The sequence below is a fragment of the Periophthalmus magnuspinnatus genome, chromosome 17 (genome assembly GCF_009829125.3).
Source record: "Periophthalmus magnuspinnatus isolate fPerMag1 chromosome 17, fPerMag1.2.pri, whole genome shotgun sequence".
NCBI lineage: Eukaryota > Metazoa > Chordata > Actinopteri > Gobiiformes > Gobiidae > Periophthalmus > Periophthalmus magnuspinnatus.
The window spans coordinates 14,022,609-14,140,762 of NC_047142.1; the positions used below are offsets into that span (position 1 = coordinate 14,022,609).

At 39.4% G+C, this 118,154-nt stretch overlaps 1 protein-coding gene across 1 annotated transcript; it reads left to right on the forward strand.

Moving 5' to 3' along the window:
• Positions 1-40,839: 40,839 nt before the first annotated feature.
• LOC117384735 (cadherin-12-like) lies at positions 40,840-110,662 on the forward strand. The gene is made up of 13 exons (XM_055228242.1): positions 40,840-41,157; positions 65,794-65,918; positions 66,602-66,771; positions 68,787-68,906; positions 70,442-70,609; positions 71,586-71,767; positions 87,397-87,650; positions 90,276-90,412; positions 95,248-95,369; positions 96,808-96,922; positions 99,210-99,461; positions 110,049-110,264; positions 110,400-110,662. Exons 1-13 carry the CDS (start codon positions 40,840-40,842, stop codon positions 110,660-110,662), a joined length of 2,442 nt encoding a protein of 813 aa, XP_055084217.1.
• The last annotated feature ends 7,492 nt before the right edge of the window (positions 110,663-118,154 follow it).

Genomic DNA, 118,154 nt, shown 5'->3' on the forward strand with positions numbered 1-118,154 from the left:
TTTAGTCCTTCACCCATGTTCTTGTCATAACTTTCTTCAAGGTTTCAAATCTATCTGCACCGAGCGATAGTACGTGTCTTGTTAGTTTAGTAGGAGCCTGCAAAATGTCAGCGGGAGTACTCTATAAATTCAGACGACAGTGCTGAACTCCAATGTAAAAGCCCTAGTGCTGCAAGTGTGTTTAGAAAGGGAGCTGCTATTCCACTGATTGTGCTCTCGCCTCTGGCAACAACACTCGCTCATTCCTCTCACAACTCTACTCTGTGCTTAATGCTACCTTTACCTCATGTGACCGCTGATGACCACACTAGAATTCATTTGTACATCAAATGGTTACATTCAGAAGTTACTACCCACTTTTCTAGGAGCATACTTTTACGCTTACTTTTGTAAAACTTTTAAATTGAAGTAACAGTAAACTTACTTGAGTAAAAGTTTTGGTTCCTCTTTCCACTCTAAGTCTACAAGTGAGAAATGCTTTATGTGTCAATATGAAATTATTTTATATTTATTATTTTGAACATTGTTTCTTGCTCCACTCCCTCAGATATGACTTCACATTACTCTTACTTGAGTACTATATTTGGTTACTATACCCATCTCTGGTTATAAACAATTACATTATCCTCCTTTTAAAAGTGCACTATGTAACTTTACTTATAAAAAATGACAAATCAATCGAATTAAGTGTCTGGGATAGTGGCAGGCAGTTGGTTTCCCATGATTTTTGGTTACAATGAGCCTGAGTGGGTAAAAAAAAGGTGACTCTAACATCTGTATTTGTTGAGAAAATTCTTTAGAAAATGAACACTGAAAAAAATTGAGGGGTTGCTCAAATGGCAAACACAAATTTTACAAGAATAACATGATTTATTTATGACAGGCTGCCCAGCATGTAACGCAAGTTTCACAGAGGACACTTGAGTGAAGCAGATGTTGAATCTGCATGTTTTAACCACGCTGAGAAAACATGTCTTTGCTGCAGTTGACAGATTTCCACTGAGGGAGGAGCCTGTTTTCTGCTGACATGATCTATATTTATCAGGGACTCTAAATACATTTGTTGCCATTCGTATTTCTCACACTTTTTTGGTAAGTTTTTGTGGACAGTTTTTGAAGTGAAAATAGAGAACAGCTATTGCAATGTGTGGCGTATCCTCTGCTATCAGCCAGTAGTGGAGATGTTCTTGCGCCGACTCAAACCCCGCCCACCTGTTCTTCAACTTTTGCTGGTAGTTGCAGCAGCACAAGGACATTTTAAGTTTTTTAAGGGCTTAGTATTTGAGATTTGTATTATGCGTCTCTGCCATGGATCTATTATAAAATCTCTACACTCTACTCGTCTTTCCCACCAACTTTACCAACATGAAAACCAGCACCAAAAGTGTCCACAAAAGAAGGAAACCAATAGAATCATTAGTTTGTGTATGGATATATATGTTGTAAAAGTGTCATTTCATTAAATATTTAACTAAACTAAAAACATACAGTCATGTGTTGGTGTTATGTCAACACAAAAGGTTATGGCTTTGTTGTCTGCTTTGTTTGTATTCTGATTTGAAGCCGATCTTAACCCGTTGTTTGTGTTGTGAGTGAACAGCTGTGCGATGCTGCTCGCTGATTGGTTTGTGGTCAAAATGTATGGTGTGTTAGTGGTTGGCAGTTGGCTGTGGCGTTTGCCTGAAAAAATTGAGAAGGTAAAAGAAACATTTTTTATGAAAAAGCTAGAATTTTGAATGGCGACAAAGTAGATCTCGTTGAATTCTGTGTCCTCCCTCGATGCAGATCTACGTTTTCACCAAAGAAAGCAAATAGACACTCTCGGCCCACCGCCTAATGACTTTGTTTTCATTTCTGGTGAAGCTCCTCCCTCAGGAATTCCCCTACACAAAACCTTTTGGAGGGGAAATGCAAATGTTACAGGACCAGAGGGTAATGCAGTGTGGATGTACTTGGATTATCAGAGGTGGTTCGAAAGTAAGACTTTAGATTTTATACACATTCTGGTCTAGAATGTAATCATTTTAAACACATGTCTGTGTGTGCTTTAATTTTATATTAAGTTAATGTAATACAGTGGGAAACTGTCCCCATGGGACCTAGGCCTTCACACACCCATAAATTAAAAGTAAAATTATACTAACAATCTTGGTGTTTAAATGCATAAAAAACATCACGTTAGAGTGAAACTAGCCGACTCACAACCACATGAGCACACACCCAACTAGAACGATCACGGCTACACGCCCACCATCAGCCTTCAGGTGATCTTACGAGGCTACCATCCTAACCATTGCCCATAGACCTCATTACAACAGATTGTGTCTATTTAGCACTTCTTTCACATATATCTGACTCATTCTGTGCTCCGTGAGGTCTGAGTGTCAGTAAACCCACTGATATACGTCTGATGAGTTTTAGATTCTAAATGATTCAGGACAACTCTCTCTATGAAAAATAATGTATTATTAATGATCCAAATGAAAAGTCCAAACAAAAGCATCTCCTCTTTCATTTCTTCTTCTTAAATTCCACCAAAAGTTCAACACTGTGAAAGCTAGAAATCAATAATACAAGCAAAACTGTGAGGCACAGCAGGCGGCCACTCCAGTCATTCCACAGGAGCAGCACAGGCCCGTGAAAAGACCTTTCTCTCTGTCCATCAGCTGCAGAGGGAGAATCTGATTGGTCAGTTCAAACACCATGAGCGTGTAACCCCCAAAACAACAACAAATCTAGCCTGCTCTGTATTTCTATCTCAAGGAGCCTGGTGCCAAAATCAGTGTAAATCAACTGACAAGTCACAGTCACATCATGTGACCTTTGTGAAGGATGCAGACAGCACTCCAAACTTGTCACAGTGTGTGTAAACAACACACTGCTCTGTTAAAAAGAACCTTTACCTGGAAATAAGATTAGAGTTGATGTTTGTTAGTGACTTTGTGCAGCACCATTTTATAATTAAGGGTATAAGTAAAAAGAAAAAAGAGTGAGATGATAAAATCCCTGAATCTCTTTCAGAAAATGTCTTGCACTTTTGAAAATGCACCAAAACACAGGCTGTAAGGCAATTAATCAAAAGATCAAGAGGGGTTCATGAATGAAGAGATCCACAGACATTTTCTGGTGGTAAAATCATGTGGTTTGGAGCAGAGTTCAGACTTTGGAGGAATACATTTGTACAAGGACTTTGTACCACATGCCCTGCCCGTTACCTGTTACCCAGCAGCACATAGTGAGTATGTTTTATTCACTGAGATTCTGTTCTAGACTGGTCCATTTTTGTATTACGGAGTGTATTTAAATGAGATAATCATATAGAATGATGTCTTATTCGTGTGTCCCCAGGCAGACGAGACCTTCATCATTGGGAAAAGTCTTTACACTGTCCAGCTCTAAAGAGGCTGTCCCTGTACCCGTGCACTCTCTGTGTTTGATTTATTTAAGACTATTCAGAACAGTGGAAAACTTAAGACTGTATTTGTGTATTTATTGTACATTGATGTTGTGTGTGGCCTAGATGTAACTGTGTAGACTAAATTAAATTATATACAAAAATAACACCTTATTAAAGGTTCATTTACATGATTAGGAAACATAAGATATATTGGCTTATTCAGCATGATTTGTCCACACTTCATCTGAGTTGTGAAAAATATGCGCAGAGGGTGCTGAATAAGTTTCAAAGCCTAAAAATAATTTTATTACAGTCAACCACTTTCCATATTATTTTTATGCAAATCCAGAGAGTTTTTTCTTTCAAAGGCCCTTTAAAACTGCAGATCTGTTATTAAGCTGCTGCTTCTGACAGCTCATTTGGTAGAGCTCCTGCCCACAAACCTGAAGGCTTGTTGTTCTGCTCCCATCTGTGCATTATTTTGTGTCCTTGGGCAAGACAAGTACAGTGATGTGTGAATGTGTGAGTGAACGGGTGACTGCATGATGCAAAGTTATTTGAGGTTAGAGAGGAGGCAGAAAAGTGCGACAAACAGGCTGGACAAAATTACAATTTTGATTTAATTTAAAGAGGGGGCAGTACATTTCTGTGGGGTAATTTTTAACAGATACGACAAACAGTGGTTTTGAAAATCTACATTTGCACAAAGCAAAATATACAAATGTTTAATTAGTTTCACTTTTGGTTTTTTGATGCTGTGAGTCCCCGCTCCCTCCCTGAAGTTGTTGTGAATTGTTTTATATCATGCTTTTATATGGAAAATTGCTGTGCGAGAGCATGGGTGACGTAGGCTTGGACAGGATCGTATTGCTAACCTTAAAGAGGGTTGGGATAGAGCCCAGGAGAGATTGCTATATTACTCAAATATACACGGATGGCATCTAGAACATCTTCAGGCATGTTTTTGATGAAGGGAACTTGTATAAAGCTCCAAAAAGTGGATTTTGCATAATATTCCCTCTTAAACTTTGCCTTAAAACCAAATAAAATATGAATTTCCATGACAGAGGATTACAGGTAGAACATGCATAAATCTTAGTCAGGAGTACCAAGCTGGAGGATCCTCTCGGAAACAACTAGTACATAGAAACTCTATCAGGCCCCACGCTGTCACTGGGAATTGAACCTGAGACTTCCCATGAGGTGAAGAGAATGACAGCCACTTTTTACACCATGCCATGAAACATCTAGAACAAAGGAAGAATATGTACTGTAAAAGGATTGTTTCATATTAGTATTCATTAGGACACAGGTATGACACTTTGAAGTAGAGTGTGGCTTTATTTAAATGAAAGAAAAAAAAATGTAGAGGACTTCAATCCTAGAAGATGAATCAGGGGGACGTTCAAAGCTTCACTGCAGTACTTATGTGAAAGTGCTGACATATTAATTAGAATATGCTCATGAGGACTTTGCTTTGATTGTCCCCTAAGAGAATTGGTACTGAATTTGACTCACCCTTCAATGCTTTCAGTCAAGGGTTCTTTTTAAATTTGTATTCAAGTTTACCATGTGGTTTTGATGAAGAATACTCAGCACTTTTTACACTTTTCTACTCCACTACATTTTGGAACTATATAAACATGATTTGTCTGCTATATAGCTATTATCTATGACACCTATTATGGTATAATTTGCACATTTTAAATAGCAATATCAGCCTTAAACAACTTAATAAAAGAAACAAGTCCACTGATTTCTCCATTAGAAAACTGCAGTGCACAGTGGGAGCTGACATCACCATAAACATCCTCAGAACACAGAGCCGTGAAGTTGTGGGCCCCTCCTATGGATAGCTGCGCATTTCATTTGCAAGTAGCAGATTCCTTAATCCGGTACTTGCAGAGTGCGGATTAAGAAATTGAAGAATGAACAGAGCAGTGGGCGTATGCCGGCGGCGGTGAAAACGGGGGTTGATCGGTAATATGGCGTCTTGAAAATAAGCGATTAAAGATTGCTCGAACATGCACGAATCACTCCAAGAATAACTTCGAGAAGGGAAATGAGAAGGGGAAACAAGTACAACATGGTTAAAAAAGTCTAAAACGTGAACAAACCTGAACAGAAACTCATATCAACCTGGAGATGATAATGTCGCTGTTGTGTTCCATTAGTCACTCAAGCACGCGTAACGTCATTAGCAAAGCGCTGTCGTCCCTGGGTTTGGTCTGCAGGCTGTGCTCACACCTCTGTACGATGCTTCACTACACAGATGTGGTGTTTAGGTTGTACAGTGTCAGCTGAGGCCCGTAGCTCGAGGTGCTTGGAGATGAACATGGACATTAGACACACACAGTTTCACATCACAGCTCCTGGGTACACTGGAATCACTTGGTATGTGAAAAATATTAGGTTTTATATATAATTTTGTGTTTTTAATGCACGTTTGAAAGTTACAGTTTAGTTAAGGCAGTTATCGGAAATGTTCACGACCAACGATGCAGAAAAATTCAATGCATTCAAGTACAAATTTGAATGGTTGTTAACAGGAAATAGTAAAAGCTGCAGTTATAAATATAGTATAGTCATGTTTTCTTCTGCACAGAACTAAATATTCTGTCTTGTTATGCCAAAAAACCCCAAAATACAAAAGCGAGGAACAACAAAAAGATACAACAAATGAACTATAGGTCACTTTACAGACGATGTCGCAACAAACCGCCACATAGAACGCAATCTACATTAAACTCTTGAACATAGCAGCTTGGTTTTAGCATTTGTTTTGTCTAAGAGGGTATCCCATAATGCTTTGTGATCTACAGAACCAGTCAAAAGATTGGACACACCTTTTCATTCAATGTTTATGTTTACTGCTTTCTACATTTTATATACATATGGAAGACATCAAATATAGGACACAAGATATATGGAATAAAAAAAGTTCAAGAAATATATATTTTTTTGTTTAGATTTTAGATTCAAGCCTCAAAGTAGCCACTCTTTGCTTTGTCGACAGCACTGTGAACTCTTGGCCTTCTCTAACTAGAAGGTTTACGATGAAGTCTCCACATGTGTCACTCATAATTTTGATGCTTTCAGTGAGAATCTGCAATGCAAATAATCATGAAAATAAAGAAGAAAGATACATGAAAAACGCTGTCCAAACTTTTCAATCGTGGTTTATTTTTAGCGACTGGGAAAAGCACTATCGGATCAGAAAACACCACGGTCAAACGTCGGATCAAAGAGGCGATTGAAATCAGGAATCAAGGCAACAACACCATTAACCGTGATGAAGGTGCATTTCTTCTTTCACACACCTGGAACACTCTTGTCCAAGGATCACTGGTGACAGATGTCGTTTGACGGCGGTGCGGAGTTCTGTCAGTGGAGACAAGCTAGTGAAGTGAGGAGTGAAAATTCAAAAGCAGCATGGACTACAAAACGGAAGGGAAGAAAAGTCGCCTTTCAAGTGACGAGGATTCGAGCGCTGGGGAGAAGTATTTGGTTGGAACACCTTCTGTGAAACCGGTAGATGGGATTTTGCTGCACAAAGTTGGAAAATTTATTGGAAGAAATGTTGGAGATGTGTGTTCTGTCACGGTAACAAAAGGAGGAACAGTGGTTATAGAATTTAAAACTAAGAAACAATGAGAAAAGGTGCTGCGATAAAGATGTTTTCTCTGTTAGGTGCTTAAAGTTCAGTGGTAGTGTAAAAGAAAAACTCAAATCTGTCAACTGGACTAAAAGTTGTAGGAGTGAAGATGTTTCGCGGCTCATCTAAGCCGCTTCCTCGGTCCTGGTCAGAATTTTTCTTTTACTATGGATCAAACCTGGACGACTGAGGGATTAGAAAGACTTTGACGGTAGTGTACAGACAAAAGGGGTGATAAGAAGAGTACGTACATCATTTGAAGAGTTATTTGAGTGAGCAGGGTCAAACGGTGAACACGTTACATCAATGGAATGCAAGAAGAGAGCAAATCGTTATGTTTGACCTTTTGTGGAGAACTACCTGTCCACATTTACCTGGATTATCTATGTAGAACCACTATGTTTTTTTTTCATGGGTTAAAGTTTGTGCCCATTGTGGAGATTTCAAGTGTTTAAATGAAGTCGGTAGAGAAGAAAACAAAGAACCAAGGTGTATCCACTGCAACGGAAATCGTCGAGCTTGTCCTAAAAGAAACATAGAGGGGAAAATCATTGCACTGAGGAAGACGAACAAGATGTCATACGCCGAGGGAGACAACAAGGAGCCTGAAGCACAGAAAGGCAATTTGGTCTATTTTGACAAGAAACAGTTTCTGGCGTCATTGCGATGGTGATAAACGGTGCGTCTAGTCTACACAGAAAATTGGAACATATTGACACGGTACTTAATGCTGCTAACAGGTTTTGGAACATAGAGTTGTTCCAAGCTTTGAAGGCGGAGAGTTCACCTGGGACTACTATACGAAGGACACGAACTGGTGTAAAAGTCGCTGAAAGAAATAGGGTTTTATAAAGACTCATACAATCCACATCCCACTTTTGTCAATGTGTGAAACTATGGCGTCATCTGCCCGAAGGCGGAGGGCGGTGTTATGCTCGTGTACACTTACAGCCTGACGGAATTCATTAGAAAAAGAAGAAGGATCAACGGTGTACGTAAGTAGATGGTTTAAGCATATACAATTTTTTCTAGATGGCGTTTTGGGACACAACATAACTGAATATATGATAGTTCCTTCTACACTCTACATGAACACATGCATACATGCACCAGAAGGGAGAGAGGAGAAGAGATTGATACTAAAGAGGTGAGTGAGAGACTAGAGGTGAGAGAGAGAGAGCGAGGAGGGGGCGGGATTTGCAGCCGGTGTTTCACAGCCTCTCTCAGACATCCCCACACGCGGCTCTGAGCTGCATAAAGAGCGCTTTGACTCCTCTCCCCTCTCTCTCTCTCCACGGAAATATTTTGGACCTATCTCATCAACGCCACTTCACAACACTCTGAAAAGGTAGGACCACGCTGTCAATCTTCAAATCCATCAGAATGAACAGATAAACACTTGGAGTCACTATGCAAATCTGGAATTCCAACCATGGGTCTTGTTGGTAGTCGGTGTTGCAAAGTGTCCAGACTGTCCAGCTTATCCACCTTGCTGAAGTAGGGCAGTGAGCCAAAGGGTTTAGGGAGTAGGAGTTAGGAGGTGGTAGTGGAGGGGTCTTAGACATGATTTAAGTGAATTAGAGAAGTGGAGGAGCTGCATTTGGGACATGTTGTGCATTCTAAAGCAGCGAAAGGAGATGAGAGGGGGGAGAGGGTGCTTTGGTGTACATTGTAAAATAGAGTATTTCATGTTTTGTTTTTTTTGTTTTGTTTTTTTTATTTATTTATTTTTGCATGCCTAGTGTGATGATCTACTTTCAAAAAAGAAATATATATAATTAAATTATTTTAACATAATTGCATTTTTTTCTGTTTGTTTTTTTTCCTTCATTTTTTAAATGTATCTCTTGCATGAGTGGTGGGATCCTATTTTTTATTATTAGTATTATAATAATAATAATTATTATTTTTTATTTTATTTTGTTTCCTTGATTATGCATGCATTATTTCATTTAGCTGTTTTTTTTTCATCTTTTTCATTATTTATTTTTTTTATGACGTGATCCAGTATTCGTACTATTTTATTTGCGTTATACAATTTTGCTATTTTTATTTTTACTTTTTTAAATGTAAGCTAATTAGCATTGTTCTTATTATCAATTACATCATTACAGATTATTTGTGCTGTAGACGTTGTTCCATTGTGACAAAGTGAGCTATGTAAATATAGATAAAGCGCATGTAGATTTTTTGAGAAATAGAGATAGGAGTAGAAGGGTGGAGGGATAGGAGGGAATGGAGGGGGTTAGCGGGCCGAGTGCAAAGCCTGATAATAGGGTTAGATCGAAGGGAGTTAGGAGTCAAGCCGATGGGGTTAATTTATATGCTGTACGCTTCAGTTTTTTATTACAAACTTTTGCTAAAATGTATTTCTAAACATGTAAACATCTATGATCATGACCATTTAAAGTTTTGCATATAACCTGCTTTGCTATTCAGAGTCAGACCTGGGTTGCCAGTGATTAAACCTGCAGACAGCAATCACATGTAAATTTGTCTCACTTTCAGCGTATGGAACAGGTGGCTTCATTTCATGCATCACTAACCCATGGACTTTCTAAACAGTTGTTTTTGTGTCACGATGGGCGGGGCTAAGTGTTTAAACTAAAACATGTTCCTGACTTATGGTTTGAAATCAGGTACGGCCCCTTCCATGCATGTTTTCTTTGAAGTTTACGTTGCTTTACACCGGCAACTGGAACCAACATGGTGGCAGTTGGAGGTTATAATGCATAATAATAATGCAAATTTATGACATTTATCTGCTAAGACGATTAATCACTGAGATGCGCTAACACTTTGAGGACAGATTGTACACATAATTTACAGTTAGGACAGTGGAGGGGAATGCGCATTCCCCTGAGGAGCTCCCGGCAGCCCACCCATGTTCAAAGCACACTCTCCTTGCTCTGGGGCAGGAGAGACAGTGTGAATTCATATACAAATGCATTTCTCAGCCTTTTGAACAATTGGACACCTCACTATTTGGTATTTCATGCTTCAAAACAAGCCCGGATTTAAAGGGCCTAAATGACATATAAACAGCTGTACCTGGTTTTCATCAGTTAAAGAGTAGTACTTCAGAGTAGCTGTTGTATTTGAAAGATTTAGTGTGATGAATATTAAAATAACTCTTTCAGTGTTTAATATTTTCTATTTAAACATAGCCAGTGATACAAGGTTATGGAAGGGTAGTGAATATGATACAGAGCAGAACAGATACATAGGGGAGCTATATATAATTTTTTATAATCACCAAAGTGAATATCAAAACATGATGTAATTAAATATTAAGTAATTATAACTTTTAACTACCTCAATTGGAGTTCAAGTATCTCAGGGTCTTCTTCACAAGTGAGGGAAAGATGGAGCGTAAGATTGACAGGCAGATCGGCGCAGCGTCCGCAGTGAGGAGCTGAGTCCAAAGGCAAAGCTCTCGATTTACTCACTCAATCTACGTTCCTACTCTCACCTCTGGGCATGAGCTTTGGGGATCGAAAGAGCAATATGGCGGGTAGAAGCAATCAAAATGAGATTCCTCAGCGGGGTGGCTGGACGCTCCCTTTGAGGTAGGGTCAGCTCAGTTACACTTGGCGGAGCTCCAAGTAGAGCCGCTGCTCCTCCACATCGAGAGGAGCCAGCTGAGGTGGTTCCTGTGTAATGTGGAAGCAGAAAAATATGGATGGATGGACTTATTACTTCAATCTAGACAGACTCAAAGGAGAAATTAATGCATCCTTGTTAGGGGCTTGCAGCTACGGTCGTGTCTGATATAATTGAAAAAACTAAATATTACAAGCGTGACCAAAATCACACTACCAGCCAGAAGTTTGGACCCTCTCATTCAAATGTTTTTTTTTCCTTTTATTTTTACTACTTTCTATATTTTATATACATACGGAAGACATCAAACATATGAAGAAAGATATATGGAAATACAGTATGTAGCAAAGAAAAAAAGCTGGAGATTAAAATTTATCAGCGTGACATCCCGAGCCATTGATAAGACACTTATAACATAGATTTTTTACCCTTGATGCTTGCCCTATTCATGCACAAAGCCGTATGCTTCAGGAATGGCTCCAGACAAAGCAGCTTCTCAAGGTTATCCCTCCTCCACTCCACTGCCAAGTGCAAGGCTCTCCTGTTCTTACAGCCAGGCCACACTCACGTACTATGAACAACACTGGCTGCGGTTCCAAGCTGACCAAAATATGATTAATACCTCACCTCTAGATCTTTAAAATGATTTAAAGATGAAATATTATGCTTGTGTTTGTTATTATAATCTATGACACCTGTAGATGACCATGTAAAAAAAAAAAAAGATATCTAATCTAAAATGAATCCACTGACTTCCTTGTTAGAAAGCCGTGGTGCCCAATGGGAGCTGATGTTGCAGCGCAGTTGTCGACACCTCCTATGGATAGCAGCAGATCACACAAGCGAGTAGCTGATTAATTTGTACCAAAATGGCTACATAACACTGTATTTGACATTGATATTTTGAAAGCAGGAGTAGTAGATTTCTCCAACATACATGAATCACTCTTTATACAATTTCAGAACGTAAATGAGAAGGAGAAACAACTATAATATGGCTAAACGCTTTAAAAAGTCAATTTTGCAGAAGGTAATATGAGTAATCAGAGTGACCATGACCAGAAAGAGGTCAGATAATTTTGCTGTTTCATTTTAAAGGGGCCATATTATGCTGTTTTCTGATCTGATATAACCCTGTTTACTCATCAAAACAGACCTGGAGTTGTGTTTTGTTTCATTTCTCAAACAGAAAACACGCCACCTTGTGCTGTCATGTGGTAATACAGGAAATGCTCCACTGTGTTTTAAACTCCATACACCCATACACTAGAATTATTGGGATGATTTCACGCCTGGAATTGCCAATCTCTACTGAACTAAAGGTAAAATGTAGCTGTTAAATTACCACCACATGACATCACAAGGTGGAACAGAGCAATTTGAGCTTTGGAGATCTATACAGACTAATAATAAATGACTAAAACATGTGTAACACGGCTTGAAGCTCACAAGAATCCATTTTGTATAACATAGGATCATTAGTCATCTTTTAGCCCAAAAAATCTGACAATCAATTTTTTTTTTAACATAATTTTGATGGTTGACATTATAATTTTTCCAAAACGTCTAAAACGATTCTCCCTGATTCCTAACTGGTCCCACTGGAAAAGCTTTTGACGTGCTTTGCAATCCTTCTCGGAATAAAAATGGCTCATCTTTCAATCCTATCCCACCCAGCGCCTATGATCAGTGTAGTCGATATTTGATGATACATTGTCTTGTGGGGGTTTGATGCATCTAAATTGCTTCTATTTCCATGGAGATTCCAGCGTTTCATCTACACGTAATGTCATCCTGTCCAGAGTAAATGCCGCTTTCTGAATTTGATTTGTGAGAAAACCATCAGCAGATATGTGCACATTTATAGAACTGTCTAACTGTCCACCAGCTTTCCATAAGACGCCATTTTCTTTACCTCTCGAAACAGCTGTTGTACATTCATGGATATAGGGTTTGGAAAAGTTGGGAAGAGGAATAATAGATTGTACAGGTAAATGTACTGAAGCATAGGCACGTTTTGGAAGAGTATTCTTTTCTTTTTTTTTTTTTTTGTAGCAGTATCTTTATGTAGCTTTTCCTTTGTGTCTAGATGTCTCTGTATTTTTTTTATACCAAGGCATATCAGTCGGGTCACCGTTCCATCTGTTTCACCTTGAGCAGAACCGAACATCAGATCCAATCCATTCAATCAGATTTGTTTATTTCAGTGATGCGTGTGAAATGAAGGAGCTCACTGGTCACCTATTATTTTGAATACAATCCTATTTCTCTCACCTCAGATTTACAGAGTTTAGTGCTTTTCTCATTGATTTTTTGCAGAAATCTGAGGAGGGATGTAAGTGATCACATAGCTATGGTTGCTATGGTAATGTGTTAGCATCTTTAGCTGTATAAACAGGCATAAAATGTAATATTTTTGACTGCTTTATATTTCATTTCATGGTGTAAGTTGCTATAAGGCTTGTAGGTGACAAATGTGTTTTAGACATATTGTGCTTGTGTCTGCTATATAGTTATAATCTATGACACCTGCGGATAATTATGTTATAATATGCATGTTTTACATCTAAAATGGCCTAATAAAAGAAGCAAGTCCACTGACATCCATGTTAGAAAGCGGCTGTGTCAAATGGGAGCTGACGTCACCGCAAACATCATCACAACAAGGACGTGTGTAGCTGTCGGCCCCTCCTATGGATAGCTGCACGTCACGCTAGCGAGCAACGGATTTGTTTTCTTGTCCATTTACACCAAAATTACTACACAACACTGCCAAATCCTACACGTATCACCAATTTGGAAAATAAAATTGGAGAATAAAGTAATTACAAAGCAGTAGGCGTGTACCAGTGTGGGTGAAAATGTTGGTTGATTGGCAATATTTTGAAAATAAGTGATAAAAAATTGCTCAAACATGCACAAATCACTCCAAATACAACTTCAAGAGAGTCAATGAGAAGAGGAAACAAATATAACATTGTTTAAAAAAAAAAAAAAAAAAAAATAGGTGCACTTCTGCTAACAAGTTAACTGACCCAAGGCAATTTTCAAACCCCAAAATTGACCATAACTTAAAAACTAACCCTGTTCCTAAATTTCATCACTTCAAATGTTCAGTCACTTCAAACTGTGCCTCCTGTCCTGACATTCTAGCATTTATAATATTTTTCAGTCCCTTGTGGATTCCAAGCAACCATCAACTGAAAACATGCACACTCCTGTAGCTATAGGTTTTTCTTATCAAACCTATTTTAATTTTCATCTACCTCCTATCCCTACCTACCGCTCTGTACTTAGATATGATTATTAATACATATGCATCCGGGTAACATGCACATTTTTGAAGAATACAAACACTTACATTAATATCTACTGCTTGTTACGGTGAAATGCCGCCATGAAGAGGCATTTTCACTTCTTTTTGACACTCTGAGTCTCCCCTCCTTTTGCTCCGCATGGTAAGTCACTCTCCCTTCCGAGCGCTTTCACAACACCCCGCTAATGAAACTATTGCACATCAAATCAGGTTTGGCAAGTTGCTCTGTACAGTTTTATATCAAGCTTTTGTATATTTACTAATTGTCATATGGGAGCATGGATGACGTGGGCTTTTGGGCTGAGTATTAAACAGAATCTTACAGCTAAACATAAGGAGGGTTCAAATAGGGCCCGAAAGAAAGCGCTAGATTAATCAAACATGCATGGATGACATCTAAGGAGGAAACAACATCATAAAATTGTAGAGGGCTCCAAAACATCAATTTTGCATAATATCCCCTCTTTAATATGCAGTTTGTTACAGTGAAATGGCACTAGGAAGAGTTCTGCAGTTTTGAAAAGAAAGTCAATGGGCCTGTTTCTATTATAATGCCATTTCAGATCAATGTTGCAGGTTAGAATGAACAAGATGGAAGGTGGAAATTAGTACTAGGGCTGCAAGCTGGTACCATGCATCCCTCCTGTTAAACTCACCAAGAGTTTTAATAGTGATACCCAGTGTGACCGACCTTTGACATAGTGAAGATCTTAGTTTTGGTGTGTACATGTGTGTACATAAATGTTTTATGTATGATGTAAAATAAAATATGGAATTAACTAAGGCATGAAGACAGAATTCTTTTTGGACAGACACATCCTCTATACCACGTGTGTCAAACTCAAGGCCCGTGGGCCAAATGCAGCCCGCCACGTCATTTTATGTGGCCCGCAACAAGGTAAATTAAAAGGCATGACTGTCTTAAAATATCAGTTCATCAGGATATACACAGTTACACAGCTTTTTTTCATATCATATCTATGCAAATCCATATGCAACATTTTTAACTTGAATAGGAAATAAATATAGAAATGGTTAATTAACAAGATTAAAAAGTAGTTGCATTTATTTTACATTAGATTTGGTTACATTTAGTTAGATTTGTACATCTTACAGTTACATCTGGCCCTTTGAAAGCAACCATTTTGTCGATGTGGCCCTTTGTGAAAATGAGTTTGACACCCCTGCTCTATACAATGCTGCAAATATATTGTTACATACAAACAATAAAATGCTTATAAATCTTCCCATAGTTATTTAAAACTGGGTCTTATGCATTATTTTTTAGCTTTATATTATGTTATATCTTTCCCTCATCAAAAATATGCCTGTCTGAGTAGTTTTGAGATCTCTCCAGGGCCCTATTCAAAACCTTCCTGTTGTTAGCTGTAAGATTCTGTTCAGCGCTCAGCCCACAAGTCTACGTCACCCATGCTCCCACACGGCAACTCTCCAAAAATATATGAAAACTGTACACAACTTGACAAACCTGATGTGATCTGCAGTAGTTTCATGCGCACTGATTATGTCGTGATATCGCTCTGAAAGGGGTGTGACTTAGCGGAGAGTGCAAAGAGACTCAAAAAGGTGATTTTCATGAAACTGAAACTTAGAAAGCAGCATTAAGGTTTAAGCTGGAAAATCTGATTCTGAAAAGAGGAACAAAATATAATCAACAACACGCTCTCATCCAAAAACCATCATCTTAATAATTAGATCATAAAACCAATGGCAATGTACGTTTTGGATGGAAAAACTACACTGACTAATTTTCAAGAAACTGGGTATTCCCGCTTTCACACTGACAGAAATGGGTTGAGTTGCCTGATAGCTCTGCACATGTGGTATGTCCCTGGACTACTTTCAATCTGTTACATAGCACAGCACATGAAGAGAGAAAAAGAGGGAGCATGTATTCACTCAAGGTTACCAAGGTTACACTGTAACCTCAACAATCACATTTTTTAAATCCGAGACATTAGGGGTGGACGATATGGTGATAAAATCCAATCATGACTGTGACCGTTTGCTATTTTGGTGAAATTGTCATATCATAGCAATAGAAAATACAATGCTTACATAACTCACCATAAAACTGAAATTGTGATCTGGCTCTAAGAAAATCATAATGAAAATCATAATATACATTTTTTGCCATATCACCCAACCCTTCAAGACATTATTCAGTCTGTCATGCAGAAGTATTAGAGTTGTTTTATAACCATGATGCTGACGTTCAAACTAATTACTGTAATTACTCTCATTGTTTTCTTTGGCTTGAGTTAGCTCCTGGTGCAGACTGGCAGCTATAGAGCACAGCAGCTCAGTTTAGCTATAGTGGTTTACAGCAGACCTATTATGCAGAGTGGACTTATCACAACTTTTGACCAGGTTGTAGTCGTTTCTTCTCATCACCCTCTCAACGTTGTATTTTGATTGATTTGTGCATGTCTGAGCAATGTTTAATCGTTTATTTTCAAGACGCCATATGCTGATCAACCACCGTTTTCGCCTCCAATTCCTCCAATTTGATTTTTTTTTTATAGATGATGATGCTGCTCGCTAGCGTGATCTGTAGCTATCCATAGGAGGTGCCGACAGCTGCCCAGCGCTTTGTTGTGATGATGTGTTTTCTAAAGCGGAACTCAGCAGACTTGTCTCTTTTATTAAGTTGTTTTTAGATGAATACTGCGATTTAAAAATGTGCAAATTGTAACATAATGATTCACAGGGTTAAAGATTATAAGTATATAGCAAACATCTTCTTTAATACTACAATGTACAATGCAAAGTGATGAGTGGAAGGGTCTGTACCTGATTTTGAACCATGAGTCAGAAGCATGTTTTAGATTTAACTTTTAACCCCGTCCACTTAGTCCTTTCTGACCCTGTGATATTGCACCATGACAGAGAATCAACTGTCTGGGATAGTGCGTTGTATGTAAAGTTGCCTGATAATAAAAAAGGGCACCTTGACAGTTTACTTTATTTATTTTATTTTTCATATTTTTTATTATTATTATAATTATTATTATACTTATTATTATACTTATTATTATTATTATTATTATTATTATTATTATTATTATTATTATATGTATTTATTTTTTTCTTTTTACTTTTTATTTAGTTAAAACTTTTTTCCACACAATTCATGCCATAAAGAGCTTTTATCTTGACAATAGTAAGTTAGGCATGGGCCCCCATTTAATTCCAAAATACAGAACAAAATGCAGTTGTGGTATTTTGGAATAAAAAAATGAATCAGGTTAGAAAATGGAAAACTCATGTTAAATCTTGTTGTGTGTTTGAGTTGTCCTCCTACATCTCATTCTTGTCTCGTGCTCTCGCGTCACAGATAATGTCTTTGTGCTGACTAGGGACTGAGACAATGTGATAATTGACTCTTCCCTCATCACTCACTGCTTAGGGTGAGATATCTGATTAACTGACAACACTCTGCTCTGCCACGTCTGCCACCCACTCTACGGTACACACTATAGGTGCAAGATTACTTTTACTTCAATAATATCACTTAAGTAAAAGTAAAAAAGTTATCTAAGAAGAAACAAGCAAGAGTAAAATGGTTAAAACGAGTCATTTTAAAAGTAACTGGTCGAACGAAACATTAAATCAGGGTTATAACACATCTATGGGGGTTTAATTGTTAGCACATATATTTAGTTTGCTATTGCTAATGAAACTACTGCACATCGATTCAGGTTTGTGAAGTTGTAGTATATTGTTTTGCATCATGCTTTGGTATATTTATGGAGATTTGTCGTGTGGGAGCATGGATGGATGATGTAGGCTTGTGGGCGGAGCATTGAACAGATTCTTACAGCTAAACGTAAGGAGGGTTTGAATAGGACCTGGGAGAGATCGCTAAATTACTCAAACATGCATGGAAGACATCTGAAACCTCTCCAGGAATATTTTTGATGAGAGAATAACATGGTAGAATGCTCCAAAAAGTAGATTTTGCATAAGACTCCACTTTAAATAATGCACAAAAAGTAGTATTTTCAAATGATAGACACAAAAATGAGACAAACTAAATCACATCTGAAGGAGCGGTGCAAGAAACACAAATGTTCAAATCATTTCATATTGTCGACATAAAGCTTTTGTCACTTGTAGACTTACTCAGAGTGGGAAGAGGAACTAAAACTTTAGCTGAGGTGAAAGTACGTCAAACTTCAACCAAAATATTGCTTATGCATGGTGTCTGAAAACAACTTACATGATTTTTATTAAATGTATATTTAAAGAAAGGGTATTTCACTTCTATGGCGTATTAACTGTTAACACATAACATATTTAGATCACCATGTTACGCTTTATTGTTTTGAAAATGGTATATACGCTGAAATTCCCCCTCCCTTTGCTTTTTGTGCTAAGTCACTCCCCCTTCAGACTACTACTAACACAATCATTTTACATCCCGCTAATGAAACCACCGCAAACCACATCAGGTTTGTCACGTAACGATTTGCATCCTGCTATTGTATATTTATGGAAAATGCCCAGGAGAGATCACTAAAATACTCATGCATGGATGACATACAAGATCTCTTCAGGCATATTTTTGATGAGAGAACAAGGTTATTACATGGTAGAAAGCTCCAAAACTCGATTTTGCATAATCCCCCCTCCAGTATTTTCAATGGAAGATGACAACAACTAAATCTTATCTGAAGGAGCAGTGCATGAAACACAAATGTTCAAATCATTTATATTGTCAGCATAAATGTTTACTCAAGTAAGTGTACTGTTACTTCAAATTAAATATCACTCAAGTACAAGTACATGGTGTCTGAAAACAATTTATCCGTTTTTTTAATTAAAGCAGACCCAAATGACTTTTCAAAGCTTTTAACCATGTCATAGTTTTTTCCCTTCACATTTACTCACCTAAAGTTGTATTTGGAGTAATTTGTGCTTGTTTGAGCAGCTTTAATCGCTTATTTTCAAGACGCCATATTGCCAATCAACCCCGGTTTTCACCGCCACTGGTACACGCCCAGTGTGACGTACTTACTTCGTTCTCCAATTTAAATTTCTTAATCGGTGATTGACATAGGACTCGCCAGTTTTGCGTCATTTTGGTACAACTGAGCTTGATCTGCAGGTATCCATTGGACTTATTTATTCTTCTATTAAGTAATTTCATATGAATATCAGCTTTGCCTTCAAATATATCCACAGGTCTGTCTTTAATTAACTCAAATATTGTCAATAAACCTATCAGAAGCTTCCAAGGATATGACATCATCTGGCTTTTCCCAATTGTTTACTCTTACTGTATGCAAACTTCTGACTTTGAAAAGCATAATGAAAAATTGTCTAAAAAAATCCTTGCCTCATTATTCTGACATTTTGCAAATAGAAATAATTTTGGTAATCCTAATTGACCTAAAACAGGAAAAGTTTAGTCTGATTTCAGGTGAGACAGTGAGGAAAAAAAGCTTATGTGCCTTTTTATATAGTGTATGTAATCTGTATATAGCCGACACAAGCACAACAGTCTTCTATAAGTGCATACGTGAGTAAATGTAATCAAACTCTCCAAGTTCATTCACCAACATTAAGCTAGCGCAGAGGATAATGAGGAGTATAGTGGAGGTCAGAGCTAACACTTTTCCTGCAGTGTTTCAAATCAAAGATGTTCTCTGGGCTGACAGCACTTTGATGTCTCACTCCCACACTTTAAACCATCAGTCAACGTCAGCTCAGACTCGGCCAGCCCACGTAATGATAGATAAGTCCGATCTAGTGCGTGGCATTAGATGGGGATGGGTTGGGTGTTCTAAAGCGGAGATGGTGGAGATTATTTTAGATTTTTGTGTTAGGGGCTTTTGGGAGTCAGGTTTGTCAGTCGGAGATTTGCGCTGTTTTATAGTTATAGTTTTGTTTGGCGTTTAAAATAAGAAGGTTGTGAGGAGGTTGAGTGCCTGGACATACCAATGCACTGTCCCTCATTTTTATCTGGTGACTTAAAGGTGCACTACGGAACTTTCCTAGATGGTTATTGTTCTGCTTTTCTGCTTGCTTTTCCATGTATTTGAATAAAACAGTCTTACAGATATATTGTACAAGCTGCTCGAGATCAAAATAAGTCTGCTGCGTACTGTTTGTCTCTAATTATAACACGTTCATTGTTTGATAATCAGGATGTACGCTGTTAGCTTGTTGTTAATGCATTTCCCTAAACATATTCATCTCCTCGCAAGACACTTTACTTTGATGGATGGTGATTTGATGTTCCAAGGCTACAATGTAAACGGCACAGTTCCTCGTGAACCATATGTTATGTTTATGCCATGTGTGTGTAATATATGCGCTGATATATGTGTTGTCAGGAGGCAGAAGAAGCGCCGTGATGTATTGAAATGAATGAGGCTAACGCGGTTAGCTGGTACCTCCAAATGGGGCATAGTATGTTCCACTTCAGCGGAAGATTGATGACTTGTGGGGTTTCAGGGATTTGCACCTGTCTCCTCTGCTCCGTCCTACCTCCTCATCTCCTTGTCTTCTCCTTCCTTATCCTATCGCTTCAGCAGGTTTTGACATAGGTCGTCCTCTCTGTGATACGGTCTTACTTGTGCACTTAAAGCTGGGCAATGTAACTTTTCCAGCAATATCAGAACTTTGTGTTGTTAAAAATGTATGCCTTAAATGTATAGCTCTTGCTGTGGGCAGGCTCTCTTCTCCACAGATCTGAACCTGGGTTGTCAGTGCCTTAACCTGCAGATACAGGACACATACAAGTTTTTCTCATTCTCAGTGTATGGACAGGTCAGGCCTAATGAACATGGACTTTAAAAACACTGAAGAGAAGTTCTGGATTAAAGAAGACATTGTGTTTGTGTCTGTTATATATTTATAGTCCTTGACACCCGTGGATCATTATGTTATAATTTGGACATTTTATATTTCAATATTCATCTAAAATGATGTAATAAAAGAAACAAGTCCAAGCTGTGGCGTGCTGCAGTGACGTCGCCATGAACGTCATGTCAACAAAGACCCGTGCAGCTGTCAGCACTTGGCTGCACATCACTGTAGCAAATAGCAGATTTTTTTTTTCATTTGGACCAAAATGACCACATGAGGCTGCTGAATACTACTAAAGCAGTTATTAGACGTGTACCTGAAATGTTGAAAACGGGACTTGATCGGCAAATTGTCTGTCATGTGTCTTGAAATTAAGCGATTAAAGATTGGTCAAACATGATCGAATCACTCCAAATACAACTTTGGGTGACTCAATTCTCAGGGGAAACTTTTATAACATGGTTAAAAGCTCTGAAAAATCTGTTTTGCATAAAAGTCTCCTTTAAAGATGAGTATTTACTTGTGGAAAAAAGATTGTTTATGGTGGAAACATCAGTGTGAGCTCCCATAGGAGTAACAGTAGTCTGATGTCTCACTCCTCAGTCTGACAGATCAGTCAGTGTCACTACAAAACCGACAGAAATGCACACACTCAGTCTCTCTCAGTGAGGAAATTGATTCACATGATAATTATCTATGACAAGTGAAGCTCCATCAGCAGTTATAAATGAGCCCCTATGAGGATTCTGACGGAGAGATCACAAATATATAAATACACAAGTGCAACATTTATCCATCTCATTCTGATTTAAACGCTTTTGGCAATAGGCGGACGAGTAAACATACATAATAACGATCTAGTGCTATTCTATTCACGCTGGGAGGGCACTGCGTATGTCTATGAAGAAATATTTAGTGGTGACACAATACACACATTACATTGTCTTAAAACTCAAGAAAAAAAAGTCCAAAATAGATTTGCACAACTAATTTTCAGAAGCCTGCAATCACTACGAGTGGTCATGATCCCATTTAGGTGATTGATTTTCAACAGAAAAGGTGAGAGTGACTAACTGAAGAACTGTTGGCCACTCCTTGCTTCTGACTCCAATTTTATTTGAGAGGCACTTGTTTAACAGCCCAAATTGGCTCGCCTGTAGTTTGTAGTTCAAAATAAAGTTAGTTCTCTGAGATCAGGTAGTGTAGCTAGTATAGCTCAGATTAAAGTGTAACTTTTTTATTTATGAAATTCTTTATTAAAGACTTCAGACAGAGCAGCCAATGTATTAAAGGGTTAAATTGTATACACTAAGATTATATTACATATAGATATGAATATAGATTATATTACAAACATTTATTAACATAGATTACATTACATACACATACTAATATAGATTACATTATATACACATACTAATATAGATTACATTACATACTCATACTAATATAGATTGAAAGAGCAATATCTTTATGTTTAATTGATACAAGTTATGTTCTTTTGGGAACATGATGGATTGAGTTGAATCTACACTAAACACAAGAAACTAAATAGCTGTATTATTAACACATTGGACACTTGTTGCACACGACTCATTTGGTGTCCACAATTGAACCTTTTTTTTTTTTTTTTTTTTAGTGTAGGCTACATTACACACACACATACTAATATATAGGTTACATTAAACACATACTAATATATAGGTTACATTAAACACATACTAATATATAGGTTACATTAAACACATACTATTATACAGGTTATGTTATATACACATATTAATTTAAATTACACATACAAAAAGACATACATTTTTAAAAAAAGGGCCAAAATGATTGAAACAACATTAAAACCGAAAATTATAGTAAATACTTTCCCCCAATTTGAAACCCATTCTAATACATTATATTACATGTGTTTTTTTATGTTATATTTGAGCAAAATATCTCTTGCCACGCTACATACATATTGTATAAGCAGCTCTTGAGGTCAAAATAAGTCTGCTGTGTACTGTTTGTATCTAATTTTAAAGCATTTTATTGTCTGAGAATCCAGAAGTGCACTGTTAGCATGGTACTTGTTGTTAGCTTTACCATGATGGCAAAATTCCACTCTGGTCTCTGAAAGTTGTGAAAAGTGCTTAGAAACTTGTTGCTGTGAATGATTAGGATGCTCAAAATGCATAAGGTAAGTGAGGAATAACTTTGTACCACTGCAAACAGGATTTTAAGGTAGTAAAAATCAGATAGGAATAGCGCCTTTAAATTTGGAGTTTGGTATATATGATAGACACTAGATATTAAGGTGAAGCTAAAGGTTGGTAAAGGTTTGATCCTCCCACAAGACACATAATGTTCCTGTGTCGTTGAGCGTGTCTAGTAGCACCATAACCCTAAACGGACCCTCATTATCAAACCTGCCAATTTGCCAAGTAACTGTTTCACACTCAAACAGATAGCTAATAGTGAAATTAAAATCATTTTCAATCACAAATATTTGGAGATGAATTGTGCAGAACATTCACTCATGTTTAAATGCCGCTAGCTCCATGTACTTTCACATAAAGCCAATAGAAAAATACAAAATAAAAAATCCTTGGTGGTGTCACTTGTGAGAGCAGTTTGTGAGGCTGAGACCTCGTATTATCTCAGTCCTCTGAATGTAGGCAGATTGCCTTTGTGCTCTGTTCTGTTCTGCTCTCAACCTAATGCAGTTCTGCTGTCCTCGGCTAATGACACACCTGCCCTCTCTCTCTAAATATCTCTCTCTGTTTTTCTCCCTCTCACTCCGTTTGTCTCTCTCTCTCCCTCTTTATCGCTACATCTCTACTTGTCTTTATTTCTGTCGGTCTGTTTCCCTCTCTTTGTGTGTGACATTTTTTCTCTCTATTTCTTTACTCTCTGTCTATGCCGCTCTCATTGTCTCTCTTTTTTACTGTCTCTATCCCTATATCTCTTGCTCCCTGTTTCTCTCTATGTGTCTCTTTGTCTGTCTCTTTCTCTCTGTCTCTCTCTCTGTTTATCTCTCTCTCTCACTCTGTCTCTTCACCCAACTGTCTATTTCCCCCTAACTATCTCTCCCTCTCTTTCTGTCTCCCTCACCTTCTCTATCTCTCTCACACTCTGTCTCTTTCCCTCTTTCTGTCTTGCTCTCTCTCTGCCCCTAACTATCTCTCTCTCCTTCTTTCTCTTTCCCTTTCTCTCTCTCTTTCTGTCTCTTTCCCTCTTTCTCTCTCGCTGTCTTTCTCTGTCTCTCTGCCCCTAACTATCTCTCTCTCCTTCTTTCTCTTTCCCTCTTTCTATCTCTCGCGCTCTTTCTGTCTCTTTCCCCCTTTCTATCTCTCTCTGTCTGTCTCTCTGCCCCTAACTCTCCCTCTCTTTCTGTCCCTTTCCCTATCTCTCGCTCTCTGTCTCTGCCCCTAACGATCTCTCTCTCTTTCTGTCTCTCTGCCCCTAACTATCTCTCTCTCTCCTTCTGTCTCTCCCTTCTATCTCTCTCTCTGCCCCTATCTCTCTTTCTGTCTCTTTCCCTCTTTCTCTCTCTTTTGCTGCCCCCCTCTCTGCCCTGTCTCTCTCCCCCTCATTATCTCTCTCTCTTTCTGTCCCCCTCTCTGTCCTGTCTCCACCCCTCATTATTTCTCTCTCTCTCTCCCTGTCTTTTGCTGTCTCTCTCACTGCCCTGTCTCTCTCCCCCTCATTATTTCTCTCTCTCTTTCTGTCTCCTGCTCTGTCCTGTATCCCTCCCCCTCATTATCTCCCCCTCTCTGTTCTGTCTCTCCTCCTCATTATTTCTCTCTCTCTCTCTCTTTTGCTGTCTCCCTCTCTGCCCTGTATCTCTCCCCCTCATTATTTCTCTCTCTCTCTTTTGCTGTCTCCCTCTCTGCCCTGTCTCCCTCCCCCTCATTATTTCTCTCTCTCTCTCTTTTGCTGTCTCCCTCTCTGCCCTGTCTCCCTCCCCCTCATTATTTGTCTCTCTCTTTTGCTGTCTCCCTCTCTGCCATGTATCTCTCCCCCTCATTATTTCTCTCTCTCTCTTTTGCTGTCTCCCTCTCTGCCCTGTCTCTCTCCCCCTCATTATTTCTCTCTCTCTCTTTTGCTGTCTCCCTCTCTGCCCTGTATCTCTCCCCCTCATTATTTCTCTCTCTCTCTCTTTTGCTGTCTCCCTCTCTGCCCTCTCTCCCCCCCCCCATTATTTCTCTCTCTGTCTCTCTATCCTGTGTCTCTGTATCTCTCAGGACAGTGCTTTATGACCTGCTGTGTACAGTTGTGTACAGTTGTGTACAGTTGTGTACACATGACTGATGACTACACTGTATTAGGTAATGGTTTTTAAATGGTCTGTGGGGGTCCAAAGTTACGCCTCACTTACCTTATACATTCTGAGCATCCCAATTATCATCCAAAATGAGTTCATAAAAGTTTTCACAACTTTCCGAGGTCAGAGCGAAGTTTTGCCAACACGGTAATGCTAACAACAACTAGCATGCCAAGTGCGGACTTCCTGATTATCGGCCAATAAAACGCTTTCTAATTAGATGCAGAGAGTTCACAGATGACTTATTTTGATCTCAAGAGCTGCTTATACAATCTGTACTCGGGCAAGACACATTTTGCTCAAATACATGGGGAAAAATCGGGTACAGGAGCTGTAATGGAGTTGCAGAATGTGATGAGTGGGATAAAATTGTTAAAACAGACCTATGGAGCTTTTAACCATGTTGTAGTTGTGTTCTTCTCACCAAAAAAATAAATAAAAATCAGCTGCTCGCCTGTGTGATGTGCAGCTATCCACTGGAGGTGCTGTTTGAACTGTTTGTTGTGATGATGTTCATGGCGATGTCAGCCCCATTGGGCACTGTGAGACTTGTTTCTTTTATTAAGTTGTTTTAGATCAGGGGTGTCCATTATGTCAATCGCGATCTACCAGTCGAACGCGAAGGCATTTTGGGTAGATCACGTCCCGTCATCCATCCAGTCACATGACTAATATACAGGACAACCAGTCAGATTACACCTGACTCTAGGTCACATCATGGGCGCTGTACACGCATAAACAAGCGCGAGTTAGTTTAACCCTATAGCGTCGGATCCTATTGTCGCAGATAGAGCGGGTTGCAGACTTTCCAGCAGCGTAACTCCACAACCAGTCGTGCTCTCATGTAAATTCAAACGGCATCTCAAAGTGAGACATAGGGCTATCTAACTATTTTACTGTCATTACGGTAATCTGCCTCTGCGGGGATTTTCCCAGTCATTTATTCGATGCGTAAAAGAAAAAATACGGATGGATGTGTAAAATAGAAGTAGTTGTGTGAAAAAAATGCAGTAAATTCTGATACTTAGTTTAACATGTTTTTATGGCTATAAAAAAAAAGACAAAACCGTAATCAACATGATTAGTTCTGTTATCGCTTTCAAATGAAAAATGCAATTTTACTCCTGGCTGCCAAAAGCTACTGCCCGAATTATGCATCCCTCACTGATTCCCTTCAGTGCAAGTCAGAGCAGTCATCATCATTCAAGTAATTATGAACATGTAAGAAGTTCAATTGTGTTGTGCAGTATTATCTCATGATGTTGTGCAAAGTACATCAAAATACACTGTACATGTAAGAATTCATAATACATTTACAAATAAATATATGTTTAACATTTTTGTATTAGGTGGTAGATCTTTCAGACACGATCATTTTAAAAGTAGCTCACATACTGAAAAAGTCTGAGCACCCCTGTTTTAGATGATGTGCAAATTGTAACATAAAGATCCACACTTGTCATCGATTATACTGATAGGGCAGACACAAACACAATACGTCGGAATTTGCCAGTACAAGAAAATATTTGTGATACTTTTTGCCATATTTCCCTGCTTCGTGTGCATTGAAATGTGTCATTGTTAGCCCTTAGAAAGTACCAAAACAATGCATATATATTACCTAAAAACTCACCTCAACTGCACTGATACTCTTTGTCAGACGTGAAGAAGCACCGCGAGTCTGTAAATAACGGCAAAGGTCTTGGGTTATTCCGTATCAGGTCTGTGTAAACAAAAGCACAAGTGTACAGGGGTCAGCAGGTGTCCAGAGAGTCCAGGCGGGCGGAGCTGACGGTCGTGGGGATGAGACGGGGAGTGTGGCCTTTGCTGTGAAAAGAAACGCTGGAGTGGGTGGAGACGGGGCAGCAGGGACGTGGACATGGGGATTTTATTGTTATTATGTTTATTGAGCCAGATGAAAAATGCACAAAATCGTAGTTTAAAACGTGATGGCCTTTCTTTCATAGTCTGCCTCAGGGCTGCTGTGGTTAGCAAATTATCTCACGACATGTTTCAAGCGCAAAAAATGAGGAATAGCACATTTGTAGATTAACATTTGGTTAAAGTGCATATGAAACAATTTTTATCAGTCAGGAGAGTTTGTTTACCTGCTTTACATGTTTCAGATACTTCCTGTAGACTTCCTCAAAAGCTTCACGTGATGGTGTAGCGGCACGTCTTGTAGGTCGCTTTACTTGGTTTTGCCAGACAGTAGCATAAGCTTACGCCCCCTACTGTCTAACAACTTCCATACGACTATAAAAAAAAAAAAAAACTAAAAAAAACAAACATATTGCCAGCCCACACACACACTGACAAACTATAGACATGACTATGGACATCTGAACACTCGACACAACAAATTGTCAGTAGTCAGAACAATGTACAACCGTGCCACCATCTTCACAGACACTCAAGACAATGGACAAAGGAGACATATACATATACACAAAATGCACTCATGAACTGTCAGTATCTACAATGGGAAAGAGAAAAAGGCAAAAAAGGTGCAAATCACAGAGAAAAACACAAAAAGGAGGAAAAAGAACACACATAATACCAAAAAAAACAAAACAACAAAACACCTGCAATAGTCACACTGCCGTACATCAGGGAGTCACAGATCACATACAGAGAGCCGTGAAGAAACACAACATCAATACACTAGATAAACTCACACAGTTATGAGTGAAACCAAAGAACAGAAAACAACCAGAACACAAATGTGATGTAATATATGAGATACGGTATGTATCATGCAAGAAAACCTATGTAGGGGAAAAAGGGGAAGACCATTTGTCACAAGGAAAAAGGACATCAAAAAGGGTGTACAAAAGAAACGACCAACACACAAACAAGAGCAATAAAAGAACAACCAGAGCAGGAAAATATAAAATCAGCCATATCTGTTCACTGCAAGAGACAAAACCACATCATGGACTGGAACAATGGAAAAAACCAGAGTCGTCAACGCTGAAAGCAACAAATATTACCACTGGAGAGGACACTGACACCCGGAAAACAAGATCCAATGAGCATAAATAGTGACGAGGGAGCATACACCTTATCACACACTTGGGAAAACTGAATAAAAACTGATAAACTGAAGGGGGAATGTACGTTTATCAAAAGGTGCATATGTGTCGTAACGGCTAGTGCGGGTGCAGAGCAAGGAGTGCAGACTCAGGGCAAGTTGATAGTGTTTATTTACAAAGTGGAGAATTTCAGTTTTTAATAGTTCAGAGTACCTCCACGTATATCATCAACACAGAAAACTCAATTTGAAATTTGAAAATTGAGACAATTTATACACAACAAAATAAAGGTGTTGCTTATTTGTATTAACTTAACTTAGCCATAGTACTTAATTTACATTGCGGTTACTAGGTAACAGTTATGCAATTTCCATATGTCACACGCTGCCCATGTGCAACCAGGAAGTAAAATTAGAAAATTCACCAAAATTATGCAAGATTTTTGTTGAAATCTTAAATCTAAGGATGTTAAGGATGTTTGTCATTGTGTCCCCGAGAAAGATAGTCCGTGCAAATATACGTTAAAATCGCTGTTAAGCTCTGGTGCAGTGTAGTCGTGTTATTCGTAGTGTTTTGTACAGATCAGTATGGATTCTTGAAACGCCTCACAGACCTCTCCTCTTACACTCCCTCAGTCCCGGTGCTGCATTCAGGTGCTCTCTGGTACACTCAGCTCTGACACTCTCTATGGGAATGTTCTCCATGTTCTGATCCAACACGTTCGTGCTTCAATAATGAAACAGCCAGACGTCTTTTGTGAGCTTGGCAGATTTTCAAATACATACAGAAATGTCAGTAATACTCACTCCTGCTGGTTTATAGATTGCGTGTCCTTAGGCAAGACACTTTGGCTAAATGTAGACAGCGTGCAGTCGATATATTTGACCTCAAGAGCTGCTTAGAAAATATATCTGTATTGGGACAAGGCACATTTTTCTCAAATACATGGGAGTCCTTAAATCTCAAAATAAGCACTCTAAAACATCCTCAACTTACATTATCCTTCCGTTGCCATGATGACTCCAGGCTCTCCCTTGGGTGCCCCCCGGTATAAAACATGATTGACAACATCATTAGTGCGCTCTTTGAGTGAAGCAGTGCATGGAATATTACAGCAGACACCTGTCCATTTCCACCGCTGGAGCTCCCATCGAGACACGCTTCGCCCACTCCGTACCTGCCCACGACGCACTCTCCAACTGGGGCAAAGAGCGGAGGGAGGCTGGGGCTGGCTCATTCTGTCACGGAGGATATTAACATTGTCAGGAATCTCAAATCAATAGCATGATTTAGAGTGATTAATTGAATAGGTTCAGTCCAGAGGCGCGCACTGAATCATAGCCAATAATGTGGAGCCTGATTTTATAAGTGAAAGTGCCCACATCCATCTTGATGCGTTTGTGAGATGCTGTGAATAAAACTGCGACTTTGGAGGAATCTTATGGAAGTGTTTTGTGGAAATGTGTTGCCAATGGATATTGTTGCATTATTTTAGACTAAAAGATATCTCTGCGTACACATATACACATATCTGGCATATCATAGCCTGGCATCTTGTTTTCAGTAAATAATTTCTCCCACCAACATCCTCTTAAGCATTTGTATAATTCAGAACAAAATCGAAAACTTCTCATACCTCAGTCACTTTAGCAGTTTACGTTCTTACACATGTGGTACTACTTGTAGTTGTGGGTTGCCTTTGGGCCATGGCAATTTGCGAAAAACACAAACAAACAATGGAGTTCCCCCTGGGGTCAGGACTCCCTTGAAAATGAGATCCTGTAGTAAGACAATCGTGCAATCTGACAAGGCGACACTGGCTGCATCCAAATGTCCACAGTATTACCCACATAGGGCCCAGAGGGGAGACTATGGGAAATGTGTTTAGTGGTAGCGGAAACCGCACTCTGGAGTCGAACCCAGGACCTTCTTGTTGTGAGGACGATGCTGTCCAATAATAGGGGACTTGTCTCAGAAGTAAAAGTTTGAAATGAAGCTGCTGACCAACTTTGAACACCAATACAAAGAAGTCAGTCCATTGTGTGAACAGATTAAGAGAAAAGTGAAAGCCTAGGTACATTTAGACTCTCAAAACAACTCAATTAACGTTTTCCACCCAGCATAAATTTGGATTATTCATACAACTTAAGCCTGTTGTTCAAATGCATAAAATGCATGTTAAAGCAGTACAGCGTGAACAGGGGCTTATGTAACTGTGAACGGTCAAACAGCCTCTGGGACACATCATGTTTATGAATCACGACTAATGCTTTTATTTAGAAATGACCATTAGTGTTGAGTGTGTGCCCCAGGCTTTTTTCTCACAACAAAGTACACTTCACTTCATTCATTTTAGTAAACAAAATTAATTATCTGCCTATAATAAAACGTTTTAATCCGGTATCTTTTATTAGCTACGCCTTATTTTCAAGAATGAAACATGATGTACTGGATTTTTACTGTCTTAATAAACAGAATAAATTCATTTTTAACCGTTTGCAGCGGTCCAAAGTTATTCCGCACTTACCTTATGCAGCCCAATCATCTTAATTATTCAACGCAAAGAGTTTACGAGTGCTTTTCACAACTTTCAGGGATGAGTTTGCAGTGACAGTAAAGTTTGTAAAAATTACGATGCAAGCAGGACACTTCCAGTAATTAGACAGACCACAGCGGACTTATTTTTACCTCAAGAGCTGTTTTTACAATATATCTGTGCTGGGGCAAGACACATTTTGCTGAAATACATGGAAGAAAGTTGAGTACAGAGCTTTTGGCAACAGGAGTAGAATGTGAGCAGTGGGCTGTGCTGAGATGGGCCTATCCTCTCCAAGCGCTCTTTCGGCTCGGTCTATTCTCTGGAGAAGCTCATTCATCTGAGCTCACACAGCTGCACTGGAGAGGTCTCCCCAGGCCCCAGGGGGCAGTGTGTGGACCAGAGGAGCAGTGGTCTGTAACAACTGTAGAAGTAAGACCTGTGTTTGGAGAAGAGAAAAAGACTGGGGCTGTGTTTCATTTCTCTTTCCTCGCCTCCTTCTCCTTGATTCTTCTCCTTGATCCTCCATTTTTCAGCTGTCAATCAAATGTGCCATATTAAGTGTTGTCCCAAAGCTAATAACACTGTATTTGTGTAACAGTGATGAGTTTGTATTGTTGCAACACAAGCGCAGAGGCAGCAGCGCAGGATGGTTGACATGTTGCATAATCTACTTTCGTATGTAAACAGATTTGTGCGTTCCGAGCGTAGCAACCGTCACTGTATTTATACTTCCAAATGTTTCTAATGTCAAGGCTGTGTTCTTCTCAACCACCAGAGGAACGGCAGCAGCAAACAAACATGGAGGAGCCCACGGCAGTTTTAGATTTCATCTGTTTGAAAAAGTCAAGAAACTTGGGCGAAGGAAGTATTTATTTGTTTTCCGGCTGGTTCTAGTCACTTTTTTAAAAGTTCAGTTTTTAATATCGAGCTCTGTTCACTACTGTCCTCATCACTTAGCATATGTACCGCTTTTCTGAGGAGATGGATCAAATGACAGACAGAAGCCTCCGTGTGTACCTTTATGCTTCTAGAACGTAGAGTGTAAATGAGCCTGTAGTGTTTGTCACCTTTATTCATTGATGGCTTGGGATTTGGAGGTGCTGATTTTCATCCCAGTCACTTCACTTTCAGCTCAAACAGCCCCAGTGCATGTTACAGGTCCTGGTTGGATGGAGCCGTCAGGGCAGCGTTATCTGCAAACAGCAGAGATCCTTGTGGTCTCCAAACCAGCTCCCCTCAGGCCCTGACTGCACTTAGAAATTCTGTCCATAAGAACAATGAACAGACCCAGTGACAAAGGGCAGATCTCGTCTAACATGCACTAGGAAATCTAGTGATGGGACTTTCAGCTCCTTCGTGGGATCCAAATCTTTTGGATCGATTCATCTTAAAGACTCGTTCAAAACACTGAGTTTTTTTTAACTATTTATTTATATGACAGAAGCCAATGTGAGAACTCATTTAACTAAAAACTAATCACAGAGAAATGACCATGTTTCAGATTTGTTCATTATTAAAATTTTGTGTGGAGGGTATTTGCCCTTTGAAATTATGAATATCCAAATAACACTTTGCACTACAATAATAAATAATTAATAATAACTAACTCTTATTATGATGCAAAATATGTTTTTTTGTGTTACAAACTCGTGTCGCCTCCTCCGCTTCTGTAAAAATGCATCAAAACCTTTCAAAGAACCATTCAAAAGAGCCAACTCATTCAGGAAAGCCACATCACTAACTGGGAACAGATCTGACTTACTGTTGAGAACACAGCTCATGCTCCAGTCACACAAGGACTGGACAGGCCTTAGCAAAGGGCCCCACACTCCCAGTACACCCCCCACAGAGCACCAAGAGGGACTCGGCTGAATGTCCACATCCACAAAACTCATGCAGATTGTGCGAACTCCATACCTGGCCAGCCAGAAACACGCTTTTACAAAACTTTCCAAAGACAAACTGTATCCTGTCTCCCCAATCCCAGAGTGACTGATAGATTAACCAGTCAGAGTGACACATGGTCTGTTTGTGTTAAAAACAAGCATGGCTACTTACACATAAAAAGTGCGGATTTCAAAGCACCAAACTCTTATTTAGAGGCGAGGTCTTCTGCATTTAAGAGAAACATGCTACAAATTTGCGCCTGTAGTTGGACCATCCAGCAGAACAACGTTATAACATGTAGAGTATAGTATATTATCACTATATTTCTTTATTCAGTCATCTTTTTCTTATTTAATTCTTATTTAGATGATGTTGTTTTTAACTTCAACACTTCACTTTTTAACTCGAACAAGCACCAGTTCTGTGACTTGAGTACATTCGGCCGCTCTTCTCACTTCAGATTACTTGTATGTGTCTTTGACCTTTTCAGAGTGGATCTTGTCTGTTGGGAGGTGCTAGCGCCCAGATGTGCTCACTTTGGGTTAGACTCACTGCTGCAGCTCTTCTCTGCCTCCTCGGCTCTCTTTACAAGGATCTGAAAGGCTAAAACTCAACTGAGACGAATCTACTTCCTTTTTAGCTTATCACTTACATATATCCCCAACCCTGAGTGCGTCAATCGGTAAAATGTGCTGATATACTGAGCAAAAAAGTTTTCTTCTTCTGACTTCAGTTTTAACCCTCTCCATGCGGCATTTGAAATTTAAAGAAGGTATATTTTGCTTGTGTCTTCTATATAGTTATAATATATGACACCCCTGGATCATTATGTTATAATTTGCACATTTCAAATCGCAATATTCATCACAACAATGAGCTGTGAAGCTGTTGGCATCTCCTATAGATAGCTGCACATCAAACTAGCAAGCTGCAGATTTTTTTTAAAGATTTGTTCCAAAGTGAGTACGTGATCATGTCGAATTCTACGTGTATACAGAGCAGTGGCTATATGCTGCCCATGACGGTGATAATGGGGGTTAATCAGGAATATGTCGTCTTGAAAATGACCGATTAAAGATTGCTCAAACATGCACAAATCACTCCAAATACAACTTCGAAAGGATGAATAAGAAGCAAATGGAGACAGACAGTCCATGACCTGCCTGTCTCCATTTACATAATATTGCATTTACTAAATCACAGGTGTTTTTATTGCGTAAAGAAAACCTTGAATAACATGTTTTCTTATTGTGAGCGGTGCACAATACAATACTCTACAACAGGAGTGTCAAATTCATTTTCACTGAGGGCCACGTCAGCAAAATGGCTGCCATCAAGGGCCAGATGTAATTGTGAGGCAGTGTAAATGTCACTAAATGTAACCAAATATCATGTCAAATAAATGTAACTATTTTGTAACTTTTTAAATAAGTAATAAATACAGAAACAGTTATTTAAGTTGCAAATATTACATGTCTGTGTAAGTGTGTATCGGGGCTGACTGCTCACAGACTGTCAGTGCTGCTTCAAAAACAGCCTTTTAATTATTGGACAATTTGTTGTTTTTCTTGAAGGCTAACTTTTTAATTCTTAGCTCCGTGTTTGGTGTCAAAATGCCAACGTAGATTGTACTCTTTCACAACCAACCCAGCCTCATAACACAAAAAAACTACAGATTTTTCTCCTTGGAGCACAAACTTGTATTCGCCTTCATCTTTCTTGAAACTGCCCTCCATGCTGACAATTTTCAGTTCCACTTGTTGAGTAAATCTCATTAGTTTCTGGTCAATGCACATATAAAAAGCAGCACAGGCTAATTTAATATGACAGTCGTGCCTTTTAATTTACCTTCTCGCGGGCCAAATAAAACGATGCAGCGGGGCTTAAGTTTGACACACATGCTCTACAACTTAACAAATCTGGTGAAATGTTCAGTAGTTTTGTTAGCGAGATGTACACTGATTACAACAAATACCCCATAGAAGTGTAACTACCCCTCTTTAAGTACTGGATAAGAAGAAAGTGAATGGTGAAGGAGAGTGAACTTTAAAAACACAGACTTTTAAGAGCACCACCTGATGACATCAAGCAGTACGAGATAACTGCTCTCAAGAGGGACAACAGATTTAAAAATGGTGGATGTTTTTTTTCCCATTTAAGCCCCATGGTGTAAAAGTCCTGCACTCAGATTACTTCCTCCTCTCTGGCTCAGTAGAATCCGCTGTAGCTCGTGTGTTTTCTCAAAGTTGCTGACTCCAGACCCTGGTGTATTCTCCACTTTTAGCTCTGTCTCATTTTCTCATATCAAATATATTCAACCTGCGTCGACAACAACAAGCCGTATATCTCTTTGAGTCTTCTGTCTCTACCCGTAGACGGATTTGGCAAGTTTAGATGTAGCAATATCCAAAATTCATTGTACGTTAACATCACGATATTCACCAACACAGCACAGTTTTCTCTAACAAGCTTTTCGTGTTATCATCAAGGTTCTGCACGTGATTTTTAAATTGATAAAACAACAGAACTAGTTGATTCAATGATCTGCAGTGGTCCGAAGTTATTCTGAGCATCCTAATTATTCACCATGATGCGTTTATAAGCTCTTTTCACAACACTCAGAGGCCAGAATGCAGTTTTACAGTCAGAAAAAACTTGCATGTTAACACGGCACTAGTGTAACTTCCTGGGTTGCTGTATATAAAAATGGTTTATAACAAGATGCAAACAGCACACAGCGGTCTCATTTTGACCTTAACAGCTGCTTTTACAATATAACTATACCGGGGTAAAAAACAAAAACGAGTGCCAAGATGTAAGGGGAGAGAGAGTGTGTTGATATCAATGGTTTGCGAGGTAATTGGTTGAGAGGCAAAGGTAGCGGGCTTTAATTGGTTGACATGGTGACAGGAAGTAGAACTATTTTAGTCGAATTAAGGTGTTATTTTTGCTCATTTACCGTTTTTAAAAGATACTACAATAACAACTGAATCTGGGTTGCCAGTGCTTTACCCTTTTTTCTCATTCTTATTTTATGGACAGGTCCTACCTCATGTGAAAGCTCAGAACCTCCACAATTCACTCACTGAGCTGCAGAGGTGCTGGGGTTTAGATACTGACCATTCAGATCTTTTTAGGTTTTAACTAACTGGTTGTAGTCACAGAAACTAGTCAGTCATGAGAACCAAACTGCCATGTCCAATGTTTTTGTAATTTAGAATAAATCAGCATTGCAGTTGTGATCAGTAAAAGCTTTAGTTGTTGTAGTTCTTTGCTTCTTTCATAACCTTTGCATCCTTATAATCTGTTTGCTGTCCCATTTATCTCAACTGAACCACATAAAATTATAATAAAGCCTAATTTTTGTGTTGTGAGTCCTTATTTAGCCTGCATTATGAACAGCATTATAGAGAACATTGTAAACAACTTGTCGGGGGCCCTTCACCTGAGACAGAGGGCACAGAGGAGCAGCAGCAGTCTGAACACATCTGCTCATCTTCACCTGCAGAATGTCTGCTGTTCTTCGAGTTGGAAGATAAACCGATACATTAAGTCTTTAAATGTATGTGCATTTTTTAAAGCTTATGTAAATGTAGACAGATAAATCTTTGTGTTCCCTATAGCACTGATGACATTTGCAGAACGGTAGAAGATAGATGCACACTCATTTCCCAACATTCACACCAATTGTCTTAAAAGTCTGAAAAACAAGTTTATTTTAAGTGGTTTGCAATGATCTTAGCACTTTTTACAGCTCTTAGAGACCAGAGGGAGTTTTGCAGTGATGGTAAAGCTAATAACAACTAGCATGCTAACATACACTTCCTGATTTTCCTACAATAAAATGGTTTCTAATTAAATGTAGACAGTAAAGCTAAGTATAACTAGAATATCAATGTGCACTTCATGATTATCCAACAATAAAGTGGTTTGTAATTAGTTGCAGACAGCACACCGCTTATACAATATATCTGTACTGACGCAAGACAAATGCTGCTCATCAGACTTATTCTGATCCTTGTAGAGCTTTGCAGGGTCATGTTGGGTCTATTCTGATTACTTGTTCTTTCAAAATGCTGAGCTCTGAAGTAACTGTTGCTATCAGATTGTATCATACATCCAATCCAAGTGATCGATATTTGTTGCAGAGTGTTTGTCTGCTGATCCAAAGGTCGGTGGTTTCAATCGACTATAAACATCGTCTGTAGAGATGTACTGGCACACAGACTGGTGATTTGGTCCAGATACCACAGCTGAATGCTGTTTTTGTATCCTTGAGCAAGACACTTACAGCTTGTTTTCACAGTCACAAAACTCATAAAACTATGTTTTGACATCGGGTTATTCACTCTTTTATGTGACACCGAGCTATGTTTTCATTCAGTACACATTCAGTGGACTGAAAAGTTACAATCACACAACACAACATTTTTAGGCTTCATACCACTTTAAAGTCTGCCAGCAATGTCCCAGAAAAGCACAAAGTCTAAAGTTATCACAAAGCTGTAAACAGGAGGTAACACTGCTACAGTGTCTGCATACACTGGTATATAAATTATAAATATAAATGTGTGTGTGAATGGGTGACTGGTCAGGTAAAACGATACCCTGAAGGTAGAAAAGTGCATTGAACTGGGCCATTTAGCATTTCTTCTTGTGGCAGCAACAGCTACTATAAAATTCCTACTGCTCCACAATTGAATTGAGGTTAAAGGGTGTGTTATAATGTTTCCTCATCAAAAACATACCTGGAGTTGTTTTGTTTCCTTCAGACATGTTTAACACACAGATCCTGCATATTTAGGTTCTTCTTCATAAGTAGATACACTCTGTTGCACCTTATGATGTCATGTGGCAATACAGGAAGTGCTCCATTGTGTTGTTAAACTCCAAACACCTTCACTAGAATCATTTGGATAACTTGCAGCCCTGGAATTGCCAAATTTTGAAGCTACAACTATTGTTTTAGCCTCATTAAAAGAGCTTCACTCCTCCACCTAATATTGTGCACTTTCTGTGGCAATCTCAACTGAACAAAAGCTAAAACTAAAATAGGCAACAATGCATGGTTATTCAAGTGGTTTTCAGAGTAAAGCAGTTCAATCAAGGCTAAAAAAAACACCTGTTAACTTTAAAACTACCACTACATGACATCACAAGGTAGAAGCAAACAATTTGAGCTTTGGAGATGCAGACAGCCTAATACTGCCAGATTACTCAGACACGAGTGAAAGAAACAAAACACAACTACAGGTATGTTTTTGAGGAGGGAACAACATTACAACATGGCTTTTAGCTCACAAGAGTACATTTTGGGTAATATAGGACTTTTAAATTCAAGTGTGGAATAATGTGTGCATTTCTACTTTGAGCAAATGAGTAAATGTTACCCTAAAAAAAAAAAAAACATGAAATAGTGTTTACATTTCACGCTAGCACACACAGTTACCACTCTGCTCTATCCATGTGGACTGTCTGGCATTAATTTCACGCTGATCTCCTGTATGAGATGTTCTGCTAATTCCCACACAATCCCCACACAATCTAATCAAGTGCGTGTACTGCGTGTAATGAGTTTAGGGAGCATGACTGTGTTTTCCCAGTGCATCTGAACGCTCCGCAGGTCTTCTGTCATTATCGCGTCATGGTGGTATAGGATTGTGCATGTGTTTTCCCAGTGCACATGAACGCCTCCCATATTATAAGTTATCTATGATTGTTTATTGGGGCTGTGCGTGTTTTTCCCCATTGCATTTCAACGCCCCACACCTTTTCTGTCATTATAGCTTCATGGCGGTATAGGATTGTGCAAGTATTTTCCCAGTGCACATGAACATCTCTCATATTAGAGGTTGTCTATGGTTCTGTGTTGGGGTTGTGTATGTGTTTCCCCATTGCATTTGAACGCCCCTTGGCTCATCCAGCTTCCTGGTGGCATAGAATTGTGCATGCGTTTTCCCAGCGCACATGAATGCCTCTCATATTCTAACTTCTTTGTGGTAGTGTATTGGGGTTGTGCATGTTTTGTGCATGCTTTGTTTTTTTTTCCCCAGTGCATTTGAATGCTCCACAGCTCCTCTGTCACACTATGGACTTTCCATACTAAGAAGCACTGAGAGAGTTTTTTTTTTCCAACACTCATGAATGCCTCACATATTTATAGCAGACTATTATTGTGTATTGGGGTTGTGCATGCTTTTCCCCATTGTATTTGAATGCCCCACAGCTCTTCTGTCATTATAGTTTCATGGTGGTATAGGATTCTGCAAGTATTTTTCCAGTGCACATGAACATCTCTCATATTATAGGTTGTCTATGGTTTTGTATTGGGGTTGTGTACGTGTTTTCCCATTGCATTTGAACGCCCCTCAGCACCTCTAGCTTCCTGGTGCACGTATTTTCTTAGCGTTCATGAATGCCTAGGTTGTTTATTGTAGTGTACTGGGTTTGATCATACTTTCCCCCATTGCATTTCAACGCCTCACAGTTCCTCCTGGTATGGGATTGTACATGTGTTTTCCCAGTGTGTCTGAACACCTCTCAAGGAGACATATGTAAAACTCACTTTAATCCATGTTATAACAGTGTTCTCACATCATTAACTTCCTTAAAGGTGCATTTTGCAACATTTCTGCGTCCACTAACTGCTTGTCTCCATGGAAATGTTGTTACTTTGCCTGGAATTTTTAACACTATGGGATTATTTATCTTGCATAACCTGTATGTCTCTTTTAAAGGCTTGTATGTGTTAGTGTTGGAGCTGTGTTTGTGTTTTCCCAGTGCATTTGAATGCCTCTGATATCATAGTCTATCAGAAGAGTGTGGTCTTTGAAGGCAATGTAATTAGTGCACTGTGGTGTGAGTTGAGTCTTTGTGCTCATTGGGGTGGCTCTGTATAGCTGCCCTAAAGCTCCATTAGTAGTAGTAGTAGTAGTAGTAGTAGTAGTGACACTGAGTTTGAAAATGACAATAAATACTTACTTTCTGAAGGTGGTACCTCACCTACATGATTCTATGAAAATAGTTAAAACCATACTTCAGAACATTCTCCAAGAAGACAGCTCAGTTTTATACCACAACGTGAAATAGGAACAATATTTCCATAGAATCAAGCAGAAGGAGGCCAAGTAGATCAGGTGTGTGGAGATGCAAGGCTCACATTAAGGACGCAAGTTCTGCAGTGCAATAAACACAACCAGAATGAACCAAAAAACAAGCTTTTTGTCTAATCTTTGGGTAAAAAAGTTACATACTGTGGCTTTAAAGGTGCACTATATAGCTTTCTGTTGGACGCTCCTCCACCTCCTTGTCCCCGTGGAGATGCTATTGCTTTGCCTGTAATATTCCACTGCACAACGTTAAAGTTATCTATCTATACGGAGACAAAAAGGTACAGGTCAACTCTGTGAAGGAGCTCCCTATGTATCATATATTTTTAGCAATTAAAAACATGTCATTTGTGTGTAATTGGATAAACTTCATATCATACTGTAGAACATTACAGGCAAGAAAAAACGTCTCTACACTAGCAGTTGGTAAACCCTCTTACAACTATTTACATAGATAGAGCACCTTTAATTTATCCACAATGAAACAGCTTTAAGTATTATTGTTGTGCCACAGGTATGGACGAAGTAGTTTTACCTCACTGAGAAGAAGGACTGTATTTCCATATTCTGTGGTAGGGTACTGAAACTAGTATTTAAACTAGATACTCATTTTAGCAGGATACTAAAAGTCACATTCACGACAGAAATGAACCTTTTCTGATTTGTTTTAGATCACATAGACTAGTACACACCCATGGACCACTATAGAACCTACCTGGACAAAAGAGGGATTACACAGATATAAGACCACATGGTTATATAAATGAAAGTACTATGATTTAATGTTGAAAATCACATTCTATTGTCTAAAGAATGAGTATTTTTTTACATATGGTATCAGAATTGGTATTGAGTATCAAGTTGTTACCTTAATATTGTATTGTAATATTTATTTTTCTATTTCTTTCAGATTCGCTGGACATATTGGACATTACGGGCGCACTTAACCATGGCTGACTCGCATTGATCGCTTTGAGATACCAGAAGACAACGATCAAACAAACTCAACATATTCTCAACCAGCAAGACATCTTTTTTCCTCTCAACATTAATCTGGATTATCGTGTTCCCATGTCCACCACCTTCCCAACTTCATAATTGGATGCAAATCTTCGGATATAATCTTTCGTACCATATTTGGATCCAATGATCACTCGGAACTATGCGTCGCTCCTTGTCCTGGTCCTTTGCTTGCTCTTGGACTACAGTTCTCAGTCGGGGTCCCAAAGCAGGACTAAAACCAGGGCGGAGTCACTTGGGGGTGGGGTGAAGAGGGCGGGGCAGAGGGGGCGAGACCTGGTCGTAGGAGGAGCGACATCGGCGGCGGCGGGGAAGGTGCAGGGGCCATCGAGGCTGAGGAGACACGGGCGAGAGAGGGCGCAGAGGATTAAGAGAGGATGGGTGTGGAACCAGTTCTTTGTGTTGGAGGAGTACATGGGATCGGAGCCGCAGTACGTCGGGAAGGTAAGGCGTTCTCTCATTATATAGCAACACATGTAATAATACAATAACCCTCAACGACGTAATCATTTTAGCCAAGTTTAAATGTGTTAGGCAAGTACCACCATATTTTGACAAACGACATATTAGTACAGAGAAATACGTCGATAAACGATAATATTGAAAGTACTTTATGCCACTCACACAAAGCAAGATAATCCCAGTAAACCTATTCTTAAATATCTAGTATCATTAAAGAGCCTGAGCCATTTATTTATTCTACCTGCTAGAGCTCAAGTATTACCTCATTACATTAAAAAAAAATGGCAAAAACGTCCCTATTTTTGCAAAGAAAAAGTACACACGATAAATACTGAGCCACAAAATGCATTCGTCCAGGTTTCATAGCTATCGTGACAGACCTACCACCGGATTGAAATCAGGACTATTGTTGGTCTACATTATTTCCATTGTAGAAATGACAGTGAAATGATCCATAAGAAGACAAAAAGTACGTCAAATGAACTGTAAATCAAACAAACCCACCAACTGAAGAGCTGTCCAAGTACCACCTAACGGAGCTCGCGTGTACATGTCCCACAGTTTGAGAAACGCTGTAATAAATTATTGCGTTATTATTATATATAAAAATGTGACCATGACCATTTACCTTCACATTATTGGTCTGTTATTACACTATGGGCTTATATATACACATACATTCACACCAGGCATGCCCAAACTGTGGCCCGGATGCTAAATGTGGCCCTCAGACCAATTTTTCTTGGCCCTCAAGCTTCCAGGTGAATTGGCCCATATTACTTTAAACAGTACTTTTTACTGTACATTTCTGAAAATCTACTTACTGCCCATCTCAGATATGTAATGTGTCCCACTGAGGAAAAGGTCTAGTGGTTCAGTCTAACTTGTAATAAACACACAGATTTGAAGTATTCACTGTATTTGCGACGAGTCTATGGCCCTCAATCAGCCCTCAGCCTTGTCTGTGTTTTTATGTGTAGCCCTTAATGAGAAAAGTTTGGACACGCCTGGATTACACCCTTCAAAAAGTGCTGGGAAAATGATCTTGAATACTTGTCTGAGGTTTTATTATTTTATTTTTTGAACATATTATATTGTTTTGTTTGTATTAATCTTATTACCAGTTCGATTTTGCTGTTTTCTTTCCCTCTTCATCCAAACTTTTAATGCCACAGTAGTTGGGCGCTTCATATTTCATTTATCTATCCAGGGGCTAAACTGCGAGTATACACTGAAAAATAGCATGTCTATGTGTGGGTGTGTTGAGGTTGATTTACTATCGGAAAGTCAAACTAAAATATGTGAATGAGAGTATTCAGGGAGTTCAAATGTGTTCATGTCTCTGAGTTAAGGCAATAGTTTTTATTTTCTACTTGCGGGCCGCCATCTGTGTACTGACATAAACAGAGCGTGCTTCTCTCTGATTGGTTGTCTGCGTAATCCCTCAGTCGTCCAGGTATGACGGTCAGATTGCTGGTGTGGACTGCTGTTTAACTCCTCCCTTCAGATAAATATTAGGCAGTGGTTAATTCACCTGTCTGTCATGTCTATCTGAAAGCAAGGGACAGGATATACCTTCAGAACCACACGTATTTGCAAAGCTCACGGTTTTGGTTGGACAGGTACGTGTTGTATTTGGCAACACGTACCTGTTGCCAACAGGTACGTGCATTTTAGCATTGGTTAAATAAAAACAAAAAAAACAAACAAAAACATGTGCAGTCAAAACATAATGATGGGTTTCTCGGACCCTGTCGATCACAGTGACTGCAATCATCTCTAGTGAAACCTGTGTTCTGAAACCACTGAAGCATGACTGACACACTGTTGTGAGCTTCAGTGCCCCAAAGAAAAGAAATACATGAAACATATTCGGTCTCTTCTGCACAGTTCTTTACAGTGTGAAATACTTACTGGTATAGTTCTACATAGGTACTTTATATGTTTTGTTTATATTTAAGTTTCATTCCTGATACCTTTACTTGAACATGTAAAAAATGAAGTTGGTGACTTCTTCCACAACAACCATAGACAGTATATGCAAATGGGCATATATATCCTGCTAGCCACAGTGTTTCAAATAGGAATTGATCATGGGCGCACTTCCAGCTCCATCAACACTGGCTGCAATTCACTTTACATTGGAAAATTGTTGCTCCTCTCTCTGTAACTGCTGCTGTCAGACTTCTCATTTTTAGTCTTAAAATGTTCGTATTAACCCACTCGACATGATCCTGGAATTTTATGTCACTATTTTGTCCATAACTCAAGGTATGAACATCAATAACAGACAAATCAGGTGCCTTCTTTTCCCGAGGTTGCCCTAACTAGCATTAGAAACAGGTTTGATCGACAGCGTTGCTTAGCACCCACTCGATGCTAAACCAGCAGTGAAGGTGGGAAGGGACGTTACCTGCAACAGCCCAGCTCCGTATTGGCTCTTTGGTTGCTATGATTCTCACAGTTGGAATTCTTGAAACTAAACTGTTAGCCTCGAAGAGCTTCATTTGACTGGAGCCGAACGCTATGGGTGACACCACATTCCCTTAGTCCACTTCTTTATACAGTTTATGCACACAACCCAATGCGGGACCAGAAAGCATTTTACATAGACGCACATTAAAGCCATAAGAGCTCTGATTTGACCCCAACATGTTTCCTTCACATCTTTAGAGGAGACACTACAGGTAAAACTATTTTTTTTTATTTTTTTGATCTTTGGTCAGTTTGTTCTCTGAGCATACAAGCTTTCATGTGGAAACAACAAATATGGCCACTCTGCACCAAAAGATGCTTTAATATTCCAATTAATCAACCTGCATCTATCGGTTTAAATGGGATATTGTAACTTCACAGTTCCTTTACTCAAATTGCATTTTAGCACTTATAGTAGCTCCTAGAGCAGTGGTTCTTAACCCGGGTTCGATCGAACCCTAGGGGTTTGGTGAGTCACTCTCAGGGGTTCGGCGGAGGTCAAGACACACACCCGACTCATATGATTGACAGACTGCAAGCATCTTCAGACGTTGGCCCAATTCAACAAATGCACCCTTTGATGTGTCTATCGAAGTACCTGCCCAACTTAAATGAGCCATTTGAACGGCATAAAACGACATAAAAATGAAGAAAAGGAACAGACTTTGCTGTGAAAATGACATGAGAGTGGCACTTGCCAAGGTAAAGCCCTGCATTTCTGAACTGGTCTCTCAAAGGCAACAGCAGAAGTCACTGATTTGCAGTAAATATTTATTATTATTGCAGCCTGATGGAAATTAGGTGATGGGAGTGTGTTAAAATGTTAAAAAATAATAAATAGCATAAATACAATACGTTCATTATTGAAATACATAAGGTTAAAAATGTAAATAATTTCAATGTGGTAGTATTAAAAAAGGTCATGTCTTTGTAAAAAGGTATGTATGTAATTTGTTGTGAGTTCACGCATTGTATTGGTTTTATTCTTTGAACACAGTGATGTTAATGCACGATTCATTTTGTGCACCAGTAAAACATACATGTGTCTTGAATTTGAAAAAAAAAAATACAAAAAAACAAACATATATATATATATATATATATATATATATATATATATATATATATATATATATATATATATATATATATATATATATAATACCATATAATACCATTATTTTCTTATATTTCTGTGAGTAAACTACAGCCAAGGTTTCAACCCTATTCACCTGCAGTGTCTCACCTTTTTAAGAATCATATAGGTTATTTTTGTGAAGCTTATTTGAATATACCTCTACACTACGTTTATTCTAGAGCTAGGCCGATACTGTATATCTGGCCGATATTTGCACTTTTTAGAATATCAGCTATCAGCACAGACCGATATCTTGTTTTGTTTTGGAATACCTTGGTACTTAAAGAATACATATAAATCTGTATTTTAACACTTAAATGCAACAGCACAGAATGTGACTACACAATTCTTTTATAGATTTATGGTAAAAAAAAAAAAGGGTTGTGGGTGACATTGAATTACATCTACACTCCAGAATTTTGGCTCTAAAATCGTCCCTAGATGTTGGCAAAAAATATCATCAGAGCTTATCGGCCATCGCTTGCTCTGGATTCCACACAATCGGTATCAGCATCAGCCATGAAAAATCCCATACGGGTCTATTTCTACTTTATTCCTCAGTAATTGTGGACATTAGACAACCAAATCTCTTTTAACATCTGTGTCCTCATCAGAACAGAGGACATTTAAGCCCGTCTCTATGGAAACGGACAGGTTTTTGTAAGGCCTTCATCACGTGGCATTCAGACTGGATGTAAATATATGTTTATGAACACTGCACAAATCACACCCGTGTTCTAGTGAGCACACAGCTGCAGAGAGGTGTCCTGCTTCAATGCACGCTCTCTAAAGGAACAGAAAAATAGTTGAAGCGGCTGCAAGCAATTTTTTCATGCAATTAAGTCAAATCTGTTCAGCTTGTGCGAAAAAGAATGTACCAAGTGTGGATAGTTAGTACAAATACTCATGTTCTGTATAGTAGATTTTGGTATAAAACTGTATTTGTACTTGTATTTGAGTATACTTCCAGGCCTGTAATTGTAACTAGTATTTAAAATTAGAAATCACTGAGTGTTATACAAGTCCCAGTTGTGCAATCCACACCTGTCTCGCTCCTTTCTATATCGACAAACACACATAACAGCACCGCATCTCCCGCTGTGACAGGCCAGAGCTCAGAGAATATGCAGACTGTGATTTGAAACAACTAAATCAAGTTTTGTTTAAGAAGAAGGAGCCAAAGGCAAAGCTCTCGATTTACCGGTCAATCTATGGTCCTACCTTCACCTATGAGCATGAACTTGAGGTAACGACCAAAGAGACAAGGTCGCAGATGCAAACGGTCAAAATGAGTTTCCTCCACAGTGTGGCTGGGCGCTCTCTTCGAGATAGGATGAGGAGCTCAGTCACACAGTAGGAGCCTTGAGTAGAGCTGTTGCTCCTCCACATCGAGAGGAGCCAGCTGAGGTCGCTCGGGCATCTGTTCAGGATGCCTCCTGGATGGCTCCCTGGGGAGGTGTTTTGGGCACCAGGAGGAAGAGGAGAGACCCAGGACATGGCGGAGGGACTATGTCTCTCTGCTGGACTGGGAACACCTTGGTGTCCCAGCAGAGGAGCTGAAGGAAGTGTCTGGGATGAGGGAAGTCAGGGAGTCCCTGCTTAGACTGCTGCTCCTGCAACCCGGCCCCTGATAAGTGGAAAAATGGATGGATGGAGAAAACATAGAGCAGTGGGTGTATACCAGCAGTAGTGAAAACAGAAGTTGACAATATGGTGTCTTTAAAATAAGCAATTCAAGATATCTCAGACATGTACGAATCACTCCAAATACAACTTTGGGTAAGTAAACGGTGATGTGAAACAACTATCACATGGTTAAAAGCTCTGAAAATTAGATTTTGCAGAATAGACCTGCTTTAAACGCTGCTCCTCCCACCTCCCAGAATACATAGGTCTAAATCTGTCCATAAGCTTGCGCTTGAATCTTTTATTGGGATGAAAGTTTAATGCTGTGATATTAAAGGCTGGTCAGCGGCAGGAGAAGCTTTCATCACCTCCGAGTGAGCGAGGGTCTGCACAAGTGGACACACTGTGGAGAGAGAGGCTGATCAAAGCAGGTTTCCTCATTAAAAATGACACACACAGTACTTTTCATCAGGCAGTTAGCAGGACACACTGTACTGGTCATGTTGGATCGCTCACCTCTGTTGGACACTGAGGTGGCCTGAGGTCTGGTGGAGCTCACAACTGAATTTACATGGGTTGGACTGAAATAACTCCGAAAATACGTATTCACTATATTCAGTATTGTTCTTAAAGGGGGGTATTTTTTTTTTTTTAATCGTTGTTTTTTACTTTTGTACCATGTTATTAAGTTGTTCCTCCATCAAAAACATGCCTGAAGAGGTTTTAGATGTCATCCATGCATGTTTGAGTATTTTAAAAATCTCTCCCAGGCTCACGACAATTCTCCATAAATATGAAAAACTGTATTATTATGTTTTATTTCGAGCAGATTAACGAACACGTTTATCCAGTACACTTACACACATTTAACATACTTTTTCTTATTTAAACTCAAAAAGGAGTGGGAAGAAGAAAACGTATTAGATCCCATCCCTATATTCCATTAAAACATAAATTAAATGCTTTGTTTAAGCTTCTTTTCCAGTTAAACATATACATATACACATAAATTCATTCAATTTGTGACAATAAATGCAGCAAAAGGTCACGGGCAACAATTTAGATGTACAGTAACATGAGGCATTTTTAAATTACAACAGAAATAAACATGCAGCAAAAATGGTAAGAACAAGAATGCCCACAATGGTAAGGAAACAATACGCATAAAGTAAAACCAACAATGATACAGAGGAAGAGGAGTATGACAGCTCTGTACTGCAGCTCTGTACACGCTGCACACCGGTGAGTATCAGTGACTTTACTCCTTCACACACTTGAGCTCATGTGGGGCTCCAGGGTCAGGCTCCTACATAAACAAACCGTGTCCATGTAACACTATTATTTAACATAAAATCAAACCAAATGTCTTGTCACTGCAAAGCGTTTTTAAGATGCTAAAAGTCACAACTGTAAGATCGACTCCTCAGCCTGACCTGGCCTCTCGGCGCGTAATCCCATTCTCACATTCTGCTTGGTTGCCGTGGTTGTGTTTAATTATGAACTGTCAGAATGCGCCTGACTAATGCCCCCCTCTGGCACATGTCCACGCGCATTCATCACACACCTCACAGTAAAAAGAAGAGGAAGGAAAGCAGAGAGCAGAGGAGCGGGAAGGGAAGGAGGAAGCAGGGAGAGAATAAGAGGAAGCAGAGGAAGAGCAGACGAGGAAAAAGCGGGGTGAGGAAGAACAACGTAAGAGCGGAGGAGGTAGAGGAGGTGAGAATGTGGAGGAGGAGAACAAGAACAAGAGAGTCAGGAAGAGGAAGAGGAAGTGAGGAGAATGAACAACAGGAAAAACCTCATTTACTTTACTCATTCTTTCTTTTTTCTCTCTTCCTCCTCTATTTCCTGTTGTTCATTCTCCTCACCTCCTCCTCCACATTCTCACCTTTCCCCTCCTCGTTTCTCGTTTTCTTCTCCTCCTCGGGGCATTTGGGGTGATGAGACGTAGGGCGGGGTGGATGAAAAGAGGAAGAAGAGGAGGAGAAGAAGAGGAGGAGAAGAAGAGGAGGATCACAGGAACGTAGAAGGAGAGGGAAAACCGCTTTACTTCCGTGTCAGCGCTCAGTCTTGCCTAGTCTTGCTCTATTGGAAACTGTTGTTGTGTCCTTGGGCAAGACGCTTCACCCACATTGCTTAGTATGAACGTGGTGCGGGAGTGTCGGAGGTGGTAGGAGGGGCTGATGGTGCAGATTGGCAGCCTCGCTTCTGTCAGTCTACCCCAGGGCAGCTGTGGCTACAATAGTAGTTTACCAACACCGAATGTGGAGTGAATGAATAAAGTATGAAACTGTAAACTAAGTCAAGCATATATTATTAAAGCCGATTCAAACATGAAACAGGTTGCAGTGGTCCAAAGTTATTCCTCACTTAATTTATGTATTCTGAGCATTCTGAGTATTCACCATGATGAGTTTATAAGTGCTTTTCACAACTTTCCAAAGACCAAAGCGGAGTTTGGGTGTCACAATAAAGCTAATAGACCATAAAATTGGATGAGAACAAGGAAGGAGAGGAAGAGGAGATGATGAAGAAGAGAAAAGGATGGGGAAGAGGAAGAAGGAGCACATGGGTTTAGCAGTGAATCACCCGTGACCCATGTGAGGAAGATCATCTCAACCTGGAAATGAATCAGTGTCACTGTGTTCACACTTCAGACAGAGTGTTATGTGATCTTTGTGTAACGTGAACCATTTCCGTGACACGACAAAATTCTTCAGTGTTATAATGTTGTTTAAAGTGGGACTAAACACATAAACTCGACCCACAAGCACATTTCAAATAGAATTGGTAAACTGGGCTGTACCTGGAGGGCTATTGTGAGATGGTTCATATGGGACTAACATGTCGTAGATGTACTTTTGGTGCTAGAGGTGCAGAGACCAGAGCACTGTACGCATGTGTGAAGTACTTCCTGGTTCTGGTCAGGACCCGAGCAGCAGTGTTCTGGATGTACTGCAGCTGTTTTAACACACGTTTGGAGAAGCCGGTGAGCAGGCCGTTACAGTAGTCTAACCTACTGGAGACAAATGCACGGATAAGTTTCTCTAAGTCTGGTTTTGACAGTATACGGGTGATTTAAATAAAAATAAAGTAAAATAGCGTAATATGGAACCTTTAAATGTCACAGTGGTAAATGGTCAAATTTTTATATAGCGCTTTTCCACCTTCAAGGCACTCAAAGCACTTTACATTAAGGCACCACTCACCCACACACACACACACACACATTCATACTCCGGTGTATGCCGTCGATGTAGGTAAGGTGGGTTAAGTGTCTTGTCCAAGGACACAACAACAGCATTCATCTGTGGGAGCTGGAATCACACTGCCAACCTAAACAGCACCTAATGATGTTTTTGTCAAGACCCGCAAGCTTCAATTCAGCGGACAAACGCTGTACGAACTGAGCTGCTGTTGCCATAACTTTTTACTTTTTTCTGGGGATTGGCCATGTGCTTTGTTTGCCTTTCCTGGAATGTTCCACAATATGGCATTACATTTATTTATGATGATACACATACTGGGTCACAGCCAGAATTGCTGTGAAGTGGTTTACAATCAAAAGACATAGAATCTAGATTAACATTACATTACATTCCCCTCACTCATTAATTAAACATCAGACGAAAGACTGGCTGGGATTAGCAGTGATCTTGCTCTTGCTGTGTTTTTTGGGCGCGAGGTGACTGAAGGTACCCAGCTGTGACTGTGTTTGGCCCAGGCCGAGCTCACGTGTGGGGCAGAGGACTTTAGAGCTCCCTGGGGGGTCAGCACTAATCTCCTGATGGAGCCAACAACCGGATTTGGCTTGGTCACACATATGATTTAAGCTAATGAATAAATTAGCCAGAGTACAAATGGTGTTACTTCTTTCATTCATACTTTAAACGTGGGGTCGTTTAAAGTGAGATTTAGCTGATTTGAGCGCAGAGAGTCTATGAAAATGGACATAGCTAACCTGCTAGCTATGTGAGCACTTCAGACTCCATTGCCTCTGGCTCCAATTCACTTTACATTAGAAAACTGTCGCCCCTCTCTCTGTAACTGCTGCTGTCAGGCTTGTCATTTTGGTCTTAAAATGTTCGTATTGACCCGCTCTATCAGGTGATCCAGGTATTTTTAATTTGCTATTATGTCCGTAACTCAAAATATGAACATTGATAACAAATTAGGTGCCTTCATTCCCTGAGGTCACTCCCGGTCGTGTTAGCAACAGGTTTGATTGACAGTGTTGCTAAGTGGCCCTAGCCTTTAGTGGGCCCTAAGCAGAATTTGCCTTGGGGGCCCTCACCACATCAGCAACAACAACCGAGCTCAACTATTGGTGGCACAAATCTCACATCACGTCTTGATACTGCACACAGATCTACAGATTACAGGCTGTATAAATAACACACCACAAAGAAAGATGCGGTCACAAACTTTTGTAGACATCAAGAATTGTAAGTCAGACACAGTAATGGTAACAACATAGGTGGTGCATTATAATGTGGCCCTGTTGGCTAAACTATACTTACATAAAAGCTATAAAATGAGTTATGATATTGATATTTTTACAAAAACAGGTTGTTTAGACTAAACCAGTTTTAACACAAGACCAATAAATATATTTTTTCCTTTTTCTATTTATTTGTGATATGATAAACACTGCCAAGAGCAAGTGAATGAAGTCAGATTAGTATGCATGATTAAATACAATATTGGCTATAACATTGAGTCAAACTGTGTTCATATAACAATTTCTCAGTCACACAACACTTTACGATTGTTTATGATTATTCATTTATTTTGCAGTCATATAAGTATAAAAAGGACACAGTATAAAAAAAAAAAACAGGTGCGGGAAGAGGCAAAAAGCCCTATTGAAGCCTCCACCTTATGAATACATATAATTGAACACTGGTGCATTGCATTGGATATAAAATGATGTTTATGCAACTCAAACAATGTAGTTTCTGATCTGCATCATGAGCCAGATGTGAAAACTGGCTCCACACTTCACAGTCTCTGTATCGTAGGCGAAACTGAGCTTTTGATGTGACAGTTTGGAACATGTAAATTGCAAGTATTGCATCTATGAATCTCTGCATTAGTTTTGATGTAAAATGTGAGATGTTCAGGGATAGGGATTATAGTTATATAATAGTTATATATAGTTTATAAATGGAGTAGTGCATTCAATAAGACTGTCATTAACCTTGGACTTGGCTTTATTGTGCCGGCACTGCTCAGCTCTCCTACAAATGTGAAAGACCGGCCTCCTGTTAGCTCCATCAATGCCCCAGGCTCTCTCGATAATTTAGCCGAGCAATGTAGCACCAAACACAGCACTGACAGGAACGCGGGCCTTACCCTGGATTTAATGTTAAGAGCTACAGAACAGCAGATTTCTCGCTAACTGGCTAACAACAATATACTACACACACACACACACACATACACAAAGGGAAGAAGGATGCGCAGTCAGTCACAAACACAACACCACCCTGAGCTGGGCCTGGGCGGGGCCAAGGGCTACTACACCTGCCGCTAAGTGCTAATAGCATGTTGACATACTGGAGATGGCGGTGGGTGCGGTGGTGATATTGTGAATTAAAACTACAACGTTAATGTAACTTGTCACATTCTTCTCTTGTATTTACTTCTTTTTACATTTCTCCGCATTCGACGGGTAGATCCGTTTGACGACCACGAGCAGTCGGGCACAGTGCTGTTACATTATGCATTTGTTTATTCCGCACTGCTCGTGCTTGCTTACAATCAAGTTGGCCAACCATCGCAAGATCAGGTGCAGCGTCGTTCAACTGGGTGCCAGATTGTCCATACAAATACATCCTGTGCTACGGTGGAGATGTGTCAGCAGCACGCACTGCATCGTACTACATTCAGTGTATATTATGGGGGGTTGCCAGATTGTGGGTGGTTGGAGTTCCTTATATGCAACTTGGCTCCAAATTCGCCCCAATAACTCCATTTGACTGGAGCTGAACGCTGTGAAAAGATACATTGTTGATTTTAACTGTAAAAACTGTTGAGCCCGAAGAAGGATTTGTGTAGCCAAAAATGGTCCAAAGCACAAACTGAAACAGATAAAAAGTAGATGTCAATTATTCATTCAATGTCTTGAATTTAATACTCAAACTGCTCAATATTTGTTTGGGCATAACATCTCATCCGTATTTACATAATCAAAGTGAGACAAAAATCCAATCATTCATAATTTTGATGAATAGACCACAGAAATTCAAAATGGAGTGATGAAAGAAATGCAAATGTTCTTTTAATATGTTCAACACTTTCATCAGTCTACCTCAGGGTGACTGTGGCTATTGAATTAGCTTAGCGTCATCAAGTGTGGGGAGAAAATGGAAAATGCATATGAAGGACTGTGAGTATCTCGTTGAGCACTATCCGACTCCAAGGCATTATTATTATTGTTATCTTAATAATAATACCACATGAACTTGGTCTACCGTATTGTTTGTCTCCATGGATAAACATTTCATAACCTGGATTGTGGTTATTGAACCCTAAAACAGCTTTTTAATAGAAATGGGACAATGGATAGAAAGGATTTGGATTGGATTTGCATTTTTGTGTTTTTATTGTTAAATGGCTGCACAACCTTTTTTATTATTATTAGGCCCGAGCCTGGGACTCCGTCCCGGCGAGGGACTCATTAAAACCGCGTCCGAAACCCAGAAAATGGCAAAAATCAAGTAGTAAACACGCCCCGACATGGCAGTGAGTGGTGTCAAAAATTAGAACTCGACGAGCTCTAATTGTCACAAAAGACCCCGAGAAAAAATAACGAAAGATGACTCGGTAGCGCCACCTCAAACTTTGATTTTCATGGGGCCAATGGGAGCCCGACTCGGAAAAAAGTCGACGTAAAAATCCGAAACTCACATCAAAAAATAGTACATGTCGGGACATGACAAAAATGATATTATGGCCCCGCCCTAAAATGTACAGGACGTCGGCCATATTGGATCAAACCCGAGAACGACAAAAGTGCACACCCTCACATTCAGGACATTTTCTCGCCCAGTTTTCATCACAAACACTTCAAATTTGGCCAAATCCCTCTAAACACATGTGTGATTAAAGATTAACAATTACATTTTGATTATGACTTTGGGTGTGGTCAGGGTGAATTTTCAACAAAATCGCAATTTTTGCAATATTTCAATAAAATATTTCTCTTTCACACATTTTTTGTTGGGAAAACGCTAATACAGCGTTTATGCACATTTGTGAGCTGAACGCAATGGTATGCAAATCAAGGCACTCTCTCACAAAATGGCTCTCTAGCGCCCTCTTCAAATTTCATTTTCAAAAATTCGTAGAAGACAAGTGATTTGTCGTGGACGTGTGAAAAAATTCACAGGGGCCTTATTTGTGATGGGGCATAATGTGAAAAAGTCACATGACTGTAGCTGTTATGGTTTAGGAGAAAAATAATGGGTGGAAAATGCGTTTCCATTCTTCTTCTTCTTCTTCTTCTTCTTCTTCTTCTTCTTCTTATTTTGGTCGTGACTTTGAAGTCACTTTTGACCCCCTGAACGTTAACGAAAAGTCAATTTTATTGGACCCAAAATTCAAGATTGGTGAAAAATTAATTATTTTGATGTTCAAAAAAATTAATGTATCAAAATGACTCAATAGTGCCACCTCAAAATTTGAAATACATTGCGGCAATGAGAGACCTTTTTCATCGTAGACAAATGAAATTTGTTACAAACATAGAAGATGTGAAGACAAGTAAAAAATTATATTATGACCCCACCCTAAACCCTACAGGAAGTCGGCCATTGTGGGCGGAACCCCATTTTTTCAAAATTGTACCTCTCACATTTGGATTTTTTGCGCCTCAGATTTTCATTCAAAAAATTTGCAAATTGGTGAAAATGAACTAGACCCATGTGGGATTATAGGGAACTGTCTTGGATTTTTCTACATCATAAAATATGGGTGTGGCCAGCCTGCAAAGAAAAAAGCAATATTTTGAAGTGTTAAAGTGAGCATAACTCACACATGCAGTGTCCTATTTCCCGGCATATACATTTTGTTTAAAATCTTTATCTACATGAAATCATATACAATTTACATATGTCAGAATTTTTTTTTACTCCACAGCGCCCCCTTGAACTTTTGAATCGGTCCAAAAAAATTAATTTGACGTAAACATTTGAAATTGGGCATGGACATTTGGCTTGGCAACCTGAACAAAAAAGTCAATAAGAACATACCTCTAATTTCAAAGGTGTTGCCATGGCAATGTCTGACATTTCTCATTGAAATACATGGGTTTTGGTTAACTGGGATGAAAAATATTTACTGTGTCATAGACCATTAAAATTTGGTACACATATTCCTCTCATCATACTGAATAAAAAAGCCAATGAAGACATACCTCTATTTCCAACCGTTCAGGCGTGACAATGTCATAAATGCTCTCATTGGAATGAATGGAGTAGTATTACTCAGTCGCTGATTTTGGGGGGAGGGGCGATGTAAGCAGGAACGAAAGGCAGGATCTCCGCGGTGGCGTGTACCCCGCGGTCGCAAGGGGTGGCGAGGGCCTTTATCACTGCTTGCAGTTTTAATTATTATTATTATTATTATGTGTATGACCTGGAGTTATTTTGGAGAAGTGGGTGGAGATAGGGGGCAGGTGAAAACTGACATTTTTCTAATCACTCAAGCCCCAGATGCAAAACAATACAAATTTACAATACAGTTTTAGTAAAATGAGTATTCCAATCTGTCATATACACTTTAAAACTACCCACCTCTGAGTGTAATTACTTTATACTGGGACAATCAAAAAGTACTTTACACACCTCATCCATCACAAGGCCTGTCTACTTTTGCCTTTTGGCCCAGGCTGAACTCACGTGTGGGGGTTTGGACTTGAGCGTGCCCTGGAGGGGGGGTCATCCAAGCTTGATTATCATCGGAGGGGGCCAATCACGTGAGGGGATTCCAGGCACATGACCGGGCAGATCCGAGAGCGCAGTGTTTTTTCTTCCAAGGGGCAGACAAGAGGCTTAGGAGTAGTGTGAGGAGAGGTCAGCCCATTACCTTGAAATCAGGATTAATCGCGGCTTTGGAAGACACGCTAATGCTACGAGGTAATGCTATAAGCTAATACATGTACAAAGTCAAATGCTAGTAATGCTTTAGTGCAGTAAAGATTGAGTTCTATGTATCTGAAATGCTAACGTCACCGACAAGATGAATTCTCACTGCTTTTCATTGTTTTCAGAGAACGTCATTCTAGATTAAAATGTAGTACTCAATTCCGATCAGTCTGGGGTGAACTAAAATGCGGAGCAATACAGGAATACTCAAACATGCATGAATCACTCAAACTCCAACTCTGAGTAATTTAACGACGAGAGAACAAAAAAGCTCATAAAAATAATATATTTTACATAATAGGTCCCCTTTAAGGTTCCGTAGCATGCATAATTCAGGCTTGTTAAACTATTTTTGGACACTAGACCATTGTTCGTGCATCTTTTATAACTTAAGTGGAATCCTGGGATGTAGCTGACATTACAATAGTGGAGATGGGTGGCCGGTATGTTGTATTTAGTCAGATTTTTGAGGTAACATTGGGCCTATTCACTAATAATATGCTGCGTTTTAGATACATAGTGTGAACCAGTATTTTTTCAGTCTGAAATGGAGACAACTGACTAATAATAGAATATGTTACATCTTTAAACCTGTTAAGTTCAGCGTTTTCTTAAAGCAGACATATTGTGCATGTATCTGCTATAGTTATAGACTATGACACTCGTGGATCATTACGTTATAATTGGGACATTTTAAAACACAATATTGATCCAACAGAGCCTAAAAAAAGAAACAAGTCCATTGAATTCCAGGTTAGAAAACGACAGTGCCCAATGACAGGTGACATCGCTGTAAACACCATCGCAATAATTAGCTACGCAGCAGTCGGCATCTCCTATGGATAGGTGCGGACAGCTGTGCTACATCCCCTACTTAAACTAGATCCCCTACTTACTAGCATTTCTGGCAAATCCCACGTTTATCACCAATTTAAAAAAATTAAATTGGACAGCAACGTAAGTACCTAACAGAAGGCGTGTACCAGCGGTGGTGAAAACATGGGTAGATCAGAGCATAAAGATTGCTCAAACATACATGAATCACTCTAAATACAACTTCAAGCAGGTAAATGAGAAAGTAAACAACTATAACATGGTTAAAAGTTCTGAAAAGTCAATTTAGCAAAACAGACCAGCTTTAAAGAATATCCTGTGGGTGTTACATTTTTATTTACACCCATTAATTCAAAATATGAATTATGAAAATGTATGAACTTGTTAGCTGGAAAAATAAACATATTTTCTTGCTGTTAAAATTCTGGCAAATTTCTAACAGGAATAAACAGAACAAATAAAAGACACAAAACACAGATTCCACATAATCTGCCTGGAATAATAAAGCTTTTGTTGGAAATCAAGAGTCTAATTATGCCTGACCAAAGGTATGCTCTGTTCTCAGTCCACACACCATTTCTATACACTTTTGGCAGTAGGAGATATTCTTGGACCTGCCCTTAAAGGTTAAACAACTATACAATTAAAGTGGACTCATATTTCATATTTAAAGACCCTGTAAGAGCTTTAGAACGATCTTGAGCTGTATCAGAACAAGTATAAAACCAAATAATCCAATATACACCCATGGACCACTATGGAACCTACCTAGGTGACTGAGGGATTACACAGATATAAGGCCACATGGGAATATAAAATAAAGTACTACGATATGAAATATTTGAGTCAATACCAATACCTGATCTTTGGCCTGCTGCTGGTCCTGATAATTCCGTAGCAAGGCCAACAATTTTTTCTTAAGTTGAAGTAAAGCCATTTAATGCACTTCTATGTCCATTGTTCCAAGGTTCTATATTACACAAAATTGACTCTTATGAGATTTAAGATTTAAGTTACAATGCTGATACCTCATCAAAACATACCTAGAGTCGTGTGTTGTTTCATAATCCTGCATTATTAGTTTGTTTACATCGCCAAAGCTCAAAACACTCTGTTCCACCGAATGATGACATGAATAGTCTTTTTGGTTTGAGAGAAGAACTCAGCCTGAATATGCAAGATTTATGTGTGTTAAACAAACATGTGAATGAAACAAAACACAACTCCAGGTATGTTTTTTGATGAGGAAACAACATTATAACACAGATTAACCAAGAATATCAGAAACAAATGACTCGATATATGCTGATACTGATACTGGATCCGATGTATCGCCGATCCCTAATTCAAACTCCACACTAATAGTCTATTTGGGACTCTAACGTCGGACCCTGTTGCTATGAAGTTGTAGGTCTAGACGTGTCAAACTCAAGGCCCACGGGTCAAATTTGGCCCTCCACATCATTTTATGTGGCCATCGACAGGGTAAATTAAAAGGTATGATGGTCTTAAACTGTAATTTTATCAGGAGATACGCAGCTACACAGCCATGTTTTTACATCTAGGCAAATGCATATGTAATATTTGTAACTTGAATAAGCAATAAATACAGAAACAGTTAATTAACAAGTTTAAAAGCTAGTTATATTTATTTTACATGTGGTCCTTTGAAGGCAGCCATTTTGCTGACGTGGCCCTCAGTGAAAATGTGTTTGACACCTCTGCTCTAGACTTTCCACATATAGTGATTGCATGAGCCTTATTTAACTTTTCCATGCCTAGTTCTGTGCATTCTAACTCTAGGTCCTGGTGCTGCAGTTGCATCAGGCTCTGTCAGCACACGGCTCCTTCGTGTGACAGGACATATGCTGCAGAGGACCTCCATGTGAAAGTGGAACAATGCACATCAGCTCACAGTGTCCAGTCCCATACAACTACAGGACAGAGGCAGTATTTCATCATCTCATGTTTTTAAATGACTTTACGGTACATGTGTGCAATGTAGTGTATTGTAACTTATGAATCTATGGATTTTTTTATATGGGTGAGGTTAGGGTTTTGATATACACAACTACTTTTTAACACTTAAAGGGCCCATATTATAATGTTGTTTCCTCATCAAAAACATACGTGGAGTTGTGTTTTGTTTCATCCATACATTTAACACAGAAATCCTGCATATTTAGGCTATTTTCTCTCAAATGGAAAACACTGTGTTCCACCTTGTGATGTCATGTGGTAATACAGGAAGTGCTCCACTGTGTTTTTAAACTTCACACAATTAATTGGATGATTTCAGCTCTGGAATTGTTCATCGCTACTAATCAAATGGTAAAAGGAAGCTGGTAACTTAACAACTTCCGTGTCATGACATCACAAAATGGAAGCTTTGCATGTTGAGCTGGAGATGTAGACAGACTAATAATAAAGTGTCACTCAAACATGTGTGAATGAAACAAAACACAACTCCAGGTGTGTTTTTAATGAGGTAACAACATTACAGCTTGTCTTACAGCTCACAAGAGTTAACGTTTTGCAGTATAGGACCTTTAAGAATTGAATTTCACATTTAAAAAAACTTAAAAATAGACTACTAAGAAGGCAATTCTTATCCAGTCGCCCTTGTTGTTACAGCTGCACCTTCAACCGGTACAAACTCACACACGACATATAAAGGCAGAACCGGTGCGGCGTCTTGCCTTTCAGTCATGCAGACTTTTTTAGATTAAGATTTCTCTTTCAAGCCCACACATTCAACAGATTTAACCGAGAGCGGAGTAAATTTGAGCAGTGGGCTTGTACCTCTGGGGCCACCATAGTTCCTCAGACAGCGAGAGGAGTTTGACAGGTGTCAGGTTGTCCTTCACCTGTCAGTGTCACCTGTGGGAATGTGTGCAACCAGCAATCTGCAAAAGAGCTATTTTTACATTCTCCTGCATTAGAAAGCTCTGAGGGTCCTGATCATGTGTGCACTGTGTCACTGTTGTAATGGAGGGTAAGCACCTGCTTGTCTCCATGGAGATGTTTGTGCTTGTGCAACAGATGTTTGACAGTGTGGCATTAATCTATCACCATGACGAGAAACAGGTGGATCAGCCAGTTGTTGACTTAGTTCAGAAGTCATAAAGGGAGCGTTCAGACTTGTGCACAAACCACATAAACATTGGGACTAAACAGAGGCTTGATCTGGAAGTAAACTTGGACTAAACCAGGACTAAACCAGGACTAAACCGGGACTAAACCAGGACTAAACCAGGACTACTTATTATCTATCGGGTTTATTAGCAGTTAAACTTTGCGTTTTCACAATAGACCTTTATATATATGCACATAGCTAACCCACTATCTGCCTCATTCCAAATAGGAAGTGAGCATAGGAGCAATTCGGCCTCATCTCACTTTCTATTGAAAAATCTTTGTCCTTCTCTCTGTTACTGATGCATGATCCTGGTATTTTTTATTTCATTATGTTGTCTGTACATCAACATATAACCATTAATAATAAAGCAATCAGCTGTCGTCTTTCCACAAGGTCACTTTTGCTAGTATTTGATTAACATTTCATGCCTCTTTGTTAAGCACCCACCCCTCGCCAAGCAACCTCGCTCCTGACTGGCTCTTGGGTTCCAGTTTAGCCGCTGTAACTACTAGTCTCATTTGAGTTCATGTGGCTGGAGACGAATGCTATGGGTGGCAACAATCTACGCTTTTGACAAACATTGGGCTCATGTTTTAAATTACTAACGTGTTCGTGTATACCGCCATAGTGAGTAACAAATGTTTGTGAGTGTGTGTCAGATGCATTTCACGCAATTACGGTTCTAACTCAAACTGGGAAATCACAAGCCCCTGCTCTCAATCTGAAATTAAAACGTCAGATCTAAAAAAAAAATGTTGTGAACGCAGTCTATGGGACAAAATGTACTTTTCCACTTGGATGGCTAACATACAGTAGTATTAGTAATATAGTCATGTGCTCCTGGTGGGTTTCATTCATCATGTGCATTTGACCTTTTCACAGAGCTGCCCATAGCTCACTCTAGGTCTGTGTGTGGACTGCTAAGACTGACCACTTCTGACCATCATCCATCATAAAAACATATAGGACAGAGAGATGGGACAGGTGCAGGGGGCGGAGGAGGGCACTACCATGGTTCATACATATTTACTACTTTAAAGGTCCTATATTACACACACTCATCCAAAACATACCTGGAGTTATCTTCTATTAGTCTGTACATCTCCAAAGCTTAAAAATGTACAATTGCATACTATGAGGTCATGCCAAACTATAATTTAAAGAGTCCTCCCTCCCTTTGCTCTCCACGCTAAGTCACTCCCCCTTCAGAGCACTATCACAACACAATCAGAGTGCATCTATTGAAATTACTGCACATCTCTTCAGGTTTGGCATGTTGCTCTGTACATGTTTTTGTATATTTATGGAGAATTGTCGTGTGGGTAAATGGATGATGTATGCTTGTGGGTGGAGCATTGTACAGAATCTTGCAGCTAGGGTTTGAATATGGCCCAGTAGAGATCGCTGAAATACTCAAAACATGCATGGATAACATCTAAAACCTCTTCAGGCATGTTTGTGATGAGAGAACATCATTATAACATGGTAGAAAACCCATAAGCATTAAATAGTAACAAATTAATGATGACATGTTATATTATAAGTTATTCTGGACTGTTTTATTATGGGCAGAACACACTTATGGTCTTAGGATGAATAGGATCCTTCTTCCAATATAACTTAAATAAATCTCTGTATATAAGTTTGTATGATTGAACACATAAAAAATGACAAAATAATGCCAAAAAGTTAAAACTTGCCCTGTACATGTATCTGTTTCTCTGGGAATTTCAATGTTGCAACACCAAAGTACACGGACAACAGAAGAATAAAAGGTATCAAAAATTGACTCGATAAATAATGGATATAGTGGAAAAAAATAACGAAAATGCATTTCAGTAAGAACACACAGGCTCTTTGTCTGCCTCATAATACTATGTACTTATACAGTAAGTAGTACACTCAACCACAATATAAGTACTGCCTCTCTCTGTAGTACAAGCTAATGGGAGTTAAAGTACACGTGCTTTTATGAATAATGAAATACTCTAAGGAAAAGATTCACAGAGACTATGAAACTGCAGCGTAGAGAAGAGACATCCTCATGTCCCCTGTACATGTCCAAACCGTGGGGACATGTTTGCTGAAGTATACATTATAAAATAAATTATAGAGAAGTTGTGAGTTAATGTTAGCATGTGTTGTAGATGTAACCTTAAATGACATCAGGGAAATCTTGCTATTACTTTGTTTGAGTGCAAATTACGTTATGTATTTATCTATGTACATCTATATTTAAAGGACCTAAAATTGACTCAAGAGCTGTAAGCCATGTTAGATTTACCATTTCTTCATCAAAGACATATCCAGGGTTACATCCCCAAAGTTCAAAATGCTCTGTTCCACCTTGTGATGTCATGAAGTGGTAGTTTTCAAGTTAACAAATACCTTTTACCTTTTGTTCAGTAGAGATGGAAAATTCCAGAGCTATTCCAGAGCTAGTGAAGGTGTATGGAGTGTAAAAACACAGTGGAGCACTTCTTGTATTGCCACATGACATCACAAGGTGGAACCGAGTGTTTCCTGTTTGAGCGAAGAACTCAGCCTGAATATGCAGGGTTTGTGTGTTAAACATGTGTGAATGAAACAAAACACAACTCTGGGTATGTTTTTGATTAGGAAACAATATTATAACATTGATAAGAAATACCAAAATATGGGACCTTTAAGACTTTTTAATTGAAAATCGTGCTTAATTTTTTTCCAGGTAACAGTTATGGGCTTCCCTCAAAGTAAGTCCTACTGCTGCTGGAAGAAAAATTATACACTTAAAATAAAAACTAGAAAATATATGATTTGTAGTGTAAGGAATACAATTACGTTAAAGCCCGACATGTAACTTCGACTGAAATAAAAGCATTTTTTTATACATTTATTTTTCATTTTGGTTGTGTTTATTGCACTGAAAAACATGTGTTCTTGCTCTGAGCGGGTTTTCATCTCCACAAACCACAAAGACTGCAGAAGAGTCTAATACGGCCTTTTTCCATGGAGATGTTGCTCTTTGGCTAGAACATTCCACAGCACATAAAAGCGTATCTTCAGAGAATGTTTTCGAAATGTGGTTCTAACTTTCTATTTCCATTCACTCATGCAGGTGACGTGCCAGTTACATACTGCACCTACTCTGCAAAATCGACTTTTTTGAGCTTTTGACCATTTTAGCTGTTTTCCCTTCTCATTTACTCACTCAGACATTGTATTTACCGTGATTCGGGCGTGTTTGAGTAATCTTTATGCTCCTGTATTCTGTACTTACTTCGTTCTCCAATTTTATTTTTAAAATTGGTGATGCATATAGAATTCCGCAGTGTCGCAGAGCCATTTTGGCACAAATTGAAAAGCTGCGTGCTACTGTGATCTGCATCCATAGGAGGGGCAGGCAGCATGTGGTGCTGTGCTGTGATGATGTTTGCAGTTACTGGGCAGGTGGGAATTGGCTCCTAGTACCTCTTTCTTTTTTCTTTCTTTCTTTTTTTTTTTTTGTAAGTCGTTTTATATCAATATTGCGATTTAAAATGTACAAAATAACGCAATGATCATGTTATAGATTATAACTATACAGCAGACACAAGAACAATGTGTCTTCTTTAACGATGTTTTAGCAAAATGAGTATCCATATCCTGTCCTATATTATGCTAAATTGACTCTTGTGAGCTTTAAGCCATGTTAGAAAGTTGTTACCTCATCAAAAACAGGCCTGGAGTTGTGTTTTTTTTATTTTTTTATTCACACATGTTTGAGTAATTCTGCATCTTCAAAGCTCTGTTCCACTTTCTGATGTCATGAAGCAGCAGTTTTCAAGTTAACGGCTCCTTTTAGCTTCAGTTTAGTACAGATTGGTAATTCGAGAACTGAAACCATCCAAACAGTTCTAGTGAAGGTGTATGAAGTTTAAAACACAGTGGAGCAATTCCCGTGTTCCCACATGACATGACAAGGTTGAACCAGTTGTTTCTGTTTGCGAGACATCCACAGGTATGTTTTAGAAGAAGAAAATACATAACATAGATTAGAAAATACCGTAAAATGGGTTCTTCAATCTGAGTAATCATCATCATTAATATTCCAGTGGCCGCTTCACACAAGCTGAAACCTGCAGGTATGTTCACTCTTCATAATGACCCTGGTATTTCCAGAGTGCCCTGAACGCACCGCTGGGCTGCTCTGCTCTTTGGATATCCAGTCTGTAGATCAAGGTAGTGCTGTTCAGAGGGTTCAGTGTAAACATGTTCAATACTGAGGGAATGAACAGTGATTTCTGTAGCTCCCAGATCACACTGCTAATTGTTTTATTTTTATTTTTTTTTTTTTATCTTATTGATTAGAGTGGTACTTTGATTATTTTTCAGTAGATAATTCACTACATAAATAAAATCTTCAAAAAGACTATATTTGTTCAGATTGCAAAATCACTGTTTGTCGTAACGCTGGTGCAGGTGGGACCAAAAATTGCAGAACTCGGGGCAAATTTACAGTGTTTATTTACAGTTTGTGAAATGTCAGACAAGTACAGGTTAGACCTGCGAGGGGCGAGGTGACGGGTGCGAGCCAGAGTCCGGGAATGCGTCGTGGAGAGGAGGGGCAGGAACAGGGAGTAACCAGAACCGGAGCGGGAGACAGGAACAGAGACGGAGCCAGGGGCAACAGAGGCAGGGAGGGGGAACCAGAGCGGGAAGCGGGGTGCAAGCTGGGGTCCAGGACAAGTCAAGGTGGGCACGATGCCCCATTTATGTCCTAATTTGGTGTTTTGTTTCAACATAATTATCCAATCAAAAAGTAAAATGAGCCTCACATGAGTCTCTCATTTGGGTTGTCAGTTTCAATGAAACTGAAATCTAGTTGATTTAAATCTAAAAGGACTTTCTCTCTGAATGGTCACTACGTAAACCCCAGCACCCGCAGCCAATCATGAGTCAGTGCTAGTGCAGCCTCTGCAGCTCAGTGAGGGAATTCTGGAGGTTCTGAGCTTCACATGAGGCTCATCCATATATTGAAAATGAGAAAAACTTGCATGTGTCTTTGTCTGCAGGTTAAGGCACTGGCAATCTATTTTCAGTTCTACAGTTGTGATTGTAGAACCTTTTTTAAATTCATTGCACAATACACTGAATGGTACATCGATTGAAAAAGTCACCTCATATCTTGGCCTCATCTTGGGTTTTGGCTTGATGAAAATGTACTCTTTAAAATGCATGTCTCGGAATTATGCAACAGTTTAAGATTAAAAAAGAAAAAAGAAAGAAAAATGTTTTATTACAGAAATAAATGTTGTATACTGTTTACTTATACTGTGTGCATATATACTGTGTACTGTGTACATATGTAAAGCTGGTTTATATGGCTGTATATGAGTCACATTGATCAGACCTTGTTACGCACGTTACTCCTCTGATGGTTATGGATAACACCTCTCCACACTGTGCACATCTGTATGAAGATGGATCAGTCAGTGCTCGTGCACAGATTTAGTGCCCTGTGCAGACGCCTGTGGTGTGATTCATAACCTTGTGATGATATAAGCTCAGTGTTCTCATAAGACTGTACTTCACAAAAGTAATAAACAGCTGAGGACAAATGATGTCTCAATTAAAGGACAGGTTGAACAGGGCATTTTGAGCTTTCGAGATGCAGGGAGACTAATATTTGAATTTGTATTTATTTATTTTTCTATATTAATATTATTTCTTTGTAATTCAGTCACATTGCTCTGTAATGTAATTTTCACTTTCAGATAGTATTAGTTTTGTTTCTTTGTATTTCATGTTTGCGGTAAAACTATTATTGTAACACTGCAATTTTATTTAAAAAGGGGTAATATGCAAAATACATTTTTGGCAGTATGATTCTGTGCAATGCTCCACAAGCCTACGTCGCCCATGCTCCCACATGACAATTCTCCATAAATATACAAACACATGATACAAAACTGTACACAGCAACTTAACAAACCGACATGTAGTACTTTCATTAGCAGGATACTGGCTGACTGTGTTGTGATAGCGCTCTGAAGGGGGAGTGACTTAGTGCAAGAGAGGAGAGACTCAAATGCATGAAAAACGAAAGTGAAAATGGTAAAACCTGTCAATACGTTGTTTTCGGTGACTATAACATTTTTAAAACAATAAAAGGTTACGCTGTCATCTAAATAAGTTATGTCTTAATGCCTGATAGAAGTCAAATACTCCCTCTTTAATAATAAAACAATATAATGCACTTTAGGTAAAACCATGTCCTATGTGTTTGTGTGTTGTAGCTGCATTCGGACATGGACCACGGGGAGAATGCAGTGAAGTACACACTTTCAGGAGAGGGGGCGGGGTCTGTCTTCACCATCGACCAATTGACCGGAGACATCCACGCTCTGGTGGGGCTGGACAGGTACGACACACACAGCTGCAATCTTTAGCATTTGCAAATATTAATGGTTTGCAGTGCAGTCCTAAGTTATTCCTCACTTACCGTATGTATTCTTAGCATCTTAATTCTTCATGGCAAGTTTATAAACTCTTTTCACAGCTTTTCATAGCGGAGTCTTGCCATAACGGTAAAGCTAACAACAACTAGCATGCTAACGTGTGCTTCCTGATTAGCAGACAATAAAATACGTTTTAATTAGATGCAGACAGTAAGCAGCTGACTTACTTTGACAATATGGGGCACTGTACTGGGGTAAAAAACATTTTGCTCAAATACATATGGGAAAAATTATGTAGGAGTCCAGTCTACAGCACATTTTATGCTTAGTTCCAAACTGTGGTGTCTGATATAACAATAATGGTAAAATGCTTTCACCAGACCTGATTAATTTAGTGCAACCTCAGTGTAAACAGCTACTACTGTAAGCCTAATTCAGTCTTTGCACCCTCAGCTGGAAACAGTTTTTGTTTTTTTTCTGCTATTGGAAATCTGGCCTAAAATGTTAAAATTAAGGTGGACAAAGTTTAAGAGGGACAAATCATGGTGAGGAGCCAGATGAAGGGAGCAGGGGGGCATCTACTGATAATTGTTTTTTTTTAAAAACTCCTTTTCTTTCCTACTCTCCTGTGTCTGAACTGTGACAGGGAGGAGCGCTCCTTCTACACTCTGAAGGCCCAGGCCGTGGACATCCACACCGGCGTACCCTTGGAGCCCGAATCAGAGTTCATCATCAAAGTCCAAGACATCAACGACAATGAACCGCGTTTTACAGAGGGGCCCTACACTGCCAGTGTCCCCGAGATGTCCCCTACAGGTAAGACATAGAGATATACTAGTGTCCCCAAGACCATAACTGAAACTGTGTTGCCAGTGCGTTAACCTGCAGACAGAGGACACGTACACATTTTTCTCATTCTCAGTATATGGACAGATCTCATGTGAAAGTTCAGAACCTCCAGAATTCACTCATTGAGCTGGAAAGGCTGCACTAGCCCTGATGATTGGCTGCACTCGCACTAAGGATTGTCTGCAGGTGCTGGGGTTCAGGTAGTGACCATTCAGATCAGAGAGAGTCCTTTTAGGTTTAAACTAACTGGATTTCAGCATTGAAACTGGCAAACTAAAGGACACTCGTGATGCTCATTCTGCTTTCTGATTGGTCAATCGTGTTAAGAAAAAATAAAACACCAAATTCTAACATTAACAACTTAGCCGTCATGTCCAATGTTGTTGTAATTAAGAAAAAAAATCGACATTGCCATACCACCTTTATTTATAAAGCAGTTTAAAAACTACCACTGTCCAAAGTGCTCTACACAAATATTGAATAGACAAAGACAATTAAAGTCACAATACAACAACAAAAACATAGAATACAGTTAAGACAATCAAGTTGATTAACAACAAAAAATCCTCATCTCATCTGTTAAAAGCCAGAGCAAAAAGGTGTATAGGTGTGTAGGAATGATTTAAAAACAGGCAGAGCCTGTCTTATGTCTAATGACAACTAGTTCCATAGCCATGGGGAGGAAAACGCACAGCCCCCATGAAGCTCATGTTTAGTCTTGCGGACGGCAATCTGCAGCTAATCTGCTGACCTGAGAATGTGTGAGGGGGTGTGAGGGTGGACCAGGTCAGTGAGGTTGAAGAGAGCTAGGCCATGCAAACATTTCAAGGTAAAGCTGAAATTGATGAGATGCTTTTCTGTTTTCGAGTTACAGTTCTGTAAAGTTTTAGACATGCTGTAAATGATGAAGTACATTTTAACACCAGCAAAAAATGCATAACAGTAGTCCAGAAAAGCCTCATTTTGGCCATTTTAGCTGGAAAAAGCTATTGTAAAATTAACATCTACTGTCTCTTTAAATTTGTGGAGTGTCAAGACTATGCATTGTTACAGAGTATGTTTTGCAAGGTATTTTTGAGACATACAAACACATGTGGTGAAATCAATGCCACGTACATTCTTTGGAACATTTCAAGCAGAGCAGTAAGATCTCCATGGAAACAGTATTGGACATTTGATTGCATTTTCACAATAGTGCTGCACAAGTATTGCTCGTGTGCTCGCTTCGACCACCTGTTCCTGACCATCTGTCTGTTAAATACCAGAGCACAGGGGGCACTTAGCAGACCCGCTCCTCCACCCTCACACTGACCCTTCCTCCACCCCCACGCTGACCCGTCCATGTTTGTTCATCTGAGGTGTGGGGCGGATTAGCCTGCTAGTAAACAGTGCTCCATATGATTCACAGGTAATCCTCCCAAAGAGAAGCAGGGATAACGATACACTGGGCAGTCCTTCTGTTGACCATTAGTTTTCTATAGTTATTATTTCACATATGATGTCAACAAACAAAGTAAAAGTTTTGTTTGGTGACACCGTACGCACAAATTAAAAACTGGGACTAAACCCGGAGCTAAACCCTGCCCAGATCAGTCCTAAACCAGGATCAAACAAAGTCTACATCAGGACTAAAAGGGTTGCAAACCAGGTGAAGCACGAACGCAACGAAAACCCATCAAATGCCTTTTAAACTGCAGTGGGGAAGTCAGACTACTCATTTCACTAAAGCCCTGATCACACTGGATTAGTTTTAACGTCTGTAAAATGCACTGCGCTGCTGGTTTAATGGGGAGCGGGCGCTTAGCAACACTGTCAATCAAACCTGTTGCTAACGATAACAGGAGAAACCTTAAGAAAACCTTAAGAAAATACTTCCTGTATTTTGTACTTTTCTTCTCAAGCTTTTTTTCTTTTAATAATTAGAAAAAATATGAAAACCTGTCATACGCATTTTAATGTGGTACTCCTTTCTCTCTCTATAGGCACATACGTAACCCAGGTAACGGCCACAGACGCAGACGACCCCACGTACGGCAGCAGCGCTCGTATCGTCTACAGCATCTTGCAGGGTCAGCCCTACTTCTCTGTGGACCCCAAGACCGGTGAGGATGCCCACACTCGGGTAGGGTTAGGTATACGGAATTATACACAGGAATATTTGACCCAATCTTCAACAGTGATGGATAAAGTCAATAGAAATTGTAAGTAAGAATAGTATTACTTAAGTAGTAAGTAGTAGTATGACACAAGTAAGAACTGAAAAGTATTTGGGGTAAGTAAACACTTTAAGTAACTGTAAAATTAAATGTCTGGGTGTAACATCTGAATTTCAGTTTAAAGTTAGTGTAATTGGACAGATAAAACATCAAATAATGCACAAAATCTGGTATTTTCTGAAGATATACACAAAAATTACGAAATCTCAAACATATCTGAAGAAACTTACTCACAGTGGGAAGAGAAACCAAAACTTTTCCCCAAGTAAGACTACCGTTACCCTGTACAATATATTCCTGAAGTAGGAGGAAAGTATAGTGTCTGAAAACTACTTCGAGAAATACCATTTATTAAAAAAAAAATCTCTCCAGAATGTTAATATCCTCCATGAAATGATTTGTGAAGCTCTGGCAGCGCACACGAGCTATGACTTTGATGTGAGATGACAAGTCCGAAATTTAGTGTGAGGAAGTACAGCAGGTTCAAGGCGAGTTCACTCTGTAAGACTGAGAAGGCACTAATGTATTCTTCAAGGTAAAATGGTTTAAGTCCAGGTTACACAGTGAAGGTTTTTCTTATTCTCAGTTTATGGACAGGCCTCATGTGAAAACCTCCAGAATTCACTCCCTGAGCTGCAAAGGGCTGCATTAGCACTGAGTCATGATTGTCTGCAGGCGCTGGGGTTTATGTAGTGACGATTCAGATCAGAGAGAGTCCTTTTAAACCCCAGTAGAGATATATTGTGTAAGCAACAATTCACTTTCTTTACAGTCAGGTCAAAACTCCACTCTGGTCTCTGAAAGTTGTGAAAAGTGCTTATAAGCTTTGGAATAACTTTGGACCTCTGCAAACATTTAAACAGAATTAGTTTTGTTTTTATAGTAAAAGAAAAATCCAATTCTGTCAACTGGACTAAAAGTTTTTAAAGTGAAGACGTTTTGCTGCTGGTCCAAGTCGCTTCTTCAGTTCTGGTCAGATTGATTGTTTCTGTTTGTTAGCTAGGTCCCTTGAACTGTGCCCGAGTCATTTTTTTAAATTTTTTTTTGCATAATCGTTCAGGCCCTTAATGGGTGCTTTCTAGCGATCACTATAGGAAATATAACCAGAATGCTAATAGTTTTCCAATAATGTTAGTCACAGATCCAGTTGAACAGTTTTTGTCCAGTTTTGTCCAGTTTTTGTTCAGTTTTTGTCCAGTATTTTGTCCAGTTTTTGTCCAGTTTTTGTCCAGTTGTTGTCCAGTATTTTGTTCAGTTTTTGTCCAGTTTTTGTCCAGTTTTTGTCCAGTTTTTGTCCAGTTCACAGATTTAACTTTGGCTTTTACTATGGCTCAGATCTTGACGACTGAGGGATTACACAGACGTTAATCACAGATAAATTATTTGTATTAAACATCATTTTTCCATCCTTATTTTTTCAGGAGTGATCCGGACTGCCCTGGCTAACATGGACCGTGAGGTGAAGGCGGAGTACCAGGTTCTGCTGCAGGCCAAAGACATGGGGGGTCAGCTCGGGGGGCTGGCCTCCACGACCACGGTCAACATCACCCTGAGCGACGTCAATGACAACCCGCCGCGATTCGCCAAGAGTGAGTTCTGTCAACGAAATTCAATATAAATAACTTTATTTGTCCCCAAGGAGCAAATAACAGGAACACAGAGCGGTGTATGTACAAAGTGCTGAAATTAACATGTGCAGTTGCATAGTGAGCACTAGGGGGCACATTACTACTCTTTAAGCTGGTGCTCAACAGGTAAACAATGAACTACTGATATTTGGCCTTTTTAGCCTCAATGTTTTTTGTATTTTTTATTTTTTCATTTTTTTGGTCAGTCTGCTGCCTAAAAAAATGGCAATGTAAGGCAAGTTAGTACTTTAAAGAATAAGAAAGACATGACAATCACAAAACAAACAAATCAAAACATAAATAATCACAAATAATCATCATAAAATTAACATTAAAGAAGAGTGCAGAATAATGTCAGTCAGGTTTTAGCTGCATAAAACTCATGTGAAACGCTGATTCTCCATGTTTAGTCCTGACTCTGGGCACCAGCAGGAGGCCGGTTCCTGAAGTCCTCAGAGTGTGAGATGGTTCATATGGCACTAACATGTCAGAGATGTACTTTGGTGCTGGTCCATGCAGAGCTGCTTTAAAGTCTATTCTCTGAGCCACAGGAGCCAGTGCAGAAACCTGACAACAGGATTTATGTGCACTTAGGTGTTAAATGCAGACCTAGTTTTATATTAACACTTTAATATGAAGCAATAGCTGCACAAAATGTGACAAAGCGGCTCTCTAATAGGTATGTGGTTAAAAAAAAAAGGGCTCTGGGGGAGTTTGTCGTAAATTTAAATTACATCATTTAAAATAATCAAAATCGGTCCTACATATCAGCTGGTCGTGCTGGTGATTGTCTTTTTTATAGCTAAAACTTTCTTTTAGTGGGTAAGACTGCCGTATGTTGCAATAAAACTACCCCTATACGATTTCTTAAAAAATGAATAATTGAAACAGTTTTTGCCATTTCTTGTTCATCCCGTCGTTCCTTTGATTGTTGCAGGTATCTTCCACTTGCGCGTCCCGGAGAGCGCCCCCTCTGGCTCATCCGTGGGCCATATCCGTGCTCATGATGCAGATATGGGGGACAACGCGGTGGTGGAGTATGCCATCGTTCCGGGAGACGAGGGGGACATGTTTGACATCAGCTCCACGGGACAGGACGGAGTGGTGCTGCTCAAGAAGGTACAGGACATAGGTTGTATTATTGAGCGACTGTCACTTTGAGCTGTTGTATTTTTGCTTCTTATTACCTTTCACACAAAGAACTCTTATATATATATTTTTTTTTTTTTTGAAACACAGCCTAGATTGTATAAAGAAGCAGCCTAAGTGAGTGCGATGTCACCCAACTAAATGAAGCTCATCGAGGCTAACAGTTATAGCGCCAAATTTGGAGCCAAGTTTGATATTTGGAAATCTAACCGCGAGTATCATAGCAACCAAAGAGCAAATCCGGACCAAAACTATTGAAGATAATGGCCCTTCTCAGTCGGATCGCTGGTTTAGCAACGCCATCAATCAAACCTGTTGCTAACGCTAGCGGTAGTGACCTCAGGGAAAGAAGGCACCTCATTGGTCTGTTCATTTTCATAACTTAATTTTCGAACAAAATAGCCAAATAAAAATACCAGGTTGATGCAGCACGGGTTAAAACAAACATTTTAAGACCAAACTGACAAGTGGGACCGCAGCAGTTACAGAGAGAGGTGACAGTTTTTCAATAGAAAGTGAATTGGAGTCAGAGTCGACGGAGACGGAAGCGCACCCATGCTCACTTCCTACATAGAACGTGGCGGCTAGCGGGTTAGCGAAGGTAATCTGCTGCTTTATTAATACCTCAAATGCATTCTCCTTGTGCTGATGGCGGAGCTGGAAAGACACTGGGCTTGAGCTCCAAGGTGCGGGTTCGACTCCTGCCCTGCACATACGCTTGGATCTTGGAGTTTTATTACCCAGCATGCAGTGTTCTTCACAGCTGGCACCACTTAAACTTTATTGTGTAAGCAAAAAGACCTAAACAGGAAGCTTAGAGCGTTCATTATGACCCGTGTAAGCCGTAGCGTAGAGGTTACTTCACACTTCACAAATTGATTTTTCCGCTACATTCAACACTCCAGACCTTTCTGTACAGCGACAAAAACAAAACAAAAAGACGTTGATTTAGGTTTCAGTCTCACTTTAAAGCAACGGGTACACTCCTGTCCCCGAATCACCTTTGAAAACTCACTTCAAAACAACTCCTAGAACACAAAAAAAAAAAAAATAAATAAAAATGCTAAAATGTCGTCCAGGACCAAACTTTTTTCCCACCCTCATATTGTTTTTCACTTTATCTCTGCCAGCGCTTTTGTCATCTTATAACTCACACTTTTTATAAGCCGTAGCCTTCTCTGAACCGCATGCATATCTCGGGGGGTGCTGTCAGCCCTAGTCTCCGTGTGAGGAATACATCTCCTGGCCTTGCTCCAAAACAATCCCGCCTCTTAACCTTTCATTGAACCGGGCCATTACAGCGGATAATGCAGTGTGCCGAGTCAGCCGTAGGTCTCCCCTGACAATAGAGGATCTTTGTAGAGGAGAGAGAGGAGGGTAGTGGGGCTTGATGCTAGAATAAAAGACAAGATTATGGCCAGAGGGAGCACTCATGATGAATAATGTTGGGTTTAATGGGACAGTTTTGGTTCATTTGTGCATAAGTTGTAGTTTTTTGTCTCCTGAAAACTATTTTTGGGCCATAAAACTAGCTAAGAAGCATTAGAGGTTATTAAGCACCATGGACAGCGCTCGCATTCAAACTAGCTTGTACAGTTAACGGATAAAATTGTTTTGTAGGCTGTGATATGATATAAAACTTGATTATTGCGCTGGGCTTGATTTAAAGTGCGCTATGTGAATTTTCCTATGGGAGGGTACGCCAGCTGCTTGTTTCCATAGAGATGTGGCTTTACAATGTTGCACAGAATGGCATTAAACTTGTATATCATGTGTTTATCCAACTACTTTTACGTGACCTGTACTGTGAAGTACTATGATCCAGGACAGACTAACCCAGAAAGTACATCTCTGGATAAGGTGTACTATGATGCGGGTTCACAATTCAACCCCGGATTTTGTGAATGAAGCGGTGCACGTTAACACAAAAGGGGGTGGGGTTAGGGCCAAACGACCAATCAGAGTGATAGAAAAGGTCACAGAAACACGAACAGCACTCATGTCTGTTTGAAGCTGCGTAAAGATGCAGACAATTACATCCGTGATCACATTAGTTTTAGTTTTTAAATCTTCACGAATTATGACGATGTGTATTTAGTATAGTACTGCAGTATGATTGAAAACATGCATACACTGAGTGCTTTAACCATGTAATAGATGTTTCCTTCACCATTTACATTCTCAAGGTTATATTTGGAGTGATTCCTGCATATTTGAGCAATCTTTAATCAGTTATTTTCAAGACTGCACTTACCTCGTTCTCCAATTTTACTTTCAAAACCGATGATACGTGTAAGATTCGGCAGTGTCAATTATTAATTTTGATATAAATGGAAAAAAAACAACAAAAAAAAAAAAAAAAAAAAAACGCTGCTAAGTGTGATATGCTTTGTATCTTTTATGAAGTTGTTTTAGATGAACATTGCGATTTAAAATGTCCAAACTATAACATAATGATCCACAGGTGTCATAGATCGTAACTGCGTAAACAACCACAATGGGTCTTTAAGTGTTATTCCTCTTTATAAAACTGTGCACATTGAAAAAATTAAATAAATAATAGAATAAAATTCAATTTCCTCATCTCTCATCTCTCTCTCCGTGACCACGCTCTCATCTCACAGCTGGATTCTTGTGTCTGATTGATCAAAGCGTCGTCTTCTTATCTTTTTGGGGAACTTAAGCTGGTCTGGAGCAAGTTCTGAGTTAACTGAGTTGTTGCCATGGAGATTTGCCCATGGTAGAAAGTGACCCAGCTTCATAGTTCTGCTAAACCAGCGTGACTCTCTAATCCAGCTTCGTAGTACAGGACTCTGACCTGTAACTGACCTGCTTGTCTCCATGGAGATAAATAAATAGTAATCATTCCTACATATTTGTCAAATTAAATTACAGACAACTTCAGTGTTTTATTTTATTTTCATGAAACTAAATTAAAATCACTCTGCACGGCTGAGTCATTACAGAACAAACCTGCTGGCTCAGTTTGGACTTGGTTTGAACAGTGACATTTGTGCAGAGATTTAACCCGATACATGCAAAAAGATTAAAGATATTTGTAACTTAATTATGATGAAAATTGGGTAATAATTAATAAGTATCTGAGGAGTTAATAAGGAGAGAGGAGAGGAGACAGGAGAGAAGAAAAGAGAGAGGAGAGGAGAGAGGGGAGGAGAGAGAGGAAAGAAGAGAAGAGAAGAAACAGGAGAGAAGAAAAGAGAGAGGAGAGAGAGAAAGAAAGAAGAGAGGAGAAGAGACAGGAGAGAGAAAAGAGAGAGGAGAGGAGAGAGAGAAAGAAAGAAGAGAGGAGAAGAGACAGGAGAGAGAAAAGAAAGAGGAGAGAGGGCAGGAGAGAGAGAAAAGAAGAGAGGAGAGAGGAAAGAAGAGAGGAGAAGAGACAAGAGAGAAGAAAAAAGAGAAGAGAGAGGGGGAGAGATGAGAGAGGAGGAGGAGAAAGAAAACAGGAGAGGAGAGAAGAGAGGAAAGGGAGGAGATAAGAGAAGAGACAGGGAAGAAGAGAGAGAAGAAAGACTGGGGTGAGAGAGAGGAGAGAGGAAAGAAGAGATGAGAGAAGAGAAGAGAGAGTAAAGGACAGAGGGAGAAGAGAGGATAGATGAGAGAGGAAGAATGTATAGAAAACAGGAGAGGAGAGAAGAGAGGAGATTAGATGGGAGAGAGAAGATGAGAGGAGAAACGAGAGAGTGGAGGAGAGATGATAGAGGAGGAGGGGAGAGAAAATTTGAGACAGGAGAAAGTAGAGAGAGGACAGAGGAGGAGGGGAGAGAAAAAGGTGAGGCAGGAGAGAAGAGAGAGGAGAGATATGAGGAGAGAGAAGAAAGAAAAGAGAAGAGGTGGAGGGGAGAGATAAGAGAGAAGGCGGGGAGAGAAAACAGGAGAGGAGAGGAGACAGGAGAGGGAAGAGATAAGAGAAGAGACAGGGGAGAAGAGAGAGGGGGTGAGAGACAGGAGAGAGGAAAGAATAGATTAGAGAAGAGAGGATAGAGGGACAAGAGAGGAGAGAGGAAGACAGTATAGAAAACAGGATTGGTGGAGAAGAGATGAGATTAGAGAGGAGAGAGAAGATGAGAGGACAGAGAGGAGGAGAGATGAGAGGAGGAGGGGAGAGAAAACATGAGAGGAGAGGAGAGAAAAGAGAGAGGGGAGAGGGAAGGAAAGAGAGGAAAGAAGAGAGGAGAAGAGACAGGAGAGAAGAAAGGAGAGAGAAGAGGACAGAGATGAGAGAGGTGGAAGGGAGAGATACAAGAGGAGGAGGGGAGAGAAAGCAGGAGAGGAGAAAAGAGAGGAAAGGGAGGAGATAAAAGAAGAGACAGGAGAGAAGAGAGAGAGGAGAGGTGGGAGGAGAGAAGAGAGATGAGAGAGGAAGAGGGGAGAGAAAACAGGAGAGGAGAGATGAGAGAGGAAAGGCAGGAGATAAGAGAAGAGATAGGAGAGAAGAGAGAGGTGACAGAGAGGAAAGAAGAGGTGAGAGGAGAGGACAGAGGGAGAAGAGAGACGAGAGAGAAGAGGGTGTAGAAAACAGGAGAGAAGAGAGGAGATTAGAGAAGGAGAAAGGAGAGAGAGGAAGAGAGATGATAGTGGAGGGTAGAGAAAAGGTGAGACAGGAGAGAAGAGATGAGAAAAGAGAGAGGGGAGGAGAGAAGAGAGAGAGGAGAAGGGTAGAGAAAAGGTGAGACAGGAGAGAAGAGATGAGAAAAGAGAGAGAGGAGAGAGGGGAGGAGAGAAGAGAGAGAGGAGAAGGGTAGAGAAAAGGTGAGACAGGAGAGATAAGGAGATGTTCTCACTTTACCTGGAACACTCCTCAGCATATATCACATTAAACTTATCTATCTGCATTCAATTTTAGGTGTTTTGCAGAGGAAAAATAAAATAGTAATGCGTTAGTGGTTTTCTGAATCACCCACAAAAATGAGAAAACTAGACTACAAAATTTGACCAGCACTCCCCTATCTTTGTGAACGCAGCAACTCCAAATACCCCATAATGCACTTGAGAGAGGATTATACGACACTAACAGACATAGTAGTTTTTCTCCTGTGCTGTAACTGTGCCTCGAATGGCCCGGCTGCACATTAAGAGAAGAGGGACTGTTTTCTGCAGATATTTAGACGAGGGAGGAGAGAAGAGAGGGGAGGAATGAGAGAGAAGACGAGAGGAGAGAGGACAGGAGACAGGAGAGAAGAGAGGGGAGGAACAAGGGAGAAGAGGAGAGATGAGAGAGAGGAGAGGAGAGAGGTTGAGGAAAGGGGTGAGGGGAGATAAGACAGGAGAGAGGGGAGGAGAGGAGATAGGGGAGATAAGAGAGGAAAGGGAAGAGAGGGGAGGAGAGAGGAGAGAAAAGAGAAGAGGAGGGGAGAGAGAAGAGGAGAGACAAGAGAGACCACGGGGAGGGGAGAGGTAAGGGGAAAGAGGAGAGGGAAGGAGAGGAGACAGTAGAGAAGAACAGAGAGGAGAGGAGGATGAAAAGAGAGGGAAACGTGGAGAGGAGACGAGAGATGAGGAGAGGAGAGAGGTTGAGGAAAGGGGTGAGGAGAGATAAGACAGGAGAAAGGGGAGGAAAGGAGATAGGAGAGATAAGAGAGGAAAGGGAAGAAAGGGGAGGAGAGGAAAGAGAAGAGGAGAGAGGAGGAGGGGAGAGATAAGGGGAAAGAGGAGAGAGGGAAGGAGAGGAGACAGGAGAGACAAGAGAGGGGAAAGGATCGAGGTTGAGGAAAGGGGTGAGGGGAGATAAGACGGGAGAGAGGAGAGGACAGTGGAAAGGGAAGGAGAGGAGGGAGAAGAGCAGAGAGGAGAGATGAGGAGAGAGGAGAGGAGACAGGAGAGACAAGAGATGATAGAGGTTGAGGAAAGAGGTGAGGGGAGATAAGACAGGAGAGAGGAGAGGACAGCAGAAAGGGGAGGAGAGGAGAGATGAGAGAGGAAAGGGAAGAGAGGTAAATGGTAAATGGCAGGAGAGAATGGTAAATGGTCACATTTTTCTATAGCGCTTTTCCACCTTCAAGGCACTCAAAGCGCTTTACAACAAGGAACCACTCACCCATTCACACACACATTCATACATCAGTGTACGCAGACACTGAAGCACAGAGAGGAGAGGAGGACGGGAGAGAAAAATGGAGAGGGGAGAGAGAAGACTGGTGAGGATAGGGGAGAGAAGAGAGATGAGAGAGGACATAGGAGAGCAGACGGGAAAGAAGGAGAAGAGAAGGAGAGAGTGCAACGAATCGCCAGGTCTCACATTAAGAGAAGAGTGACTGTTCTGAAGACATTTATAGTGCAGTAGATTTTCACTTGTATTTGGTTGTGCCATCTCCACTGGGTCTCTGTGGAACAATAACACTTCAGCCGGACCTCTCCAGTCCAAATTAGAACATACATTTAGACAACACAACCACTCGGGCTGATTTAAGGTTTCATAAAAGGTTCACAATCACAGTGCCCCCTCAAGACAATGTGAGGACATGGCTCAAAATATATGAACGTGATGATAAGTTAATAAATGTAAAAATGACCAGTGTGTGACTTGAAGGTCCTATATTACACAACATTGATTCTTGTGAGATTTAGTCATGTTATAATGCCGTTGACCACTTCCTGTATCACCACATGACATCACAAGGTGGAACAGAGTGAGTTTGTTTGAGAGAAGAACCCGAAATACGCAGGGTTTGTGTGTTAAACATGTGCGAATGAAACAAAACACATCTCTAGATATGTTTTTGACGAGGAAACATTATAACAGAGATCAGAAAATAGCATAATACGGGCCTTTTAATTAACTTACAAAGCATGAACAAAGACTTAACGCATAATGAGCAAATTAAAAATGCAATTTGGAGCCGAGTTCCAGATGTGACCTTAGATATGAGGTAAACATACTCGAATCAAATCTAGCGTTTACTGGTAACAATTGTATTTGATGATTTATTACAAAAACATTGGACAAAAAGCCTGGCGTGTGATCTGAAGATGAGCACCCCCAGGCACAACACCGCTCCTGACAAATCGTGCTAGCAGCATGAAAAGATGGGTCAAACGCAGAGGATAAATTTGCCTACGGGTGCGGGAATGTGTGCCATAACCTAGGGCCAAGTTATTCAGGTTAAAATTTGGTGTTTAGGTTCTCGACGATCATCCTTCAGAGAGCAGAATGAGCCTCACATGAGTCTTTCATTTTGGTACTGAAATCCAGTTGGTTAATCAGTTAATCATTAATCAGGGAGTGAATTCTGAAGGTTCTGAGCTTTCACATGAGGCCTGTCCATTACTGAGAATGAGAAAAACTTGTATGTGTCTTCTATCTGCAGGTTAAAACACTGGCAACCCAGATTCAGTTGTGTTTGTAGCGCCTTTTGAACACCAGTAGGAGAGCACATGCAACGTATTCTTCCTTTAAAATGAAACAAATACAGAAGATATATATGTGAGCGCTGTAAACATGACACTTCCCACCAAAAATAAGTACCAAACATGTCATTTTGAGCAGCACAGACACAATAGACTATGAGTTACACACAGTAGCCTCATTCTCCTTCCATGTATCTGCTGACTTCATGCTCTACCTGCGCTCACACTTTGTTCAAAGGGAGTCTACGGAGGAGTTTAAAAGGGAAAAAGGAAAGAGAGGAATGAGAATCGTGCTGCTTTTATCGCGGATTCGCTCAAATGTATGCAAAGGTACAGAGAGTATAGCCACTTCAAAGTTTTATGCTTCCAGGTGCTGTGTGCGAGGAAGTCTTTACTCTGCGGTGTCATCAAAGAGCACATTCAAAATCCAAATCAAATATTGATTTTGTTTATAATGCTCGTACAGCTGCTTTATTCACAATTAATACAAGGAGAAACCAGAGTAAACAAAGGTGGTGAAGCATTCCAGAAGTGGGTAGTTACGGCAGGTTTGGGGACAAAAAGGGTTGACAATAATAATCGTTTGTGGGACATTTTATATAATCGTGAGAATTGCCAACCGAGATAATCACTGTTACTCATCTATCTTGCATATATATATATATATATATATATATATATATATATATATATATATATATATATATATATATATATATATATATATATATATATATATATATATAATTGCAGGCGTTTAACTATTCAAAAATATAGATCTAAACAATAACAACTCCATGGAGACAGGCTTTTTTTCAATAAAACACCTCAAATTTAATAACTGCAGAAAGATACGTTAAATACCCTGCTGCAGAACATTTCAGGCATGGAGATAAGCACGTGGTAGACTCTGGACCAGTGTACCATTATGAATTCTTCAAATACACATGAATCATTACTTACTTTGTGGACATTGTTTTGCTAAGAATTCAGTGATGAAACGTAACACAGTAAAAGTAGTAAAGTGTTGTACTTATGTATAAATGTTAAGTACCTGTAGTTTAAGTGAGTACATTTTACAGTGGATGCTTTTTACTTTTACTTAACTATATTTGAGAGCAGGTGTCAGTACTTTCTGCTCCACTATATTTTGAACTGGACTGAAAAGTAGAAGTATTTTTAAAGATAATTTGGAATCTGCTGAAAAGGCTGTGTTGTTGTTGTTGTTGTTATTTTATTTTATTTTATTTTATTTTATTTTATTTTATTATTATTTATTTTTGTATCTACTTCAAAACAGCTAGGAAAAAATATTGATTCAGTTATTTCTGTTGCACAAAATTCACCCAAAATCTTAATGAAAATCCCTAAATTTGGTGCTTTGTTTGAATCTCAAAATATGCGCAAAATACTCTTTAAGTACATTTTTTTAAACGGGCACTTTAATATTTTTACTTATGTAGATTCATGTGATACTTTTCCTTTTGCTTTTTTTTTTTTTTTTTTCCACCAGTATCTGTACTTCTACTTACTTAACAAAATGGAGTACTTCTTCCATCACTGTCAGAATTATGCAAGTAATAGAGTTAATCTTTTTTTTTTAGGCAATACATAATTATCTGTTTAAGTCAATGCTAAACCGAGCTAGCAGCAAATCCTACCATCTGCAAGCTTAAACAAGGTCCGGTCAATATCGACAAGGCCGCGCAGAGATCAGACGAGCAGAAAAGATTTTGTTTCATGAAAATGTAATATTTCACATGTCTGTATCGATTTGTGTTGTTTTCATATTCAGGGTTACAGCAGAACAATTTTCAGTCAATATTTGGCTTTGAGTTTTGGATCTTGGCACGTGCAGAGATCACTGACAAATCTTACAAATTCTTCAGAAAATGGCAGGAGACTTTTTTATTTTGTGCGGATAAAACGAGTGAGGTGGGGAAGTTATGCGGGAGAGCTGTCCGAGGTGCTGAAACGGGTGGGATTTTTGATGTTTTTACTCCGCTCGGCTCTAAACGTGAAGGAAAATCTGACTCGTTTGTACTAAAAAGACAATTTGTGCAACATAAAACAAGAAAATGTATTGTGAAGTTTAGAGAAAAATATAAAGGTGTGTCTAGCAAGCTTTTAGTAATGCTTTGTTTACAATTTTGGCTTTGTAGTTTGTGAATTTATTTGTAGATTTGAACATTTCCGGCAAATATAAAGCTTAATTGAGGACTGAGCTTGTAAGAAATACATTTTGACTATTATATTATTTACTTTATACTATATTTATTTATATTTATTTTATACATGTCAGGAACAAAATGGAAACTATGGTAGCTTAGAGTAGACAAAAAACAAAATATGACCTCTATTTGATTATTTTTTCATCAGTCTATATTTGTGGTTTAAAGCTACCATCTGTAAGTTTTGTATTTTCTTTTATTTTTTTTTCCACCGCTAGATGGCCTCCACCCCCGCCCACCTTTCAACAAACAATATTCGGTCACTTTTTTGTACACTTTTCAGTAAAATTCATAAAATTGTGTTTTTATGAATAAATTGAATGATTTTTATTGCCTTTTTTCTGCAGTATTCCTCTTGTTTGCAGTGTGTGCACAATCATTTATCTATTCTCCAATTAAAGATGCTTGATTTTTCTGATTATCCCCAATTTTATAATGTTACAAAAAGTAAATAATGCAAAATAACCAATCAGAGAAAAGCGGCGAGTGTCAGAGAAAACGCTAATTGCTAATGTATGCTAATGTAGGCTAACGATGCCATTTTAACATTTACTCTTTCAGTTTTGGCTCAGTGGATCTTTTGCACAAACATTGAGCATCTGGTGTCAACACTGTCTCCATGGAGATGTTTTTGCCGAATGTTCCGCAGTAAACTCATCCAGCTCGCTTATATTCAACTACAGGTGTTTTTTTATTGCTTGTCTTCATAAAGATAAGTTTATTGCCAAACTGTGGAATAATCTCATCGAAGCAGGTGGCAGGCTGACTCTCCAACAGAAAAGTTACATAGTGCACCTTTCTATCGTCTTGCTCATTTCATATCTGATGACACACATTGGTCATTTTTATGTTAAAGCGGAAGTATTGTGTAAAATTGACTTTTTTGGGGTTGTATACCATGTTATAACATTGTTCTCTCATCAGAAATGTGCCTGAAGAGGTTTTAAATGTCATCCATGCATGTTTAAGTAATTTAGCGATCTCCTCAGGCCTCTATTCGAACCCTCCTTATGGTCAGTAGTACGATTCTGTCCAAGGCTCAGCCCACAAACCTATGTCACCCATGCTCTTGCACAACAATTCTCCATAAATATACAAAAGCAGGATTCAAAACTGTACACTACAACCTGTTGCGATGTGACTTAGTATGGAGAACATCCAAAAACAAAAGTGAAAATAGTGACATATTTTAATAAATTGTTTTCAAACAATAGAAGGTAACATGGTGATCTAAATTTGCAATGTGTTTGCAGATACAGTACCCCATACAACAACAATACTGCCTCTTCAAAATGAAAGGGTCTGTGGCTATGCTCTCCCTCCTCTCTCCCTCCCTCCTCTCTCCTTCCTCTCTCCCTCCTCTCTCCTTCCTTTCTCCCTCCTCTCTCCTTCCTCTCTCCCTCCTCTCTCCCTCCTCTCTCCCTCCCTCCTCTCTCTCTCTTCTTGTTGCTATTCAGATTCCTCATGTGCCCTGGTTTAACCCACAGTCTCTGTACTAGCCCCAGGAATGCCCTGAGAAAAGCATTGATCTGAAAAAGGGTTTGAACTCTGCTTTTTACATGAGATCAATTCCTTTGCTGCTCTGAAGCTTTCACTCAACACCACAATCCAACCAATGTCCGCACACATTCTGTTCAAAGAGGGTGTTTTACTTCTATGAGGTTTTAACAGCTAACACATGACATATTTAAATCAGCATGTTACCTTTTATTATTTATGTTCGCCAAAAACGATGCATTGACATGTTTTATGAATTTCACTTTTGTGTTTTGATGCTCTGTGAGTCCCACCTCCCTTTGCTCTCTACGCTAAGACATTGCCCCTTCAGAGCATTATCACAACATAGCGTGCATCTCGCGTGTGGGAGGATGGGTGACATACACTTGAGGGCTGACCATTGGGAAAGTGCTCCGGGCACGTCCTACCTTGACGAGGGATGACTCAGGACACACTGGAGGGACCATGTCTCTTGGCCGGCCTGGGAACACCTCAAGATTTCCCCTGGAGGAGCTGGAGGAAGTGTGTGTGCGGAGAAAGAAGTCTGGGAGTCCCTGCTCAGACTTCTTCCTCCGCAGGGGGAAGTACACAGCCCTGTGGAGATCCTGTGTAGATAGTCCCAGTGTCTGACATTATTCCCCAGCCGTACGTGCCGACTCTGGTCCATCAGGAAGTTAATGACCCTCCTGCAGGTGGAGTCAGGCAGGTTCGGCAGACAGAGCTTGTCCTGGAGCAGAAGATGGATGGAAAGTGATTTTAAGTGAAGCAGTAAGAAGTAAGAGGGGCGAGAGAGTGACAGGAATCAGATAAGGTCGGAGGAGGTTTTGATGGTTTTTCTTTGGTTGTTTTTTTAAATATTTTTTTTGTATTTTGGCTGCCATCCAGAAGTCATTTTCAATTTAAAAATATCAGTTTGAAACTTTCTCCCCTGGACCACTCCTGTATGAGTGAGGGATTACACCGACTAGTCATTGTGATAACACCTTTTTCATATATTTTTAGACAGTTACATATTGCAACTTTAACTATCCTCAGATCTGAAGTTGTTCAAATTTAAATATTGACTTATTTTACTGAATCATTATCTCATTTTTTTTAATTTTGTGTTTTAGTTCTCAAGCCACGTATCCAGTCAGAAAGCAAGCGAATGAACTCCTCCTTTTGGGTTGCCAGATTACAACTACAACAACTAAAACCAGATTGAAATAAACCCAACGGGGCTCTCCATATGACGATGTGTGCTCGTTATATGACAGATGAGACAGTTAATGACAGCTCAGGTTGTGATATTTCGAAATAATTAGTTAAATGCGCTGTACATGATTTTCACTGTCTTTTAAACTTGAAAAACAGAGCAAAGTCATTTTAAACAGTTTGCAGTGGTCTAAAGTTATTCATCACTTAACTTATGCTTCCACGATGAGTTTGTAAGTGCTTTTCACAACTCTCAGAGACCTGTGCAGAGTTTTATCATCAAAGTCCTGATTATTGGCCAGTAAAACGCTTTCTAATTAGACGCAGATACAGACTTATTTTGACCTCAAGAGCTACTTATCTGTACTGGGGCAAGACACATTTTGCTCAAACAGGTGGAAAAAAGTGGACACAGGACCTTTACGTTTTTACACCAGTATGTAGGACCACATGTTACAGCTATTTCCAGTGAAAATACTCAATACTTTCAAAGCCATGTAAGCCCTCCGCCCCCTCGCTCTCTGGTACTGACCCAGCCCACTCCATCATCAGGGCCTTTGTGATGTCAATAGGACTCATTGACACAACTGTGGGAACAAACAGCAAAGGATTTCACATCACCACAGAGAAAGTGGTCACAGTGTGGGCTCCTTCTCATCTGCACCTACACAGACCTACATATTGTCATCTAGGATTGTCAAAAGTATTGAAAATCAGAGACGAATTGACACTAAAACTAGTATTGACTGAGGGGTTACACAGATATAAGGCCACATGGGAATATAAAAGAAAGTACTACCATTTAATGTTAAAAATCCCATTCTATTGTCTAAATAAAGAGTGTTTTTTTATTATCACCGTGGTATCGGAATCCGTAGTGAGTATCACATCTGTTTTTTAGTATCAAAAAAATCATTATAGCCTTTGTTTAGTTGTTTGCCATGTTTGGTAATAATAGTTCAACCAGGAATGATTTGAAAAGAGTCACTGTAGTGGGTGGAGAGGCTGAGGAGGCTAAGTGTTCTGCTGCTGTGGTACGACTGAAGAGTTGATTGGTTGAGAGACAAAGCGTGCTGTGATTGGCCAATAGTGACAAACAAGACCGGAAGTTGACAAAGAGGAAATACTTGATGTAAATAATTGTAGTCTTTGCGGTTTCATGATTGTGCCAATTCTGTTACTGCTCCTTGCTGAAGTCTCCAAGAACTTCAAGACAACCTGAGCTCCATATTAAACTGTTTGGATTTAAAACTCATATATTTTCTCCATACCAGCCTGTGTATTTGCCTAACACATAACACGAAAAGCAATGATATTAAAAAGGTGCTACGCAATTTCATGTAATAAGGTAAAATGTGTCTTGCCCAGTGCAGATATATTGTAAAAGCAGGTTTTAGGGTCAAATTGACACCACTGTGTACTGTCTGCATTGAATTACAAAGCAGTTTATTGTCCGATAATGAGGAAGTTTGAGGAGGTTTGTGCGCTGTTAGCATGCTAGAGTCTTGAAATAGGTTAGTTTTTTGGGAGGTTTTTTGAGCTTATAAATTCAAAACAGCGAATAACTCACAGTTTACACTAGTCTTTGTTTGAGTTCTACTTCGAGTCCAGTTTAGTCTTGATGTAGACTTAGTTTGGTCCTGTTCTAGTCCTGTTCTAGTCCTGTTCTAGTCCTGTTCTAGTCCTGTTCTGGTGGAAGTTTAGATCCAGATTGAGTCCCAGTGTAGTTATAGTCCCAGTGTTGATGTGGTACATGTGTAGAACACCTCAACATACGGATTAAGTTGCGTTTTGTTTCATTCACACATGTTTAATACACAACCCTGCACATTTTTGATTGTCTGTTCTTCTCACAAACAAAAAAAAAAACACTCTGCTCCACCTTGTGATGTCATCATGTGGTAATACAGAAAGTGCTCAACTGTGTTTTTGAACTCCACACACCGTCGCTAGAATCATTTGGATAATTTCAGCCCTGGAATTGCAAATCGCTACTGAATGAAAGGTAAAAAGTAGACGTTAATTTCCAAACTACCACTGTATGACATCACAAGGTGGAATGGAACATTTTGAGCTTTGTAGATGTAGACAGTGTAATGATGCAGGATTACTCAAACACGTGCAAATGAAACAAAGCACAACTCCAGGTCTGTATTTGGGAAGGTAACAGCATTACAACTTGGCTAAAAGTTCACAAAAATCCATTTTCCTTAACACTTTGTGAGCTGTTTGATGCAGTCCCTTAACTCCACCAGTGTTACCTATTCTCCCCATGATTTTATTTGCGCTTAGTTCAATATTTGGTCACAGCATTGTCATTAAAACCACATCACCTGTCGTACTTCTGTCAAAAGTCTTCAACAGTACCGGAGCAAACCCTGTCATTGTCCACACTTCACCGCTCAACGCTCACACTCCGGGAATGTAGTTTGATATGGAAATGCTAACGGGTACGCTACAGCTAGCCCGCGCATTTCCATATCAAAGCGTCCCTCTCCTGTCCGCCTTCTCTACCCCTGAAACATGGAAGCAACCGGAGTCCCGCCTCTTCTCCGACGCAATCAATCAGTTCTAGTGGCGTTAGCAGCAGGATCACGCGTCAATATAAGCAAATCCGGTAACCTTTGAAGTCCCCATGCCAGCGGGTTTCGTATCTAAATGCCGACGAGGTTGCCAGGGAACAAAGGCGGGGGTTATGCGTAGAGGGACGTAAACTGTACAGGAGAACTTAATTAAACTGAAGAGTGTGGAGAGGTGTGGATTATGAGAGAATGAAAGAAAATAATGAAAAGGGCCAAAGACATGGGTTTAAAGATGATATACGGCGCTTGTGTCGGCTTTATAGTTATAATTTATGACACCCGTGGATCATTATGGTATAATTTGCACATTTTAAATCACAATATTCATCTTTAATGACTTCATAAAAGAAACAAGTCCGCTGACATCCTGCATATTTGCTCTGACTTGTGATGTTATGTGGTAATACAGGAAGTGCTCCACTGTGAATCGTTTGGATAATTTCAGCCCTGGAACTGACGATTTCTACTGAATTAGAGCTAAAACGTAGCTGTTAACTTGAAAACTACCACTTCATGACATCACAAGGTGGAACAGAGCATTTTGAGCATAGGAGAAGTAGATAGACTAATAATGCAGGGTTACTCAGACGTCTGTGAATGAAACAAAACACAACTCTAGGTATGTTTTTGAGGAGATAACAACATTCTAACTTGGTTTAAAACTCACAATTCTGCATAATGTACAGTGAAGTGAATTAATACAACCCTCTTTATGTGTTTGTTTTCCCAGACTCTTGACTACGAGTCCAAGAAGTCGTACATGTTCAAAGTGGATGCGACCAACGCTCACTTGGACCCTCGCTTCCTGCACGTGGGCCCGTTCCAGGACTCGGCCACGGTAAAGGTGACGGTGCTGGACGTGGACGAGCCGCCCGTCTTCACCAAACCGCACTACTACATGGACACGTTCGAGGACACGCCCCCCGGTACCGTCATCGGGTCTGTGACCGCGTACGACCTGGACGCGAGCAGCAGTGCCGTCAGGTGAGAGGATGCGGTTACAGACCCCGTATTACCAGCCCTGGAATTGCCCATTTGTACTGAACTAAAAGGTAGCTCTTAAATTGAAAACTACCACTTCATGACATCACAAGTTGGAACGGAGCATTTTGAGCTTTGGAGACACACAGACTAATAATAACGTGCTACTTAAGCATGTGAGAATGAAACAAAACTCAACTCCAGGTATGTTTTTGCGGAGGTAACAGCACTAAAACATGGCTAAAACTATAAAAGAGTCAATTTACCATAACATAGGACCTTTAAAATATAATGATAATGCCTTAAAACGTCAAACTAGCTTCTCACGATAAAACATTTTAAAGTGCGATATATATTGATTCTGAAATATCACGATAAATGATAATATTGAGATACACTGATACCACTTTCAATAGGCTTAAAACAGGATAATTATAGTAAACCCTTTTCTAAGTCAATCATATGAAACATAATGTGGTGAACAATATGTAAATGTACAATGAAACACTAAAGTAGTTAGTTGCAGTATCTTATTATTGGACCATCTACAACTCATATATCATGTAGACCTTGTACTACATAAAAAAAGAACAATTTCCCCACTAGCGCAAAAAAAAAAAAAAAAAAAAAAAAAAAAAAAAAAATACACGTGATAAATATTGAGCCTGGAAAAACATTGTTCATCTAGCATATACTGCACAATAAGTCGATATAGTAATTACTGTGACCTCGTGGTTTAGTCCAAGTCTCTCAAAGCGCTAAATCATTATTCATTCATTACATTCTCGGTGTTGGTAAAGTACTTCTCAAGCCACAGTTGACCTGGGGTAGACTGACTAGAAACGAGGCTGCCAATCTGCACCATCAGACCAATACCCACAATCACATACCACTTATACTAAGAGAGGTGGGTGAAGTGTCGTGCTTAAAATCGGGAGTCCACTGCATGATTTTGGCTGCCAGCAATGGAAGATTTCTGATTTCTGATCGTGGGGAGAATCTTGAGTCTTGGCTGAAAATCGTGGGTTGTAGGTCTAATAGTGAGATCGGGACAAAGATCAAAACTTAGACCCGTCGTACGACCAAAGCTAACCAGTTTAAACTTCTGTGACTGTACCACACATGGAGCTTAGAGCCTAATATTTACTCATAATAACAAGCAACTATACTGTAAACAATGACCAAAACTTGTCAAATGTACACAATAGTTATTTTTCCTAATAAAACACATATAACAACTCCTTTATTTTCTTAAATTAAGGTTTGCTGTCAAAAGAACTTGTTCATTTTAAGTCTTTGTAAGTTCCTAAAGAAAATGGCCCCTGCATTTTGATAAAATTGTGTAAACTGACGAGAGATTCCACTTGAGAATGCAGAGCTAGTTCCTGTAATTTTCAACTCCGCATCACAAACTGACAACTGATGTAAAACTATGGTAAATATTGACCACAGGTAATATCCCATCAAACCAAGTCGGAATTAGAAAAACATGAAAACCTGTCATATGTACTTTCATTCTCGGGTACTGCACATCAGCTGTTCCTTTTCCAATGAATAACTACATGCAAAGTAGGTTTTCATTTGCACTGAACACAAGTCAGTATTAATATGACAAACAGAAGTGTGTCTGAATACAAAGGAACGTTATATCTCATGGGCGATAGCTATTCAAATACATACACTACCAGTCAAAAGTTTGGACTCATCTTCTTCATCATGTTTTTCAGTGTATTTTTCCTTTAGGTTTACAACTTTCTCCATTTTATATACAGAAAACCTCAAATATATGATGTAATATGCATGGGATTACAGTGTGTAGCAAAGGAAAAAAGTGAAAGTGAAGTGCGTCTTGATGAATTCACATAAAATGGTTTTCACTTCACAGTTGTGCCATGTCAGGGTCAAGAAACGCCAAGAGACGCAAAATGCAATGCAGTGATCAGAGCGAAGGATAAACGCTATTTTAAAAAATCTGAAATAAGTGTGGAGTTATTTTGAGTTTTGATGGCTTCGGTGAGAATCTACAATGTAAATAATCATGGAAATAAAAAGAAATGAATGAAAAAGTGCGCCCAAGCACACACATAGTACAGGTGCATTGTATAAGCAGCTCAGGAGTGTGTTGTCTGTATCTAATTATCAAGTGTATTATTGTCCAAGAGTTGTGAAAGATACTTATAAACTAATTTCAGTGAATAATTAGGATATTCGCAATGCAAAATTAGTGCTTTTAGTGACAGATTGGCTTTAGACCTCTCCATTAAAGTCACCATTCTTCCACAATTATTCCTCACTTACTTCATGCGCTTCAAGTATATCCTAATTATTCACCGCATTGAGTTTATAAGTGCTTTTCATAACTCTCAGAGACCAGAGCGAAGTTTGGCTGTCACGGCCAACCTAACAGGAACTGGCATATGCTAACCACACTCTTCTTGATTACTACAGTATTTTGTTCTTAAGAGCTGCTTATACAATATTTATCTGTACTGGGGCAAGACAAATTTCACTCAAATACTAAAAGAAATTGGTACATGGGCTTTAAAAAGAGCCAGGTTCATCATTAATGTTTAGAAATGACCAAATCTCCTCGTGATTACTTACTGCACTTACACGACGGGGTTGCAGGTACTCTCTGGAGTGGAAGACGGAGTCCGACAGCTGCTTCGACATCGATAACGTGGAAGGAACCATCTCCACCAACGAGCTCCTGGACCGAGAGAGCACTGCCCAGCACAACCTGACTGTGAGGGCCACCAAAGTCAGTGAGTATATTGTAGAACACGCCCACACTGTGAGCCCGGGGTAAAGTGGACAAAGTGCGGCCAAGGATTTATGACAGTTTAAACGCGTTTTTACTCCTGTTTTCAGTTCATGGTGATCGGGTCAGACAGAAAAGTGGCCCTACGTATACTGTACCTGTAAAGTCGGTGTGAATGGCCGTAAGCTTGTCAGAGTCATTAGTTAGCTTAAGGCAGCTCAGTTTGTGTTTAGATCCCTTTTAATCCTCTATGCCGTGCTAAATGCCACCCGCTGCCAGGATTTACACCCATGACATGCCACTCTGCCCGGGCCACCCTCACCACCCCTCACCCCCCTCCGATGCTGCATACCTGGGTCTAATCAAATACAGCTAATCCAGTTTTGGAGAAGCACATGGCCTCAGTTGGGAGAGCACAGAGATTGCCTGTAAAGCTGGTTGGTGCTTGTTTGAACGTTGCTTCATTATTTTTGGAGCAGTTCTGCCACTACGCCCAATCAGAGCAGATTAAGATCAGGTTTGTTATTAAAGTGATGGATGGGGTTTTACATTAAATTGAGTTAAAGTAACAAGAAGTCACTCGGATGTGGAAAAGTAGGTTCATTATAGTGAACACACGACTTTAAGTATTAGATCCGTCGGGCTCAAGACTGCTTTTTACTCTTATTCTAAATTGGTGTTAAAATTGTTGAGTATATATTTTTTTTAATTAGTCAAAAAGTGACATAAAAAATAAAATAACATCTGGCTACGGGGGTGGAGTTTCCAATCACACTTCTCCGTATACAACTAGTCCCCCCCTTTAAAGTAGGACTAAACACCTAAACTACTATAGCTGCTAAACTGGGCAGTACCTGGAGGACGAAAGAAGAGAGTAAGGGGAAAGGAGGGGTGGGGTCTGGAGGTATATGGAACAGTGTGATTGGTCTAATAGGTGTCCACCCTTCAAATTCCACCCCTGCAGACAGGTGTGTAATCAGGGCAGTCCCATGTAATGTCACATAGTACTTGAAATCACAGTTGCTATTGGAGTCAGAACACACTAATATTTATACGTTTGTGACCACAAAGCTGAAAATGTACCTAGATTACACTAAAATGGCCAAAATAGCACCAGGAACAGTATCTAATGCTATGCAAACACCATGTACACAGTTTAGTAGCAAAGGACAATTCAGTTAATGTTTGTATTTTTTTTACACAAATGATTAATTAAAGACATAGTTACTTCATATATTTATTCTATGTGTGGTAACTATTACTACGCGTTCATTTTAAACGATCTGGTGGTCCAAAGCTATTCCTCACTGACCTTGCATTCAGAGCAAGGTTAGTGAGGAATAATTATTCACCATGATGAGTTTTTAAGGGCAACAACTAGTATGCTCTTTTGGTAAGCTGTTTTGGATAATATTTCAATTTAAAATGTCCAGATTTTAACATAATGATCCATGGGTGTCATAGATTATAACTATACAGCAGACACATGCACGATAGGTATTTTTTAATAAACTGTTCATTATGAGTTAAGTCTTAGTTCATGCTTTAATAAGGCTAATTAAAATGTACTTATTTTAAAGAGTTACCACATACATTCCTAAGCCTTGTCATGCACAGTTGCCATCAGTACAGTAAACTCTTTGTTTCTAGTTTCTGTGGACAGAATGTTAAAAGCGTTCACTAATGATTTGTGCGCCGTGCAATCAGAGAGTCAGCATGTGTGAGGAGGAGGGCACGGCCAGCTGGAGAGTCTGACTGCACATTACCTCCATGTGAATGTGAAATATGGATGTGCATATGAAGATACAATCAGGTCTGAGCGACAGCGGGCAGCAGGTGGCTGTCTAACACGCACGATTATAGCGCGAACATTTGCCATGGTAACAAACGACACGATATGTATCATTATATAAACACGATTGGAGCCAGGATTGGTCTTAGAGGGTAGTGTATTCACAGATGTCAAATAGATTTACAAATTCCACTATAATATTCTATTATGCTACTGGTGTGATGACTACTACTACTACAATGGTACTACTACTTCTATATTTGCATAACAACCACAAGTAATAGTGATACTACTACTACTATTACTACTACAAGGGAATTACTACTGCAACTAGTTACACTGCGACTTCTATGTGCACACCAACCACAGCTACTGGTGATACTACTACTACTAGTACTACAGGTGGAACTACACTATGTTATTTTAAATGGTGAGCTATGTAATCTTTATTTATCTCACATTTATTAGAATAACAAGATTTTTATTGCTAGAAACACCTGAAAATAACACACCTGTAACTTGGCCTAGGATCGTCACCTGATTATTTCCATGGAGATAGATCGTGTGTGCACCTATAAGACACAATCTCTTTTTAAAATTTGTTTTAATTCTACTCTCTATATTTTAAATTGTAAAATATATAATTTACTGTATTCAAAATAAGTTTAGAGAACTAAAGTGTGCTTTTTGACATTCATAAATGGTAAAGGATACTTAAAATCACAAAATGAACCACATAAAAGTCAAGGGTCACATTGGCATGACAATGGCTCCATCTAATGGACACACAGCAGAATGCACAACACATGCAGAACAGTCACACTGAGAAGTTTTAATGTGTGTTATTTGTGAATTTTGTTCATATTTTAACAACATAAATCAGCCACGAATATAAAGTTCATCATTGATTTCCAAATTTCTGTGTTGTTTTTAATTATTAAAATGACCTTATAATTCTATGAGTGGGTGAGTGTGAACTTTGAATAATTTATTACCTACACCTAAACGTGTTGAGAAGTGTATGCGGTGTCACATCTGATTATTCATTTTCAAATAGGTCACTCACACCAGGGCCATACAGCAGCCTAACACAAGTATTGTGATTTATTGTGATCCACCAGACCAAATAAGAGTCAGGTTTGTGGAAATGCAAGCCCGCTTGCAGTAAGGATGTAAGTTCAGCGCAAAAAAATTAAAATAAATAAATAACATCCAAAATGAAACATAAAGGAAAAAAATCAAAAGTAACAGAACAAATGGATGGATTTTTTTTTTTTTTTTTTTTTTTTTTTTTTCTCACCGTCTGATATTAAATCAGACTAAACTTTTCCTGTTTTAGGTCAATTAGGTTTACAAACATTATTTCTGTGTTAAATGCCAAAATAATGAGAGAAGGATTTTTTAAGTTTACATTACTTTCTTCAAAATCATAAGTTTATATACAGGAAGAGGACTATGCATTTGAACAATTTGAGAAAACCCAGATGATGAAGTCATGTCTTTGGAAGCTTCTGGTTTACTAACAACATTTGAGTTAGAAACCTGTGGATGTAATGAAACACACACCTGAAACATGCTGCTTTTTTCATCATCTTGAAGTCAAAAGAAATCAGCGAAGATATCAGGGAAAAAACTGGACTTGCACAAGTCTGGTTCATCCTTGGGGGCAATTTCCAGGTACCTGAAGCTCCTGTTCATCTGTTCAAACTATTATAGTATAAAGTATAAACACCATGGGAATGTTCAGCCATCATACCACTCAAGAAGGAGGTGTGTCTCAGAGATGAACGTGCTTTGGTCTGAAATGTGTTTATCAACCCAAGAGCAAAAGCTAAAGACCTTGTGAAGATGTTGACTGACGCTGGTAAGAATGTGTCATTATCCACAGTGAAACGAGTACTGGACTGACATGGGCTGAAAGGACACTCTGCCCAGAAGAAGCCATTACTCCAAAAGAAACATAAAAAAGTTAGATTACAGTTTGCAAATGCAAAACCTTGATTTTTGGAGACATGTCCTGTCGTCTGGCGCCATAATGAACATTGTTATGTTTGAAGGAAAAAGGGGGGAGCTTGCAAGCCTAAGAACACCATCCCAACTGTGAAATGTGGGGGTATTTCACAGTTGGGATGTTGTGGTGTTGTTTTGCTGCAGGAGGGACTGGTGTACTTCACAAAATAGATGGCATCATGAGGAAAGAACATTTTGTGGAAATACTGAAACAACATCTCAAGACATCAGCCGGGAAGTTAAAGCTTGGGTGTAAATGGGTCTTCCAAATGGACAATGACCTGAAGCATACTGCTAAACTGGTAACAAAGTGGCTTAAGACAGTAAGTCAATGTTTTGGAGTGACCATCACAAAGCCCTGTCCTCAGACCTATTGAAAATATATGGGCAGACCTGAAAAGGCCTGTGTGAGCAAGGAGGCCTACAAACTTGGCTCAATTATACCTGTTCTGTCAGGAGGAATGGACCAAAATTCCTTCCAACTATTGTGAGAAGCTTGTGGAAGGATATCCAAAGCTTTGACCAAAGTCGTACAGTTTAAAGACAATTATACCAAATACTAATGAAATGTAGGTAAACTTCAGACTTTGAAGAAAATAATAAAAAAATCTCTAAAACATTCTCTCATTATTCTTGCATTTAACAAATTTAAAAAATTTTGGTAATCCTAATAGACCTAAAACAGGAAAAAGTTGTTTTAAATGAATATAGCAATTTAAAATGTCCGAATTGTAACATAATGATCCACAGGTGTCATAGATTATATCGAGCAGACACTTCTTTAAACTCAAGATGACACACAGCGTAGAGATCTATGACCAAATGTGTATATCGCAAGGTAATTGATCTAGTTTGTATGGATTAGAAAAGTTGTTGTTGTTACCTGTGTGGCCATTCTTGTCCCCGTTTATATCCACATATGTTCTTGTTTTGTTCTTCCAAACCGTCTGCTGTTCTTGTCCAAAGTGTCTGTTATATCTCTGTGTCCTAAGTATAAATATGCTAATGCTTTTTTTGTTTCTGTTTTATTTTTTCAGGCAGCCCGTTGCTCTTCTCCAAAGTGTCTGTGCTGGTGGAGGTGCTGGACGTGAATGAGTTTCCTCCAGAGCTTTTTGTCCCCACAGAGTCCTACGTGTGTGAGGACGCCCGGGCAGGACAGGTCAGGACATGGGGGACATATGGACTACTATACTTTATATAAAACTCTGCATTTTAACAAGATTTGTCTGTATTAAATCTCATCAACCTATAGAATGTTCTGATGTCACCTTAAACCCAGCAGCTCATACTTTGCAGCTGACGTCATCAACATTCTCTGGTGGTGTGATGCAAACTGGAAGCACTGCTCTGTCTGAAGCTCTGTTACTCAAGTTATACTTTAATCTGAGCTTTATTTTAACACAATCTGACCAGAAAGAACTTGTTTAGTTGGAACTAAGCATGGACATATTGATCACAGGCTCCTTAAAATGTTGTTTAAATCCATTTTGTGTTTTTTCTTGAGTTTTCAGATGAACTAAAATCGTTTTTGACACTGTTTGCTAATGTGTGCATTGCGTCGCCATAGTAACTGCTGAACATTCCACCATAGATGTAGTGCACCCCCAGCGTGACATCACTGCAGAGTATCAATTTAGAACAAAATATATCTTTAAAATGTTGCAGGAAACTGACACACAGACATTCATTGCTACAACTCGATTATTTGGCTAGCCGCTACTGGCCAGAGTTACATCAAATCGAACTTTCCCTCACAGACAAAATAATGGTCAATCCCTATATTAAAGTATATTACATATTTATTTCATGGTATTTATGTCATTTATCTGTTCTCCTCACAGTCACATGTAAAAGAGCAGATTTAGTGCCACTAAACGTTTACCAGACGCACACAAATTCAGAAATCTCAGCTCTGCCATTAGCTCAAATGCCACTTTTACTCGCTAATTATTATCTAAAATAAGACATCAAAAGGTTTACACACTCAACAGTGACTCTGATCTCACGTAAATGTGGTACAAGGGTTAGTACCAGTTGACACCCTCTGGATAGTTCATAATTTACTTTTTTTGTGGGCTAATGCTAACACCTGTAGGGGAAAAAAACGCAGGGGACTGGCTCTGGTGTTTCAAAAAACTATCTGAAAACAAACTAAACCTTGATCTAAAAAAAATATCTATTAAAATAAATACATTCCAAATACCTCCTGGCACACTGATTGGAAAACACTGACCTACACTATTCATCTTTTTCCGTAAGTTGCCATCAGCGCTGCCATCGTCATTCGGGTTGTATTATTTTGCATGAGTTTACCGATCTTGACAGCAAATAAGTTCTATACAGACTACAAAGCTGTTTTGAAGCTTCCCAGAGAATCGGTGCAGTGCTGACTCGTTGTTGCACATAAACATTGATTATTTGACTCAAACCAACCTACTTTATATAATATTTTAGCACCAAAACTTTTCCTAAATTTTCCATTGAAAAGAACAGGATTCTCCCCAAAGAAAGCACGGTTCAGTTGGAGTACAGTTGAGTACATCCAAGTGTACGTCTTCCCCTATAACACATCTTCTGTCTTGTGTCCTATGGAGCAGGTGATCCAGATTGTGAGCGCAGTGGACCAGGACCAGCCTTCAGCGGGACAGCGTTTTTTCTTCAAGTCCCCCAAAGAACTGCGCAATCGCAACTTCACCGTCCGGGACTTCGGCAGTAAGCACAGCAACACTACGCGCTATGTTTATCTAACTACACTCAACATTCTGTAAAGGTGTAAAACTTTTGTGGTATTGGGTCTGCCATTACAGCCTTACTTTGTGGACAATGTTCCATGTTTTGACTTTAAAGGGCCAATATTACACGGTTTTCTGATCTATGTTATAATGTTGTTTCCTCATCACAAACATATCTAGGGTTGTGTTATGTTTCATTCACACATGTTTAACACGCAAATCCTGCATATTCTCTCAAACATAAAACACTCTGATCCACCTTATGATGTCATTAAGTGGTGATACAGGAAGTGCTCCACTGTGTTTTTAAATTCCATGCGCCTTCACTAGAATCGTGTGGATGATTTCAGCCCTGGAATTGCCAATTTCTAGTAAAAAAAAAAGGTAAAAAGCAGCTTTTAACTTACAAACTACCACTTCATGACATCATAAGGTGGAACAGAGCATTTTGAGTTTTGGGGATGCAGGATCCAGGGTTACTCAAACATGTGTGAATGAAACAAAACACGACTATGAGGGTATGTTTTTGAGTAGAATCACAAGAATCCATTTTGTGTAATATAGGACCTTTAAACTTCTCTGGCGCCATGGAGACAAACCCTCCAAAAAAGTTACATCATGGACAGTTAAACAACCCCAAACCAGGACATGACTGATTCTAAAAAAATAAAAATAAAAAATACATGGACATGCTCTGACTCCCCTACCCTCACTTTCCGTACAGGAAAATTATAGTGAACCAAAGTCAAAAAGACGCCGCAAATTTTATTAATGTCCAAGTCCATATTTGTTGAGGGAATTGTAACTTATAAAGAAGAGTGCACACTGTGTTTTCTTGTAAAATATAGTCACCTCCATCAGGTCAAACTTAGGTGTCAAATGACGTTCTAATGAAAGACTTACCCAGCGTAAAATGACATGTGAAAAATAGCTTCACGGTTTGGCTTTCACAAACTATCAGTGAGCATAAACTCTGAACTGGATTTAACGATTTATTTCTATTATTTTTTATCTTATTTTATTGTGTTTTTGATGGCAAATATAACAAACTGGCTATTTTACTTAAGACAAACAGCTTATGTGGACGTAGTGAGGCAGCATGTTGCACTTTATGTGTCAAGAGTGCAACAAAGAAAACACTAAACCTGTTCTGTTAGTATGTTTTTTTTAAAAGTGAGCGCTGTCCATGGTTCTGAAAAGTAAAAGCGGCACTTTTACAGCCTGGAAATGCAGGGGCGTTTTAATGACAGCATGAATGCAACTCCACGTGGGGCTCAGTGAGTGATTTCTGTAGGTTCTGAGGCTTATGGTAACACAGGTTCAGTTGTGATTGTTGTTAGAGAATTGTACTCTACATAGGTTTTACATGTGTGATCTACAGTCTATCAGAGGTTATTTAAAGCCTTTCATATAGAAGCATCACCAGGGCTTGTATAAACAGTACTGTGTGTGACAGTATAATGAGAGTGTTCATAGTTTAACACAGTTGAATGACTCTTGTGCATAAACATCCAGACTGTCTCCTTCTTTTTCATCTATATTCTGTGGATTTCCTGTAAAACTTCTACAACTGTAATACAATAAAGAAGAATACAGGCTAAATACTAAATATTTCCATCCACCTCCCTTTCTCTCTCTCCCTCTCTCCTCTCCCCTCTCTCTTTCTTTCTCCTATCCCCTCTCTCCTTCTCTCTCCTGACTCTCTCTCCTTCTCCCTCTCCCCCTCCCTCTGTCCTCTCTCTGTCTCTCTCATTCTCCTTCTCTTTTCCTCTCTCTCCTCTCCCCTCTGTCTTCTTCTCTCTCTCTTCTCACTTTCACTCTCTCTCCTTCTCCCCCCTCTCTCTTCTCTCTCTCATTGTCTCCCCCTCCCTCTTTCTCCCTCTCTCCTCCCACTCTCTGCCCCCTCTCTGCCCTCTCTCTTTTCTTTAATCTCCCTCTCTCCTTCTCTCTTGCTTTTCACCTTCTCTCTCCTCCCCATCTTCTCTTTCTCATTGTCTTCCCTTCTCTCTCTCCTCCCTCTCTCTTGCTTTCCCTCGATCTCCTCTGTCTTTCTGTCTCGCTTTCCTCTCTGTACTCCTCTCTCTGCCCCTCTCTCTCTTTTTTCATCTCTCTCTCCTCTGTCCTCTCTCCTTCTCCCCCCTTTCTCTCTTCTCTCTCTCATTATCTCCCCCTCTCTCTCATCCATCTTTCCTCTCTCTCTATTCTCTTTCCTCTCTCCCTCTCTCCCCCCTCTCTCTCTTCTCTTTCCTCTCCCTCTCTTTCCATAGATAACACCGCCGGGATTGTGACGCGGCGCTCCGGGTTCCTCAGGCACATACAGGAGGAGTACCTGCTCCCCCTGGTGGTGGAGGACAGCGGGTACCCGGCCCAGAGCAGCACCTCCACCCTCACCATCCGCGTGTGCTCGTGCGGGCCGGGGGGGGCACTGCTCACCTGCTCCGCCCAGGCTGTGGTGCTCCCCGTGGGGCTGAGCACGGGGGCGCTCATGGCCATCCTGCTCTGTGTGGCTCTGCTCATGGGTGAGTAGTTACACTGTGATTTGATAAATGACAACTTTCATGTGATCTTCAAATATGGAAAAAATGGATAACACTGCACACTCAGATGACTAATGTCCCAAAGTTTTGTTTTTTTTTTTTTTTATTTTCTATACATATATATTTTTTTCATATAATTTGTAGAGTTTAAATGCCACTTATTGCCTGTAATTCATGTTTAAGCACTCGTTTCAAACAGCGTAGATACTTTTTTTATGTTAATCACAATACAAGAAGCAACAAAGTGACATTTTATTACACCAATGTCTAGTCCGTGTTCTTTTTAGACTATGAGGGCCACCGTAGTCTATTCTTTTAATAGGAAACACTATGATTGGATGAAGGCTTTTTGCCAAAACGTATCTTAAAGTTGTGTTTTGTTTCATTCACACATGTTTAACACACAAACCTTCTTCTCCCAAACTGAAAACACTCTGTTCCACCTTGTGATGTCATGTGGTAATACAGGAAGTGCTCCACTGTGTTTTTAAACTCCATACACCTTTACTAGTATCATTTGTATGATTTCAGCCCTGGAATTGCCAATTTGTACTGATAAAAGGAACTGTTAACTTGAAAACTACCACTTCATGACATCACAAGGTGGAACAGAGCATTTTTGAGCTTTGGAGATGTTACAAACTAATAATAATAATAATAATAATAAAGTTACTCAAACATGTGTGAATGAAACAAAACACGACTCCGAGTTGAAATAAAAACATTTTGGACAATGAGTGTGCTATGCGTTTTTTTGAAGTTGCTGCGCGTTACATTTGCATCTGTATAAAAGTATCGGTGTTCATTTTCTGTTTCATTTGACCTTTTAAGTGAACATCAACATTACTTGGGGAAGTGTGAAGCTAACTAGAGGCTCTGCTCTGTCTGACTCAAGTTATAGGCCTATATTAAAATGTTAAGTTAGATAATCCAGGCTTTGTTTTAACACAATCTGATCATAAAGAAGTGATTTAACGAGAACTGTAACAAGTGAGCTGATTTTTTTTTTCTTTTACACAAGTCCCTCTCAAATAACATTACAGTCACAAGCTGGTAAGCATTAGCCAACAGTTTTTTCAGTCCATCACTCTCAGCTTTTTATTGAAAATCAAACTCCTAAACAGCCAAACACCTATAAACGCTCGTATTGATCACAGGCTCCTGAAAATGTGTTGTTTAAATCCATTTTGTGTTTTTCAGTTTTCAGACTAAAAACTGTGTCAATACTACTGTAAAATTGATAATATATGTGTTTGGGACTTACAAACTTGATTGAGCAGCTCACACATAACAATATAAGACGCTCTTCATAACAACAACAACAGTAACAATGATAACTGAATATATCTCAAATAAAACTACAGATTTATATATGAAAATAAGTAATTAAATATATCCAGACTATATAAGGTTAGAAAATACATCTATTGGACATGACAGGCTAAGAGAGAAACATGACATTACAACTTTAAAGGGCCTATTTTAAGCTTAACTGTTTATGTATTTGGAGATTTGGAGTAATCGTGTCATTTGTGTCTTAAATTTTCTCCCCAAATGACTGGAGTTGTTATCGCTGGGCTGCAGATGGCACTATAGGTTTGTAATATTCACTTGTATTCAAAGGAAATATTGTTAATCTGCTGTGTTGTCGTTGGATACGTGTAGCAATATACTCGACCATATCAATCATTACAACTATAAGAGGCTGTTTTAGTTTATTTATGACATTTTTATTAAACAAAACAGCCACAAAAATACACAAATTTTACATAATTTATATTCTCGCCTGTTAAATCCAGACTGTATTTTTTACACAGATTGATATCAGTCTGACCCCCACACACTCCGTTACGTCTCAAGCCCGGCCAAACGTGATCCAATCAGATTTGTTTATCTGAGTAACGCCTGTGAAAGAAGGCGCTCATTGCTCACCTATCATTTACAAATAAAATCGGACCATGAGTGTCCCTGATTCGCTAATCCAGTTTTCAGATGGGCTTGATTGACAGATGGGGGATTCATTGGTGACCAGACCAGAGATCCAAAGCAATTTATATTTTATTTTCTACGAATATTTTAAGTTAAATTAGCTCCTTTACCTTTGTAATTCCGGTTTATTTCTGGTTAAGTCCTGGTTTAAATCATGTTTAATCATGATTGGACCAATATTATCACTATTACTTTCTGTTGTAGATTTACTTTTGGCCTCTAGAGGGCAGTCACAACCCACTCCAGACCTTTATATTAGTATCTGTTATGTTAAACCTTCATAAAAAAGAAGAAAAAAACCTTTATGACTTTTATGAACAAAATATGAACTGAAAGCCGGTCCTGTGCTCTATTTGTGCACACACAGCAGAGAAATTAGAGCATGCTTTTATATATGTAGGTCACCTCCTTTTATTTGATTTTTCTTTTCTTTAAACTGATATGTGACTAAAACGCAGTCTCCTCAAGTCTTTTACAGCGCCATCAAAGCTGCCCTCGTTCATGTGGTCGACTAACTCAGAAGAACACAAAGGAGTGGAGTAGTGGCTAACATACTGTACGCTATTCTACTAGGATAGATATATAGTTATGATGCTTATACAGTATTACACCTGTTATGATAAATATTATATTGACTTTTTGTTCAATGATACTCTATATCTGACTGATGGTTTTGTTTACTATGAAAAAAACAAAACAAAAACACAATAAACCTTTTGTCTTAACTTACTTTAGTAACATAGGTACAATAGACTATTAATTCACAAGGTACTACAACAAATACTTGGTAACGATTCCTTTTTAAATATTAGTAATATAACATAAAATACTAGTAGTTGAGTAAGTAACACAATTTTTTACATTTACATTACTCTATCAATTTTAGTATTGTAAACTATTGTTATATTAGTAGTGCTACTTTCAGCAGTTTAAGTAATGGATACGAAGTTTTTCGTAGTAATGTTACTGCAAATTCTGGGATAAAAAGGAGACAACAGACACAAATCTGTACCAAGTTTAAGCACAAGATGAGACAGCACTGAAAATGCAAGGAGTACTGTTACGCTGTAAATTATATTATTCAAGTAGTAGTAATAGGAAAAACTATGTAGGGAAAGACAATGTAATTAAAAAGTTACTCAAGTAAATATGCCTAACTGTAAATATAAGCAAGTTGTTTGTTAGCAGTGTGAAACATTTTGTGAAACTTGTGAATAGTGTGAAGAATTTTGTTATTTTTGGAGTAATACAAAAAAAATCTGACCTGTAGAGGATACTAACAACTGAACCAAATGTTATCTATAAGCAGTTAATACCCCATAGATGTGTAATACCTCCTCTTTAAATGGAAACATTTCTTTCTTTCTTTCTTTCTTTCTTTCTTTCTTTATTCTTTATTTGACAGGGACCATGTACAAATTCATTAATCTTACAAGGAAAAGATGATTTGTACCAGATTTAGCTACTGCTACTTTCCATCTGCAGTCCCTGGGCAGGTGAACACACATTAAAAACACATATCAATTAACAATTACAATATACGACTACCAATTTGCCATACAACAATAACAATTAAATAAAATTTTTAAAGAAAATGACCCCATTTCCAATACAGTATGGCCCCCCAGTCCAGACTAATATAAAAATCATTATGTGCAGGTTTATACAGTGAGGACAGATCAGCACCAACTAACTAGACTGATGTGGACACATTTGATTATTTAAAATGTACTTTTTCTATTTTTTTAACTATTAAAATCCACAGACAATTTCAGACTGTCTGGAAGCTGATTCCACTGCCTAATGGTTTGATAAGAAAAACCGATTGAGCAAAGGCCGAGGATCTTTTTGGAACTATGCAATTTTGGTTTACGGAGTGGATCGGGTAGTTTGTTCAGAACAAAGGATAGTAATTTTTTTAATGTAGGTGAAGCTGCATTATTAATAATTTTGATTAGATTTGAATACAAAATTAAATTATTGAAACTGAACATTTTATATTTACGAAACCACGACAAGAAGAATGTGTTTTTCTTTGTTACTTCTTGTGTAGAGTTCAAACAGAGTCCCAATCTAATGTGACTTGTTCATCCGAACACGAGGCCCTGGATTTAAGTGATTCTCAAACATCCGCAGGGTCCGAACTCACCTCCGGGGGGCAGCGCTGAGAAAACTGGGGGTGATTGTGCAGAGGTGTAGAGAGATGAGCAGACAGGAGTGGACAGGAGTGGATAGAAGCAGAGAGGTGCAGACAGGAGCAGGTAGGAGGAGGCAGGAGGGGACAGGAGCAGACAGGAGCAAACAGAAGAAGACAGGAGCAAACAGGAGGAGATAGGAGGAGACAGGAACAGACAGGAGCAAACAGGAGGAGACAGGAGCAAACAGGAGGAGATAAGAGGAGACAGGAGCAGACAGGATCAAACAAGAGGAGACAGGAGGAGGAGGAGGAGACAGGAGCAGACGGGAGCAGACAGGAGGAGGAGGAGACAGGAGCAGACGGGAGCAGACAGGAGGAGACAGAAGGAGACAGGAGCGAACAGGAGCAGACAGCAGCAGAGGGGAGCAGACAGGAGGAGACAGGAGCAGAGCCAGAAGAGCAGACGGGAGCGCTGGTGCTGAGAGTGTGAATCAGGCCAGGTGGAAACTGCTCGGCTGACCTTTATCTGCTCTGTGTGGAAAGGGGCAAAAATATTTAAAGGTGCTGTACTTGATTTTAAATGTGAAAAACAAAACTGGTTCATTTTAAACTGTTTGTCATGGTCTAAAGTTATTCCTCACTTACCTTACGCATTCCAAGCATGCTAATGATTTACTGTGATGAGTTTATAAGCACTTTTCACAACCCTTAGAGACCAGAGTGGAGTTTTACTGTCACAGTAAATGGATGCTGTGTTATGTTTTGCTGTGACAAACTATTTAAAATGAACTAGTTTGTTTTTTCACATATATAATTAGCCATCTTTCCCTTAATCCATCTTTCCCATTTTTAGCCAAACAACACTCACAATTACGAAATTAAAGCATGCGGTTGGGTTGTGTTTATTGCACTGAAAAACTGAAAAGTGTTCATGCTTTTTGTGAGTGGGCTTGCATTTCCACAAACCTAATTGCCTGAAGAAAGCCTCCTTCTGTTTGTTTCCATGGAAATGTGGGCTATAAATTTGTTTATCTGGTTTAATTTTCTTTCTCCACGGAACCAGATGATGTGCCACTTCCAGAAAGTTACATTCTGTACCTTTAAAGAGAATTTATTGTTTATCCTCAACAGCATGTACTTTTCTCTTCATTCACACCTCAGTCGTTCTGTGTCTCTGTCCAGACGGAAACACTTGTACTTATTTGTATTGCATAGACGTCCCTCCTGTACTTTATACTTTTGTTGTTGGGCAGAGCAGAGGTCATATAAAGCGGAGGAGGATCACATAAAGGTTTATCTGCAGACACTACAGCCCCCTGACCTCACAGAGAGTACAGAAATAACAGGTCTGATCTAACAGGACATATGGAGACGTGTGCAGGGAGGAGCAGAGCCACGGACTATTCTCTGCTCTGTATTTACACATTCAAACTACGGTCAAAGAACACCTAGAATGATGCTTTTTTTATATATATATATTTAACTATTAACATTATTCAGCATTTGGGTGATTATAAAGCATAACACTGATCAAAAAACACCTCACCATTAGAAAAAAGTTTACTGGTCTGTCATGTCTCCCCATTCTCCATTTCACTATTTACATTAGACATATTATATAGTTGTAATCTATGACATCTGTGGATCATTATGTTATAATTTGCACATTTTAAATCACAGTATTCATCTAAAATGACTTAATAACAGAAACAATTCGCTGACTTCTGCATTAGAAAACTTGGCTCACCTTTCAATAGATCTGACCTATAACTTAGGCATCTGCTTGTCAAAATAGAGACAAAGCATTGATATCTCTTTGTAGTAACATCTCTTTGTAGAAAAGTTACCCAGTGCACCTTTAGAGTAATTTTAGTTTCACCTTAATAAAGTAAAATGCATAATATAACTACCGAGCACCTACTCCCTGTTGTTTTGGAAGATGAATTCCTATAACTTCAACAAATCTTTTGACCTATAGGACCTTTTTTGTGTTAAAGGTCCTATAATACACAAAATGACTCTGCTCTAATGACTCAAAACGACTCTTGTGAACTTTAAGTCATGTTTGATGTTGTTACCTCATCAAAAACATAGAGTTGTGTTTTGTTTCATTCACACATTTTGAGTTTGAGTAACACTTTATCATTAGTTTGTCTACATCTCCAAAGCTCAAAATGCTCTGTTCCACCTTGTGATGTCATGAAGTGGTAGTTTTGTTCAGTCAATTCCAGGTCAGAAATTATCCAAATGAATCTAGAGAAGGTGTATGAAGGAGTTTAAAAACACCTGTATTACCAAATGACATCACAAGGTGGAACAGTGTTTTCTGTTTGAGAGAAGAACTTTATAACGCCTAAATTCCCAGGGTTTGTGCGTTAAACATGTGCGAATGAAACAAAACAGAACTCCAGGTATGCTTTTTGATAAGGAAACGGCGCTATAACATAGATCATAGAATAGCGCAATATGAGCCCTTTGATATACTTTTGTGTTTGTGTCAAAGATGCATAATTTTGTGATAAAATAGTCCCTGATTGAACAGAATGAGGTTAACCTGCTTTTTTATCAGCCCGTCTGAAGTCGCGCTCACACAGACACGTCCCCAGGTGCTCAGACTGTTGTGTCAGATGTGTGTGTCGGAAACATGGAGAACAGATCTGAAGTCACGCAGCGGGAGTTTTAGATTCTTTATACGTGTCGAGTTTTGTGAAAAGATCTCCATTGTGAGTGTGAACTTCAGACATATCAAGCTTGTGTCTGCTGTATAGTTATAATCTACAACACCGGTGGATCATTATGTTATAATTTGCACATTTTAAATCTCAATATTCATCATTAAAGAGTCAGCAACTCCAATGTTTTTTTTCATTTGTGCCAAAATGACTACGTGACGCTGCCGAATCCTATGTGTATCACAGATTGAGAAAATAAAACGTGAAGTAAGTACGGAGCAGTGGGCGTATGTTGGTGGCAGTGAAAATGTCTTGAAAATGAGTGATTAAAGATTGCTCAAACATGCACAAACCACTCCAAATACAACTCTGAGGGTAAATGAGAAGGGGAAATGACTATAACATGGCTTCCTTCCGATTTTCCTTGGACCAAATAGACGCCTAATGGAACAGGCTTAAGGGACAAGCAGTGGTAGCCTTTTTTTCTTAAGTGTTTGTGTGTTTAAGTGGTTTCTCTTTCTTATTTTTTGAATAGCAAAACAATTAGATAAATACATGGAAAAATTATGCTTTTATTATGATGTGCAAACAAATACTCCCCCTCCATACTGCCCAGTTTAGCAGCTGTATCTGAAATGTGCTTGTGGGTGAAGTCAGTCCCACTTAAGGTGCACTGTGCAACTTTTCTTGTGTAGGTAGTACTACAAGGGGCAGAAGCTTTATGCTGACAATATGAAATGATTTTATATCATTTTCATGTTTCTTGCACTGTTCCTCCAGATATGATTTATTGCATCATTTAGTCTCATTTTTGTGTCTTTCCTTTCAACATACCAGATTTTGTGCACAGTTTAAGGTTTTGTCCTTCCAATTTCATCAATTTCAAAATATCAATCAGATGTTACTTCCTGTCAGTTAATCTTTATTTATGTATTATTATTTTATCATTATTATTATTCTCATTAATAATAATAATAATAATAATAATAATTATTATTATTTTTTTTAATTAATTAATTTATTTATTTATTATTACTATTTAACTTTAAGCTGTTTTCCCAAATACTTAACTATTTATACCTGGGTTTCGTGGACCACTACATACTATACTTTTACTTGAGTAATAACAATCTCAATTAACATTACTCTTACTTTTACAAGGTAATTCTTTTGGCAATAAGAACTCCTCTAATTGATTAATCCAAGATAGATATATTTAATGACATACCATGTAACATTCCAGTCATACAATAACAAATCTATGAAGCCAAGCAGGTGGTGGATCCCCCCATCAGAAAATTTCATAATGCTCCTTTAATGGCGGTATAAACTAGCTTGGCGATTCGAACTGTCAACCTTTATTATTTGACAACCGCTCTACCACCTGAGCCACTGTTCACAACTTTAAACTATTAAACAGACCAAAAAAAAAGCAGTTTTATCTCAAACCCATGATCCAAATGCTGTGGTAATTTGTTAAAGGAAATGCCACATTCTGACCTGCTGTCACAGACACAATCTGCTGCCCTTTAACTGGGAGCTAATTATGGAGAAACAGACAAGGTTGGGATGACACAAAGAGAGATAACAAAGTCTGGTCATGATGGCTGTGAAAAGGACTTTGATGCCGCTGAATATAGTAGGATGTTTCTTTGTTCACATGTACTAGTGACGTGGCAGGTTTCATCTTTACATTGTGCCCTTGTGTCCATGGGCAAAGACAGAGTCACCTTTTCAACATCACCATAATAACGGTTAGACTCCTGGGTCGCCCGGACCTTTCTGTGCAGAGTTTGCATGGACAATAGGTCAAATCCTCCAGCTAAGGTAGTCCTGACTGTGTTGAAATGATCTTGAATATAACAAAAGGATTACAGGGGCTGGGGACCTGGGAAAGGGTGTACCACCTCATGACGTCATTGGGTGGAATGGAGCATTTTGAGTTTTAGAAAAGGAAACTGGATGAATACGCAGCTCCAGGTATCTTTTAATGAGAGAACAGCATTGTACAAAATGATCAATATCTCAATTTCTTTCAATTCAATATAACCCCTTTATAGGTCGATGTAATCCCTCTTTTATCCAGAAGGGGTCTAAGGTACAAAAGTATTCAATGAAACCCTGTTTTTTAATTTTTTTTAATAAAGACATTTTAACTGAATGAAGTATGAAGGAAGCTACTCACATCCAGTCCATCTCTTTAAAACCTTCAAAGTAGGCTAGAAATCTAGAGCTAATAATGAACTCAGACTTGGACTTTAACAGCCACATCAAGTCAAACAGACACATCAATAACATCAGCAGTTTTTACCATCTAAAAAAAACCCACTGCAAACATCAAAGGTTTAGTGTCTAAACCAGACGTGGAAGGACTTAGGGCTGATTCATATCTGAAAGTGTTCTATAATTTTTGTTAGTTCCCCAGACTTTTGTTTTCACACCACCTCCCTCAAATCCAAACTATCAGACTTTCCCTGGCGCTGTCTCTACTGTCGTCATGACAACAAGAGCATACCTCATAAACACGGAACATAGAGGAGCTGCAAAATTGTTGGTTTTTTTTCCCTTTGTTTTAGTAAGTAAATACAAGCAAGCTTGGGCTTAGCCACAAGGAGACAGGAGAAAGACCAATCAGAAGCAGTGTTAGGCGGATGTAAAGAGTTGCCTAACATTTCATTGGTTTATTGCTGGTTTTGTGAGAGCAAATGTGACAATACATAACTTTACTGAAGGATGATCTCTCCACTTTCTGCTCATTGCTGTAGCTTCCTTGCCTTTTTTCATGGAGCTAAGGACCAACTGTTTGGTCTGGACCACAGTCCACAGGAACCTTCACACCTGGACGTTGGACCAAACCAAACAGGAAAGTCTGAAAGTTCGGATCAAAGGTTGCAAGTGTGAAAGCACCCTTATCCATGTATTTGTCTCCAGTAGGTTAGACTACTGTAACGGCAAGCAGCAGTACACTCAGGATGCTGCTGCTCATGTCCTGACTAGAACCAGGAAGTACAAGCACCTAAGTCCTGTGCTCAGGTCTATGCACTGGCTCCTGTGGCTCAGAGAATAGACTTAAAAGCAGCTCTGCGTGTGACAAGTCTCTCCATGGCCTGGCACCAAAGTACACCTTTTAATGCAGACAGGCTGCATAAAACTGAATAGATGAATGAAGCAGGCCTCTGTCTGACAATGTTTAAATCCAGGCTCAAAACAGTTCTGTTTAGCTCTTTATATCACTGAAAGGTTTTTATTCTGCACTCTTCTTCTCAGCTCAAGTTCATTTCATGATGTTTGTTTGTGTTTTTGTTTGTTTGTATTGTGATTAGGCACTTTAAATTACTTTGTATGCAAATTGTGCCTTGCCTTGTCTATTTGGTGAAAAAAGAGAATCTCTCTTTGAACAGAAATGGTAAATTAAGGTACAATCTGCCTGTGGTATCCTCACACCTTATTCAGGTGAAACATCAAGCCAATCAAATGTAATCAGGTCCTTAACAACGCTGAAGGTGAGGCAGACAAAATGTAATACGGCCATAATGACCTGTAATGAGGTTAGCTAGTAAACAAGAGCAGGGCAATTTCACTCTAAAACTCTTCCCTTTGGAGCAGGACTTTTAAACTCTTTATGGGGTTGATTTCAAAAACAGTCTCCAGATGCCCACTGAAGTATTTTCTACAACCTATGACCTTTTAATATACATGCTCATACTTTAACTGAGACTTTAAGAACACTCACAGACTGTATAGTCATTGTTTTTATGTTATGTTTTGCAGTGATGTCCGGCCTGTACATGGGTCAGCGGCGACACAAACAGAAGGAGGCGCTCATGACGTCTAAAGAGGACATCCGCGACAACGTCATCCACTACGATGACGAGGGCGGGGGCGAGCAGGACACACACGCCTACGACATGGGCACGTTACGCACCAGCCAATCACAGCGCACCAGCGTCCAGAGCTCCGCCTCCACCTCCCAGAAGGATCGCCCCTGTTACGGCGAGGGTGTCCTGCTGCACCTGTCCTGCCGCGACAACGAAATCATCCGGACCCCCGACATCCACCTGCAAGCCGCTAACGCCATCTTAGTGGCTGGCAAAAGTGCAACTCTTCGGAGAGGAAAAGCAGCTACCGGGGACAATGCGGAAATAATCAGGAGTTTTATTGAGCAGAGACTGGGGGAGGGGCAACACGCGGCACTGGCGTACGATTCTTTGGCAACGTACGCGTATGAGGGGGAGGGGTCAGAGGCGGGGTCGCTGAGTTCCATTGAAGAATCATGGGTAATGGAGGACATGGGTGATTTTAGCTCACTAGGAGACTGGGGACAACCGTTCAAGACGCTAGCTAGCATTTTGGACACACAGCCGGCCGCCAAGATGGACAGCTGAGAGGAACTGAGTACTTGGACAATTTTGGGGATAGTCTACTTTTGTACACACTTTGGAAATGTTAAAGAGAATATTGCTATTTTGCAAGGCTTAATGTAGCGGTGTATGGTCACATGTCCTACTTGATACAATATGCTCTCACCAGCAGGACACATGTAGGGCAAAGGTAAAAACACTTCAGTCAACAAATTAAGGAAAAATAACAAAAAAAATGGAAATTGAAAATTTACAAGCCAATCACAGATAGAAAAAGATCTCTTGAGAAAGTTAAAGTTGCATGTGAGGTACTTTTCAAAGCTATATAGATATATAACTATATAGAGCTAGTCTTGGTCAGGACTACCTTAGCTTGGGGGTAAATATGAATTTAATCAGAATCAGTATATGGCTGTAATAAAATTTTAAGATTTAAAGAGGGTGTGAAAATGTAATCCTCAGATGACTTTTTCCATATCAAAGGGTTCACATTTGAATTCATGCTTTACAAGCTTTTCAGCCAAGAAACTGAATGTTCAAGCAGGATAAAAGGATGCCACGATCATGAGGTTTTTGAGTTCTTTGCTTATCCATGTTCGCCCACTGATCCTGACAACTTTTAAGTGCATACAATTTTTCTTTTTTTCTTCTAAATATTACTTCATTTGGCAGGATAGTGCCTGTTGTAAATGTGTACCATAGTTTTACGTCTGTCATGTGGCTGTTTTTGAAGAAAACTTTCATGGCCTTTCATGACACCCAGAGAACTTTACAGTGCATGATTCATTCACTCCACACTCGGTGTTGGTAAGCTACTATGGTAGCCACAGCTGCTCTGGAGCAGACTGACAGAAACAAGACTGCCAATATGCCCCTCTGACCAATACCCACGCACACACAACTATCATACTTGGCAATGTGGGTGAAGCCAAAGTATATAACAGTTTTTACCACTGACGCCCCATTGTGGCACCTGATATTCTCAGCAGTCTCCCATCCAAGTACTAACCAGGTCCAGCCTTGTTTAGCTTCTGAGATCCGATGAGATCAGGCTTTGACAAGTCCTGTATTACAGGAAGTATAATTACAGGAAGTAGCACATTTATTTAAAGAATTCCCACTTATCTAAGTCCTCAATCGACAAAATGCCATCCAAAATGCAAGGACAATTTTGTTACATGAAAGTCCTTGTCTACAATATAGTTGCAAGTGTTTATGGAATTTCCTCTATGTACTGTATGTCCAAACAGGAAGTAAAATTACTGTCAAAATGGTCAAACTAAGGAAGACCATTAGAAAAAAACATAAATGCTGTAACAACATTTTAGTGGAAAGAGTAATGTACCTTGTCATACATCGTGGCTAAGAATGGGTCAAATGCAGAAAAATAACACAATTTATGGCTTTCAGAGTGATGGAAATCTTGCAACATTGTCATTGTCAACTAATTCCAAATATTCAGTGGGCAAAATCTTCAAAATCTCACCTATCACTGTGTTTCAGCATCCTGTCATACACATTTTGAGGACTTGCTCCCATTCAAAAGATATAACATTTAGTTTTAAATTGTTAATCACTATGGAAACTGTCCTATTTTTTTTTTTTTTTTCTTTATCATTCTGCATTCTGAGTACAATCACATGAGCAGTGACCATACACAGTTATGTTGAGCAGTAGGATGAGTATATTTTTGTAGGCTGTGTTGGTTGGCTATAGTGAGACTTTTAGATCTACGGCACATGGAAGGTAACGCTGTCAGCTCCTCAAAGTGCCTGAGGTTCTACACGTTTACACATTTTCATGGAATTTAATAAAAAAATATGTCTAAACGATTTACAGTTGCATCAATTCTTTCCTAATGCTCTTGACAAGTGTGACATTGACGTACACCCGAGACACTATAGAGAATGAAAGCCAGTGGAGACAGTGTTCTGGTTGCATCTTTTGTAGTTCTGTCGATTTCTTAAAAGTTGTGGTCCTATATTGTGTTGCTAGCGTTGTCACACGGTATCGTAGTGGGGGGAGGACTGTCTGGATTCATTACAACTCCCTAGCTCCTTTACTTACCGCTTTAGTAGTGGCAATCGAGCCAAACAGTGATTGTCCAATAAAATCTAAAATTATCACGTGTTGAAAAGATAATTAAATAGTGTTCCCTTCACTTCTACCTGTCACTGCATCCATTTGTATACACCACTGGTCATCGAGCAGACTGCAGAAACCCTGGTTCTAAATGTCTTATTAACTTGTGTTGTTGTCCTGTGCTATGGAGGCCAAGCTGCTCCAATATATTTCCATGCATGGCCCACTCTCAAAATGGGCAACCGCAGAGCCAGCCGGTTGTTTTTAGAGGCTTGTGCGTGCGTACTGAGGACCACAGCTGGCTCAAACAGTGCTGCATAAACCCATATTACAGAACCATTTAATCAAACATGAGCTAGTTTCAGGGTTAGTTTGTGTGAAATTGAGGAGCCGGATGGAACAGTGAAGTGACAGCAGCTGGGGCTGGAGCTGACCTGTGTGTTTATGAAGGAACGAACGTGTTGGTGGAATAACGGGCCTATTACACATGTGTAGACCTGCTTCGCTTCAGGGAAATACAGGACGTTTCTTCAGGTGCACTGGTGTGACCAGTGCACTGTTGTTAGTATCTCTTTGTGAATGTACATTTTGTGTAGCAAGTGCAGTACACGTCTGGAGAGCTGACATGTCATTCATATGGTTTCTAGATGGATGATGATAAACCCATAGCTAACAATAGTACTGAAGGCTCAGCAGCATGAATGAGGTGTAGGAAAAGGATAAATCTGTGAAACAAATAGCCTGTACAAATACAGTGTCAAATATAGTCCAATATATACAAATATTTATAAACTATGTAGGTCTTGACTTGTTTAATTTGACTCCAAACTGATCATTTTGCATTTAATATGTAAAATAAATATACTAATTTGGGTAAAAAGTTATGTTATTAAATTGTTATAAATATTTACGTCCACCCTGAGTCTACTGCCTAACCATAAAGGTTGCCACACGCTACGGCGCTTTAGTGTTTTTAAAGTTGACCGCATGACATAACTCCAAGGTAAAGGAGTTAGGGACTAGGACAGGGGTGGGCAAACTTTCTGACACACGGGCCACAATGGGTTCTAAAATTTGACAGAGATGCTATTTGTGGGCGTGTTGCACATGATTTACCATTAGAGACTGCGCCTGAATTCTAGTATGTAAATGAGAGTTTAGTGTCTGAGCAAAAGGATTGTTTCTGCTCTGTATGCAAGAATATGATCACTATGCCTTATGTGCTCACTGTTATGCCTATTTGTGTCTGTAGCTTTTACTTCAATAATGTTAAGCAATTAAAAGTAACTGCAATATCCCCATTTTTAATGCTGCTTTACATCATGGTTACTGTAGTTATATGCCTATAAATATAATAAACCTAGATGGCTAACAGAGAAACAGCTGATGCGCGAACACGAGATACATGTTGGAAAACCCAAGCTAAACTTTGACTGCAGCCCTCTATAGTGCTCCCGACATGTTGAGTCTGGGACAAATCATAGGGGAGTTAAATTAGTGGGAGAGCGAAGGCGCGGCACTCACACAGCTTGGCCATTTGGGACATGTGCCTCATGGGAGAAGATTGGCGATCATCGACTCGCAACAGGCATCACGTGGACCCAGTTTGATGGACAGAACAGCTGCTGGGATGCTCTCCTCTTTTGTGAAATATGAGACAGGACCGGGAAGTGTCACAAGTAAAGTGTGTCTTTTTATTATGCTGGGGGTGGTTTGCTTTCAAAATAACGTACTTATCATTCCATTAAACTGTATGAACCTGGACTGCCAAATCTTTAACGTGCAGAGGACACATACAAGTGTTTCTCATTGTCAGTTTATGGACAGGCCTCATGTGAAAACTCAGAACCTCCAGAATTCATTCCCTGAGCTGGAGAGGCTGCACTAGCACTGATTCATGATTGGCTGCAGGTGTTGGGGTTTAGGTAGTGAGGATTCAGATCATTAGTGGGTTTTGGGGTCTAGTCACTAATAGAAATGATCGGGTTCAATATGTATCAATTTACATACTGGACATTTCGTGGCAAGTAATCAATAGTGAAGTCTGGCTCTTTCCCCGTCTGGAAGTGGGACATCATCACATTGTAGAATCTGAAAACCACTCATATGGTTTCTGCACTTAACAATATCTCATCAGTTCATATAGCCTATTTATATCCATCCTAATTTGTAGGGTATTTCTGTGTTAGAGTGTATATATTTATATACAGTGCCAGAATTTCACAAAAAATAAGCTCCTAATATGAATGTCTAGTCAAACTGGTAATGAGCCTACTATAGCCAACAAATCCCACTGAAACCTTCTCTACATTAAATCACAGGAGCACTAATACTACCCTGTGTGGACTTGAAATCAAGGTTAAAAAAAATACCCCAGTTCTTTAAGGCTGCACTCCTCTCCGTCGAAATTAGCGCTAACAACCTGTGGCCTTTGTGGTTGTTAGACCTACACTGGCAGATAACTATGTCTGGAGTAGAAATAGGGAAGTTTCAAACTCTAAACTTATTTAATAGTGTTTTGGAGCTGATGAGTGCCTCAACACTCACAGCTCCGCCTCTATCACGTTCTGCTACAGCGGGCAGACGGAAACGCATGAGCGCCGACACATCCCGTTAAGTGCAATTTGTCACAGACAGACACTGTTTGCTGTATCCATACATAGATAAAAGTATCTGTCAGAAAAGACATTGTGTCGTGGGCTGTCGGTCAGATTGTCAGATCTCTGATATGTTTGTATACAAGCACCAAGCAGCTATTAAGCACTTGTGCATAAAACCATATAATGAACAGTGTGATTGGCCTTTGTAATCAGAAACATCTCACTGTAATCAGAGCAGTCATGTGTAATATCACATACTACTGGAAATTGCAGAGGCCAATGAAGGCAGCACAAACTTAGGTTTAGTTTTCAGTGTTGAGCTTCTAGAGTTTAGAGCTGCTTTTCGGGACAAAAATTGCCAAAAACAATGACGAAGTTAGAAAATAATGCTATTAAAACATCATATACACATGATGGGGATACGCATTAGGGGACATGACCTAAGCCCAAAAAATATCCCAAAATATGGTGGGTAGACTGTGCAGTAAACAAAAGAAATCTACAAACACACTTTAGCTGTGAGTATTATTTGGCCAGTGATATGAAACCAGTTCAGTGAAGTGATGATCCAGTGTAATGACTTGTATCTTGTCTTCAGTGAAAATGGTCCTCCCTGAATCCCACGGTGACAGAGCGAAGCAAATATCAGAGTGACATGACACAGTTGGATCACATGTATTACCTTAACTCAGCTGTTAAAAATAATCATGCTCAATTGGTGACAGCTGGAGAGCAGACGCCTGGTTTAAGTGCAGCCCCACTGTGGTCTGTCCCTCCAATCCTTCATCATCACTCTCCTCTTCCTCATTATGTGCCTGCTGTAGACAGAAAATGTGTAGGACTGCACAGCATGCCACCACCTGCAAAATCTGTTTTAGTTTGACAGCAGCTACAGTGCAGTATTCAAAGTGGAACTAAACCCTATATCAACTTTTGTAACACTGTGTACATGGTGTTTCAATAGCATTCCTAGTCTTTTTCTTTCTTTTTTTGGCTATTTTAATAGGAACTAGATCAATTTACAGATTTAAGTGTGCTACGTGTGCTCTCTGCAGTCCCAAGTACTATGTGACATCACAGAACTGCCCTGATTACAGCCAGGTGTTCCTTATACCTCCAAAGTCTCTCTTCCGCACTCTTGTTTAGTCCTCCAGGTACTGTCTGAGTTCGCAGCTATATTTAAAATCTTGCTGTGGGCAGAGTTTAGTCACGCTTTCAGATGTTTTTTTACTTGTAATTCTACACCTACAAACACATATAACAGCACTGAATCACCTATTCTGATTGGCCAGAGCTCAGTACTTCATGTGTGTCCAAAAAGATGCACCTACACCGGGTTTTAATGGATCTGAAGGTACGCTCAATATAGAAAGTGCCGTAGAATCATGCATATGAACCTTTGCTCTGTCTCGTCTCGTTATCTTATTTGGTGCTATAGAAGCGAGGGAGTCCTGAAGGTATGAGTAGTCACCATCACCTATAAGTAGATAATCTGGAGGTGGGTCAGTTCACTAGTGTAGGTGGAGCTGTATTCTTGAGTCACGCACGCTACAAGAGAACCCCATTAAAAGATCAAACATATTCATGATGGAGCCAAGAAACAAGTTAAGAGTTCAATATTCACTTCTTTTGATCGTTTTATTTTTAAAGGAGTGAAAGCCCCTGACAAAAAAGCAATCCATAAACTTTCCCTAAATAAAATAAAGAACGAAAACAGAACATCCAAACTCACCAGGTACATGCAAAGCTAACAAAAAGCTACGCATGCATGAGACGTACCTATAGGGAGACACGCCGTTTGCATGCTATTTATCAGCTCCTGGGTGCTCTAAACAAAAACCAGGATCAACTTAAAAAAGACCTACAAAATATCAAAATATACAATACTAAAAATAGGAAAAATGCTAAAAGGAACAAAAGACTAATGTGGGAAAAAAACAAACATATAGGCTAACAATAATATGTAGGAGAAAGTAAGGCCAAACATAACACAAAAGAAAATGTCTGCTGGTCTGCTATGGCCCTGGTGCTCTCCTGTGGCCTGGCTCCTGTGAAAAGAACATGTAGACCTGTTATGGTTGTACAATGTGATGTCCATGCATGTTTTTACCGGTTCTTACAATCTTGGGGATCAGGGCCAGAAGGGGACGCAAGGTAAGGCAAGTTTTGTATAGCACAATTTGTACACAAAGTAATTCAAAGTGCTTTACAGAATAAGAAAGACATTGAAATCACAATAGAACAGTTTGAGCCTGGATGTAAACATTGTCAAAGTAGAGGCCTGACTCACTTAAGTTGCAGCCATCTATGGCCCCAGCAGTTTTGGTGAATCCCGCGTGCCCTGTCAGCCCGGTGAAGCCCTCTCCCACAGTCTTCATCTGCTCTTCCCCATTTGGTAAAGAGATTAACAAAAGAAGGACACTCATCACCTCATCAGCCATGCACTGAACAAACCTGTGGACAGTGGATACTGGTTTTAAAGGCCCTGAGACTGTCCAGTAGTTTGACCCACTGCTCACGGAAGTCTGGTTTGATGACGTCTCCTACAAAGTTGTGCATCAGTAAGGGCATGGTCCGGTTAATTTAGTGTGGGTGGGAGACTTTAATTTTTCATGAACGTGGAGCGGGCGCTTAGCAACACTGTCAATCAAATCTGTTGCTAACGCTAGCTGCAGCTCATTGGTCTGTTATTAATGTTCACATCTTGATTTACCAACCCCCTGAACCCCAGAATCAGGTAAAATGGATTAATACAAACATTGTAAGACCAAACTGACGAGTCTGACAGTGACAGTTACATAGAAAGGGGCAACGTTTTTTCAATAGAAAGTGAA

What these genes read in the sequence shown, in the direction of transcription:
- LOC117384735 (XM_055228242.1), top strand. Translation starts at nt 40,840, where the DNA reads ATGATCACTCGGAACTATGCGTCGCTCCTTGTCCTGGTCCTTTGCTTG. An exon ending in GCGAGCAGCAGTGCCGTCAG is followed by an intron (nt 87,651 to 90,275) that starts GTGAGAGGATGC and finishes ACGGGGTTGCAG; the next exon opens with GTACTCTCTGGAGTGGAAGA. An exon ending in CTGTGTGGCTCTGCTCATGG is followed by an intron (nt 99,462 to 110,048) that starts GTGAGTAGTTAC and finishes TATGTTTTGCAG; the next exon opens with TGATGTCCGGCCTGTACATG.